This window comes from Loxodonta africana, chromosome 12 (assembly GCF_030014295.1).
Source record: "Loxodonta africana isolate mLoxAfr1 chromosome 12, mLoxAfr1.hap2, whole genome shotgun sequence".
Classification (NCBI taxonomy): Eukaryota; Metazoa; Chordata; class Mammalia; order Proboscidea; family Elephantidae; genus Loxodonta; species Loxodonta africana.
The window spans coordinates 76,267,138-76,382,058 of record NC_087353.1 but is presented as its reverse complement, the minus strand read 5'-3'; the positions used below and the strand labels follow the sequence as shown (position 1 = coordinate 76,382,058).

The following is a 114,921-nucleotide window of genomic DNA, read 5'->3' as shown; positions in this document are numbered from 1 at the left end:
TGTGACATTGGTTGCCAACCCCACAACATGTCAGCACTCTCCCCTTCTAGACCTTGGGTTCCCCATTACCTGCTTTCCTGTCACCTCCTGCCTTCTCGTCCTTGCCCCTGGGCTGGTGTGCCCATTTAGTCTTGTTTTGTTTTATGGGCCTGTCTAATCTTTGGCTGAAGGGTGAATCTCAGGAGTGACTTCAGTATTGAATTAAAAGGGTGTCCAGGGACCGTGCTCTTGGGGTTTCTCCTGTCTCTGTCAGACCAGTAAGTCTGGTCTTTTTTGTGTGAGTTTGAATTTTATTCTACATTTTTCTCCAGCTCTGTCTGGGACCCTCTATTGTGATCCCTGTCAGTGGTGGTAGCCAGGCACCATCTAATTGTGCTGGACTCAGTCTGGTGGAGGCTGTGGTACTTGTGGCTCATTCGTCCTTTGGACTAATCTTTATCTTGTGTCTCTGGTTTTCTTTATTCTCCCTTGTTCCAGACAGGGTGGGACCAGTGAAGTATCTTAGATTGCTGATCACAAGCTTTTAAGGCCCCAGATGCTACTCACCAAAGTTGGATGTAGAACTTTTTTTTTTTATAAACTGTGTCATGCCAATTGAGCTAGATGTCCTCCAAGACCATGGTCCCCAGCCCTCAGACCAGTAATTTGGTCCCTCAGGGAGTCTGGATGTGTCTATGGAGCTTCCATGACCTTGTCTTGGTCAAGTTGTACTGGCTTCCCTAGTATTGTGTACTGTCTTACCCTTCACCAAGGTTACTACTTACCCCTTGTCTATTTAGTGTTTTTCCACCACCCCTCCCCTTCATCATAACCATCAGGGATAGTTTCTTTTTGTGTGTAAACCTTTCATGAGTTTTTATAACAGTGGTCTCATACAATATTTGTCCTTTTGTGATAGACTTATTTCACTCAGCATAATGCCCACCAGATTCATCCATGTTGGGAGATGTTTCAAAGATTCATCATTGTTCTTTATCATTTCGTAGTATTCCATTGTGTGTATGTACCAGTTTGTTTATCCATTTATCTGCTGATGGACACCTAGGTTGTTTTCACCTTTTTGCTATTGTGAACAATGCTGCAATGAACATGGGTGTGCATATGTGTATTTTAATGACAGCTCTTATTTCTCAGGATATATTCCTAGGTGTGGGATGGCTGAATCTTATGATATTTCTATTTCTAGCTTTTTAATGAAGCACCATATCGTTTTCCAAAATGGTTGTAGCATTTTGCATTCCCACCAGTAGTGCTTAAGAGTTCCAATCTCCCAGCAACCTGTTTTTTTGATTCATGCCAGTAATGTTGGGATGAGGTGGTATCTCATTGTAGTTTTGATTTGCATTTTTCTAATGGCTAGTAATCATGAGCATTTCCTCATGTCTGTTAACTGCATAAATGTCTTCTTTGGTGAACTGACTGTTCATATTAAAAAAGAAAATTAAGGAGCTATTTTACCTTTTTTTCATACTAAGTTCTGGAAATTCAATGTGTACTTTACACTTACAAGCACATCTCAATTTGGACTACATTACTCAGGGAACATCTAGCTTAACTGGCATAACAAAGTTCTTAAAGAAAGTGTTCTACATCCTACTTTGGTAAGTAGCATCTGGGGTCTTAAAAGCTTGTGAGTAGCCATCTAAAATACATCTACTTGTCCCATCCTGTCTGGAGCAAAGGAGAATGAAGATAACCAAAGATACAAGGGAAAGGTTAGTCCAAAGGACTAATGGTTCACAAGTACAACAGCCTCCACCAGCCTGAGCCTGGAAGAACTAGATGGTGCCCAGCTACCACCACCAACCGCTCTGACAGGGATCATACTCTGACAGGGATCACAATAGAGGGTCCCAGACAGAGCAGGAGAAAAATGTAGAACTAAATTCTAACTCACAGACACACATGAAAAGACCAGACTTACTATTCTGACAGAGCCTGGACGAACCCTGAACTGAGACTATGGCCCTCAGACACCTTTGAACTCAGAACTGAAGGCCCTCCCAAAATTCAGAGGCCCTCCCGAAGTTCAGCCTTCAGCCAAAGGTTAAACAGGTCCATAAGGCAAATAACACACTTGAGGAATGTACTTCTTAGTTCAGTCATGTATATGAGACCAAAAGGGCAACACCTGCCCAAAAGCAATGACAAGAAGGCAGGAAGGGACAGGAAAATGGAAGGACAGGAAATGGAGAATTGGGGTGTGGCAGGGGAGAGTGTTGATACATCTTGGGGATTGCAACCAATGTCACAAAACAATTTGTGTATAAGTTGTTGGATTAGAAACTAATTTGCTCTGTAAAGTTTATCTCAAGCACAATAAAAATAATAAATTAGATATAGATTACATTATAAAGGGTAATTCCATTATGGAAGGTAATCTGCTCTACTCGGGATCAACTCATCTAATCGCGTGTAACTACCCAATGACAGCAACTGTACTAGTGTTGCTGCACGTTAAAATCAGCTGGTGTCTTAATGAGGCTACTGTATTGGGCAAGGTGGTTTTAGAGTCTTGCTGTGCAAACTGTGGTCCCAGGACCAGCCGCATCAATCGGCATCACCTGAAAGCAAGTTAGAAATGCAGAATCTCAGATCCCACTCCTGACCCACTGAATCAGAATCTGCATTTTACCAAGACCCCCAGGAGAGTTGTTGGCACAGTAAGTTTGAGAAGCCACGGCCTAGGGACAGGTTCCCAGTTTCCGTTTCCTTCCACCCAAGGCCTCTTGGTGGCAATAATAATACAGTAGCTGAATAGTGGTAGCAATAACCAACAATAAGAATACATCACAACAACAAGAAAAATGATAATTATCATCTATTGAAGGCTTGAAGGTCCCTACGTAGTGCGAATGATTAGCACTCGACTGCTAACCTAAAGGTTGGAGGCTCAAGCCCAGTTTGTGGTACTTCAGAAGTCAGGCCTGGTGATCTGCTCTGGTAAAGAATGCAGCCAGGAAAACCTGAAGTAATGTATGGAGTCACTCTGAATCGGAATCAACTCGATGGCAGCTAACAACACCATCGAAGGATTCCTGCGTACCAAACATTTTGAAAGTGCTTTATACACATTTCGTTGAATCCTTCTAACAACTCTATGAGGTAAGTTTTATTTTCTCCATGTTACAGATAAAGAAAGTGAGACTTGAACAGGCAGTGACTTCAAGGTCTCACCCCCTAGGAAGGCCTAGGCCTCAGCTGTGACCTCCACTGTGGCCAATTTGTCGTGCCTCAGAGATGCCCTGTGCTGACCCCTCACACTCCTCACCTCTTTCCCAAGCCCTTCCTTTGCCTCCCCTACCCCTAGCTTCCCAGGCCTCTGGACAATTGGTAATTAGAATCCACTAGCATCACTACCAAGTCCCCTAGGTCATTTCAGGCCATACCCTCTTCCTGTCTTAATCATTAAAAGCCTCAGGGGGAGAGGGCACTAGCTCCTGAGGGATTTCTCCAGACTTTACCTTTTTTTGTGCCCAGGAATTGCAAAAGTCCTGTGTTTGCTTCAGCCGAACGCAGCCTTACTGTCTGTGTACTTCTGGCTTCTTGGGAGGCTGGCAAAGGCAGAGCTGACGCAGCTCCAGAGAATTTGGCTCCAAACGCAGCCAAGAGGGGGCAGGGCCCAAAGCCAGCAGAGCGCTCAGTGGCTTCAACTGGCAGGGCTCTTTGAGCCAGCCAGTGAGAGTGCTTCCATTCAAGCTTTTCTCACAACTCACAATGGCTGAGAGATTAAAACCCAGCTCCAACACCTACCTTAGTGTTTCCTAACACCAGATTGAGCTAACTCAATGGCAACTAACAACTACACCACCACCAGGCCTGGTGGGTGTCCTTTCCCTTGCAGCTGAAAATTCAGGTCATCTAATCTGAAAAGGGGAGACCTGGTGGCACAGTGGTTAAGAGCTTGGCTACTAACCAAAAGGTCAGCAGTTCGAATCCATCAGCTGCTCCTTGGAAAACCTATGGGGCAGTTCTATTCTGTCCTGTAGGTTCGCTATGAGTTGGAATTGACTCGACAGCAACGGGTTTAATATGAAAAGGAGAGAGTGGTGAGTCAGTGGTAGAAATCTTGCCATCCATGCAGGAGACCTGCGTTCAGTTTCGGCCAATACACCACACGCACAGCTACCACCTGTCTGTCAGTGGAGGCGGCGTGTTACTGTAATGCTGAACAGGTTTCAGCATTGCTTCCAGACAAAGACAGACTAGGAAGAAAGGCCTGGAGATCTACTTCTGAAAATCGGCCAGTGAAAACCCTATGGACCACAATCGTCTGATTCTTTTGTGTAAAAATGGCGCTGTGGTACCATTGTCAGACCTCCTCCAACTTCACACAAGGGAGGAGAGAGAATCAAGATTAAAATCAGCCCAAGGCTGACTCCTATGTGGTGGAGGTCAAACATACCTCCACCCTCCAACCTTTTAACCAATTCTGACACCAGCTGTCCCTCCAACGGCACTCTCTACTTCTCTGCTGAGTTCAATAATTCTTTGCATTGGCCACACAGAACTCACAGACCATTCACACAGTTATGGGGTTTATTAGAGAAGTAACAGGACATTGCAGGATCAGGAATGACTCAAGATATAGATTTTTCTGTCAGGACAACATCTTGGTTTCAGTCCCTTGGCCCTTGGCTGTCAGCATGCCCTCTGCCCTGCTAGGGCCAGTGTTACAACTCTTTCTTTAGCTCTACCAACAAGTTCCTGGAGGCACCCCACCCTGCTAGCAAGCTCTTGCCCAGAGGCTCTTAGCTCTCTCATTCCATGGATCGGCATGCCCACTGAAGCTGCCTTACTCTTTGGGCCGGGAAGCCCATCATGCTGTCTCGAGCCAGTTTCCTGGTTCTGCCACTGCCATTTCTCTGCCATACTTCTCACCGTCTCACTGCCTTACTGTCTTCTCTGGTGTTACAGCTCTGTCTCCTGGGTCTAGAAGGTTTTCAGCTCAGGAACCCTGCATCCAAAGCATACACTCTGCTCCTGGATCTTCTTTCTTGATGGTAGTGAGGTTCCTGTCTCCACTTCTGGGATTGGCTTGTTTTAAGCCTAGCAGGATGGCAAAACTGACCAATCCCCTTGTTAGGGTTCCATACACCTTATTTACATGGTTACACCCCCACAAGGGATTCTTGGCTCTTATTTGCATTCTTAGCAGGCTGTCCAATCCTCTTGGTGGGACACAAGCATCTTACATAAGCATAGTCCCACCCAATCATTTTGTGGGAATCACAAGACCATGAATGGCTAGAAGGCCCATATTGAGTAATTCACCGCACTGCAGGTCCCCACGCACATGTTGTTCTGCCAGGCAGGAACAATCTGAAAAGAAAACACGGACTTTATTATGTTTTAACAGAAAAGACACAATAGTGATAGCAATGGAAGCCAGACCATGTCCCTGCTCTGCTCAAAACCCTCCGGGTATAGAAACAGAAAGTAGATTGGAGGCTCCTGGGGCTAGGGATGCAAACAGGGAACGACTGCAAATGGCACGAAGGCTCTCTTTGGCGCAACGGAAATGTTCTAAATTTAAATTGTAGTGATGATTGCACAGCTCTATAAATTTACTAAAAAAAAAACTTATGAATGAGAAAAAACAATTAAATTGTACACTTAAAATGAGTGAATTTAATGGTATGTGAATTAAAAAATCCGTTGCCGTGGAGTCGATTCTGACTCATAGCAACCCTATAGGACAGAGTAGAACTGCCCCACAGGGTTTCCAAGAAGCACCTGGTGGAATCCAACTGCCAACCTTTTGGTGAGCAGCTCTTTACCACTGCACCACCAGGGTTTCTGGTATGTAAATTATACCTAAATAAAACTGTTGAAAAAAAAAAAAAAGCCTCCTATGGCTCCCTATCTCACTCAGGGCAAAAGCTAAAGGCCCAGGTAATTTCCTGTGCTCTTTCCTCTTACCTCCTTTCTCACTCAGTTCCAGCCACACTAGTCTTGCTATTCTCTGAAGTTTTGGCTTGCAGTGTGCTGCTGGAAAACTGGCTCTTGGGGAACAACAACAAAATGGCCTGGCTTGCATTGTTTGCCAATGCCTGTGGTGTAAATATTCCCACGATTGCTATTCTCAAGCCACCAAAGTTTCAGCAACCAGGTATCAAAATCCCTGGATATTCACAATTAGCTGTCACATACCCAGGCTGGTGCCAGCACAGCAAGAAGTCACACCTTTGCATAAGAGAGACCCTCAAAAGGTGAGATGGATTGGTGCAATAACAGCAAAGATGGACTTGAACATGTCTGCAACCATGAGGATGACGTAGGACCGGGCAACGTTTTGTTCTGTTATACACAGGGTCACCATGAGATGGAGTATACTCAAGGGTAGCTATATATCTTTCTATCTGTCTATCTGTCTGTCTGTCTACCTACCTACCTATCTATCTGTCTATGAGTTGTATGCCTTTTTACAGGTGGTAAAACTGAGCCCCAGACTGGGTGACGTGCCCGAGGCCACATAGATGTTTAGGGACAGAGCAGGGATTCAAACTCCAATTTTATAAGCTCTAAGTTTGGGGCCCTTCTATATCACACCTGTCACCCCATAGTATGCTTGCTTCTAGCCCTCCATGAACTCTAGGCCTCGTTGTCCAGGGACAAGCACCCCTCAGCAAGAGCTGCTGGGCAAGGCCCCTGTTACTCAACAATGGCCCATTCTTCTCCAGGGCCAGCTCCTGGTCCTCCAGAACCCCAGAACTCAGAACATTGCAGCTGTGGCAACTGTGGCTTCCAGAGCACCTAGGAAGGGACTTGGTTCTGCCTGTGAATTTCTTTAAAATACCCGGCTGCCTGCAGGTCCTGCCTAGACACCAGGGGGAGCCAGAGCCTGCTCTTCAGACCACGATTTCTCTAAATTGCCGCAGAGTTTGCGGCCCCAGCCCCAGCTTGGCCCTAGTGAGTCTCAGAGAAACCAGGCTTCCTCAAGGTAAGAGCTTGAGTAAAAATGGCCACTCTGACTGACCAGGGCGCCTGCCCTCTGCCAAAAAAAAAAAAATTTTTTTTTGCCAAAGTGGTTACATATTTAAGTGTGGGCTTTGGCATAGACGGCCATACATTAGGATCACCTCAGGGCAGGGACAGTTTACCCCAAAATAAGCAAGGTAAGCACAGGCTTAATTTTGCTTAGTTACTAATCTATAGTGCAAAATTTCACATGGGTTTCACCACATCAATGGTATATAAACCTGTGTGGACCTTGCTTACTGTAAGCCTCTGTGTACCTTGCTTACTGGTTAATCTGCCCCTGCCTCCAGGTCTTAAAAAAAAAGACTTCCAGACTCATCCCACCCCCCAAAAACCAAAGCCAAACACGTTACCACTGAGTCAATTCTGACTCATAGCCACCCTATAGGACAGAGTAGAACTGCTTCATAGGATTTCCAAGGAGCAGCTAGTGGATTCAAACTGCCAAACTTTTGGTAAAGAGCCAAGTTCTTTTTTTAAGTTATTTTTTAATTTTAAATAATGTTTTATTGTGTTTTCAGTGAGGGTTTACACAGCAGTTTAGGTTTCCATTCAACAATTTCTACACAAATTGTTCAGTGACATTAGTTACACCCTTTACAATATGTGAACATTCTCATTATTCCTGTTCTGGTTGTTCTGTTTCCATTAATCTAGTCTCTCTGCCCCCCTTATATTCTCATCTTTGTTTGAAAGTAATTGTTGACCGTTTAGTCTCCTATTGTTGTTGTTGTGTGACATAGGATCAATCCTGACTCATAGCGATTCTATAGGACAACAGCCAAGTTCTTAACCACTGTACCACCAGAGCTCCTGACAAATTGCGTTAGAATTTCTTGGGTTGGGGCTTGGGCATCAAGTATTTTTTTAAAGCTTCCCAAGAGATTCTAATGTGTAGTCACGGCTGAGAACCACTGAGATGGACTTATGGGGTTTGTTGCAAGAATTAAATTAGGTCATTCTTTCATTCATTCATTCAACACACATTTATTGAGCTCCAAACCTGGGCCAGGCAGTGGACAAAGGGCATTTACAGAACAAAGTAGAAACAATAAACCAGGTGCATTTAGTTATAATAATGCAAATTATGATGCAAACAATGGAAGTAGGGGGCTGGGGAGGGGCTGGGAAGACCCTCCCTCCCCCCCCACCCACCCCCCAGGAACAGGTGTTTGGGCTGGGACTTGAATGACCAGAAAAGCCTGAATATTGGGGTAAGTGTGTTTTGGGCAAAGTTTAGGCCCCCAAGGCAGGGTGTGTTTGAAGAAAGGGGAGGACAGGGGCCAGGAAGGGATGAGGCCAGACAGGAGGATGGAGTGGAGGAGGGGCCTGGTAGATCACAGTGAGGGTATGATGGCAAGGGGCCTTTAAACAAGAGGAGTGATGTGATATAATTTGTTTTTGAAAGAAATCTGTAAGTACTGTGTAGGGAACGGATTGAGGGAAGCGAAGAGTAGAAGCAGGGGGGTCAGTTAAGGGCGGTGGCTCAGAGGAGGGAGCAATTGGTGGAATGATGGAGATGCTCACATGGCGGCCAGCTAGTTGCCAACTCCTATGTTAACTATTTAATTACTCCTATTCCCAGTCTTCTATTATTAATAAAGTTTCCTGAATGGGGCTGGGGCTGACACAGGAGCTGGGCTGGGAATCTGTGGGGCTGCAACAGAGGGCGCCCAGGGGACCACAGAGGGGCCAGCAGGGATGCCAGGGGGAAGGGCAGGTAAAAGGAGAACTGAGGTCCATGCGGCCCCGAGAACCAAGGGTCAGGGTTAGGGGCCAAGGGCACAGTGCCAGGGGATGAATCAGAAAGGGGCCCCGGAGTTTGGCATTTGAGGGGAGCCTAAAAAAAAAAAAAAAAGTAAGGTAGGGATGAGCCAGGGCCTAAGGAGTGTGCGAGTGAGCGAGTGAATGACAGACAGAGAAGAGAGAGAAGGAGCAAGAGAGGGAGACAGAGGAGAGGAGAAGGAGAGAGAGAAGGGGGAGAGAGAGGAGAGGAAACACTATTTTTCCCTAAACCAAACCAAACCCGTTGCTGTTGAGTCGATTCCAACTCATAGCAACCCTATAGGATGGGGTAGAACTGCCCCATAGGGTTTCGAAGGAGTGCCTGGTAGATTTGAACTGCCAACCTTTTGGTTAACAGCTGAACTCTTAACCACTATGCCACCAGGGTTTCCATTCTTGCCCAGGAAATTCAAATTGTTTTAGTCAAATGTCAGCTTCAGAATGAAGCTTTCCATGGTCACCCTATTTAAACGCCAACACTCCCCTCTCATCCCGTCACTTCCTAATCTCCCTGATTTATTTTTTTCTCCTTAGCAGTATCTGATGTACTATCTGTCATGTCTAGTTACCTCATTTGCTGTCTGATTCCCACTGCTAGAATATAAGTTCCGTGAATGCAAGGACTATTCTTTGTTCACCACTGAATCCCTCGCACCTAGAATGGTACTTACCCAGTACCCAGTGCCGTCTTAGCAAGTACTAAAGTTACCGCAATTTCGTGAATTAGAGCTGCCAATTCTTGAGAACAGGGGTGAGGTAGGTAGCAAGAGCTTTATTATACGTATCAGTATTTGAGACGGGGGGAATGATCTCCTCCTAAAGTCGTCTGTCTCACTGGACTACAGGTCAGCTTGGGCTTTTAAGGGAAAAGGGGCCATAAGTTTTAGGGACTTGTGAAATGTCCACTCTCTTTCTTCTGTTGGGTTTCGGTGGTCGTATCTCAAACATGTTGATCTTTTCCCGCCATTATCCCATCAGCTCAGGGGGTGGCTGGTGCCATCCTTCATCTTATTTGACAGACTTAGATTAATATCACTTGTTTTCCAAAGTCCTAGATGAAATATTGGTTAACACTTAACCTTTTGGGGGAGCTGACATCAGGATCTTACTTGGAGACAGGGAAGGGCTAGGGGAGGGGAAAGGTGGCTGGGTTCCATGGGGCAAGAAAGAAAGCTGAATCTACAGAAGCCTGACCTAGGAGATCTTACCACCCCAGGCCTGCTGGCTTGATCTTTACCCTATAAGACCTGGGGACATGGGAAGCATTTAGACTCATGCTTCAGCCTACCCAGTTGGGCAAGAAAGCTGATACCTCTCTCTTGGAGCCTCCCACTGCCCTGTCCCCACAAATCGATAGGAATATCCCACCAAAGACCTTGTAATGGGAAGCTGGAACCCTCCACAGCCCCTGCTGACCCTATGGCACATGGATGGTCAGCTGTCTACCCCTCCACCGTGGCTGGGCTGGACCAGCAGCACTTCTCCTTAAGGTCCTAGAGTTTACCAGAGGTCATGGGCCCAGGTTCCCCTTCCCTCCTGACAAGTACCTCCTAAATCTCTCAGAGAGCGTCTAACAACCTTACCTCTCAAGGTTTCTTTCCAGAAGACTCCTTGGTACTCTACAAATTTGGCCGCCTCCCGTTAGTCATGGGGCTCTGGGTACCAAGGAAACTTGGAAGAGATTTCCAGTGGTGAGTGATGAGTCCTGGGAAGGTTCTGATTGGCCCTCCCTGCTTCCACTTACACTACTAAGAAGGGGTTGTTCTAGTGGTCTTCTGTAGAATAAAAATTTACTCTCTAGTACTTTGATATCTCCAGCTAGGCAAAGAACTTTTAAATAAGCTTCTCTTGTAAGTAAATAAATCAATGAATAAGTAAGCAAACAAGAAAATTAATTCTAAAAATGAAAGCTCCATCTAATAGTCATCACTCTGTGGCAGACTTAGCCAGGGCTGACCAGAGGCATGATACCAGGTCTGCCATAGACTTCGTGGATTCATCAGGAAGCCTGGAGGCCTGTTAGGCACTAATGGGCCCTTTGACTGAGACCTAGGCTTGAATTATATGCATCACTCTGCTTTCTAGAAAGCCAGGCTGTCCATCCCTCATCCTCCTATCGACTCAGCTTTGTTGATTCCCTTTGACAATGTAGTTGTAATCCTACACAACTGCACAATGGAATTACCTGAGAGTTTTAAGAGAAACAAGAAAATATTGACCTATGAGGAGAAAATTTGTTCAGAATCAAACAAGGTGCGGGCAAGGTAGTAAGCTCCCCATCATAGGAGCATTCAAGCAGAAGCTGGAGGAATGTGCAGCCAAGGCATTGTTTATGGAGGGATTCCTGGGAGGCTGTGGATGGGGAATTGGACCATCATCTCTGAGATCCAGAGGCTCATCTTAGGGACCCATTTCTGCAAAGTGGCCAGGGAGCCAGCAGTCTTGAGTAGCTTGCTTCCTGCTGCTCTGAGTTGGGGGGTGGGACCTGAGGCTGACCTAACCCTTCACCTTTCCTGTGGTGCTGCTGCCAAGCTGTGGCCACTGCTGGGGAGGTAGTGGGCAGTACTCAGGCCAGGTTTGCACATACGGGCTGGCGGGAGGAAGTGACGATGTGGTGCTCTGGCTGTGCTGATAGATAAGGGTGCCTGCTCCTCCCCTTGCCCCCCCAGGACAGACATGGAGCCACTCTGGATGCCCCTGCTGCTGGTAGCTTCTTGCATCCCTGCTGTGCTGAGCTCTCCAGAGGTGGATGCCACGGAGGTACCCCGGCTCCTGCATATCCGGGAGGAGAGCAACCTGCTGGTGCTGACCTCTGCCGGCCTGACCCAGATGTTGAACCAGACCCGCTTCCTCATGGTCCTTTTTCGTGAGTGTCCCTCACTCCCAGGCAGTGGGTGAGGGTGAGGCCAGCCTCCTTGCTTCTGGGGGCCAGAGGAGCTCTCTACATTGCTAAACACATGTGAACACATGGTACTAATTTTTTTTTAAATAAGATGTATATAATTGCACCCCCAATTTCCAGATGAGAATACTGAGGCCCAGAGAGGTTAAACAATTTGCAAAATACACTGCCTCTTTAGTCTGGGTTTTTTATGTGGCTCCCGTATCCCACGGAAGGCAAAGATCTATAGTTTACCCTCTCGTGTCCTTACCATTCTGACCCTCAGTTTTCTCCTCTGTATAATGGGCATGAAAATAACAACCATGCTAGATTATCACGATGTTGAAAGGAGATAATGTGTTAAGTTCCTGGAACACGACTGGAGAGCAATAAATGATGGCTGTTGTGAGTAAGCTCTGGAGAAAGCCATCACCTTTGCCATCTTAACTTTGCAATTCACTTTTACTCTTCAGACTGTTGCCCTTTGCGTTAGCAGACACTTTGGGGTTGGGGGGGTGGAAAGGACAGCCTGCTGCTTCTTGAGGCTCTGGCATGTGCTGACACAGCTGTGCCTTGGGCCAGGAAAAAAAACCCTTTACCATCAAGACAATTCTGACTCATATCAACACTATAGAACAGAGTAGAACTGCCTCACAGGGTTTCCAAGACTGTAATCTTTGTGGAAGCAGACAGCCGCATCTTTCTCCCTCCAAGCCATTGGTGGGTTCAAACTGCCAACCTTTTGGTTAGCATCCAAGCACTTAACTACTATGCCACCAAGGCTCCCTTCTTGGGCCAGCGGATAAGTGATTTTCCAACAGTTTCACACAGTGAGCACTTGCTAGGTGCCAGGCACTGTCTTAAGGTTCATTTAGTCCTTGTAACACCTCTGTGTGGTGGGCACTATTCTTCTTCCCATTTTCTAGCTGAGGAAACAGAGACTCAGAGAAGCCCAGTGACTTGCCCAAGGGCAGACAGCCACAAGCGGTGTCCGCAGACCCTGTCCTAGACCCCTCCAGCATGGAAGGATTTGAAGGATACAGGAAACAACTGTGAGCAGTGGCTTCCAAAACCCTGACTTCAGAGCCACACATGGGTCAGAGGTCTTTGGGATTTGTGATTGTTGACTTCAGTGTTTATCAAGGACCCTATATACCACACACTGGTAAATCCTGGAGAGTCCCCCTTAACCTGAATCATCCACCCACCTTGGTCCTTAAGTGGCATCAAGGTTTAGTGTAAACTTTATGGGCTTTGGAGCCAGACAAGCCCAGGTATGAACCCAATTCTGCCATGAACTTCTTATGTGGTCTTGAGTAACTTTTTAGTATCTCACTGTACTTGCCAGGGGGAAATAATGAAAGTGGTAGATTCATTATAGGGATTAACAGAAATAGTGTCTATGAAGGACCCACATGAAACATGCTCAGTAGATGGAAGTTCCCATCCTGTCTTGGTCCTGCAGCACCTCAACAGTTGCAGTTCCATCAGATCAGTTTGGACTGAGTTCAGCTGCAAGTAATAATTCTGCTAATGGTGCTCAAACTGGAAGAGTTTGTTATGTACTATATACATACAGTCCAGAGATAGGCAGTCAACGACTGGTGTAGCAGCTCTACAATGTCAAGGATACAGGCTCCTCCTACCTGTCTGCTCTATCATTTTACCATGTTGTAGCTCATGATCACAAGATGGCTGCTGCATCACCTGCATTGCACATTCCAGGTAGGAAAAAAAGGGAGCAGGGCAAATAGCAAAGGGACAAAAGTCATGCCAGCCAAGTGTGCCTCTTTAAACAACAACAACAAAAAAATTAATAAGTCAACTCAACAGCACACAACATTTTGTGAGCAAGGCAGGCATTTCTGCTTTCCTGAACACTCCTGAGTCTGCTCATACACACCAGAACTCTAGCCAAAGGAAGCACTGAGAATCCTGAAGCCCGAATCTGCCTGCTGTGGAACTGTGAGCTAATGGTTTGCACAAGGCAGACACCCAAGCCATCTTCCTTTTTTTTTTGCTGCAGCCCTCGTCTCTGCATTCTGGGCCCCCAAAAGTTGTGTTGAAGGTTTTAGAGCCATACACCTTGCAAAATATAGCAGGCATCTCTATACGCATTTTCCTTTCCAAAAATGGTACGGTAGGTGGGCAAGCTGGGAACCTGTCCTGTCAGCCCGAACTCCAAAATAGAAGGCAGGGTTCTGCCCAATGACTCCTGGGTCTGAATAAAGGGCAAGTTCATGGCTTTTTGGGACTTTACCTGATATCTAATCACTTAGGGGTTAACGTGGAACCTGGGACTACAGAGGGGGCCAATTGATATTACATACTTTAATTGCATTCAATAATGACCAATTTGAATACTTCAAACTTAAATCCTTCCCACCAGTGGACATTTGAAAGCAGAGAACCCAACACCAGCAGAGATCTTGCTATCTAAATTAAACTCACTGCCCACTCAATTAAACTCACTGCATTCAAAGATTCCATTCCTGCCAAAACACAATTTAGTTCAAAATGAGTTCTCAAAAAAAAAAAAGTGACCTTTGGAAAAACTAGTCACTTGGGGAAGGCTTTATTTAAAAGCTTTTTTTCCCAGAGGTAAATGGTCTTTTTTTTTTTTAACCGAAGGGATTTTTCCAATCCTGCCTCCAGGGATTGCCCCCAATTCCTAGCTGCTGGCGTGCTTTGCGTCTCTCTGGGACTCCAGGTCCAAGAGCCAATGGTGGGTGGGACCTTTCCTCTGTCCCTCAGACCTTTCACTGCCACATGTGTCTAAAACAGGCCTCAGCATCTTTAACTTACTCTCAACACTCTGTTTCCCCCCATGTCCTGCCTTTTCTGACAGCACCACCACCACCCAGTGTCAAAGAGAGATACCTCAAGGTCATTCTTGACACTTCTCTGTATTCTCACCCACTCTCCACATCTAATCTGTCACCAAGTCCTGTTGATGCCACCTCCTAAGTCCCTTTCCAGTCTGCAGTTCTCCCTAGTCCAGTGCCATCGCCTCAGTTCCAGTCAGCCTCGTCATTCTTCTCAGCCCCATAGCAGCCTCTGAGATTGCTTCCCTACCCCTCCAATGCTGCCTCCACGATGCACCCAGAGATACTTTTTCTAAAATGCAGATCTGATTGTGTCGCTCCCTGATTAAAAGCCTTCAATGGTTCTCTAACATCCCAAACTCCTTAACATGTTATAAGGTCCCCTGCTTGCTCTATCCTAGGCCTACCTCTTCACCCTACTTGAATGTTATGCTCTAGACCCTGAGTTATTTATAGGTGCCAGAATAGACCATATCACTTAGGCCTCTGAGCCTCTGCCGTTGCTGTTCTCTCTGCTTATAGTGCCCTTCCTCCACTTCTTCACTTGGTTCGTGAGGTTTAAGCTCATGGAGTCTCCTTGTCAGGAGACACTCCCATTCAGACTGGCTAGGAGCCTGCCCACATGCTCACACAGCCCCCTGTAGCCTCTCTGTCATAGTTCTTACCACACTATATTGAAACTGCTTTTAAACTTGTGAGTTTGATGGGGGGAAGGGCCAAATCTCATTTATCTCTTGATTCGTAATATTTGGGATTGTGCTTGGAACATGGTTGGCCTACATAGATGTTGAATAAATGAATAAATAAATGAAATAAATGAGCCTTCCTTTGGTCCCGTATGTTCTCCATGGATGAGGCAGGAGAAAAGGAAAGGCTATCTTTAGTGGGGAGGGAAAAAAAAAAAACTAACCCATTGCCATCAAGTTGATTCCTAGTGGGGCAAGGTCAAGATGAAATTTATCAGGAGCTGTGTCTAGGGTCATTTAATGATTGCCCATAAGACAGAGGTGGCACATCCCTGGCCTGAGAGCAGGTTAGATGATGATGGTGATGGTAATGGTGATGATAATGAAGATGGTGATGTGGGTGGTAATAGCAATGAAGATGGTGATGATGAGGGTTATGCTGATGACCGTGGTCATGATGATGACAATGGTGATGATTATGATGGCAGATAGTGATGATAGCTACCATTTATTACGTACCTGTGTTCTAGGCACTGTACTTGCTGTCATTATCCTCCTCTCACAGATGAAGCAAATAAGTCTAAGAAAGGTTAGATAATTTGCCCAAAGTCACAGTTACTAAGTGATGAAGTCTGGATATAAGCCATGTCTGCCACCAAAACTGGTGCTCGATCCATTTTACAGCACTGTGCTAATAACTAGAACATTCATTTGTTCATTCATTATATATTTATTGAACACATACTATGTACCAGATATACCCTAGGCACAGGCAGGTATAGTGGTGAACAAAGCACTCTTTACTCTCATGAAGCTTACATACTGGAGAGAGGAGGAGACATATGATAAACAGATAACTAAGCAAAATATGTAGTATGTCATATGGTTAAGCGACTATGGAGAAAAACAGAGAAGAGCAATATGGAATGCAAGGGTTGAGTGGAGGTGGGTCTGCAAATTTAAATAAGGTGGCCAGGGAGGGCCTCCCTGAGAAGATGACATTTTAGCAAAGACCTGAGGGCAGTGAGAGAACAACCCATGCAGATATCTGGTGATGGGCGGGCAGGGAGAGCATTTCAGGCAGAGGGAACAGGAAGTGCAAAGGCCCTGAGGTAGGAAGGCATATGAGTGATGAAAGCTGAGTTGCTGAACAGGAGTAGAATATGAGGTACGAAAGATGAGATACAGATCCTTCAGGGCCTTGAAGGCCGTTGTAATGGCCAGAGTGGTGTGTTGGCTGACCCCTGAGGAGCCCCTGAGGAAGCAAAAGGGGTTGATGAGCATCCTGAAGTTCATACCAGCTGGGAGCACCTCTGTACTCTGTAAACAGCCCTTTGGAATGGTGACTCATTCTCAGAACACTTCTCTATGCTTGATCTGAGCTTGATCTAAAGCAGGGCTTCTCAACCTCAGCACTGTTGACATTTGAGGCTGGATAATTTTTTGTTTTGGGTGGCTATCCTGTGCATCACAGGGTGTTCAGCAGCATCCCTGGCCTCTACTCACTAGATCCCAGTAGCACCAATTCCCCCAACTGTGACAACCAATAATGTTTCCAGACGTGGCCAAATGTCCCCCATTGAGAACCACTAGTCTAAAGGGAGGCAGGTTCCAGCTCCCTGTGCTGGCCACCCTCGTCTTCCTTTCCCCAGGAGCCAGAAGATCTGCTGGGATTAAACGTCTCCACAGGACCCTCGCTTCCCAGAGAGAGCCTGATCTGGGCAAGGCCAAGGATTCCCTGCCACTGTCGTAGTAATAATCATTGAAAAAAAAAAAAAAAAACCCATTGCCGTCAAGTCAATTCCGGCTCATAGTGACCCTATCAGACAGAGTAGAACTTCTCCATGAAGTTTCCAAGGCTGTAATCTTTATGGAAGCAGACTGCCACATCTTTCTCCTTGAGAACAGCTGATGCATTCAAACCACTGAGCTTCTAGTTAGCAGCCGAGTGCCTAACCACCATGCTACCAGGGCTCCTTAGAGGCCCCATGAATATGCTATTTTGTCATCAAATCCAGTGAACTCCTCCTTTGAAATCTCTCTAGACTCTGACCCCTTCCCACCCTCTCCATCGCCACTGCCATGGTCCAAGCCGTCACCCTCTCTCACCTGGATTCTTACGGTAGCTTCCAACTTGTCTCCTTGCATCCACCTTCTTCCAACTTTGGTCTAATCTCCCTCTACCATTTTGCTTAAAAGTACATCATATTGCATCATAGCTCTGCTCCAAACCCTCCAGTGACTCTCCATGTCACTCAGAGGAAAGGACCAAGTCTGTTCAATGACCTTCAAGGCCTCCTGATCCCCACTCCAGCTCACTCTTCTCAAACATGTCAGAAGTGCTGCAACCTCAGAGCCTTTGCCCTCCCTGTTCCCTCTGCCTGGCACACTGTTCCTCCAGTTATCCAAGGGGCAGACTCCCTCATCTCCTTTTGTCTTTATCAAAATGTCTCTTCACACTGAGGCCTTCTAAAACCTCCCTACTTAAACCTGCAATCCCCCTGACACTCCCACCCCTCCCCCAGTCCTGCTCTCCTTTTCTCTGTAGCCCATACTATCTAACACTGCATACAGTTTACTTTTATTTTCTGCCTTCTCCAATGAGGGCAGGAATTTTTATCTGTTTGTGTCATTGGAGCTCTGGTAGCACGGTGGTTAAGAACTCAGCTGCTAAACAAAAAGTCAGCAGTTTGAATCCACCAGGTGCCCTTGGAAACCTTGTGGGGCAGTTCTGTTCTATAGGGCCGATACGAGTTGGAATCTACCTGATGGCAATAGATTTTGTTCACTGTTATAGCCCCAGTAAGGAGCCTTGGGAGCCCTGGTGGCACAGTGGTGAAGAGGTTGGCTGTTAACCAAAAGGTCAGCAGTTCAAATCCACCAGGCCTTGCAAACACTATGGGGCAGTTCTACCCTGTCCTATAGGGTTGCTATGAGTTGGAATTGTCTTGATGGCAGTGGGTTTGGTTTTTTTTTTTTTAAGGAGCCCTGATGGGGAAAAGGTTAAGCACTCATCTGCTAACCAAAAGTTTGCAGTTCGAACTCACGCAGTGGCTTTGTGGGAGAAAGGCCTGGTGATCTGCTTGCTTAAAGATTACAGCCAATAAAACCCCATGGGGCAGTTTTACTCCTTCACACGGGGTTGCTGGGAGTTGTAATCTACTCGACGGGGCCCAACAGCAACATATCTTTAGTATCTAGAACAGTGCCTGGCACATGACTGATCCTAAAAAAAATTTTTGAATGAATGTATCCCCATTGCTGTTATTGCTAGGTGCCTTTTGGAGGTCCCATCCACCTGGTTCTCAGATCTCAGCATTCCAGCTGTCACAGCCTAGTTCTCCCACTTCCCTTTCCGACACTCAGGGACACTGGGCCATGCGCAGAATGTCCGAAAACTCTGGTATTTGCACCATCATTCCAGGTGTCCCTCTCGTCCTGAGCCCCTGCCCTTGGAAACCCAGGTTTAGACATGATGTCTACAAATGGTTTGAAAGATTGCCAGTTCAAACCCACCCAGCGGTGCCCCAAAGAAAGACCTGGCAATCTGCTTCCCTAAAGATTACAGTCAAGAAAACCTTATGTGGCAGTTCTACTCTGTAATACACAGGGTCACCTTGAGTCGGAATCGACCCAGCAGCAACTGGTTTGGGTTTTTTTGTGTGTGTGTATGGTGGTCAATCAGCAACTCTGTGCTGGGCCTGGCAGAGGCCACAAGGAAGCCAGGGGAGACCAGCAGGCCAGATGGCAGGCAATAGTCCAGGCATGCTGGCGATGATGGATGGGGGCACCGCAGGCCATGATGGTGACAAAGCGGGCAGTGGAGAGGCATCAATCTATGGCGGAGGCGCAAGGCCTCATTTCCTGTCCACTGGCTGGGAGTTTAATGAAAAGCGATCATTCACTCTCGGTGCTACTGCAGGGACAGGTGGGCTGGCTGGCAGTGGGGACTGCGCCAGCTGTTCCATGGCTGGGTTGTCTGGGCCATACCTGACAAAACATTCCTATTTTGGACTTAGAACTTGCCCTCGGCGGGGAAGGTGATTTGCATTTTCTTCAAGGGCTCCAGATCAAAGAGTTTGAAAAAGATTCAGTGTTCTGGCTTGAAACGGAATCAGTGACCCTTGCCCTGGCTCAGCACACCTGCCCCTCGCCCACCTGCCCCGCGCCCACCTGCCCCGCGCCCACGTGTGCCCCGCACAGCATGGCAGGGCTAGTTGAGGGATCTGCAGTCTCACAGGCTACCAGCAGGAAGGCAGACTCGAGCACCTTTTAGTTCCCTCTCATTTAGGGCGTGAAGGCCTCTCCTACTGACAAGACCACGTGCCAGCTCCCTGAGGCTGTTTCTAGAAAAGGATTCCCCCCACCCCTTTGCAGAGCCCTGGCGGCACAGCTGCTATTGAAAAGGTTGACAGTTCGAATCCACCAGCCGCTCCTTGGAAACCCTATGGGGCAGTTCTACTCTGTCGTATAGGGTCGCTTTGAGTTGGAATTGACTTCATGGCAAGGGGTGACCCCTCTGCCCAGCCATGCGAGGGGCCAAGAAATGTCAGGTCCCTCAATCATGGAGGCTTAAAAGGGTAGGGGAGCCCCATAACTTCCCCCCATTACCCACTCTTTTCATACCCAATCAGTACTTTCCCACCCTAATTCTCTTCCTTACATGAGAGAGTCCTCAGCCATATTACACAGCTACATGACAACTAAAAACAAAACAAAAACAACTGGTTGCCACGGGGTCGATTCTGACTAGTCCCTAGTCGGTGGTACGAACAGATAAGCATTCAGTTATTAACCAAAAAGTTGATGGTTTGAACCCACCCAGAGACGCCTTGGAAGAAAGGCCTGGCGCTCTGTTTCCAAAAGGTCACAGCCATTGAAAACCCATAGAGCACCCAGTTATAGTCTGCAACACGTGGGGTCGCCAAGACATGGCAACTGGAGGGTTTCAATTTGGCCTGTTAGCTCCAGAACTGTCCACTAGATGGCGATCATGATCCCTCTCTAGTCTATAATTTTTTGTTACGTAAATTTGACAGTAACGATGATGATAATAATAATGTTTCATGTGCATAACATATGCCAGACATTGTGCTAAGTGTTTCACACCCGTAGTAGAGGTTGGAGAGCTGGAATTCTGGAATTCTGAATCCTGGCTATGCTTCTTACTGTCACTGGGCTTTGGGCAAGTAGGTGATTTTGTGGCACATTGGTTTCTTCATCTGAAAAATTGAGATGATAATAGTAATACCTACCCCATAGTGGAAGGAACCCTGGTGGTTCAGTGGTTAAGTGCTCTGCTGCTAGCCGAAAGGTCGGTGGTTCGAACCCACCAGCCACTTTGTGGGAGAAAGATGTGGCGGTTTACTTCCTTAAAGATTACAGCCGAAGAAACCCTATGGGGCAGTTTTACTCTGTCCTATAGGGTCGCAGTGAGTTAGAATCTACTGGACGGCAGCAGGTTTGGTTTTGGTTTACCCCATAGAGTTATTGGGAAGGTTAAATGAATTAATAAATGTAAAGCTCTTAGAAAATAAAAACCTGTTGCCATCGAGTCATAGCGACCCTAAAAGGATAGAGTTGAATAGCCCCGTAGTATTTCCAAGGAGCAGCTGGTGGATTTGAACTGCTAACCTTTTGGTTAGCAGCCAAGCTCTTAGCCGCTGCACCACCAGGGCTCCCTTAGGAAATAATAAGCACTATATTAGTGATTGTTAAATGAATCTTACTTGTTTCTAACACCTCCCCGAGGTGTGGTGTGAGTAGCCACTGTTACTTCCCGATCTTCCCCATGGTGAAATTGAAATGTAGAGAGACTGAGTAAGGTGCCCAAAGTTGTGTTGTTTCCAGGGTTGCTGAATCCAAATGTATGAACCCAGATGTGTGTCTCTCCATTCGTTAATTTCATAAGCCATCATGTCTCGTATCCTTTCACGTTTCTGAAAATTTACCCATTACCAGCTGAACAAAGAAAGGCCCAGGAACTAGCCAACCAAAACCAAGAACTTTCCTTGAAAGATGGGGGTGGGGGTTGGGGGGTTGGGTGAAGAGGCTCCAGCAAGTTCTGTCTTCATGCCGGCTTTTTCAGACAACCCATCCTCAAAGCGATCCAGGAATTTGGCCCAGGAGTTGGGCAGAGCCATGGAGATCATGGGCAAAGGCAAGAATGGGCTCGGCTTTGGCAAAGTGGACATCACCGTCGAGAAGGAGCTTCAGGAGGAATTTGATATTAAGAAGGCCCCAGAGGTGAAGCTGTTTTTTGAAGGCAACAGGTCTGAGCCCATCAGCTGTGAAGGTAATGGGGCTTGTGGGTGAGTCCAAGTATGCTAGCTATGGAAACACATAAACACCAGAGCTTCAGTGGCTTAAGTGTATTTCTTGACCACATAAAGCCCAGTTGGCAGCCAGAGGGTGGAGGCAGAGAATTCCACTCCACAGAACATTTTGGGGACCAAGGCTCGTTCCTGCCTATGGCTCTGCCCTTCCTGAGGGCCTAGGAGCCACCTGCTGTTTCTTCTGCATCTGGCCAAAGCAGGTATTTGTGGCCCAGGCCTGGGAGTGGTGAATATTTGCAATCCATTGACCATGTTTGTTATATGCCCACCCAGCTGCAAGAAAGACAAATGTAGTCCAGTGCTCTGTCCATAAGGTTTTCCTTTTGGGTTTTGGTGAATGTGTAGCTACCTCTACCGTAGTTAGTGGGTTATAGCAACACCGTGAGGTAGGAGGATGGGGTTCATGGCTTATAGCTACCAACTGAGCTCCTAACTCCAACCCTCCGTCTTCTCTTTAGAAGGATTTTGACATGGCTCCAGGCCAAGGAAGAGCTGGTTTGTTCAAAAGGGAGACTGGGAGATGATGGAACAAGATAGGCTTAGGATGGGATGTCTACTAAACACTTTAACTGCTCTCATCATCCATTTCATTTATTCACTTATCCGTTCATTTATTCATCACTCAGTTACCGAGAATCTCCGTAACTGAGTGATGAATAAGTGAATGGATAAGATGTGCCTCAGTGTGGCACATGTAGGCCCTAATTTAAAAATAATGTTAAGATATACAAATGCATAAATGAATGCACATGGCTGGATGGATGTCATAAAAATGGTGAACACAGTTCTGGTGAACACAGAAGTGCCTAGCACAGGTCCTACTATGCTAGTAGAATGTTCTCATTATATATGTGTTAGGAGCCTGGGTGGAGCAAGCAGTTTGCTGTCGGCTGCTAAACTAAAGGTTGGCAGTTTGAACCCACCCAGCAGCTCTGCAGAAGAAAGCCCTGGCCATCTGCTTCCCTAAAGATTACAGCCAAGAAAACTCTATGGGATAGTTCTACTCTATAATGCATGGGGTCACCATGAGTCAGAATCGGCTTGATAGCAACAGATGATGATAATGGTATATGTATGTGTTAATGATTGAATCTCAGGAAGCTGAGACTGCCTTTCACAGGACCTGGCATATAGAAGGCTTCCAAGAAGCCCTTCTGAATGTCGTTGCAAGAACCAAGGGGGCTGGAGAACCACTACTACATATAGGGACAGCTTGATGCCTTGCAGTTCTCAGAATGGATACCAGGGAGCACGAGAGTCACGGTCCAGATTTGCAGGGGAAGGCGCAGCAAAAGAGAACTTTTATGGCAGGTTACATAAGAGACCTGACAGGCCTGTGGCTCCCAGCAGGCTTGTGGGAGGGAGGTGTGTGTGTGTGTTCGTGTGTGTGTGTGTGTGTGTGTGTGTGTAGGGGGAGAGAAGGGGAGATGGGGAGAGAGGGCAAGAGCAGTGAGATAAGGGACAGAGACTGCTGCTTCCTATGAACACCGAATGCTGACCCTCAGCAAGAGGAGCCCGTCGATATCCTAGCAAGGAGCCCTCTGTGATGTGTTGGCTTTGGGGAGGGCTCTGAAGAGATGTGAAGCCTCTGGGTTACTTTTCCAAGATCCATATATGCCCACCGAGTAGCTCAGGTATTGTCATGGGCAAAAGGGACCAGTTTTCCCTCCTAAAGGACAGTTGAGATCTGACTCTACTCTTAGAGGAAATAAGATGATAATGTGACAACTTGTAGGCTGTGAATGGGGCTGATATAAGAGCTCCCCAAGGCCTTTGGCCACTAAGCCTCCTTTCTGGTAGGACCTAATACCGAGGACTTCCTCTGCGGTGCAGGAAGCTTCATCCTCACCTCTTCCAGGAAGTCTCCCATGATCCCCCCTCCTCTGTGATCCTGTAGCACCTGTGCTTCCCCCACCAAGGTCTTCACCTCACAGAATTGCATCTGTTGCTCATTTTTCTACGCCATGGGATGAGACTTCCACAAGGGCAGGGAACTTACGCCCATTTCTGGGTCCTCTGAAAAAGCTAAGGAGCCCTGGTGGCACAGTGTTTAAGCACTTGGCTGCTAGCCAAAAGGTCAGCAGTTCGAACCCACCAGCCACTCTGTGGGATAAAGAAGTGGCAGTCTGCTTTCTTGAAGATTACAGCCTTGGAAACCCTATGGGGCAGTTCTACTCTGTCCAATAGGGTCGCTATGAGTCAGAATAGACTTGACAGCAACGGGTTTGTTATTTGGTTTTGAAAAGGCTAACAGAACTTGTGGGATACCACCCCAAATTCAAATCCTCACAATATGCCTGAGGAAAAATTATTTCTTGTTGAACCTTGGTTTCCTCATCTGTAAAATGGGTATTGTGAAAGTCTCTACCTCCTAGGATTGCCAGGAAGATGAAAACATGTTTGCAGGGCATGGTGCCTGACACACACCTGCACATACTTATGTTCCGGGCACTGTTCTAGGCCCTTCTCACGTGTCGAGACAACCCCATGTGGGAGGTGCTATTTTCATCCCTCTTTTGCATATGGGGAAACTGAGGCACAGACAGGCAGAAAAATTTGCTCAAGACCCCCAGCTAGTAAACAGTGAGGTTGGCAATTGTTTTCAGTAAAAGGGGCAGATGATAAATATTTTATGTTTTATAGATGAGATGGTCTGTCACAACTACTCAGTTCTGCTGTTGTGTGAAAGCCCTGTCCCATTGCTGTTGAGTTGACTGCAACTCATAGTGACCCTATAGGAGAGTAGAACTGCCCCATAGGGTTTCCAAGGCTGTAATCTTTACGGAAGCAGACTGCCACAGCTTTGTCCCGAGGAGCAGCTGTAGCTATACGTAAATGAGTAAGTGTGGTTTTGATCCAATAAAGCTTGTAAAAATCAAGTGGTGGGCAGGCCAGATATGGCCCACTGGCTGTAGTTTGCTAACCTCGCTCTGCATTGTGCTACACTGTAAGTAAATGGCAGGTGTGGTCATTATTATCAAACGATTATTGTTGCCTGGAGTCCCTGGGTGGTACAAACGGTTAATGTGCTCAGCTGCTAACTGCAAGACTGGAGGTTCGGGTCCACCAGAGAGGCCTTGGAAGAAAGGCCTGATGATTTACTTCTGAGAAATCAGCCATTGAGAACCCTGCGGAGCACAGTTCTATTCTGGCAGACATGGGATTGGTGTGAGTTGGAGTCAATTCCACAGCGACTCGTTTTTTAATCGTTTCCTAATCCTAGTCCAGTGCCTGGGACATTGTCGATACTTTAATAGTTACTGAGTTTGAATGGAATGGAATTGCAAGGGCAGACTGCAGCAAGCCATGACAATAACAGGCCAGCCCGTGTCCCAGCTGAACTGCCTTCCTTCTTCTTCCTCAGTATTACCCAGCCAGGGCAAGAGGCAATGGACGCCAGGCTGCAGTCTGCGCTGGGACCTAGGATGCCCGGGTTTTAGGACAACCATTTGCCAGCACTAGCTGTGGGAATTGGAGCAAGCCTTTTAGAATCAGCGTTGCAATTTCTCATTCTTTCTTGTTGTTAGGTGCTGTTGAGCCAGTTCCGACTCATAGGACCCCATGAATAGCAGAACGAAACACTGCTCAGCTCTGCACCATCTTCATAATCGCTGTTATGCTTGAGCCCATTGTTGCAGCCACTGTGTCAATCCATATCGTTGAGGGTCTTCCTCTTTTTCACCAACCTTCTACTTTACCAAGCATGATGTCCTTCTCCAAGGACTGGTTCCTCCTGATAACATGTCCAAAATATGTGAGATGAAGTCTCCCCATCCTTGCTTCCAAGGAGCATTCTGGCTGTCCTTCCAAAACAGGATGAATAATGCCAGCAGCTCTGCCTCCTGGGCGGGGCTTCTCTGAGCTAAAGAGGGGAGGTGGTGCTTGACATGGCTTCTGCAACGTGACTCGTTTTGAAAGCTTTCTCAGGAGGCAGGGGGGATTTAGTCCTTGACAGGTCAAAGCCCAGCCCCCTCTCTCCTCTATTCTCCAAGGATTGATGTAGAAGACTTGGCCTTGGCTGCCTTCCTGGAGGGAGGGAGACTGGGTTGCCTGTGGGGCCTCTATTAAGGATGCATTCAAAGCCTGTGCCTGCAAATACGCAGCCAAGCTCCGGTCCCAGTCAATCATTGACACAGCATTCGCGTCTCAGTCGTCACTCTGTCCTCTGGCTCAGAGTCAAGCGCCAGGGGAGGCACCATGACCAACAAGGGCAGGCACTCAGGAACAAAGTATTTGCCAAATTCAGAGCTCCATCAGTCCTGTGGGGTTCAGAGGGGCCAAACAGAGTTCATCCACCACAGAAAAGATGGCCCAAGATCAAGTTCCCTCAAAGCCACCTTAGCTAATGATTCATTCACCTCATTCATTCATCCTGCGATTGCTTCTGGGCCACCTAGTATGAGCCAGGCACTATAGGAGCTACCATGACCCCACGTTAAACAAGTTCGCAAAAAAAAAAAAAAAGAAGAATTTCAGAAAGTTAGAGTCTCAATGAAGAAAATAAAACAGGTCATAAAATAGAACAATTGGAGATGGTGAGTGACTGAGGTGGGGTGATAGGAGAGTACTCAGCCGCAGGGCCTTTGCACAGGCTATTTTCTGCCTGGAAGCCCTTCCCTCTCCTTTTTGCCTCCAGATGAACTCTTATGCATCCTTCAGTTTTCAGCTCATACATGACTTCCTCCAGGAAGCCCTCCCTGACTTCACAGTCTACGTTGGGTATCTTTGCTACAGGCTCATAGAACTTTACTTACCTTGGGTGTGATTATACATGGGTTTGTGTAATTATTTGATGATTATCTCCCTCAACAGAACGAGATTTGTAGGAGAGTGATAAGGTGTGTTTCTGCCCATCAGCCCCAGCACTATGCACAGCTTCTGATGATGTAACAGGAACTCAACACTTAGTTGTCAAATGCAGGAGTGAGTGAAGGAATAAACAAGAGAGTGAATGAATAAAGGTTTGTGGATGTAGTCCAAATCTACTCCCAACGAACATGGCTTATTAAAAATATGTTGCTTTATCCTATAAACTCATTGAAATGTCCCATTTTATTCTTTAGCAGGCTTTAATATAAAGGCATATTTTACATTTCCTGCCATCGTGTGAAATTGATGATTTGGGGAAACACACGTTCATTTGTAGCCTTATGTAAATTCTAGCACACCATTGTGTCTCCCCAGATGATATATGTGTCCCAATTTTAGAAGCTAAGACTATTGTGTGCCTACCTCCTCCCATATGATTCCTGAGACATGGAGGTCAGGATTCTATAATCTTAGACAACATTTGGGCCTCAGCTGACAAATCAGAGGCACAGGGGGATAAAGGGATTTTCCCCAGGTCACAGAGCTTAGCTGGTCTCTATTTATATTTTACCTATCTAGTCTTTAAAAAAAATATTTAATTGTGACCTTGGAGGGTAGGTAAGAAAACAAAGCTGGAAATGTTTCCTCCTCCTGGTTTGAGTCTCAGGTTCACTGGTTGGGTGGCTTTTGGCAAATTGAACTTCTGTTTCCTCGCCTGTCAAATGGGGAGAATAAGAGTGTGTATCTCATAGGGTTGTTATGAGGACTGAATGTATGCAAAACTTATGGCACAGTGCCTGGCTCTTGGCAAGGGCTCAATAAAGTTTAGCTGCTGTTGTTAATATCCATGTCTTGGGGCTTCGGAGAGGTGGAAGAACTGACTCTGGCCTTCAAGGGGATGGGAGCCCAAGACAAGATACTTACACTCACTAAACATGGAGGAAGGCAGTCCTTGCCTCGGTTCAAGAAGAAACTTTCCTAGGATTCGCTGTATCTCTTTCCAGGTGTGGTTGAATCTACTGCCTTGGTGGTTTGGTTGAGAAGACAAATTAGCAAGAAAGCATTTTTGTTCAACAACAGCGAGCAGGTGGTAGAGTTCGTGAGATCCAGGCCTTTGGTCATCATTGGCTTCTTCCAGGTACTGGGCTCAAGAGGTGGGGGGAGGCTTCTCGACTGGTGAGGAGTCCTATGTCTAGGAGGGCGGGGATGAAGTGGGGAGTTCTTCTACTTGGGTTAATTCCACGCCTATTCTTCCCCATCCAATGAGCTGGTTTTCAGAGGGCGCTGAAGGGTTAAAAATGAAGAACGAAAAATGGACGCTGAAGTGGCAAGAAAGCTAGTTAGAAAGGCGCACGGGAATGGAGAGAGAGGAGAGGACATTGGCATATTTATTTAATTGGTTTTGACAGTAGCACTGATCTTTCTGGGATCCATTTAGAACATCACTGAATAGAGGGATGTCTTGTTTTCTCTTTTGAGAGCCGTTCCTTTCTATGATTCTAACAGCCATAAATCTTGCTTGGGCCAGGCTAATCTCTCTCCCTAACCACTCTCCAATTATCCCCATACATTGAAACCCATAACACATTATAACCATGCTGCCACTTGAAAATACACTAACACTCATCATAGGTGCATCTGGGGGAAATGCTTGGGGGAGGATATAAATAACTTAGATATGCTAATGAAAGGTCTCATGACAGCTTTCTGTTGATTTTATTTTATGGATTGATGCGCACACACAAAAGTTATTTTTTGCTTTTTTAGAGAATGAGTTTCTCTTAACTCATTTGATGTAACTTCAATGATACTTCTCTCAGTGGAAGTGAGAAAGGTCGTTACATTTATACATGGGGAGTATGTGTCTCCCCCTCCCATTGTCTATTTTTTGGTCCCAAATTTCTTTCAGACTAAAGAATGAAGGCCAACACTACAGCCCATAACTTGATGCTAGGTTATATTTGGTACTATATGTGGTCAAACTAATTGCCTCTTCTGAAAGCAGTATGGAGAAAATGTCAAAATGCCTCAGCCTCAGAATTAGAATAGCCTTCACTCTAGTAATTGGAAAAGGTCAAGTTTATCAGCTCTTTCCATTGATCTCTGTGGATTTCCCTATTTTGGTCTTAGGCGTAGCCGGAGAAGCATTCTGGGTATGAAACACCCATGAAAGGGGGTTTAGGTGACCAAGCAAAACTCTAGAACTTGGAAACGTAAGGAGACAAATTGGCCACTGATTCCACCTTTGCCTTAAATAGCCCCAATTTTGTTTTTCTACCAAAGCCTTACCAAACACTCTTCTCCAAACAGGATTTAGAGGAAGAAGTAGCAGAATTGTTCTATGATGTGATCAAAGACTTCCCAGAGCTAACTTTTGGAGTGATATCGATTGCCAATACCATTGGGCGTTTCCACGTCACCCTCGACAGTGTCCTGGTGTTCAAAAAGGTAGGACTTGGGCCCCTCTGCTAGTGAAGAGATCTCTAGTTCAATACAGTGACAAATGTACGGGCTTTGAGCTCAAATTCTAGTTCTGCCACTTGTGCACTAGATGGCTTTGGACTAATTGGCTTCTGTGACATCACCGTCTCCTGGTGTTTATCACCTTTCCAGCCATTCTCCACCGTAAGCCCCTCCTCCTTTCTTTAACTGGTAAAATTTTCATCCAGGCCCAGCCCTAAGCCCTTTTTTATTGTGTTCCATGCTCCCTCATCTATCTACCATCTGCAGTTACCATGTATATACTCATGGATACTCAAATATCCATCTTCTGTCTGCCTTCTCTGATCTCCAGATATTTATATCCATCACCAGGTATTTCAACGTGGCTGAGCCCAAAGTCTTAATCTTCCGTCCAAATCCTCCTCCAGGGTTTTCTCCCTCCCAATGAATGGCACCACTATCTCTCATCCAGTTTAGCAAGCCAGAGCACCCAGGCATCATTCTAACACCATCCTCTCTTCATCTCTCATAACCAATTCAACTCCCCAATCACATTGGTTTTTGTATCGAAAATATTCCTTAAGTCCATCCACTTCTCTCTATCTCCACTGCTACTATCCTAGATCGAGTGACCATCATCTCCCACCACCTCTACTCCAACAGCCACCCAACTGGTCTGTCTCATTCTCTCTTGTCCTGTAAAGTGCAATCTTCCCAAATGCAGACCTGATGATGTCACTTCCTTTTCCCCACTGAAAGCCCCTTAATGGCTTCCTTGTTATTCTTAGGATAAAGACTCTAACCCTCAAGGAGGTCTGCAAGGCCTTTGGAAGCCTGGCCCCTATCTATCTCTCCAGCCTCATTGCATGCTTTCCTCCTGCTCCCTCTCTGAGCTCTGGACCTGCACTGTCCAATATGGTAGCCCTTAGCAAAAATCAGCCAATGAAAACTGTGTGGATCACAATGGAACATTATCCAACCCATAACCAATCATGGAGATGGTACAGGACAGGGCAGTATTTTGTTTTGTTGTTTATGGGGTTGTCATGAGTTGGGGCCAACTAGATGGTAGCTAACAACAACAACCAATGTGGCTATTTCGGTTAAAATTAATTAAATTTAATACCTCAACTACACAGGCCACATTTCAAGTGTCCCCATATGAGATAGAACAGATTTATAGAGCATTCTGACCATCACAGAAAGTTCTATTGGACAGTGCTGCTCCAGTTACTGCAGTCTTCTGGTTCCTGCAATATGCCTTATTCCCTCCCCACACAAAGCCATACCCTTACAATAGCCATGTTATTTATAGATCTGTCTCAGAGAGGTTAGGATATTTGCCCAAGGCCACACACGATATAGGTAGAGTCATACCCAGATCTGCTTGACTTTGAAGGGAAGGCTTTGAACTCTTATTTTTTTTCCAATGGTCCATGAAAGCCATTGAAAAGTTGTTAGCTGGGGGATAGAATAATCTGATTTGTATTTTTAAACAGAATGGTATATAGTCCAGAATAGGTTCAAATACATATGGAAATTTAGTATATAATAAAGATAGTGTTTTAGATCAGTGGGAAAAATATTGATTATTCAGTGAATAGTGATGAGACCATTGGGTAACCATCTGGGGAAAAAAAAAAGAAAAAAACTGAAGCTGGATCCAATCCATATATCACATATTACACCAGACTAAATTCCAGATGGATTCCTGGTTTAAAAATATAAAAAATGAAACCATGGACAGACTAGAAGATAACATGGAGAGTTGGTTTTCTAACCTTGGAGTGGAGAAACCCTTTTGTAAGTGTGGCATAATTCCCAGAACCCATAAAAAGAAAATATGGATAAATTTGAACCATATAAATGTTGAAAAATTCTGCAGAATAAACCCTACCCCCATATCAAAAGGAAACCCTGGTGGGGTAGTGGTTAAGTGCTACGGCTGCTAACCAAAAGGTCAACAGTTTGAATTCGCCAGGTGCTGCTTGGAAACTCTATGGGGCAGTTCTTCTCTGTCCTATAGGGTCGCTATGAGTCGGAATCGACTCGACGGCAGTGGGTTTAGTGGGTTTTTCCGTATCAAAAGACAAATAGCAAACTTTGAAAATATATTTGTGAGGAATTTGAAATATTATAATGTTAAGGGTATAGACCCTAGAGTCAGACTGCTTTGTGTTTGAATCTTGGCTCCAAAACTTACTGGCTTTGTAACCTTGGGCAAGTTAATTTACTTCTCTGTACCTCAATTTCCTCACCTGTAAAATGGGAGGGGGATGAATTAATGCATACAATGTCCTTAGAACTGTGGCTTGCGTAATGTGAGCTCTCAATAAGTCTATTCAGTATTATTACTATTCCTACGAGAAGCAAAGAGTTTGAACTTTATCCAGAGGACAATAAGGGGCCTACAAAGTGTTTTAAGCAAGAGAATGACATTATCAGATTTGCATTTAAGCAACTTCACTTTGGCTGAAGTGTGGTGAATGGGTTGGAAGGAAGTGAGGGGAAAAATTGGAAGACTAGCAGGAGGCTACTGCAGGAGTTCAGGTGAAAGGTCTGAACTAGGGTGGGATTGATAGAGATGAAGAGAAGGAGATGGAATAAAGAAAAATCAAGAGATAGCTGCTTTTTTTCTCCTTTCCCTCAGACTGGGCTACAAACCAAAAAAATCCCATGGCTGTCGAGTCGAGAATTACTCGTAGTAATCTACAAAGAACCATGTAATTCCCTGTGTTAGTCCAGATACTTCTGAGAAGCAGTCACCAAGCAGAATTAGATATGCAAAAGATTTACCAGGGAAAACACCTGTGAAGGAAAATGGGGAGGGAGTTGGGGTAGACTCCAAGGGCCATCAGATCCTGATGTAGGTCTAACTCTTTAGAGGGAAGGAAGGTAGTGTGGATGAAGAGGCTTAGACTGCAGTGAAGTTCTAAGAATGGTCAGCAAAGTTGCCCATCACAGAAATCCCACTTTTCCCAGAACTGGGCTTGCTTTAGTATCTCTGGTGCGTTCAGTCATTGGGTGGGAGCAGCATGTGAGAAGTATGGCCTTAGCACAAATACAGTGATGGATTTCAGAGTGCAGCAGCTGGGGCTGTCATTCAATTACACTCCCTGTGACTGGAGAGCTAAAAGATTTTTCATAGCTGCCATATACCTGTGAACCACCCATAGGCTAGTCTGCTCAGCTGTCCATGTTTATCAAGTACCTAGATTGTGGATTGCACACACCACCGTTTCTCAATGCATTTATCCAAAGGGAAAATTGTGCCACTTATATTTATTAAATGCCTACATTATGGAAAGTACTTCATGTTTTTCTTTTTTTTTTTTTTTTTTTGTCCTAGGGAAAAGTTGTGAACCGCCAGGAGCTTATTGAAGACAGTACCAATGAGCGTGTCCTCAATCGAGTCATTAAACAGCACCTAACAGATTTTGTTATTGAATATAGCGCTGCGGTCAGTGAGCTAAGGGCCCTGGGGAAAAGGGTAGCTGGGGCGGCTGTGTGTGTGTGCAGAATGACTGTTTTTCCTTGTAATTTCAGAATAGGGATCTGATTTATGAGTTGAACATCCTGAATCACATGATGCTCTTCGTCTCCAAAAGCTCAGAGTCATTTGACACCATAATTCAGCAGTATAGGTTGACATCAAAGGAATTCCAAAACAAGGTGCGTAGAAGGTGTCACTGCTCTTCGGGGTTCTTGGATGGGGATCAAAGACTTGTAGATTCTGCTACTATTCACCTGTCCTGCTTGTAAATTAAGCCAGAAATCATTTAGTACCTACTCATGTTTTTAATAAGTCTGCTATGAAAATCTGATGGGTTAGGTCCTTTTCGATGGGTTACCCTCCAGTAAAGAGAGGGCGATTCTTGGGACAATGAATAGGACTTAGGCTGAAGGCGAGAGGGAGCAAAGACCACTCCTGGCTGAGGTTACGGAATGTGAGAAAAGCATGAAGGTGTAAAACAGTACAGACTATCTGGCGTTAGGATTGCTGAGACTCTGTGCTTTAACAGCACACGGGTCTGGGTTCAAATTCCCTACCTCTTATAAGCTGTATTAGACCAGTTTCTTAACCTCTTTGCCTCCACTGTCTCCTGTGTAAAATGAAGAGTTGTGGTAAGAATTAGACATGCTTCGTGCAGTGGTTAAGAGCTCGGCTGCTAGCCAAAAAAAAGTCAGCTGTTCTCATCTACCAGGTGCTCTTTGGAAACCCTATGGAGCAGTTCTACTTTGTTCTCTAGGGTCGCTATGAGTTAGAATTGACTCCATGGCAACAGGTTTGGCTTGATTTATATGTAAAAAAAAAAAAAAAAATTAGCAAATACACCATAAATGCTGTTCATGATTATTGGAAACAAATCAATTTCCCCTAAGCGTTCATTACTGTATTTATTGTAGTTACCACCAGGCAGACTATGGGGCTATTTATTTTTATAAGAAGGATGATAATGGCAGGTTTTTGTTTTTTTTTTTAAGAAAATTATTCTGATATTTAAATCAAACAAATATTTTGAAACCCAAAGTAAACATAGATTAAAGCTACAAGGGTGTCAACATATTTAATGTCCGTGCTTTATCCTGTCACATTGGTCTCCAGAAAAATTGCTTCAGTCACAGAAATAACCAGTTAACTAGTTGCCCTTTAGCTGACTCCAACTCATGGTGACCCGATGTGTGTCAGGATAGAACTGTGCTCCATAAAGTTTTCAGTGGCTGATATTTTGGAAACAGATCACCAGGCCTTTCTTCAGACGGTCCTCTGAGTAGACGCAACCCTCCAACCTTTCAGTTAGCAGCTGAGCACATTAACTGTTTGCACTGACAAGGGACTCCATCACAGAAACACTTCTTGCAAATAATTGATTTCCTGGTTTATTAAATTTTAAGCTTTAAGATTTTTAACATAATTAAATTGATGACAATCTGAGTGTTTTCCCTCTTTTTCTCCTGTGTTATAATAATCAGAGCCATATTTTCTTCTAGCTTATGGCTTTATTTAACTCCTTAATCTAGCTGGAATTTATTTTGGCATATGTCTTAGTTATCTAGTACTGCTTTCATGGATTGAATTGTGTCCCCCAAAAATATGTGTATCCATTTGTCTAGGTGATGAAACCCAGTATCATGCGATTGCCCACCATTTTGTCATCTGATGTGGTTTTCCTATGTGTTATAAATCCTATTTCTATGATGTTGATGAGATGGGATTAGCAGCAATTTTATTAATGAGGCAGAACTCAATCTACAAGATTGGATCGTGTCTTGAGCCAAACTCTTTTGAGATATAAAAAAGAGAAGTGAGCATAGAGACATAGGGACCTCATACCACCAAGAAAGCACACCAGGAGCAGAGCATGTCCTTTGGACCTGGGGTCCCTGTGCTTGAGAAGCTCCTAGATCAGGGGAAGATTGATGACAAGGACCTTCATCGAGAGGGAAAGCCTTCCCCTGGAGCTGACACCCTGGATTTGGACTTCCAGCCTACTAGACTGTGAGAGAATAAACTTCTGTTTGTTGAAACCATCGACTTGTGGTATTTCTGTTATAGCAGCACTAGATAACTGAGACATGCTATAACAGAAATGCCACAAGTGGGTGGTTTTAACAAACAGAATATTTATTTTCTCACAGTTTAGGAGGCTAGAAGTCTGCATTCAGGGCACCAGCTCTAGGGGAAGGCTGTCTTTCTCTGTTCATTCTGGGGAAAAGTCCTTGTCTCTTTTCAACTTCTATTCCTAGGTTCTTGGTGATCATGTGGACCTCTGTTCGTACTTGCTTAATCTACTCTTTTATATCTCCAAAGAGATTGATTTAAAATACACCTTACACTAGTACTGCCTCATTAACATTACAAAGAAAACCCATTCCCAAATGAGATTATAACCACAGGTATAGGGGCTAGGATTTACCAGACATATTTTGGGGGGACACAATTCAATCCATAACAGCATGTATTGTGAGATGAGGTTCTATACCCCTGTTAGCAAGCTTCTCCAATTGGCTGTGATCCCTTTTACTACCAAAGAGAAATAGCTGGATTAATATTATTATTCCAGTAGATTGCACTGCTATGCCTGTTTTAGTCACCTCTCCACCCTAGTGCTCAGCATATAGCAGGTAGGCAGTATTGGTTAAAAATACACAAGGGTGGTTTTAATATGTTCTTGATGTTTTTCACTGTCTCCCCAACACCTAGAAGAATGCATGGCACATAGTGGGGCGCTTCATATTTTGATGGATAAATGCCCTGAAAGCATCTGACTCCTAGTGGCTGCAGTAACCTCTAACTGGCCTGCCTGCTTCCTCTCTTGCTTCTCTTCTACCCATTCCCTGTGCAGAAACCTGAGTGATCTTTTAAAAAATTGTTATTATGTCACTCTCTGCCTTAATATTCTTTAGTGGCCTCTTATCGTGTTCAAACTAAAATGCAAGCTCCTTACAGAGGCCACTAAAGTGTAACATGTCCTTGACCTCACCTCCCATGACCCTCTTCCTCCTTTTCTCTCCCTTACCCTTGTGGTGCTGAAGCCACTTGGGTCTTTCTGTTTCTAGAACATTCTAAACTCATTTTGTTTTCCTGCCTCCAGGTCCTTACGTTGGCAGTTTACACTGCCTGGATCACTGTCCCTTTGACCAGTTACTCTTCACCAAGTCCCAGCTAAAACGTCACCTCCTCAGAGACTCTTTCTCCCAACCACCCTGCCTGGCACTGAGCCCCCACTTCCTCCAACCTCTGTAATCACTGTCTATGGCTTTGCTGTCTAATTGGCACTCACCAATTACCAAGTCTCTGAATTAATTTTATTAGTTTGTCTACTTGTTTATGGTCTGCCTACCCTACCAGAACATAAGCCCTGCAAGAACAGGGATTTTGCCTGCCTTGGGCAGTGGTGCCTACCCAGTGCTTAGTCAAATGTTGAGCACGTAGTAGGCACTCCTCGAGTATCTGTTGAATGAATGAGGGGATGAAGTCATGGATTCTCTTCAAAGAATAATTTAGAAGGAGAATAATAACAAGAGTTGACATGTATGGAACATTTTCCACCTGCTGGTCACTGAATTAAAAGTCCTTCATATAGATTGTTCTATTTAATTCTCTCAGTAACCCTATGAGTCTGGGTAGCATTATAATCATCATTTTACAGGTAAGGAGACTGAGGCACCAAAAGAGGAAATTATTGATTTGCCAAGGAGCTGAGATGCAAGCTCAGGACTCTCTGACTTCCTACGATTGTGTGGATTGCGCCCTGAGCAAGGGTGCTCTGACAAGCAGCTGATCGCTGCTGCCTGGCACAGCTCAGGTGCAGGGCTGCACCTCCCAGAAGGAAGGGGGCCTTTACTAAGTCCCACAGAGGCCCTCCATGCACTCCGCTATTTGCGTTCCATAAGTGCACTTCCAAAGGTTTTTGGGTGGTTCACACATTTTGTGCTAGATTATTAACCTAAAAGCATTGGTAGTTTGAATCCACCCAGCAGCACCGTGGAAGAAAGGCCTAGCAATTTGCTTCCCTAAAGTTTTTTTTTTTTTTTTTTTAAAGAAACCAAATCTATTGCTGTCGATTCAACTTCAACTCATGGCAGCCCCACATGTTACAGATTAGAACTGCTCCGTAGGGTTTTCTTGGCTATAATCTTTACATAAGGTCCCTAGGTGGTGCAGACAGTTTGCACTTAACTACTAACCTAAAGGTTGGTGGTTCAAACCTGCCCAGCAGCTCCATTGAAGAAAGGCCTGGAGATCTGCTTCCATAGGGATTACAGTCAAGAAAACCCTATGATGCTGTTCTACTCTGTAGCACGTGGGGTCGCTGCGAGTTGGAGTTGATTCAATGGCAATGGATTTGGCTTTGGTTTTTGGTTAGTGCACTCCCAGAGTTTCCCAACAGTTTCTCTCCATTGGCAAGAGATCCAGAGAGAAACAGCTTTCATTTGATTTGGCAGATCCTTTTCATCCTTGTGAACACCGATGAACCCCGAAATGGACGAGCCCTCCAGTACTTCCGGATCACCGAGGTCGATATCCCATCTGTCCAAATCCTAAACTTAACCTCTGATGTGAGGTACAAAATGCCTGCAGAAGAGATAACCTACAAAAACCTCAAGAAATTCGGCACCAGCTTCTTGAATAGAAGTGCCAAGGTAAGTTCCTTCTTGGACAAGATTTATCCAGGATCTCAGAATAGCCCCTTTCCTATAATTCTGCAGGCTTTGCTTACCCAAATGGGGAGGAAGGATAAAGGTCAACCTCATGGTTCAGTGGGAGAATTCCCTCACCTCCCCAGCCCAAATCTGTCCAATACCTGGCCTGTCCTGAGCCTATAAGTCCATCATTAGTCCTTTATTCTTCAAGTAAAGTCATTTCCTCCCTAAGAATCTTCCCTTAAAATGCTGGCCCTCAGGAGGGCTAATTGATCAGGCTCTAACCCTTGTTTAAGACTCTAGTGTGAAAGATTTACTTGTCCACAGGGCAGATCCATGCTTATGGGGAGCAGAAGGGGGTGGAGCACAGAGCTATCAGGATTTAACCTCAAAGGTTTTAGGAGACTTTTGATTGAGTAGGGTGGAAGGGAGTCTACTTTGCCAAAAGGGAAAAGAAGCTGCAGAAATATTGCCACATAACACAACATCAGCCACCCTTAAAAACACCTGGTATATTCCTCAGCTGAGGGCAGTGGTGGTTCCATGGTAGAATTCTCACCTTCCATGAGGAAGGTCCAGGCTTGATTCCCAGCCGGTGCACCTCATATGCAGCCATCATCTGTCTGTCTCATTTATTGTCTGTCTTCTCCACTAGAACATAAGCTCCGCAGGGGCAGGGAGTTTTCTTGCCTCGGGCAGTGGCGTATCCCCAGTGAAGGCTTACTTGTTGCTGTGATGCTGAACAGGTTTCAGTGAAGCTTCTAGACTAAGACAGACTAGGAAGAAAGGCCTGGTGATTTACTTCTTAAAATTAGCCTATGAAAACCCTATGGATCACAACGGTTGTATCCCATTGTGCATGGGGTAGCCATGAACTGGGGCCTACTTAACAGTAACTAACAACATCCTCAACTACCCTGCTGAATGAGGTGACCATACTATTTATGTTCCAAACCAGGGAGGGCACTTTTGAGAGTAAAGGGGACACTCTTTAAAGTGTTCTGGAACAACAGGAATAAATTGGAACTCTCACAAGCAAACCAAAATGTATGGTCTCCTTACACCTGAGGACTTCCCTTTCCTTCTCTCCATCCCCCCAAATGCATTGCTTCTCTTGCACCTTCTCAGGGGGAAGCTGATTTTCTCTTACAGCAGTGTCATCAGGAGGTTGCCATCCTTCCCAAACCATTCCTCCTCCTTCCACCATCAAAACCCCAGAATCTTTGGATCCCATGCCTTTGGACTTTAGACTACCTGCTCCCTCCCCTCATTGTCTTCTGTCTCCCCTTCACTCTCTGAGGACTTAAGCTCCCAATCACAGACTTCCCTTCCACCCCTACTCCGCCATCACCCCCAGAGATGTCAATAACTAAAACCCTGGTCTCTCTTTGAAGTCCCTGGGTGGTGCAGATGGTTAATGTGCTCACCTGCTAACCTGAAGGTTGAAGATTCACCACCCAGAGGTGCCTCAGCAGAGAGACCTGGTGATTTACTTCCCAAAAAATCAGTCATAGAAAATTCTGTGGAGCACAATTCTACTCTGTAACACCATTTATTCCTACTCCAGAGTCGACTCAGCGGCAACTGGTTTGGTCATTGGTTGTTCCCACTTTTCCAATAATCGGTGTGTCCACTCCACTTCAGCCACCTGTTCTTATGACCACACTCTGGAGATGGAAGCCCCTCTGAAATCTTGCTTTCAAGCTTCCCGTCCCCTCAGTTCCCTTCTCTGGTACCCACACAGACACCATTCCTCAACTTCCCTATGGCCTCCAATCTTCTGATACCACCCATTTTACCGCATCAGCTCTTTCCTCTCTTTGCTGTCACTTTTGTGGACTTGGATTCCGTGGCGCATCCCTCTGATGACACCTCCCTTAACTCCTTTACCCGCTCCACTTTCCACCTCCTCTACACCCTAGAGCACTCACCAGGCAAAGTCCCAACCCCACTTACCTTCTGTATTCCACACCATGAGCCTGGCTGGCATCATGGAGTCACAAATGAAAACTTCCCATGGCCTACCAGCCACGTCTCAGCATCTCTATCCAACTTTCTCTTAATGTGTCCATTTCCTCAATCTCTGAGTCTGTTTCTCCTCATACACCATTTCTACTTTCATTCTTAGCTGAGCACTCTACTCCATTGATCATGAAAAAAATGGAAGGCTTCAGAATGGTACCCCTTATTTTCATCACATCTACAAACCTACCTGGAAAACTCCTCCCAACTTCTCTCTTCCCTCTGCTTAAACCTAAGAAGGTGTTCACCTCCCTCTCAAGGGCCCACGTGCCATTTCTGCTTTTGGAAAGAAGATGAACATCCTCCTCGTGCCAAATGAGACCTGCCTGGGCTGATCCATTCGTAATTCTCCCTCATTTTCACCATTTCCCATCACTAGCCCCCAGCCCTTCACCCCTTTTATGCTCAGAGTATAGGGGTGTTTTGAGTCCTTTCCAGAATCTGGGGCAGGGTGAAGGAGGGAACTGTGGGTGAAAAGGCTGGTGAGCTGGGCAGAGGCCAGAAAACATGAGCATTGTAAGCATATTAAGGATTTGGTATCCTAAGAGCAATGGCAAGCCAGGTTTGCATGGTGCACATAGGACCCTGCCTGCAGGAGAATAAGGGTGTGGAGAGGCTCAAGAGGAAATGCAGAGAGAACATTCAGGAGGCTATTTCAGTGGTCCAGATGAGAGATAAAGGCTACCTGGACTAAGGTGGTGGCAGTGTGGATGGAGAGATGAGTGTGGATTCAAGAGACATTAAGGAGACAATAGTTCTAGAGAAAAATAGGATATGGCCCGAGATTTCTACCACCTCCTTTAAGGAAAAGCAAGAGATTTGTGTATTCTTTCATTCATTTATTCACAAAACATTTATTGAAGGAGCCTCTGGATGGTGCAAGCAGTTAACTGCTTGGCTGCTAAACAAATTGTTGAAGGTTCAAGTCTGTCCACAGGCACCTCAGAAGAAAGGCCTGGTGATCTACTTCCAAAAAATCAGCCATTGGAAACCCTAGGGAGTGCAGTTCTACTTTGACACACATGGGGTCACTATGAGTTGGAACCAACTTGATGGCAAGTGTGTACAATTATGTACCAGGAAGTACATACTCAATGATGAGCGGAAAAAAGTCCTTCATGACATTCTGTCTACCTAGGAAGATACATGTTAATCAAATAACCAACCAGACAAATAAATATAAATGATAATTTTTAATAAATGATACCAGAAAAAGTACCCAGTGTTATGGAGAACTTGTGGTAGTGGGATCTGACCTACTCTGGGGGCAGGTCAGGGAAGGCTTCCCTTGAGGTCATTCTGAAGGATGAATCTGAGTGAATTTATAAGCAGGCAGGGCAGGGGTGAGGAGTGGAGAAGACATTCCAGGCAGAGGGAAGAGCGTAAGCAAAGACTGAGGTTGGAGGGAGGCTGCCCTTTGCATGAACTAAAGATGTTAATGCGTGAACGCCACTCTCATCTAAAAATCCCAAAAGTCATGCATTTGAAATGCTAGAACCCATCCTAGTTTGGAGCTCTGTCTCCTCCTCGGCCCTCTGATCCCAATTTTCCTGGACAACCCAGGGCTGTCATCAAGCTCATCGTGTGGCTCAGCATTTCAAACTCTCTCCCAAGGCTCTTGTGTGAGAACAAGAGAAAAACTTCCATTGTTTCCAATCACAGTAGGGATCCCCAACTGCCAGCCTCTTTCTGGAGACTGTTAGATCTCTTGAATTTGCTTTCTAGAAACATCAATCCAGTGAAGAGATTCCAAACTACTGGGACCAGGGACCAGTTAAGCAGCTGGTGGGAAAGAACTTCAACATAGTTGTCTTTGACAAGGAAAGAGACGTGTTTGTGATGTTCTGTAAGTAAGTCTGCAGAGGCAGATGGGAAGCAACGCTCCCCCAGTGTTACTTCTCAAGTGTTGCCTTCAATTCTTGGCCATTCAAGTCTCCAAAGCCCAACTAAGCAGCTTGTGAAGGATGGTTTTCAGTCACCCAAAGAGTTTGGTTCCAGATGCTATCAGCTGTAATGTGATGCTGTTCCAAAAGCTAATTATTGAAACATGTGGAATATCTTCCACATAATCCAGGCCTTTGGCTGTTTATAACCATAGCAATGCTGATGGCTGATATTGGATTGAATGCTACAGTATAGCTGAGCTATACTGTCTGTGTGTGTATATATACATATATGTGTGTGTATATATATGTATATACATACATACATATATAAAGAGAGAGAGAAAGAGAAAGCCGTGGTGGTAGTGGTTAAGGGCTTGGTTACTAACTAAAAGGTCAGCAGTTCGAATCCACCAGGCTCTCCTTGGAAACCCTATGGGGCAGTTCTACTGTGTCCTATAGCGTTGCTATGAATCAGAATCAATTCAAAGGAAACAAGTTTTATATATATATATATATTTTTTGTTGTTGTTGTTCCTCTCATTTAATCCTTACAACATCTTTGGAAAGTAGCTACTGTCATCGTTCCCACATTGCAGATGATTAAACGCAGTCTGAGGAAGGTAAAGTCACTTTTCCAAAGCCACCTGGATATTAAACGCTGGAGCTGGGATTTGAACCAGTGTAGTCTGACTCCTGGCAGTGCAGTGGCTGAAGTGCTTGGCTGCTAACTGAAAGGTCAATGGTTCTCATCCACCAGCCACTCCGCTGGAGAAAGATGGGGTAGCCTGCTTCTATAAAGATTTACAGACTTGGGAACCCTATGGGGCAGTTCTCCTCTGTCCTATAGGGTCACTATGAGTCAGAATTGACTCATTGGCAACAGGTTTGGTTTTGTTTTATATTTATATTTGTTTTTTGGTTTAGTCCAACTCCAGAATCCATGCTCATAACTGCTTTACAGAATGCCCCTATTTCTGGCTTTATGTGACTTATCAAATGTCCCATATTTAACCTACCTGAGTTGGTGTGGCTGAGGTGGGGACCCAAGTCATGGGTGTAAAGGACTTAGCACACAGTGTCTGGTGTATTATAAGCACTTGATGACTGACAGCCATTACTGCGGTTGCTATTCCTATCGTTATAATTATTTCTGGTGCTCACGTTAAGCACTGTTGTCTTTTCTCCCGTTTCTGATCTGCATGTGAGAGCCAAAGCCAGGGGCATTCGTGTAAATGCTGAGACACAGAGGAGGGTGATGCTGAAGTTATTTTGGACATACCTTTTGCTTTTACAGAGAAGTTACCCATTATCGAGCACTGCAATGAGCCAGGCGTGAGTTTGCTTTTGACAGGTGCTTTCTGTCCCTCCTCACCACAAGCCTAGGGGAAAGGTGTCTTCATTCCCCTGGTGCTGCTATAATAGAAATACCACAATCGGGTGGCTTGAGTGAACAGAAATTTATTTTCTCACAGTTTAGGAGCCTAGAAGTCCCGGGCTCTAGGGGAAGGCTTTCTGTGCTCCTTCCTGAAAAAAATCCTTGTCTCAGCTTCTCTAGCATTCTTCGTCATGCTCCTTGGAGGTTTCTACGTGGCATGTAGCTTTCCCTATCTGTGCTTCCTTGTTCTGTGCCTAATGGCTTCTTTTATATCTCAGAAGTGATTGGTTTAAGACACACCCTACACAGATACAGCCTCATTAAGATAACAAAAAAAACCCATTCCCAAATGGGATTACATACATATGTATGGGGGTTCAGATTTATAACACGAATTTTTCCCCCTTTTTTAAATTGTACTTTAGATGAAGGTTTACAGAGCAAACAAGTTTCTCATTAAACAATTAATACACATATTGTTTTGTGACATTGGTTACCAAACCTACAACATGTCAACATTCTCCCCTTCTTGACCTCGGTTTCCCCATTACCAGCTTTCCTGTCCTCCTGTCTTCTCCTCCCTGCCCCTGGGCTGGTGTGCCCATTTAGTCTCATTTTGTTTTATAGGTCTGTCGAATCTTTGGCTGAAGGGTGGACCTCAGGAGTGACTTCATTTCTGAGCTATAAAGGCGTCCAGTAGCCATATTCTTGAGGTTTCTCCAGTCTCTGTCAGACCAGTAAGTCTGGTCTTTTTTTTCTTTTGTGAGCTAGAATTTTGTTCTACATTTTTCTCCAGCTCTGTGTGGGACCCTCTATTGTGATCCCTGTCAGGGTAGTCAGTGGTGGTAGCTGGGCACCATCTAGTTGTGCTGGGCTCAGTCTTGTGGAGGCTGTGGTAGTTGTGGTCCATTAATCCTTTGGACTAATCTTTCCCTCGTGTCTTTGGTTTTCTTCATTCTCCCTTGCTCCAGATGGGGCGAGACCAGTGGAGTGTCTAAGATGGCTGCTCACAAGCTTTTAAGACCTCAGATGCCACTCACCAAAGTAGAATGTAGAACATTTTCTTTATAAACTATGTTATGCCAATTGAGCTAGATGTCCCCTGAGACTATGGTCCCCAGCCTTCAGCCCAGTAACTTGGTCCCTCAGGGAGTTTGGATGTGTCTGTGAAGCTTCCATGACCTTTCTTGAGCAAGTCGTGCTGGCTTCCCCAGTATTGCGTACTGTCTTACCCTTTGCCAAAGTTAGCGCTTATCTGTCGTCTATTTAGTGTTTTTCCCTCCCACCCCCACCTTGTAACCATAAAAGATTGTTTCTTTTTTTGTGTAAACCTTTTCATGAGTTTTTACATTAGTAATCTCACACAATATTTGTCCTTTTGTGACTGACTTATTTCAGTCAGCATAATACCCTCCAGATTCATCCATGTTTGAGATGCTTTGCAGATTCATCACTGTTCTTCATCGTCATAGTATTCCATTCTGTGTATGTACCATAGTTTGTTTATCCATTCATCTGTTGGCACCTAGGTTCTTTCCACCTTTTTGCTATTGTGGACAATGCTGCAATGAACATGGGTGTACCTATGTCTATTTGTGTGATGGCTTTTGTTTCTCTAGGATATACTCCTAGGAGTGGGATTCCTGGATCATACGGTATTTCTATTTCTAACTTTTTAAGGAAGTGCCGTATTGTTCTCCAAAGTGGTTGCACCACTTTGCATTCCCACCAGTAGTGCATAAGAGTTCCAATCACCTCACAGCCTCTCCAACATTTGTTTTTTTTTTTTTTTATTCATGCCAGTAATGTCGGGGTGAGGTGGACTCTCGTTGTGGTTTTGATTTGCATTTCTTTAATGGCATTTCCTCATGTATCTATTAGCCATTTGAATGTCTTCTTTGGTGAAGAGTCTGTTCATATCTTTTGCCCATTTTTTAATTGTACTATTTGTCTTTTTGTTGTAGAGGTGTTGGATTTTCTTGTAGATTTTAGAGATTAGGCATTTGTCAAATTTGTCATAGCTAGAAATTTATCCAAGACCATAGGTTCTCTTTTTACTGTTTCGATGAAGTCTTTTGATGAACATAAAACCGGTTGCCCTCAAGTCAATTCTGACTCTTAGCGACCCTGTAAGACAGAGTAGAACTACCCCATAGAGTTTCCGAGGAGCGACTGGTGGATTCAAACTGCCAACCTTTAGCAGCCATAGCACTTAACCACTATGTCACCAGGATTTCCAGGATCCCAGTAATCTAGCTTATCTTCCAGTATTTGTGTATCATTAGTTACAGTTTGTATCCTGTTAATGCCAACAACACATATTTTTTTGAGGATGAAATTCAGTCCATAACAGAAGGTCTAATGGCTTTCACCATGATATAGAATAGGGACTTCAGGGAGGTCAATTATTTTACTTTCAAGCCACATTGTAAGTATGTGGCAACAAGTTCAAAGGGAGCTCTGATGCCGCCACTTCTGTGAGGGTGAGACAAGGGCTCAACTGCATCAAGAGGCCTTTAAATCTCACTGAAAGGGACGCTCAGGCACAGGGCAAGGTGGTTAAGGTCTGTGTGTTGAATAACCACGACGTGCTTGCTGCCTTTCAGTGAGTGGCTGGAGCAGCCTATCTGTACTTACCTGACACTCAGAGTTAGGAGAATGCCCATTTGGTCATTGTAAAAGCAGTCTCATTTTCTAGGAAGCAAGACTGTCAGATTGGTCCCCTGGGGCTACAGCCATTATGCCCCTTCCTATTCCAACCCAGAGGCTGACTGGCTCCAGGGGGCTGGTGGGTAGTTGGTGCAGATGGAATGGAAATGGAGGCACTCGATTGGTAAATGGGAGATGATCATCCAAATATAGTGTCCGAGGGCCTTTGAGGTCATCTTGCCCATACAGCTAGAAACTTTGAGCGCTAGGCTTGAGAGGACTGAGAAGCAGGGAAAGTTTGGTTTCCCTTTCTTGCTGGAGCTGGTCACTGATTGCTCTCCAGAGGGCTGGGTGCCTGGGCCAGACTCAAAGCTCAAAGAAACAGCTACAAAAAGTCCAGTGTCCGCCCCCTTCCCAGGGGTAGTTGTACTTGCGACAACCTCCAGTTTACTTCTTGGGCATGTTCTCCTCCACTGCTCTGAAAGGCAGTGTGGCATAATAGTCACAAGTCCAAGAAGCCTGTCTTCAGATCCCACCTCCTCTGCTTAATAATTAGGTGGCCTTGGGCAAGTAACTTAAACTCTGTTGAAGAACCCTAGCATGCACACACACACGCACACACACACGCTTTTTGGCAGAGCAAAAGGAATCATCTAAGGTGATATTTTTTCTTGCTTTTCTTTTTCAACAAGGGTGGAAAGCTGTGTTAAAATAAAGGATTAAACAACAAAGATTAGAAGAAAAACCCCTAGCATGCTAAAGTGTTAGTGTCTGGAGTAGAAAGGGACTAGGTTACTTTTTTTTTCTAATTTATTTAGTAATCATCAGGTACTACATTTAAATAAATAAAAAAAATTACCATTAAAGAGAGAGCGCAATTTGCAAAGCAGCAGATATACGAGTAAGGTGCAGTAATGGAGCTTACTAGATGGTACTGGCTTCTAGATCCTCCATCAGCATGAGCCTGAATAATGGCTCTTCTCTTCCAGATGCGCCCTGGTCTGAAAAGTGCAGGACACTCTTTCCACTGTGGGAAGAGCTGGGCAGAAAGTATCAAAACCACTCCACAGTAACCATCGCCAAGATTGACATCACGGCAAACGACATTCAGCTGATGTACCTGGACCGGTACCCATTCTTCAGGCTCTTCCCCGTTGACTCTGAACAAGTAAGGAGCTCCTGGGACACACATAACTGAAAATGTTGTTATGTTGTCATCAGGGACTCATTTTCTCCCTTTTTCCAGCTTTGCCTTCTACCGAACAAGCTTCATTCTCAGTTCCAGCCCCTATCACCCACCCATGTTCAAGTCCAAAGAGTATTTTCCAGTAGCTTCTACAAAAGTCCTAAGACTCACTATAGCTGAGTCTTGCTTAGGTCAGTTGCCCACCCCTGACCCAATCACTGTGTCCAGTGATTCCTGATAAACCAGTGAGTGTTTTGATTTATCAGGCCTGGGTTCCATGGTTCCCTCTGGTATAGAGGCCAAGCCTGACCATGACTATATGGGATAAGATGGGGGGAAATCTCCATATGAATATTCAGGGTGGGGTGCTACCAGTAGAAGGAAGAAAGCACATTAGAGACAAACAGTGGCTTTTACATTTTGGGATTGTAGTCATTGACCATCACCAGTGTTGATGAAACACATTCTTCATGCCACTTAGACAGGTTGAGGGGAGACATGTCAATCAAAGAAGTGCAAGCAGAGGTCCCTGCTCCAGAGAAGAGTATGGCTGAGTGTGAACAAGAGGTCACATGATATGGGCCCCTCTCTAAATGCAGCTGGAATTGAGGGGAGGGACAGATTCTGGAGGGCAGATATGTCTGGAAGTCTTCACGAAGACACTGGAGATTTGAAAAACCATAGGGATTGAAATTGGATTAAAGGAAGGGATGTAACTATAGGTATAGAAGGACAGCATGAGCAAAGAGGACAGGAGGATAACTGAAGCACTTTGAAGGAGGTGCCGTTCTACTTGTACAGGAGATCCAAGTGGAGGGTAAGGCTGGAATGAGAGGAAGGGTCTTAAGTCATTAGAAAAGGAGTTTAGATAACCAGTTGACAGTAAACCACTTCTCATTCTTCTTGTAGACTGAATGAAGAAATGGAACTCGTGATGGCTGAGCACCCAGCATGTACCAGATACTTTCTGAAATTATTACTACAGTAATAGCAAATACATACACTGCTCACTATGAGCCAGCCCCCATTTTAAGTACTTTACCTATATTAACTTATTTAATCCTTAAAACAACACTCTGAGGTAGATACTATTATTATCCGCATACTACAGATGAAGAAGCTGAGTCATAGAGAGGTTAAGCAACAAGAGCACACTGCCAAGTGATGAGCTAGGGCTTGTGCCCTGGCAGTCTGGCTCCAGAGCCCATGCTTTGAATCACTACATTACAACCCTACGGTGGAGGATTTGTTAGGATTGTTATTTTAGAACCTTGGTAACAGAGGCTCAGAAAAGTTAAGTAGCCTGTTCATGGTCACCCAGGTTGTTAGGAATTTGACCCTGGATGTACCTATGGAACAATTCCTGAACACCTTATAGGAAAGGCCACCGTCCTCACTATTCTGGTTTTTTTTCCCCCCCAGGGTGTGGTATACAAGGGAGAATATACTGTGAAGAGCTTTTCTGATTTCCTGGAAAGTCAAATCAATACCAGGATTGAGGAGGAGGACCAGGTAAGGGAAAACAGCAGGACCCTGAATTATTTTGTCCCACAAAGAATTACCAGGAACTCAATAGCCTGGAGAAGAATGCGCCAAGAGTTCTCATGATCTTGTCCACTCTGAAGATAGCTGAGGATAGATGGGCAACCATTAAGTTTGGGTGGCTTTACCGTGGTTATTGTTAGGTGCCATCAAGTCGGTTCCAACTCATAGCAACCCTATGTACAACAGAATGAAACACTGCCCAGTACTGCACCATCCTTACAATTGTTGCTATGTTTGAGCTCACTGTTGCAGCCACTGTGTCAATCCATCTCACTAAGGACCTTTGTCTTTTCACTGGCCCTCCACTTTACCAAGCACTTTACTAGTCTTTCTCCAGGGACTGGTCCCTTCTGATAACATGTCCAAAGTATGTAAGACAAAATCTCGCCATCCTCCCTTCTAAGGAACATGACATTACTAGTCATCTTACTTCAAGAGGACTATGAGGAAGCAGAAATGGCAGGCTATAAAAAAAACACGGGGAAGGGCAAGCTGCCCTTGGCTCCTACAAGCTGCTTCCCTTGGTCTACAGATGGTGAGATGGCAAGCAGATACTTTGATGGGGTCTTGCCTTCTGGCATGATGGATAGGACCATAATTCCCCTCTCCCAATCTTGCCTCAGAAAACCCTGGTGGAGTAGTGGTTAAGAGCTACAGCTGCTAACCAAAGGGTTGGCAGTTCAAACCCACCAGGCGCTCTTTGGTAACTCCGTGTTGCAGCTCTACCCTGTCCTATAGAATCGACTTGAAGGCAATGGGTTTGGGTTTTTTTTTCTTTTTGATCTTGCCTCTGTGAGACCATCTTCTGGAAGGTTCCATCAGCAATAATCAGGACCCATTCAGTTGCAAATGTTAGGAATACTACTCATTGGTGTGAGGAACAATGGGGATTTATCTCATATAACTGGTAGACTGTCAGGCAGGGATAGATTCAGAAGATCAAACAGTAATGCTAAGACATTCTCTCTCCTCATCTCTGTTTTTTTCTACACTGGCTTCATTCTCAAGCAATGGCTTCATTCTGAAGCAATCTCTTCCCCCATGAAGGACCAGAGATTGCTCCATAGTTCCAATCTAACATCCTACCACTTAGAAAGAAACCACCTCATTCTCAGCCTCAGCAAATATCCTGGGTAGCAGTCTCATTGGCTAGGCCTGGGTCATGTGCCCAGCCCTGGCGCTAGAGATGGGGAAGCCACATCTGTGAACTTAGAGTGGGGGAGGGGTGGTTCCCCACAGGTGCTTTTACCAAAAGGGCAAAACCATAGTCAGACACTCCCCTATCCAAACCAAATGGACCTTTTTCAATTCTGAAGACCTCTAGGCCAAGAACTGATTCTTTCTGTTACTTCCTCCCAGAAAAAGAGGTCTTGGCAATTGCAATCACAGTAGTATATATTTTTTCTCTTCATTTCTTTGTGCCCTTCTTTCATCTGTTCCTTCTTTTTTTAATAGCTATTATTTGTTGAGCAAAGCAAGCTGGTAGAAGAGAAGGTATTGCCTGAAGAAGAGGAAGAAACTTTTGAGGAGGAAGAGTTACCTGAGCAGAAGTTGCCTGTGCTGAAGAACACGACCAGGCTGGAAGAGACAGCTGGGCAGAAGGGACTAGTGGAGGAGAAGAAGGAGGTGGCTAAGCCAATGGGACCTCCAAGACAAGAGAAGAAGCCAAGGTTCAAAGAAGAACTTTAGCTTTTCCAAAGCCAGGAGGAAAAGTGCCCATCTTCCAGGTCCTGGCATCATTTTCTGAGTGAAACTCCTCCAGATAAAATTAGGTATCATTGTGGTGGGTGGGTAGGGGCTGGAAAATAAAATCCCTGAACGCATTTCCCTCTGTTTTACTCATTACTTCTTTTTCCTGGTTGATGCTGCCTTAGAAGGGCTGTATGGCCTGGAATTCGATAGGGCTGCAAGGGAAGCCATAATAGCAACATTTAATAAGGGAAATTTTTTTTTTACAATATGCTAGACATTCATTTAGTTCTCATAACACCACAGGGAGGTAGGTTTCATTATCCCCATTATACAGATGAGGAAACTGAGGCACAGATGGGCTAAGTAACCACAGGATCACACAGCTAGGAAGCCACTGAGATTTGATCCCAGGAAATCTCATGCCAGAGACTGTGCACTTAACCACTATGTAGCACAGCCTCATACCAGGTTGGGGGCCCCAGAGTTTGGAGAAAGCTTTGGAAGCCCTGGTGGTGTAGTGGTTAAGTGCTATGGCTGCTAACCAAAAGGTCGGCAGTTTGAATCCACCAGGCGCTCCTTGGAAACTCTATGGGGCAGTTCTACTCTGTCTTAAAGGGTTGCTATGAGTTGGATTGACTTGACAGCAATGGGTTGGTTTTCGTTTTTGATTCAAGTGGTTTATTTACTTGAGCGGCATTTTGGGCCAGTAAGAAAGAGAGTCAACCCCCACACCTGTCCCTCAGCCTTCTGTGTCTCAGTAAGTGGCCCACTCACTCAAGCAACAGTCCCAAGATCATCCACGATTCCTGACTTTGCCTTTGCTACCACATCCAAGCCTTGCAGCTCCACCCACTCCCCTACTCCTGACTGCTCCCCCTTCCACCCGTCTCCACTAACATCACCTACTATTCTCAGCTACTGAAGTCTCCTATCTGTCTCTTTGCCACCATTCTGTACCTCCTTCCCTTCCCCCTGCCAAAAATCAATCCATATTCCACACAGCTATTGGAACAGTATTTTTAGAAGCCATAGCCATAAGCACAACACTACCTTGTTTTAACCCTCGAATGGTAACTCATTGCTTTTACCATGCCTCCAAGGTCCTGTAAATCTCTCCTGTTCCTCCTCTCTTCCTCTCACTTTCTAGACTCCAGAAACACTGCCTATCTATTCTTTGAACAAGCCAAGCCCTCTCTCTCTCCATCACTGTTCCCTCTTGCCTAAATACACTCCCCCAGATTTCCATGCTACTGTTTCCTTCTCATAGTTTGAGTCTCAGCTCAAATGTCACCACCTCAAAAAGGCCTTCCTGGATCTCAATGTTTGAAAGGATCTTCTTATTTTGTTGTACACTGCTTCATTGCTCTCTTCCTCCACAAGCCTATAAGCCCCAGGAAAGCAGACATACCTGTTTTCTTCTCCACTGGATTCCCAATGCCTAGAACTCTGCTTGGCATATAGTAGAGGCTCAGTGATTGTTAGTAGATCTAATGAAAGAAATTCCATAGCAGACAGCACTCTTATCTTCAAGAAATAGATGATTTCAAAGTCACCCCACAAGAGGAAGGTGCTGCCTGTGTTGCCCCCAGATCCAAAATGGACTCTATATTATTTTCCTTTTGCTGCTGTAACGAATTACTGCAAAATGAATGACTTAGAATAACACAAATGTATTCTCGTACAGTTCTGGAGGCCAGAAGTCTGAAATCGATTTCACAGGGTTAAAATCAAGGTGTCAGCAGGGCTGGTTCCTTCTGGAGGCTCTGAGGAAGAATCTGTTCCCTTGTCTTTTCTAGCTTCTGGAGGCTGCCTGCGTTCCTTGGCTCGTGACCTCTTCCTGGAATCATTCCAGCCTGACCCCTTGCTTCCATCACCACATCTCCTGCCTCCTCTGACTCTCACTTTTCCTACATTCTTCTACTAAGGCCTGTTGTGATTGCGTTGCACCCACCTAGATAAACCAGGATCACCTCCCCATCTCAAGATCCTTAATCACATCTCCAAAGTCTTTTTTTTACATAAGGTAACATTCACGGGTTCTGGGGATTTGGATGTGGACATCTTTGGGGGGACCATTGTTCTGTCTACCACAGACTCACACTGCTGATTTCACATCATTTCCCCCAGGCAATCAATAGTACCCCTTCTCTTGGGAAAAGAAGGAGCCCTGGTGGCACATTGTTAAATGCTCAGCTGCTAACCAAAAGGTCTACGGTTGGAACCCACCAGTCATTCCACAGGAGAAAGATGTGGCAGTAGGTTTCCATAAAGATTGCAGCCTTGGAAGCCCTGTCTGGGCAGTTCTACTCTGTCCTATGGGGTCACTATGAGTGTAAGTCGACTCAATGGCAACAGCTTGGTTTTGGCTTCTTGGGAAAAGGGAGGGGTCAAGGTCTCCACAAACATTCTGGGCCTCTCCAAGTTCCACCCGTCAGAGAGGGCAGAGGCTGTTCGTGCTCTTTCAGGCCTCCAGAGCCAGCTCCCCCCAACCTGGCCTGTCCACATTCAGAGGGAGCAGGGAACAGCCTGGGGCCCTGGAACTCACCTGAGCCACATGTCCCAACAGGGGCAGGTGTTAGTATTCAGGACACAGCCTGGGCCTTAAGGCTATGTGGCTGCCAATGAAGGAGGGGTCCATGGGTTCTGCCAGGAAAATATCACATGCAACAGAGCCCCTGTGTGCTATTAATTAGTGGATTAGGGACACAAATAAGTGAATGAGGGCCCACTGGAGGGAGAGCCTACAGCCACCCATGAGGGTCAGCTGGAGAGACTACCTGCATGTGGACTGAAATTGCCCTAAATAATCTGGGCTGTTTGATTGAAGGTACAGTTTCAATACTCACTCACAAAGGCAGTGAAACAAAGACGTTAATTACTCTCAGGTCCTAAACTAGAAGAGCACACTAGCTGGGGAAGGGCAACTGTCTGTCCCAGGTCACGAGAGAGAGAAAGACAGAGACAGAGACAGACAGAGCAAATCAAAGCAGCATGCACCTATAACAGGGTATTTAGGGCAGTGGTCACCAGCTTACATGGGTTAGTTCTAAGTGGCTCTTTCGCAAAGTAACCCAGGAAAGCAAGGCAGGAAGCTAATGGCAGGAACTCTGAGGTTGGGGTCTTATTTAATGTCCATCCCTGGGGTGTAGCATGCCCTAAGATGCCAAGGCAGCAACTTAGAATAGCTGCTTCTCATCACACCCTGATGGTCATGAGCCAGGGAGCAGGTGTGCCACCTGTGGGCTTCCGAGGTGTGACCAGGGCCTCTGGACGTGGGAGCCCAGATTGGGGTAAGCACTATAGGTAGATGGGTAGACGATGCCCCTTTCTTGGGGGAGAGGATTGTCTCCATTTGGCTCATTTCCTACACTCTCCCCACCCACACCAACTGCTCATTCTAATCCTGTGTGTTCTGTCTGATCAGTTTTTCAAAACTCTACGCCTTAGCCTCATCATCTCAAAAAAGACATGAAATCACTTGTCCCTCTAAGGGGCAAAGCAGAGTTTCTGAAGCAAGGACTAGTAGATGAGAATAATCCAGCAGATAAGAGAAGACTGATGATACAGGAGGAAGGAGTAAGTGAAGTTGAGAAGTCAAGGTCATCCAAGCACACAGGAGGAGTGGGCTTTTACAGGAGGAAGGACACTTTCCTCTATCGTAACAGTTTTTTTTTTAACAGGAAAGGTGATGCAGAAGATGAGTCTGGGTGCAGGTAGGCTGAGGAGATGGGGTCAGTTCTCGGTGGCATTGAGGTCAATAGGTGCATGGGGCTGGGGAGAGGGTGGATGCTTGAGAATAGAGTGGGGAATTGACCCCTGGGAAGTATGGCAGGATGCCCAGCTGTGTTGAGTGAAGGCGATGCTTACCAATAGGCTCCAGCCCAGACTTCCTGTTCTCCTGCCCAGGTCTTTGCCCAGGTCCAGAAACCAATTTTACTTTAATCCTCCAAGAACACTGTTATGGATTGAAGTGTGTCCCCCTAAAATATGTGCTGGAATCCTAACCCCTATACCTGTGGATACAATCTCATTTGGGAACTGGGTTTTCTTTGTCATGTTAATGATGTCCTATCAGTGTAGGGTGTGTCTTAAACTTACTTTTAAGGTATAAAAAGAACAGATTTGGCACAGAAAAGCAAGCAGACATGGGGGAAGAAGGACCACTATCAGAAGATGGCTGAGACAGATGTACCTACAAAACCAGAACCCTAAGGACTGTGGCTACTAGAAGCTGAAATAGACAAGGACCTCCCCATAGAGCCACACTCTGAATTCAGACTTCTAGCCTCCGGAATTGTGAGAAAATACATTTCTGTCCTTTAAAACCACTCACTTGTGGTATTTCTGTTACAGAAGCAGTTGGAGACTAAGACAGACATCTAGACTCGGGTTTAGACAGGGCCTCGTGTGTCCCAACCAGAAACGATGTACATCATTCAGGCCAGAGAAAAATAGTACTAAATACTTTTAATTCTTCTAAAGGAATAAGAAAACAACAACCACTACAACAAAAAGGGAAGCAAACCTACTGGGAAGAACAAACAAAATTGGCCTGGTACACAAACAATCAGTTCAGAAAAGAATAAATAAATAATAAGCAAATGAAGAGATAATTTCCCTTTGCATTAAAGTTTTGCAGAAGAAAACAACAATGAGATATTTCTCACTTATGTCTTTGGCAAAGGTGAAAAAAAAAAGTTAATGAGGCTCAGGGTTGGTAAGTTCTGCTGATGAGACTGTAAAGTAATTTTTAAAAATCTCTCTAGGGTGCTGTATGGGGAGAGCCAGGTGATGGTTGCACACCATGAATCATGTAATTGATATCACTAAATTGTTTATATGAAAAACGTTGAACGGGCAAATGTCATATATACTTTTACAACAATGAAAAATATGCAATAAAAATAAAATTAAAAAAAGCTCTTAAAAGCTCTGTCACCTCTTTGACCCAGAAATTTCACTCCCAGGAATTTACCCCAAGGAGTCGATTGCACCAGTATGCTAGTGCTCAACCCATGACTGAATGAGACAGGATGAGAACGCCTGAAAAAGCCAACGCTGTGGGTCATTGCTATGTTCTCGGCTCAGCCCAAGGTCACATGTGTGTGGTTATTCTCAAGGTGATCGATGTCCACTCTTACACTGCTTTTTGGGTTGCCACCTACGCAGAAATGGGTCCGGAGACCTGGGTTTTCACCCAGGCTCTGGCATTTTCTGCCTCTGACTGTACAACAGCAAAGCAGCAGTTGCGGTGAGCACCACCGATGGAATCATGATTACCCATCTTTGTTTGCATCTTCTCCTTTAACCGCCATGTCAGCCCTAAACAAACAAACAAAAAACTCAAACTTGTTGCCATCAAGTTGGTTTCAACTCATGGCAACCCCATGTGTTATAGAATAGAACAGTTCCATAAGGTTTCCTTGGTTGTAATGTTTATGGAAGCAGACTGCCAGGCCTTTCTTCTGCAGCACTGCTGGGTGGGTTTCAACCGCTAACCTTTAGTAGCCGAGCACTTTACCGTTTGCACCATCTAGGGGCCATGTGACAGCCCTAGGAGATGGGTATTCTCACTATATTTTTATAGATGAGAGCAATGAACACGGGAAGGTTAGATGACAAGCCCACTGTCCCATATCAAGTGGCAGATCCAGGATTCAGACCGTCTGACTCCAAACTGGGTGTATTTAATCCTGAAGCTATTCCACCTCCCAAGGGATCTCCCTCATTGGACCTCATTGCATAGGGTAGGTTAGATCCAGTGATGTCTGCGGTTTTCTTCTACCTTTGACTTTTTGCCATTCTGAACTCCTACTCGTGTCTGGACCCAGGGGAGGTGACTGAACCCTTGAGGATGGGGTACATCAGAAGGCTGCCCTCTCCAGGGTAGGGAAACCCTGTCATCACAGGGGCACACCTCAGTGAGGATGGGAACATTCCTTCTGTCCTTGAGCAGGCTGGCTGCAGACACTGGCCTCTGCCCGGCTCCTTGGGTCCACCTCGCCCTTGCCAGGTCACTAGAAAAAACTAGCACCCTGGCACTGCTTTCCCAGTTAATCTCTAACTAAGGAATCTCTTGTTTCCAAAGGGTACAAAACAGAGACCTGGTATTTCTGGGCACGGGTGTGACCCCCAATGTCAATCATTTGGGGTCCCTAGCTATTAGGAAAAAGAATAACTTTACAGGCTAGAAAGGGAACATACTATGCCAAAAGAAAAACAAAATTCCACTCCCAAGAAAACAATTTCAAGAATCAGAACCAGAGGATAATTGGAGGAGAAATTTCCAGCCAGGGGTCAATATGTATATATAGAAGGCACATGCTTATCAACCAATTAGTTCTACCTTTGTGGCTCCAGGTAAGGCTGTCTGCAGCTCTCCGCTCCTAATCCAGCTTGTCTCCCATCTAGTCTTCTACCAGCACCCATTCTATTTGGGAGAGGGGGAGAGAAAATTAATTTGGGCATTGGAGTCAGACCTGGATTTGAGTCATTACTCTATTCATTGGCTCTCTGATCTTTGCTAAGTCTCCCTCTCTGAGTCTAAGCTTTCCTAATATCAATGACTACCATGTCTTTCATTCATTCAACAAATATTTGTTCAGCCCCTACCGTGTACCAGGTGCTGTGATACAGCAGGGAACACGAGCATCTGCTTGCTGTGTAGCTGCTCCTTGGAAACCCTATGAAGCAGTTCTACTCTGTCCTATAGGGTTGCTATGAGTCAGAACGGACTCAACGGCAATGGCTTTGACTTTTTTTGGTTTGGGGCCCTGCTTGAAGGGGCTGTGGTGGCACAGTGGCTAAAGCAATTGACTGCTAACCTGTAAGGCTGGCGGTTTAAAACCATCAGTGGCTCTTCGGGAGAGAGGTGTGGCGGACTGCTTCTGTAGATATCTACAGGCTTGGAAACCCTATGGGGTTGCTATGAGTCGGAATCAATTCAACAGCAGTGGGTTTGGTTTGGGGGCCCTCCTTTACATGTATCTTCTGATTTAATCCCCATGGCAGCAATAGGCATTAAAAAAAAAAAAAATGGATCATTAAATCATTACGGGTTATATCCAGAATTGCTCTTCAATTCAATAGGATAGAAAATGTCTGCAAACAACGTATGTAGTAAGGGTAAGTTTTTTTTTTCAGTTGTGTGTGTGTGAGAACCTGCATGTGATCTCACGTGGTCATGACATAAATTTGTTTTTCTTATTGTAGGTTATAGTGAAAAATATTGAAAAACACTGATCTAGGATGCAAGTTCTTTGAGCACAGGAACGTCTTAGAACTGAGCCTGGCACATAGTAGACACTCAGTTTATGGAAGCAATGATTCCCATTTCACAGATGAAGAAACTGAGTCTTAAGGAATTGAAATACCTTCTCTAATATCACAGTGCTAGTCATTGGTGAAACAGAGATTTACATCTCTGTTTCACCAATGAAACAGAGGCTCCGGGTCCCATACATTTAACCACATGCTACCCTATTTCGCTGCTGTAAGAATAGGGGTAAGAGCATCCATCTAGGCTGATGTTGCCAGTTGGATGAAATAATATGTGATCACTCTGAGAATGTTGAACTACATTGTGAAGGTTAGTTACCTCTCTAGTTGCTTACCTCAAGACAATTTAGGATCTATGGGTTGCATGAGGGCAGGGATTGTGTCTGTCCTGTTCATTGTTCTCCTTGGTGCCTAGCTCTGTGTTTAACACATAGTAAGCGAAACCAAACCCGTTGCCCTCGAGTCAAGTTCTACTCACCGCAACCCTATAGGACACAGTAGAACTGCCCCATAGGGTTTCCAAGGAGAAGCTGGTGGATTCAAACTGCTGACCTTTTTGGTTATCAGCCAAGCTCTTAACCACTGCACCATCAGGGCTCCTTGGCACATAGTAGCTACTCAATAAATATTTGTTGAATGAATAACCGATCTGGGCAAGTTGAAAATTTTCCCAGCAGGGGACAGGAGCTGACTGTTAAAATCTAAGCTGCCCCCAGTAAGGTGAGGAGTCCAGAATGCTACCCTGTCTTGCTGTTTCCTGCTTCAAATCAAGAGACTCAGTCCTTCCACATATGCCAGGCCTTGGGGAGCCAAGGCTGGGATCTGGTTGGGAGTGAAGGTGGGGCCACAGTGCGGGGAAAACCCGCCAAAGCCAGGACAGCCCCATTGCACAATTTTTGTAATCTGTATAAATGGTGCGTCCTGGAGTTGTGCAATCCACAACCAAAGCACTCCTTCCAACTTGGGAGGGGAGTTAAGTCATGGATTTACCCCATCCATCTCTGTTCACAGGACCTCAGGGATCAGAGACCAGGAAGAAACCCCAAGGGGCCAATCTCCTGTACTTGGGCAGGACTTCCTAGCACCGGAAGTAGTCGTGAAAAGCAAAAAGGATGGGGCGGCTGTTCTTGTTGACCTCAATGCTGACAGTGGAGGTGACCACCTGGCTCATCATGATTATAGCCACTGACAGCTCAGAAGCAAGTAAGTGGCAGGGGGCAGGGACAGGGTACTACAGGGAACAACATCGCCCTTAGGAGAGGTGTCCTGGATCTCTCTCCTATAACATTTGGGATTTGCACAGTCTTTATCCTACATCGGTTTCTTAGACATTAATGTGTACTGAACACACCTGGGGATTTTGCTAAAATGTAGATTCTGGTTTATTAGCCTGGAGTGGGGCCTGAGATTCTGCACTTCTAATAAGCTCCCAGGTGAGGCTGATGCTATCGGCCCATGGAATACACTTTGAGAGGCAAGGGGCTAGAATAGCTCTGAGGCACCAGCCCTTTACTGGAAGGTCAGGAGCATACTCAACTACAAAGGGAGATTTGAACTCAACCAAGTGGCTCCCAAATATCTCTCCTTTCACCCTTAAGAGGTCATTCACTGGGTTGAGTATTGCCCTCACCCTGCTTTTGGGTTCTCCCAGAGTACTTTGCTTGCATAGTAAATAAAAACCAGTTGCCGTGAAGTCGACTTTGACTCATGGCAACTCTGTGCGTGTCAGACTAGAACTGGGCTCCATGGAGTTTTCAATGGCTGATTTTTTGGACATAGATTGCCAGGCCTTTCTTCCGAGGTGCCTCTTGGTGGACTGAACCATTTGCCTCACCCAGGTATTCCACATAGTAACTATCATTATGGTGTCTTGGTTAAGAGCACACACTCTGTGATCCTGCCACCTGGGTTTGTGTCCTGGCTCTACTGCTTGCTGATTGAGCAAGTGGCTTAAACCTTCTGAACCTTGGCTTCCTCATCTTTAAAACATGTCGTTAGGTGCTATTGAGCCGTTTCGACTCATAGCGACCCCGTGTGACACAGCAGAACTGCCCCATAAGTTTTCTACGCTTCCTTTATGGGGGGAGCCGTGGTGGCACAGTAGTTCAGCGTTCTGCAGCTAACCAAAAGGCAAGCAGTTAGAATATACCAGCTGCTCTGTAGGAGAAAGATGTGACAGTCCGCTTCCGTAAAGATTTACAGCCTTGGAAACCCTACGGGGCAGGGCAGTTCGATGCTGTCCTATAGGGTCAAAAGGAGGCGATTTGAATGGACGAATGGACTCGTCAGCAACTTTTTTTTTTTTTAATCTTTATGGGAGCAGGTTTCATAAGACAGAGATAATAAAATTGATCCACAGGGCCAATCGGGACGATTCGATGAGGTAATGAATGAAACGTGTATATGCTGATTAGTGCCTGGCACATATCCCTTGCCAGTGAATCAGTTCCAACTCATAGCGACCCTATAGGATAGAGTAGAATTGCCCAATAGGGTTTCCAAGGAGCTGCTGGTGGATCCGAACTGCCAACCTTTTGGAAAGCAGCCTAGCTCTTAGCCACTGCACCACCAAGTGCTTAATCAACGGCAGGTCTTTATGTTTTACTGTTGTTTTCATTGTTAAGGTGGCATAAGGAGTGACTGACACCACCAGGGGGAGTTGGGGAAGTCTTCAGAGAGCAGGATCTTGAAGGTTCGCTAGGCCGGGAAGAAGGCATGAAATATGCACCTGAAAGGAAGGGGCTCGTGTGTCCTGCCAAGGTGTCAGGAACTCTGAGCTTTATTCCTCTGCACATGGGGATGTGGATATTTTAAAAGAAGAGAGGGCTTTTAGGCAATGCTTACCTTCAGAAGAATGAATGGGGGTAGTTTAGATGTAGGAGCCCTGTTGGCACAGTAGTTAAAATCTCAGCTGCTAAACGAAAGGTGGTTCCAAGCCACTAGCTGTGTGAGAGAAAAACCTGGACCTACTCCCTTAATTACCTCTAGGAAGAACTCAGTCCTATGGAGCAGTTCTACTCTGTCTTTATAGGTCATTACGAGTAGAATCGACTGGAGGGCAATGGGTTGGTTCAGTTTAGTTCACACATCATCAAGGGAGTTTTGTTTGTTTTAGAAGGGGGTCAGCTAGCAACTAGGTCTTAACACAGGTCACGGGAAGAAACTTTGGGTAGCCACTGCCCTACTCTGAGGCTGGACTCTTCTGTCCTCAGTAAGCTGCTCTGACTGTCACAGCAACGCCACCTGCGTGTTGGACGGGGTGGCCACGACGTGCTCCTGCCAGGCGGGCTTCACCGGCAATGGCTTCCTGTGCGTGGACCTGGACGAGTGCGTCACACCGGAGGCCAACAACTGCTCGGCCCTCAGCAGCTGCGTGAATACGCCGGGCTCCTACGCCTGCGTCTGTCCCGCCGGCTACCGCCTGACCCCCGGGCGCGGCTGCGTCGACGTGGACGAGTGCGCCGAGCCCGGGCTCAGCCGTTGCCACGCCCTGGCCACCTGTGTCAATGTCGAGGGTAACTACTCGTGCGTGTGCCCCGCGGGCTACGGCGGGGATGGGTGGCAATGCGAGTGCGGCCCAGGCACCTGCGGGCCGGAGCTGGACTGCTTGCCAGCAGAGGGCGGCGCGCGCGTGTGCGCCGATCCGTGCCAGGAGCACCTCACCCTGGACGAGTACTGGCGCAGCGCCGAGTACTGGGCGGGCTACACCTGCGACTTGGGCCTGAGCGGCTGGTACCGCTTCGTGGGCCAGGGCGGCGTGCGCCTGCCCGAGACCTGCGTGCCCGTGCTGCGCTGCAACACAGCCGCGCCCATGTGGCTCAATGGCACGCACCCGTCCAGCGACGAGGGCATCGTGAACCGCACGGCCTGCGCACACTGGAGCGGCCACTGCTGCCTGTGGGACGCCCCAGTCCAGGTGAAGGCCTGCACCGGCGGCTACTACGTCTACAACCTATCGCCTCCCCCCGAGTGCCATCTGGCCTACTGCACAGGTGAGCTGGCGGCTCCCCAGCCCCACCCACTATACCCAGAACAGGGGCGCATCCTTGCTGACTGTCCCTGTGCCCCTGCAGACCCCAGGTCCGTGGAGGGGACGTGTGAGGAGTGCAGCATAGAAGAGGACTGCATATCGGATAATGGCAGATGGTACTGCCAGTGTAAACAGGACTTCAACATCTCAGGTGAGGCCAGAGGGGAGGGCGCAGGTGGTGACAAACAGATCAAGGACTGAGGGAAGGGCATGTTCCTGGGTGTGAGGTGGGGGCTTGTGAGTCTGACCCAGGGAATGAAGATTTTCGGGCCCTGCCTGTTGCAATCAGCAAGAAGCTCTTAAGTCCCCAGAGCTCTCTTACTCCCAGCTTTCTTTCTGAGGCCCGCACAGCACAGGGGTACACAGGCCACTGCCATCTGGTAACCAAAGGCCACCTGAGCTGTATTCCCGTGACACCAGAATACAGAACAACTGTTAGTCTGCCGGCTGACCAGTTGAGTGACCCTGGAAACAGCCCTAACCCTTTCTGAGCCTCAGTTTCTCCATCTTTACAGTGACTAAAGCAGGCTACAATTTTCTATACATCAGTCATGATTTACTCACATCCGGGTGCCAATCATACAATTTTTTCCATATCCAAGTACTGCCTATACTGTGGTTTTCATTATTTACTTGTTTTTCTTCAAATTGATTGGACCTCTCCTTCTTTGAAGTAAATTCTGTATGCTCCTTAGAAGCAAAGATGGCAAGACTACATCTTACATACTTTGGGCATGTTATCAGAAGCGATCAATCCCTGGAGAAGGACACTGTGCTTGGTAAAGCAGAGGGTCAGCAAAAAAGAGGAAGACCCTCAATGAGATGGGTTGATACAGTTGCTGCAAAAATGGGCTTCAGCGTAGCAACCATTGTGAGGATGGTGCAGGACCCGGCAGTGTCTTGTTCTGTCATACTTAGGGTCACTATGAGTCAGAACCAATTTGATGGCACTGAACAACTGTATCTATCCATGGCAGGTAACACTTACCTTAGATGGAAGGTAAACTGTTGTCTCCTTTCTTGTATTTTGTTAGCTAAAAAAAAAAAAAAAAACATTGCCATGAAGTCAATTCCAACTCACAGCAACCGTATGGGACAGAGTAGAACTGCCCCACAGGGTTTCCAGGGAGTGGCTGGTGGATCCAAACTGCTGACCTTTTGGTTAGTAGCCAAGGTCTTAACCACTGTACCACCAGGGCTCCATTTTGATGGTAAAGATTAAAAATATATATAAATTTAAAAATGAATACAATAAAAAGAAAATGTTATTAAATTCCAGCAACATTAATGAAAGCATTTAAAAAAAAATTCTAGCTGGATGTTTTTCCCTGCCTTAAACTCTGATCCAAAGCCTGTTCTCTGTTTGCTAAAAGGGAAATTAGCAAGTGTACTACATTAAAGACGTTAGAAGTAATTGGAGACTCTCTTCTTGATGTAGAAAGGCTAGAAAGAAATTGCAATAATCTTTTTTTTTTTTAATTGGAATTTGGTGTTATTTAATCCTGGTCCAGTGAACAACCAAAACCATCCTGCATTTTGTATACAGTCCACACTTAGGGTGGCATGGAGCGAATGATTTCCCGTAGAGTCCATCTGGGGACGCTCTGAGGCCAATCTTTTCATTGTTGTTGCAGAGAATATACACAGCAAAACATACACCAATTCAACAGTTTCTACGTGTACAATTCAGTGACATTGTTTACATTCTTTGAGTTGTGCAACCATCCTCACCCTCCTTTTCTGAGTTGTTCCTCCCCATTAGTGTAAACTCACTGCCCCCAAGCTTCTTATCTAGTCTTTCAAGTTGCTCTTGTCAATTTGATCCTGTATAGAATAGTTCTTAAAAGAGCATAATGCTCAAGGCAGACCTTATTTACTGGTTAAGCTAAACTGTTGTTTGGTTTTAAGAAGGCTGCAGGGGATATTTTTGATTTAAGGTTTTTATTTGAACCAATCTGTGTCTCCATCACACTGGGAGGGGAGACCACAGTGTCTGAGTATTCCAAGGCAGTAGCCAATGTGACCAGTTGTCCTGGCCCCGAACAATGTGCTGCTGGGGTCCTGAGCTACAGACACAGCACCACCCCCCTCCCCCACCACCAATCCTGTCCTCCCTGACTGTTTCAGATATCTCCCATCTGGAACCCAGGCTGCAGTGTGGGGCCAATGACATCAAGGTGTCCCTGGGAAAGTGCCAGCTGGAGAGCCTGGGCTTTGAGAAGATCTACATGTACCTACAGGACAATCAGTGCTTGGGCTTCAACGAGAGGAGTGACAGAGACTGGGTGTCTGTAGTGACCCCAACCCAGGATGGTCCCTGTGGGACTGTGATGACGGTATGTCCTGGCCAGGGTGGGGCCAGCTTAGAGTACTGCCTGGTTTGAGCCCCAGTTCCACCACTTACTAGTATATGACCTTGGCTGAGTTCTTTATCCTGGCTATGCCTGAACTGTAAAATGAATTAATGATAGTACCTCCTCCATATGGTGGTTGTAAGGGTTGAATGAGTGAAGTGACTAGGACATCAACTGGCAGATAGTAAGTGCTCAATGAATGTTAGCTTAAAATAAAGAAGGTGATCCATGGATGACCCAACCCAGACGGATTGCTGTCAAGTCGGTTCCGACTTATAGCAACCCTATAGGACAGGGTAGAACTGCCCCATAGGGTTTCCGAGGAGTGGCTGGTGGACTCTAACTGCTGACCTTTTGGTTAGCAGCCTGAACTCTTAACCACTGTGTCACCAGGGATCCCCATGGATAATAGCTTTCCATTTTACAGATGGGAACAGTAGGACTCAGAGAGGGTAGTGAATCTTCCCTGCCAGTGTGTATCAGAGTTGGGCCTAGAATTGGCTTCAGTGGTCCTGGGTGGCAGAATCTGCTTATCTGCTCTGCAGAGAACCGGGACCTCACCTGCAGAAAACCAAAACCCAAACCCATTGCCTTCGAGTCAATTCCTACTCATGACAATCGCATGTGTTACAGGGTAGAACTGCTCCATAGAATTTTCTTGGCTGTAATCTTTACAGAAGCAGATCACCAGGCATGGCTGGGTGGGTTTGAACCACTAATCTTTAGGTGAGTAGTCAAGGGCAAACTGCTCACACCCCCAGGGATCTCTCAAATGGCAGCCAGAGGTGAATGTTTGTATAAGCAGAGCACTGCTTCCTCCCACCTCCCTCACCTCCCAAAAGAAAGGAAGAAAGAAATTAATGAATTTCATTTGCCAACCCTGGTGCCTGAGATACCACCGTGAATGCATGAGTCAGCACGTGGTTTTTAGTCATCTTCCAGAGAAGAAGCAAGGGGTAATTGAAGGAGCATTTCGCTCATGGCCCGGCACAGGACACCTGCTCACAAGTGGTGGCTGCTATTGTAACTTCTTGTCATGGAGACTGGGAGGGCAGCTCACAGGTGGCCAGAGACAGACCCCTTTGGCTCTGACATCCTGCTTAGCATCTCATGCCCCTTTCTCCCACCCCCCATCACAGAGGAATGAAACCCACGCCACATACAGCAACACCCTCTACCTGGCAGACGAGATCATCATCCGCGACCTCAACATCAAGATCAACTTTGCGTGCTCCTACCCCCTGGACATGAAAGTCAGCCTGCAGACCTCCCTGCAGCCAATGGTCAGGTGCGGCCAGAGGGCATCCCCAGCACCCCTGGGTGGCTCCTCCCCACAGCTCCTTAACCATGAGGCCCTCAGCTTCCCTGTCGATTGCCACCCATAGGGAGCTGGGTGTGGAGGGCTAGGAGAAGCCCTAGCTAGGAAGTCTGGAGACCGGATTCAAATCCAGGCTCTGTTGTGTACTAACCAGATGGCTTTGAGAAGTTCGTAACACCTCTTAGGGTGTCAGTCTTCTCATCTGTGAAAGGGATTTAGCAGTAGTTGTACTGCCTTTCTTAAGCACAGTGCTCCTCAGACCTGAATCAAATATCAGAGTCTCGGCTTATCAGAGGAGCAGGGTGGTGGGACCAGAGGGAAAGGGCATTGGGTCTCAGTCCAGCTCTGCTGTGGGACTTCAGAAAACTCATGGCCTATATTTGGACCTCAATCTCCTTCTCGGTAAATTGAAGGAGTTAAATTAGAAGATGGGTTTATAACTTAAGCTTCTTGGGGTCTGAGGTCCTTTAAGGAGGTGCCTTGGGGGGGCATGCAGGGGTGAATAGAGCATTTCTACCCATATTGGATGCCACATGAGGTTTTATTGTAAAAAAGGATTCTGTTGCTAAATAAAATGGAAAATCTTTGAACAGGATGGATCACAGGCCAATGATGTTGATACTGGAAAAAATAATAGTCAAAATAATAACTGGAATTTATTGAGAGCTTACTGTGTGCCAGGCACTCTGCCAAATACTTTACCTGAAACATCTCACTGAAACCTCACAGCAGCCCTAGGAGGTGTAGGTATCATTATTTTTCCCCTTATACAGATGTGGAAATTAAGGCTCAGAGAAGGTTGAGTATCTTGTCCAAGGTTGCAGTCTAGTAAGCAATAGAGCTGGGGTTCAAACCCAGACTGTCGTGCCCAAAGCCCCCACTCTTCTATGACCTTCAGATTGAAGCTCAGCTATGGTTACTGTTCTCTGGGCCAGCCAGGCATGGGGAAGGCACTGGGCACTAGAAGGGCACATGGCTGACTTGGGGGAAGAAGGCTGCTCATTAGTCGCTCTTCTCTGGAACATCACCCAGCCATATGGCACCCTGGACCAAAGTGGCATGTCCTAGACCTGGGATCCAGGGTGAAACACATCTGTGTGCAGATCTCCCTCTGGTTTGGGCTGGAAATCTCATTACAGGCCAACCCTTAGTCCATAACCCAATTCTCACCTGTGAAACGAATTTCCACATGACTATTTCTAATTTTTTTTATTTCTAAAGTACCTTATTTCCTGGGCCATCAGTCTTACAATGTCGTTTGTGTGATTGTCCAGTGAGGCGTACATCAGGGAGCTGTTTTCAACATGGCTAATAATAACCCATTCAAAACACTCCCAGCTTCTGATGTAGGTGCTAGTACATCATAGGGGAGCTGGGACTCAGACTTGGATCTATAAGATTTACCAGCCCATGGCTTTTAACCTATTCTAGGCTGAGACCAGGGAGCCCTGGTGGCACAGTGGTTAAGAGCTTGGCTGTTAACCAAAAGGTTGGCAGTTTGAATCCACCAGCTGCTGCTTGGAAGTCCTATGGGGCAGTTCTACTCTGTCTGATAGGGTTGCTATGAGTCAGAAATGACTCCACCGCAAAGGGTTTAGGCTGAGACCAAAATTGGGAGTTTGATACCAGCCCATAATTAACCTGTTGTAGGCTGAGCCCAAAGTTGGAAGTTCGATTCCTTCCACATCTTGAAGGCTACAATGGTAGCAAGGACCACCAAGTGAGGGCCTGGACATAGTTTAAATCCTTGTTACTCAAAATGTGGTTTATGCATCAGCATGACCTGGGCGCTTGTGAGAAACATAAGACTCTTGGCCTCCACTCCAGACCTACCAAAGCAGAACCTGTGCTTGGCAAGATCCCCCAGGCGACTTGTGTGTGCTCATGGCCAGTTTGTGAAGCAGCGGTTGGTACATTCCAGTCCTACTGCTGGATTAAAACAAAAAACAAAAAAACAAATACCTGCAAGGGACTGCCCAGGAATGCAAAGCTCAAAGGGTGGTCTATCCGCTGAGTCCTCAGCCCTGGTCCTCTCACCAGCCCCTCTCCCCCTGCAGTTCCCTGAACATCAGCGTGGGCGGGACAGGCATGTTCATCGTGCGGATGGCCCTCTTCCAGACCCCTGCCTACACACTGCCCTACCAAGGCTCTACTGTGGCGCTGTCCACAGAGGCCTTTCTCTATGTGGGCACCATACTGGATGGGGGCGACTTGTCCCGCTTTGCACTGCTGATGACCAACTGCTATGCCACGCCCAGCAGCAACTCCACAGACCCCGTGAAGTACTTCATTATCCGGGACAGGTAAGGTAAAGATTTTCACCTGGGGGCTAGTGAATAGAATTCAGAGGGTCTTTAACTTGGAGAAGTCCCTGGGTGGTGCAAAAAGTTAATGTGCTCAGCTGCTAATCAAAAACTTGGTGGTTTGAGTTCACCCAGACGTGCCTCAGAAGAAAGGCCTGGCAGCCTACTTCCAAAAAAAAAAAAAAATCATCCATTAAAACCCCGAGGAGCACGGTTCCACACAGACACACATGCCGTCACCATGAGTCGGAATTGATTCAACTGCAGCTGGTTTTTGGACTTGGATGGGGGAAAAGTACATCTTTGTATATTCCTCAACCTCTAACTGAAATTTTGCATTCCCATCTCTTATGAGGAAACCCTGGTAGCATAGTGGTTAAGTGCTACAGCTGCTAACCAAAAGGTCGGCAGTTTAAATCCACCAGGTGCTCCTTAGAACCTCTATGGGGCAGTTCTACTCTGAACATCTCTTATGAATGTAGGACACAGGAGAGCAGGCCACGTGATAGTGTTTATACTCATCAGTACTTCTGAATTCCTATAGTTATTAGGATTTCCATTAGACCTCATTATTTAATGCATTAATAAAGAAGATTGTATATATCAAAGGTTTGTAATATTTTGAGGACTGCGTTTTGATTTAATGGGCTTCCTTTATAATCTTGTATATTTTACGCGTTTTATTTTGAGGAGGAATGCACAGGCTTCACCAGACGGCTTAGGAGCCCTGTGACTCAGAAAAGGTTAAGAAATGCGATTGAAGGGCATTCCCAGGGCAGGAGGCAGCCTGGCTGGGAGGAGTGAGGTGGAGGCCCAGGCAGCCAAGAGCCAGTGCAAACAGGAAAGCAACAGGCTCTCTGCTTCTTACTCCAGGGGAGTTAGACAACTGAACCAGGTCTTGAGAAAGTACTGCACTTTTTCCTTTGTAAGTTGAATGGATATTTTTGGAATCTTGCTGTGTGCTAGGCACTGTGGATACTGCAGCCAATAGAAGAAGCAAACATCTCCGTCCTCATACAGCTTATATTCAAACAGGGGGTGTCGTAGTTACCTAGTAAGCTGTAACCAAAGATACCACAAGTGGCTGGCTATAAAGCACAGAAATGTGTTTTTTCACAGTTTTGGAGTCTAGAAGTCCAAATTAGGGTCTTGGCAATGTCAGTTCCTTCTGTGAGCCATTCTCCTAGTTCTGGTAACTTCCTTTGCTTGCAGATGATCCTTGCACAGTGTTTGTCTTCCCTGTGTGTGTCTCTGTGTCTACTGTCTTTTTATGAGACGCTTCTTGGAAGTGATTAGGCTTAGGACCCACCCAACTCTGGCATGGCCTCATTAGCATAATAAAACCAAACCAAAACCCAAACCCGTCACTGTTGTCATGGAGTCAGTTCCTACTCACAGCGACCCTATAGGACAGAGTAGAGCTGCCCCACCAAGTTTCTAAGGAGCGGCTGGTGGATTCGAACTGCCAACCTTTTGGTTAGCAGCCAAGTTCTTAATCACTCCGCCACCAGGACTCAGCCATCACAAAAGAAACTCCCTATTTCCAAATAGGGTCATATTTGTAGGCGTAGGGGTTAGGACTTCAACATGACTTTTGGGGGATACAATTCAATCCGTAACAGAGGGGACCAGCAATTAAACAAAAGTAAGGTACATAGTATGTGGGTGGTGAAAAGGCGCTGTGGAAAAATGAAGGAGGGGAAAGAGAAGGGCATTTGCAGTTTTAATAGTCGAGTCAGAGAAAGCACCGCTGGGAGACAGTGACTTCTCCCCTTTTCAGTTCTCTTTGAATCTGCCTGGTCAGATCAAGGGGCAAGTTTCGTTTTGATGTTAACATTCACATCCCTCTGTTATTTGCTAATCTCCCTTCATGATAAAAAGAAAACAGAAGTCTGTTTTAGTTCCTTTCGTGGTCAGTACCAGCACCAGTGGAGCCTCGCTGGCACAGTAAGTAAGAGCTTGGCTGCTAACCAAAAGGTCAGCAGTTTAACTCCACCAGCCGCTCCTTGGAAACCCCATAGGGCACTTCTTCTCTGTCCTGTAGGGTTGCTATGAGTTGGAATTGACTCAGCGGCAGCAGGGTTTTGGACCAGTACCAGTTACTGTTGACTTACTTCCGACGCATGGTGACCCCATGTGTCAGAGTGGAACTGTAGGGCTGTGCTCCATAGGGTTTGCTGATTTTTCGGAAGTAAACCAGCAGGCTTTTCTTCTGAGGTGCCTCTGGGTGGACTTGAGCTTCCAACCCATAGCAGACAAGGCTGTTAGCAGCCAAGTGTGTGAACTGTTTGCACCACCCAAGGACTGGTAGCTAATGATTCCTGAATGCCATTTCCTTAGAAATCAGAAAGTGCTGACATTTGATCGTTTCACCTCTGTGCTGATGGCATCATCTGTATGTATGGACAGTGTACCACACACCATTCGAAGCACTTTGCAAAATTCCTCATTTAATGCCCACATCTGTCTTACGAGATGGGTCACAATTATGATCCCCTTTATAGGTGGGGAAACACAGGCACAGGGAGATGAAGTAAGTTGCTCATGGTCGCACAGTTAGTGGTGGCACAAGATTTGAAGCCAGGAAGTCTGACCCTGAGTCTTCGCTTAACCAACCACATTATATGATGTGACCCTCCCAGTTGTCCACGCACCCAGGACTCAACCATCCAAGTGGTGGAGAACGGCGAGTCCCCTCAGGGCCGGTTTTCCGTCCAGATGTTCCGATTTGCTGGAAACTATGACCTGGTCTACCTGCACTGTGAAGTGTACCTCTGTGACACCGTGAATGAGAAGTGCAAGCCGGTGAGCTGCCTCCCTCCCTCAGCCCACTTGCCATCCCTCTGTCACCGTTTCCCCTATCACTGACCTGAAAGACATCTGGACCACACGGTCTAAAAGAAAACAAGTACACATTTCTGTTGTGTTTCTTTAGTACAGGGAGAGGGTAAGCAGTGAGATGGGATGAGTGTGGCCAGGCAGCTGGGATCAATGCAGTGCTTGCTACAGCCTGGTAAAAGCTCTGGCTTATCTGCAAGCTTGTGTTCTAGTATCAGTGGCTGATATTTTTAAGTGCTTTGGACTCCTGGGCCCTGGTGGCTCAGTGGTTAAGTATTTGGCTGCTAACCAAAAGGTCGGCAGTTTGAATCCACCAGCCGCTCCTTGGAAACCCTATGGACCAGTTCTACTCTGTCCTACAGGGTTGCTATGAGTCGGAATCGACTAGACAGCAACAATTTTTTTTTTTTTTAATGTGCTCCTTAAGTATGTTGTCTTTTATAATCTTCACAGCAACTCTGTAGGGAGGTGTTGTTGTTAGTTGCCATCAAGTCAATTCCAACTCACGGCGACCCCATGTGTTACAGAGTTGAACTGCTCCACAGGGTTTTCTTGGCTGTAATCTTTATGGAAGCAGATCACCAGGGCTTTTCTTCTACAGTACCACTGGGTGGGTTCGAATCTCCAATCTTTAGGCAGTCAAGCACAAGCTACTTAAGGTCCCTAAGTGGCACTAATGGTTAAGAGCTCTGCTACTATCAGAAAGGTTGGTGGTTTGAATCTACCCAGAGGCACCTTGGAAAAAAGGTCTGGCAATCTACTTGCAAAAAATCAGCCATTGGAAGCCCTGTGGAGCACAGTACTACTCTGAAACACCTGGGGGTCTCCGTGAGCAAGAATCAACTTGATGGCAAGTGGTAAGGAAGGTATTACTAGCCCCGTTTTCTGTTTGGGAACACACTCAAGAAGGTTAAGCGACTTTCCTAAGATCCTGCATGTGACAAATGGCAGAGCTGGGAAATGAATCCAGGTGTCCAGAGTCCCTAAACACTTTGCCACACCACCTGCACCACCCTCAAGTACCAGCCCGAGGCAGCCCTTGGGGTGCATGGCCCACACCACAGCAGATCACATCTAGTCTCTCTCACAAAGGTTTTCTCTTTTGCCCTCTCCTGCAGACCTGCTCCGGGACCAGATTTCACAGTGGGGGCCCCATAGACCAAACCCGTGTCCTGAACTTGGGCCCCATCACTCGGAAAAGTAAGAGAGCCATTCCCTCCCCCTATGACCCTGATGGGGAGTGTTCTCTGGAGATGAGGGGAGATAACAGAGCCAGGCCCCTAGAATCTGCCTGGGGTCTGAATAACTGGGAGCAAGTAGATTCTAGGGGGCAATATAGGACAGAAACTGCCTCTTTTTACCAGCTCCCAGTCATTCGTTCGTTCATTCATTCACTGCAAATATGTGTTTGTGCTTACTGTGTACCAGGCCCTGTGTTAATGGTTGGGCATCTTGTGATGAGTAAAAAGAATCACAGGCCCTGCACACCTGAAGCATATGGACTAGTTGGAGAGACAGTATTCAAATGACCCCTCTCATACATGCATAACTGCAGCTGGGACAACTGCCATGAAGAAATGTCAGGAGCTCTGAGATTTTACAACAGGGAACCAGACCCGGTCTTGGGCATCAGGGAAGAATCATGAGGCAGTTAAGCTGAAGTTGAGATTTGGAAATTCAGGGGGAATCAACTAGGGGGGCCAGGGAAGGGAGGCATAGGGGAGGGAGTCGCAGGCAGAGAGTGAGGCCTGGGCAAAGGCCCTGCGGTGGAAGGGATCACAGGCTGTTAGAAGGGCTGCAAAAAGGCCAAGAAGCTAGAAGAAGGAGAGTTGTACGGGATGAGCTGGTGTAGGTGGGGCCAGACCACACAGGGCCTCGAAACTCTTGGTTAAGGTTTTGTACTTTGTTTCCGAAGGGCCTGGAACAGGGAGTGACATGATCACGTTTAGATTTTGAAAAGATCTCTCCAGCTGTACAGTAAAGAACAGATCGATGGACCTCTCCAGGTCCATCTGGCCAACCTCACACCATCTCAGGGCACCTTGCACTGATCCTTCTGTTTCCCCCATAGATGTCCAGGCCATAGTGTCCAGGGCTGCTCCCGGCTGCTCAGGTAAGCTTAGGTCCTCTCTGCAGAGGATTCTGGGGCTTCTATCCATGGGCCCCAGGAGGTACTGGAGGGCAGGCCTGCTTGGTCTGACCTCTGAAAACGTATCTGTAGGAACACTGGACCTGAGACACATTTATGCACGTATACCCCACATGGTCTTCAATTGTGTGTGCATGTAGACAAGCACACAAGAACATAGATCATCCAGCCACATTTCGCACACACACAGGAGGTCGTGTGCATACAATAGTTGCACCACAGATGCACAGACAGCTGCAGTTGCTCACGTGCATGTACAGAGGGACACACCTTCACTACAAACCTGTATGCAAATGGACAAGTACACACACTTACAGCTGAATCATGAGCACCAGACGAAGCTTTGCGGCTCATCGTTAACACCTTCTTCATTCAGCAGGTAGCAGATATCTGTTGGGTACCTTATGTGTTCCAGGCACCATGGTTTGTGCCAGTGTGAACACACCAGACAAGCAGAAAACCCTCCTTCCCTGTTCCGTAGTTCCCCCAACCACAAAAGCCAGGGGCTGGCAGAATTGTCATGGCCCTTAATTTTTATGGCCACTGAATTATCTGAAAATTTGGATGGAAAGCAAACCCATGCAACTGTTAGCCTTTTTGGCTCCTGGATCCAAGGGGGTTGCTACACCAACCTGGTGTTTGGCTGAGCTAGTTCAGCCCAGCATGGATGAGCTCAGAGCAGAAGAGCCAAAATGTCCTAAGAGACTTGCCCTCTGTGAATATAATGCCCGGTCACCAAATGGGGTTGAGTAGGTGGGATCTGGAGCCCTCTTGGTGCAGCGGTTAAGAGCACAGGCTGCTCACCAAGAAGTCAGCAATTGGAATCCACCAGCCCCCTCCTTGGAAACCCTATGGGGCAGTTCTACTCTGCACTATAGGGTCGCTATGAGTCATAATCTATGGCAATGAGTAAGGGTGCAGGTAGATTGGGTCCTGCACAAGAGTGCTCTGCTGAGGGTGGATCAAGCCTAGCGCCCAGAGGAATGACTGCCTTTTTCTAATTGGTCCACTTAGGAGGGCTTCTTTTTCAGAGTGGTCCTTAGGGCAGGGGAGGAAGGCGCTTCCTTTTTCTAATTGGTTAGCCCAGAGAGACTGTCTTTTCCTAATTAGTCAGTCTAGAGGAGGTTTGTTTTTGTTTTTTAATTTGCACAGCAGCACATTTGTGCCAGAAGCAGCCTTTTCATCATTTCCTTTCAGGGCTCCTGAAGACCTGGTTGCTTCTGTTTCTGTCGGCCACTTTGACCCTGATGTCTCAATGATCTGGTGCCTGAAACCCGGAGGTCTGTGGCTTCCAGCTCTCTTCCTGCTGGCCACGGGAGTAGCAGAGTGATGTAGGCTAGTGTCCCAGTCACAGAAAAAGGAGCTTATGCTTCCGTCTGCTTGCTCTTATTTTCTCTCTCGCTGTCGAAAAACAGCCTGTGTCTTTAAATGCTGCCTTCTCTCAAAATGGGATTTGTGACTTGCAAATGCACGAGGCCCCTGCCTCCTTAAAGAGTATGACAAAATAATAATAATCTGTAAAAGCCCAGTCTTTGAAGTCGTTCATTCATTCATTCAACAGGTATTTATTGAGCACCTACTATGTGCAGGCGGAGCCTTGGTGGTGCAGTGGTTAAGTGTTTGGCTGCTAACCAAAATGTCAACAACCAAAATGCTGACTGTTCGAATCCACCAGCCCCACCTTGGAAACCCTATGGGGCAGTTCTACTCTGTTCTATAGGGTCGCTGTGAGTCGGAATCAACACAACAGCAGTGAGTTTAGGTGTAGGTACTGTCCATGGCGGGGCGGCGGGGGAGGGGGGTGGATGAGGAGGAGGTGGTGAGAAAAGCCAGACCCTGCCTCTGCCCTTGTGGAGTTCACAGCCTGATCAGCAAGACTAGGTTGAATCCCAGTTCTGCTGTGTGACCTTAACCAAGATACATGATGTCTCTGAGCTCCATTCATTTATTCACTTACTTATTCATTCAAGAAATATTTTCTGAGCACCAACTATATGCCAGGCACTGTGCTAGATACTGTGATACAGCAGTGAACAAGTCAGATACAACTCTTTCCCTTCTGGAGCTTACAGTGTGGCAGGGGAGGGAGAATGTGAACAGGTAGTTAAAGGTATGCTAGGTGTTTCAGAAGCAAAGACTCTAACAGGTTGCTCCTTCCATATAATGATGCCCTCACGGGGTTCATTCAGGTTTCCAGGAACATTTCTTTAAGCATGTAGTATGTGCCAGGCACGTGCTAGGTGCTGGGGAAACATCAGTGAATAAGACAGACGCAGCCCCTGTCTCCTGGATCATGATCCTTAGAGGCGATGTTAGGGGTCTGGTCCCTCCTAGGGACTCCCTGTATTCATTGCATTTCTCTATCCTGATTCCTAGGATGTAGACCTGTTTCCAGAATCCAATTGTCAGTGAAGAACAAACCCAGGGTCTCCACTGGGAGGGGATGTTTGCAAGGAGGGGCCTCCAGGAGCCTCTGTGGAAGCCCAACCAGAAACCAAGGGGCTGCTGGGCCCAGGAAGATCCAGACAGCCGAAGGGTCTCTGGATTTTCTGCCCAGTGGGCAAAAGGAAACCCGTGCTCGTGGGAAATATCTGCCCTGGTGCCAGGTGCTTCCCTGAACTCTAGCTGTGGTGTTCCAGGAGAGGCCAAGGTCCTGTTTCGTTATTAGAGCCCTCTGACGTGAGGGAAAAACACACGTGTGTATCAGCAAGTGGGGGCTGTGAGGACAGTGTATCATAGGTTAAAGGACCTCTTATCAGAGGCAGACACGCGCTGAGGATACACATGCCTGCTGCCTTTACACAAAGGTTTAAGTAGGAGGACCAAAGTGCTGATCCCAGCCCCATCCTTGGTCAGTTTTTGGTCAGTTGGGCCTGGCAGGCTGTGTACAGATTCATCTGCACTTTGACTCGTACAACAGAACATACAGGAAAGATCTAGACCATGGGAAATAAAAACAAGGGCAGAAAGCAAGAGTCGGGAGCAGAGAAGGCACATCTGAATTAATCATTCTGCCACTCTATTCCTTTACTGTCTCTATTTTCTTTTCCTTTTCTTTCCATTCTTCTTTTCTATCAGTTGGTTATTCAGTTCAACATATTCAACAAGTATTTTGAACATAGATTCAGTGCCAGGCTTTTTTCTAGGCACCAAGGAAATGACAAGTAATTAAAACTAACAGAGCCCTTTCCATTAAAGAGCTTAATAAGGGGGAGACATATAATCAATAGCTATGTGATATGTTAGGTGGTAACTAGTGCTGAGGAAAGAAAATCAAGGAAAGAGGGGTAGAGGAATGAGGGTGCTATTAATATAGGATGGTCAGGCAAGGTCTCTCTGATAAGGAAAATATAGGCTGAGAGAATTACAGGGGTGAACGTGGGAGTGATCTGAATATCAGCATTCCAGGTAGTGAGAACAAGTGCAAAGGCCCTGAGGTAGGATCTTGCTTCTTTCCACCATGGTTTGACCAAGACACTGGCAACCATAAGCTTGAGGCGTTACTCATTGGTGAAGATCTGGAGAGTCTATTTGTGATTTTGTCCCTTTGCTTACTCGACAAGTACAGACTAGGCATCAGTTCTAAGGCCAGGTTCTGAGGTTACAACTACAAAGACAGCCTTCAGGGGGAGACAGGTAAGTTAGCAGGTAGTTGAGTGTTATTGGAATCAGCCGAGACAGGCACAGGAGCACAGAGAAGAGGCACCTGTGGTGTTTGGAAAGTCTTCCTGGAGCAGATGAATCTACTTGATAAGTAGGAGGAGACAGAGGGTAGAGTGCTCCAGGCAAAGGAATAGCATATGCAATGGTTCGGAGGGGAAATGTTCAGATAACCGAGAAACTGTAGGTGAGATAGGAGCTGTGAACAGGAGTCAGGCCCCAAGGATCATAGAGCTCAGCAGGGACAGGGATAATACTGAGATGTGCCTGGCTGCAGGGGAGATAAGACTCAAAGGGGACATGAAAGAAAGTCAAGACCAATTAGGCAGCTGTTACAATCACCCTGGTAAGAGATAATGGTAGCTTGAATTAGGGCAGAAAAGTGGGGATGGAGAAGGAATAAGAGATTCAAGAAATATTTGAAAGGTCAAATGGCAAGATTTGGTGATTATTGGAAATAAAGACTGAGGGAGAAAAGAAAGAAGGGAGTCAAATTTCCAACTTGGGTCACCAGGTGGGTGGTGCCATTGACTGAGACAGATGATACAATGAGGAGGAGTGGATTTAGGGAAATTGATGAGTTTAGATTTGGACCTGTTTGGTATGAGAGGCCTCAAGCATCTCAACCTAAGCAGAGAGGTCCAGCAGGCAATTTGATAGATGGATCTGAAGTTGAGGGAAGTAGCCAGGGCTGGAGATAGAGACTTGGAATTCACTAGCATGTGGATTGTACTTGGCACCATGAGATAATTTGATATCTCCCAGGGAGAGTCTATGGAGTGACAAAGAACAATGGAGCCTATCAGCATGTTTATGATAGATGGAGAGTCCCATAATGACAAAGCAGGAATGTTCAAATAAGTAGAGGGGGATCAAGAAGATAGTGTTACTTGGGAGTCAAGGAAATGCAGAGGGCCAGAGGAAGCAGTACACACATCAGTGACAGGGGGACTGAAAAAAATGTCCAAGAGACTTGCCTTAACATAGGCCTGGTTGGAACGAAGGGGTCAGAAGTGGGATGGAGGACTGAATTTGAAAAGAAGGAAGATTGTTTCATCAGAGGTTGTGGGGGAAGTGGAAGATGAAGGTAGATGTTTAAATGTTTCTAGGAGAAGGAGACACAAAGTTCAGTGAGGTCAAGGTGTGAGGGCCTGAATTTTCTTGAAGTAGGGTGCAAGTGTCAAAGAAGAAAATCTCGTTAGGAATGAAAGAAAAGGAGTTGTACTGAGGCATAATACAGCTTGAGCTGGGCAGCTCCAAATAAAAATACAAAGCAGTCCACCGTTCAAGTGGAAAGAGGGGTCTATATGCATGAAGAACAAAGGAAAGGTAGGGGTTAGCGATTGATAAGATCAGCTTCAGCTTGAAGTCCTTTGAAATGTAAAGGTTGGCCACTTGGCTAGGAGGGAGTGAGTGACCACCTAGGTGAGTGGCTCCAGCCAATACACAATTACTGTCATGAACATATTTTTCCTGGGAATAAATTGTTTACATCTTGACACATTCTTCCAACTTTATTGAGAGTAGATAAGTAAATAAAAATTGGCATAAGGCTGACTCTCAAAATGCGAAGATTACTCATATCCTGTTTTCCCATTTATTCATTATCTCTGACAATAACCAACCAGTGGCACTTTCTCTCTCTGACCCATGTAGAGTTATGTCGGACCTTACTATTAGAAGGACTCTGTCCTTCAGATTGACTGCCTGCTCAGCGTTCTTCTGTCCCCCAGCCACCCAGAGCTGGGTCTCCACAAGTTAGAAGGACTCTTTCTTCTGAATGCCAAATAGGCAGACACCAGGCCCTGCTGGCTCTCACTGTCCCCGGTGGGATCAATAATACACTAGAACCACTCACAGAACTCAGGGAAAGGACTATACACACTATAACAACGTTAATTAAAAAAAAAAAAAAGATACACAGAAAGAGATGCACCAGTGAGGTAGGGGATAGGGGCTCGGAATGGAGCTTCTTGGCCTAGAGATGCATGGCCCTCCCACATGCATCATCAAAAGAAACTTCTGTGCTCAAAGTCTTTTACTGGCTTCATTGCATAGTCAAGGTTGATGGAATCATTGAACATGCATGATTGATTGCATCATGCCCCCCTTCCCTCCTGAGGTTAATTGCCAGGTTTGGTCTTTGGGCTTCCACTTATTTTCACATGTTTAAGTGTTGCCTGGCTCTTTAGAAAACAAAGGCCCCTCTGTTGCTGGGGAATTCCAAGGGCTATCTTTCAGGAACCCAAGACAAGGGCCAAATTGAGTTCTTTGTATCACAGTAGAGAAAGTGGCTCCTAGCACTTTTTCCCCCTAGGTTGAAGTTTTGCTAGAAGGTGTTACCAATGCCAGACTCCTTCTCCTCCACCTGCCCCACCACCACCCTTGGCTTCTTAAAGAGTCCCAGAGAAACACAGAAGAGGCATGTTATGGATTGAATTTTGTCCTGCCGAAATGTGTAACAACTTGGCTAGGCCATGATTTCCAGTATTGTGTGGTTGCCCACCATTTTGTGATCTAATGTGATTATCCTCTGTGCTGTAAATCCTAACCTCTGTGATGTTAATGAGGCAGGATTAGAGGCAACTATGTTAATGAGGCAGGGCTCAATCTAAAGAATTAGGTTGTATCTTGAGTCAATCTCTTTTGAGATATAAAAGAAAGAATTGAGCAGAGAGTAGAGGGACCTCATGCCACCAAGAAAGAAGAGCCAGAGTGGAGCGTGTCATTTGGACCCAGTGTCCCTGTGCTGAGAAACTCCTAGACCAGGAGAATATTGATGACAAGGACCTTCCCCCAGAGCTGACAGAGAGAGAAAGCCTTCCTCTGGAGGTGGTGCACTGAATTGGGACTTCTAGCCTCCGAAAGTGTGAGCGAATAAATTTGTTTGTTAAAGCCATCCACTTGTGGTATTTCTGTTATAGCAGCACTAGATAACTAAGACAAGGCAGTAGCCATTTGTTTTGTCAAAACCTTGACTCTTTTACTCACCCCACAATATCTACCATGCCATAAATTTCAGGTCCAAGCCTGGATTTCAACGTCCAATCTTTTACAGCCTCAATTCCATACCTTCTAAGCTCTAGGATAGCCCACCTATCAAAAGTAATTGGAGGAGAGGTTGCTCTGATTCTTATTTTGTCCAGAAGGCTTGTCTATCTTTTGCCAACCCATAATTCACCATCGCCAACTTGAGCATTGTCAAGACTCCTCAGCATTAAGTGTCTAAAATTGGGTAGATTCTATGGGTCAAATATGGGACGTACCCATTCCACTTTCTTTATTTATTACCTGGCTCTAACTAGTCCAAAGCTAAGTGGCCTCCAGACGGAGGCAGAAGATTCTAAGGTGATTAGCCAAGAACACAAGGTACAATTGAAAATCCCTTGTGCAAACAAGTCCCTGTTTGATTTTTCTCCACTTTCCTTTAATCATTAAACTTCCTTTTGATTAGTGTTTTGTTTTAGGTAGTAAATATGGCACCAGCTTCCTTGTTTTTTGTTTTTTTTTTTTTAATTTTTATTGTGCTTTAAGTGAAAGTTTACAAATCAAGTCAGCCTCTCATACAAAAATTTATACAGACCTTGCTGTCTACTCCTAATTGCTCTCCTCCTAATGAGACAGTACACTCATTCCCTCCACTCCCACTTTTCTAGTCCATTTGGCCAGCTTCTGACCCCCTCTGCCCTCTCATCTCCTCTCAAGACAGGAGATGCCAACATAGTCTCTTGTGTCTGCTTAATCCAAGAAGCTAACTCTTCACCAGTATCATTTTCTATCCCATTGTCCAGTCCAATTCCTGTCTGAAGAGTTGGCTTTGGGAATGGTTCCTGTCTTGGGCTAACAGAAGGTCTGGGGACCATGACCTCCAGGGTTCTTCTAGTCTCAGTCAGATCATTAAGTCTGGTCTTTTTACAAGAATCTGGGGTCTGCATCCCACTGCTCTCCTGCTCCCTCAGGGGTTCTCTGTTGCGTTCCCTGTCAGGGCAGTCATCGGTTATAGCCAGGCACCATCTAGTTCTTCTGGTCTCAGGCTGATGCAGTCTCTGGTTTATGTGGCTCTTTCTGTCTCTTGGGCTCATAATTACCCTGTGTCTTTGGTGTTCTTCATTCTCTTTTGTTTCACGTGGGTTGAGACCAACTGATGCAACTTAGATGGCTGCTTGCTAGCGTTTAAGACCCCAGACACCGTCTCCAAAGTGGGATGCAGAATGTTATCTTCATAGATTTTATTATGCCAATTGACTTAGATGTCCCCTGAAACCATGGTCCCCAAACCCCTGCCCCTGCTACACTGGCCTTTGAAGCTTTCAGTTTATTCAGGAAACTTCTTTGCTTTTGGTTTAGTCCAATTGTGCAGACCTCTCCTGTAATGTGTGTTGTCATTCCCTTCACCAAAAATAGTTCTTATCTACTATCTAATTAGTGAAAACCCCTCTCCCTCCCTCCCTCCCCGATCTCGTAACCATCAAAGAATATTTTCTTCTGTGTTTAAACTATTTCTCGAGTTCTTATAATAGTGGTTTTATACAATATTTGTCCTTTTGCAACTGACTAATTTCACTCAGCATAATGCCTTCCAGATTCCTCCATGTTAGGAAATGTTTCATGGATTCATCATTGCTCTTCATTGATGCATAGTATTCCATTGTGTGAATATACCATAGTTTATTTATCCATTCGTCTGTGGATGGGCACCTTGGTTGCTTCCATCTTTTTGCTATTGTAAACAGTGCTGCAATGAACATGGGTGTGCATATATCTGTTTGTGTAAAGGCTGTTATTTCTCTAGGATATATTCCAAGGAGTAGGATTGCTGGATTGTATGGTAGTTCTTTTTCTAGCCTTTTAAGGAAGCGCCAAATCAATTTCCAAAGTGGTTGTACCATTTGACATTCCCACCAGCAGTGTAGAAGTGTTCCAATCTTTCCACAACCTCTCCAACATTTCTTATTTTGTGTTTTTTGGATTAATGCCAGCCTCATTGGAGTGAGATGGAATCTCATTGTAGTTTTGATTTGGATTTTTCTAATGGCTAATGATCGTGAGCATTTTCTCATGTGTCTGTTCACTGCCTGAATGTCTTCTTTGGTGAAGTGCCTGTTCATATCCTTTGCCCATTTTTTAATTGGGTTATTTGATTTGTTGTAGTTGAGTTTTTGTAGTATCATGTAGATTTTAGAAATCAGGTACTAATCAGAAATGTCATAGCTAAAAACTTTTTTCTAGTCTGTAGGTAATCTTTTTATTCTTTTGGTGAAGTCTTTGGATGAGCGTAGGTGTTTGATTTTTAGGAGCTCCCAGTTATCAAGTTTTTCTTCTGTATTGTTAGTAATGTTTGCTTCCTTGGTTTATTGTCAGGATTAAAGGTGAATTAATGGGTCCAAAGCAGTCATCAGTGGCCAGTGTGGTCAACACTCAGTACATGCTGCTGTTGTTCTTAGGGAAATTTTGGACGAAAGACTGCTGAAAGGGTTTACACTGGGGCAGTGGTGGCAAGGGGCCCTTCTTTTACTGTTCTTTGCAGGAAATTGCTTATCTCACCATATCCAGCAAGCCTGGCTTATGCCTTCTAGATTAATTCGAGTCATACCTTAGCACCAATCGTGGAGAGCCACATTGGTGGGAAATTGTAATAAAAGGACAGCCCACAGCAGGCTTGCTTTCCCACAGCTGGCCAGAGGAGGAACGCTTCCCTCCCTCCCATGCTCTGTGATCTCACCCCAAGGTAAGTCCTGCTCCAAGTTCCAGCAGCCTTTCTCCTAAGGGGCTACCTCCCTTGACCCAGAGGTCTTGCTGGGCTTGTTTGTTTCTGGAAATGTTCAGGACCCAGCAAGGAGTTTGGACCCTGGCCATTGCCAAGTGCTGCAGATATCAATCTATGTGCTGTTCAGTCCATAATTCCAGATGCCTGCTGGCTGTGCCAGGCCTACGGGCGCCATGTCTTACCTGGGAGATAGGCATCTACTTGGGATCTCCTCCCCAAGAGGTACCAGTCCTGGGTGCTCTTTTCTCCCTGCTGTCTGATCACATATTCATGATATCCCTTTGGAAGCAGCACTCTATCTTCAACAGAAACCTTCCAGAGGCTGTAAGAAGTCATCCAAATATTTACCCATCCTGGGAAACAGATTTCCAGAAGAAGAACTGTGATTTGAGTGTGGGTAATTTTCATTGGTCTTTGTATTTCCACCCCTCGACTTTATTGAACACCACTTGTGTGCCTGGTACTGTGCTAAGAGCAAGGGACATGGGATTTGGTCTGACATGATCCTGCCCTCATGGAAATCTACACACATAGAGGACTCCTTTGGAAGCTGTGGGATTATGTCAACCGTCATGGGATTATGACAACTTCATTTCCAATTTATTCTGTGCCTGAGGCATAGATCTAAGAAAGGACAGCCATTACTTTTGTCTGTAGGTATTCACAGGCACCATAACCCTCCCCCTCCATCTAATCTCCAGAGAGCCTTTACTTCACACCCAAGCAAGAACCATCCTGAGGACCTTCTAGGGCATCCCACAGTACTGGCCTGCTCCAAGCTTGCCTTAGGTTTTCTTGCTGTCCACTTCACCCCTTTGGCCAGTCTCCTACCTTCTACTTCCTTTCTCTAAGTCATGCCTGCTTTAAAACAATACAGCCATTCATGGAAAACATCACAGCTTTTGTTTCTGAAAACATGGCCTTTGGCCTTAGGCAAGCTATTTAACTTCTAGCACAGTACCTGCATGTAGGAGAGGTACAGTAAATATTTATTAGATGAATGTTCTCTCAGTCTTAGCTTCTTCATCTATAAAATGGTGGCGATAATAGTACTTTCCTTGTAGGTAGGAATATCATGAATATTTTATCAGAGAGCTTAAATGAGACGAGGTGCATAAGGGGCTTAGTACAAGGCGTGGCACAGAGTAGGTGCTACACTGATGTGAGCTCCCTTCCCACCCTCACATCCAGAGGTCGCCGCCCTGATCCTAATTGGTCTTTCCCTTCCCATAGCTGCCTGGAGAGTCTGCACACTGTTGAGTGATCTGCACGCCTCAGCGTATGCCAAGGATGGCAGGCTCTGGACTCCTGTGGTTGGCCTTGGCCTCCTGCCTTCTGACCTTGGCATCTGCAGAGCAGCCAGGTGAGTGTTGTGCTCATCAGGGCATCTCAGGTGCCCAGCAAGACCTGTGGAGTGAGGGGGAAGGTGCAGAGAAGGAGATTCAGGGTCAGTGAGAGAAAGGGGTTTGTCAACAGCTGAGACTGAGAAGCTAGAGGTCATGAGGAATGCAGTGGTAGGAACCAGGACAAGTCGTAATTCCTCAAAGAGTCAAGGGCCAAATCAGAAATCACCCTCCAGGGGCGGTGGGAGCTGATAACATTAATTTCCTCTGCTCAGGTGTAGGGAAGGTTGGAAAGCCTGGGTTAGAGAAGATTAATAAATGAATCATGGTAAGTGGCAAAAGACTGAGAATCAAAAGATTTGGTTGCATTCCTCTCTCAGTCACCCTGTCCTCTTGTCTTGGCAAGTGCCTTCCCCTTCCTGGGTATCCGTTTGCTCATCTGTAAAATGAAAGGACTAGATTGGATGATCTCTCTACAGCCTTTCCACAGATCTTCTAGGATTCGGGCATCTTAGATGCTTCCGCAAAGTCTTCTTGGGCTTGACACCAGGGAAAAAGTTTCTGCACATGTCACCTGTGAGGGGTGGGGTATTTGAGCTCACGACCTCTGGTGGGAAAGTACAGAGCGTGCAGGACATCTCCCAAAAACAACATGTGTCGAGACTCCGTTCCTTAGTGTAAGCACATACATGAGCAAGGCTTGAAAACCTCTCTCTCTTTTTTGTTGTGGTAAAATACACATAACATGAAACTTACCCTTTTAACCATTTTAAAGTGTACAATTCCATGGCATTATGTACATTCATGGTACTGTACAACCATCACCGCTATCTAGTTCTAGAACTTTCCCATCCATCCAAATAGAAACCCTGGACCCATTAAACAGTCACCTCCCTCCGACCATGGCCCCCTTCCTCCCAACCTCTGGCAACCACAAATCCGCTTCCCATCTCTGTGGATTTGCCTATTCTTTGATACCATGTCTGTGGTCTCAGACCATCGTTCAGGTACCACATGCTTCAACAAATCCAAACCAAAAAAACAGAACTAGCTGGAATTCTTACTATGACCCAGGTGTTTTGCTTGGCATTTTACACGTATTATCTCCTTTAATTCTCTAACAACCCTTTAAGACTGTATTTCCCCAAATGGGGCATACATAGCCCAAGATGACTCTAGGGGTGCATGGGTAAGCTTTAAAAAAAATTCATGGTGATACAGTTATTTTCATGTGTAATAGAAAAAAATATATAACTCGTACATCATGTCTGTGGTTTCACAGATGTTATTTCTTAGGATGAAACATTTTAAAAGAGAATCATTGAAAGAAACATGGTAAGTAAGTAACAGGACAAGGAGACACAGATGTGGCAGACATTATGACCCAGGGCATGGGAATGGGTGAAGTTTGGAGCCTGGTGCTCACAGGTGTTGTTTTGCAGATGAGTCTCAGGGGAGGCAAATCCTTGGCCAAGGTCACTCAGCTAGCAGGTGTGGAGCTGGACTCAAACCCGGCTTGCCCAGCCTCAACACCTGTGATCTTTCCCTTCACTTCTGTTTCTTCATGCCTTGAAAATGGTGTATCACAGTCCCCGAAGCTCTTAACCCCACCCCCCAGAAGATAAGCACTTAGAAAATGACTCTGTTAGATCAATGGTTCACGACTAGGGGCGATTTTGCTCCCCAGGGGACGTTTGGCAATGTTGGTCATCAAGACTGGAGGTGGAATGTGGTATTACTGGAATCTAGTGAGTGGAGGCCAGAGATGCTGCTGAACATCCTACAGTGTACGAGACAGCCTCCAACAATAAAGATTTATGTAGTCTAAAACGCCAATAGCGCCCAGGTTGAGAAATCCCGTACTAGATCTTTACCTACAGATATTAAAAAATGTCTACAACATATTAAGCAAAAACTCGAGTGGTAAAAAGAAGCTGTGTTAGCACTCAGCCCGTTTTTTTTTTTTTTTTTTAATAGCCTAGATTTTAAATATGTGTATTTTTTTAAAAAAAAAAAAAAAAAAATTTTTTTATAGCAAGAGTCAAAAGGCTATACAAGAAATTTATGGTTACTTGGGTTCGGATGGGATTATGGTAACTTTCATTTCTACTTTATTTATTTTAATGACACTTGGGGTTTTTTCCAATGAGCCTGTATTACCCTTATAATGGGAAATACAAGTATGGGATAGGCAGGTCAAGCTGGCTGCCATGTATGTTCAAACAGGGAGCAGGGCACACTCCTGGGGGCGCCATTTGCAAGCTCAATGTGAATGATGTCCCCTGGGGTTGTGCAGAGTTGTGCCCTTTATGGCTTTAATGCTTATAAAATACTACCCAAAGCCCATATTGATGATTGTGACCCCAAGGTGATATAGTTTGATAATTAACTAATGGATTGTGTGGCTATTGTCCTCATTGGTTTTTTGGTGGCTGTTGTCCTCATTAGGGTCCTTACCACCAGTACCAGTTGCTATCCAGTCAATTCTGACTCATGGCGACCCTATCTGTGCAGAGTGGAACTGTGCTCCATAGGGTTTTCATGACTGTGACCTTTGGGAAGCAGATTGCCAGGCCTTTCATCTGAGGTGCCTCTAGGTGGGTTAGAACCACCAGCTTTCCATTAATAGCCAGTAGCCAAGTGCTTAACCATTTGCACAACACAGGGATTCAGTTTAGGGCCCTTGTTGTTGTTGTTGTTGTTGTTGTTGTTGTTGTTAGGTGCCTTTGAGTCAGTTCCGACTCATAGCGACCTACATATGCCTATAGAACAAAACACTTCTCCATTCTCATGACCATTGTTGTGCTTAAGCCCGTTGTTGCAGCCACGTGTCAATCCATCTCGTTGAGGGTCTTCCTCTTTTTAGGTGACTCTCCACTTAAAAACCAAACCCGTTGCCCTCAGGTTGATTCTGACTCATAGCAACCCTATAGGACAGAGTAGAACTGCCCACAGAGTTTTCAAGGAGGGCCTGGTGGATTCGAACTGCCGACCTTTTGGTTAGCCACTATAGCACTTTACCGCTACGCCACCAGGGTTTCCTACCCTCTACTTAAGATCCTTAAAAAACAAAACAAAACCCACTGCCATCAAGTCGATTTCAAATCATAGCGACCCTATGAGACAGAGTAGAACTGCCCCATAGGGTTTCCATGGAGCACCTGGGAGATTCGAACTACAGACCTTTCGGTTAGCAACTGTAGCTCTTAACCACTAGTAGCTCTTAATCACTATGCCACCAGGGTTTCCCTTAGCATATTCAAAATAATGTGTGTGAGAGGGGGATAAAAGCCCTGTAGGCTTTGGGGTTGTTCAGTTAATGCAAGCACACTCTGTCACTTTTCCAGGTTTCAGAAACCCTGCTGAACCCAGTTCTTACGGGTTGGACTTGGATTGTGGAGCCCCTGGCACCCCAGAGGCCCACCTCTGTTTTGATCCCTGCCAGAATTACACCTTGTTGGATGAACCCTCCAGAAGCACCGAAAACACAGAAGGTACCCTGCTGTGTGATCAGGACCTGCAAGGCTGGTACCGTTTTGTGGGCGAAGGGGGAGTCCAGATACCGGAGACCTGTGTCCCGGTGTTCCGGTGCCAGACGGCTGCTCCCCTGTGGCTGAATGGGACCCACCCCACCCTCGAGGAGGGCATTGTCAACCACACTGCTTGTGCCCACTGGAGTGACAATTGCTGCCTCTGGAAGACGGAGGTGTCAGTGAAAGCCTGCCCTGGTGGGTACTACGTGTATCAGTTGGAGGGCACACCCGGCTGTGATCTGAGATATTGCACAGGTAAGCAGCAGAGGCCTGGGGGCAGCTATAGGCAGGACCACCCAGTGAAATGCCCAGGGGTCAGTAGGGCTTGAGTGGAGCAGAGCAAGAGTCAAAAATTAAAAAACGAACTCATGCCATCTATCTGATTCCAACTCATAGCCACCCTATAGGACAGGGTAGAACTGCCCCATAGGATTTCCAAGGAGTAGCTGGTGGATTTGAACTGCTGACCTTTTGGTTAGCAGCCTGAGTTCTTAACCACCACGCCACCAGGGATCCAGGCTAAGAGTAGACTACACAAAACATGTCAGGTCAGCTCACCAGTTTCTGTCCAAGGTGAGTATAACCCAAGGGTTGCGAGGTCTTCCAACACTTCAAGTGAGGCCAGAAGCTCAGATTCAAGGGTGAAACTGATTTATAAATATTGTATGGTATGATATTGAACTCAAGCTCTTTTGGATTCCTGTTTCATTTTGGGAAGTTTAATTTACCTCTCTGAGCCTCAGTTTTCTGATCTGAAAAATGGGTAATGGCAAAAATAACAGGTATTACATGGTGCTTATGATGTCCCTGCTATCATCTGAAGCACTTGAGACATGTTACCTAATTTAATCATCCCACCAACTTCATGAGATAGGTGCTGTAATTATCCCAGATGAGTAATCTGGGGCACAGAGAAGTTAAGTAGCTCTCCCAGCATCACAGAGCTGGAATCCAGCAGAGCTGGGATTTGAATCTACGCAATCTAGTCACAGCATCCATGTGCTTAATCACTCTGTTACACTCTCTCATATTGTTACAGTGAGAATTGAATGAGCTAACCCATGGACAGTCCTTAGAATAGTGCTTGGCACGTGGTCATCATTAAGATGGCAGCTTTGGGATTTCACTTACTCTACTGGATGGGGGGTCAGGAAGTCTGAGTTTGAGACTTGGCCCTTCTACTAATTGTCATGCAATCTTGGGAAAGATTTCTGGGCTTTGGGAGAATGAGAAGGTTGGACTTAGTGACCTCAAGTCCTGCCTTCTCTGCACCCTGGTCTTCTCTCTCCATGCCTCCTCCCTGATACAACCAGACCCCTCCACTGTGGTGGACAAGTGTGAGGAGTCCTGCCGCTCCGAGGAGGAGTGCCGCTTGGTCAATGGTGTCTGGGCCTGTTTCTGCAGGGAGGACCTCAACAACTCTGGTGAGTAGTTTGGCAAGGCCCAGGCAGGGGAGCAGTGCTGTGGCTGCCTTCCTGGGTAGGCAGGGAGGCAGTGCTGTGGCTCTGTCCTGGGTGGGCAGGGCCTGGGGGGTGGGCAGGAGGGAGGGAGCTTCAGAGGGTCAAGACAAGGTATGGACCAAAGTCGGAGACATGGAACTAAGGTCAAGGGAACTTGGTTCTCAATTCCAGATGATACGAAGCCAGTGGAGTTGCAAGGATGAGAGGGCAGGGACGGAAAAAAGAGCCAGACCAGCAGCTGAAACCAAGGCCATGGGCAAGGGCTTGGGCATGAATGGGCTTGACCCATAAGAGAAAGTCAAAGGCACTGGGGACAAGGACTCTGCCAGTGTGGGAGATGAGTTCAAATGTTTGCAGAAGCTTTACGTTAGGGTCACAGACAGCCTCCCCTCCGGTCCTGGATTTGCCACATAGTAGCTTATTGGGTGGATGAGACCTCAGAGGGTCAGATTCAGACGTTGGATTTTAAGGAAGCTCACCTGTATCTGGTACCCTTGGCAGATCTTCTCGGCTGACAGTAGCTGTTCAGTGGGTCCCCATCGTTTTCCAGACACAATCCCTTTATGATCTGGCTTTTGCTTACTTCTGCATCTCCCACAGCTCTGTCCCACCCATTCTAAGTTCATGTGCCTCTGAACTCTGTGCTCTCTGACCTACAAACACACCATCCTCTCACCAACACCTCCATACCCTTGCCTCTGCAGTTCCCTGAGCCTGGAATGTCTTCACTTGCCTTATTCATCTTCAAAACTCCTACCCACTTACCAAGCTCCAGCTTTTATGAATCTTGCTCTGACTCAGCCAACAGACTTATATGTGTCTTCTGGTGCATGCTCTTCCCCACCCCGAACATACTTCTATTAGTACTTTCATCACAGTGAATTGCAATAAGCTGCTGGTATGTGAGTTTTTACACAAGACCAAGGAATTCTCATGGGCACAGTCCATACTTTACTTATTTTTGTGCTGAATGAGCCTAGCACATGGAGAAGGTGGTAGGTGTATGTTGAATCAAAGCATCCATGAATGCATTAAATTATATTTCTATTTGTTTACTGTCTCCCCTATCAGAATATAAGTTTCATATGGGTTGAGATTTTGTCGATTTTGGTAAGTGCTGTATCCTCAGTGCCTAGGACAGTGCCTGGAAGATAGTACATCTTCAAGACATATTTGTGGAATAAATGTTTGAAAGAATGAATGAACAGAATAGATCTGAACCTGGTCAGGTAAGCTGGCTTCACAAATACAGGAAGTAGGAGTAATATGTAGCTAACTTTGAGTCTAGTCTGAAATGCAGACTAGAAAGATCCCAAGAGGGACCAGGCACAAAAACCCTAGCCAAGTCTATACATACGGTATGCTTGGAAATCTTGGACCAGAGGCTTCTTTGCCAACCTCACCTAGGCACCAGGCAAGGTGCAAATACTATCTGGGTCCCAGACCCCTTCCAGTTTACCCATCTCCGTGTGGGCACAGTGGTTTTGCCAAAGAGAAGAGAATGTGGGCTCATCCCACTGCTTCCAGACCCCTGTCCACACCCCTTACCCCCTCTTGGCTTTCCAGATATCCAGAGTTTACAGCCTCAGCTGGACTGTGGGGCCAAAGAGATCAAGGTATCACTGGACAGGTGTCGGCTGGAAGGCCTGGGTTTTGGGGAGGAGGTCAGTGCCTACCTGCGGGACCGGAATTGCAGCAGTATCATGCAAACGGAGGAAAGGAACTGGATATCTGTGACCAGCCCTGCACAGGCTGGTGCCTGCGGAAACATCCTGGAGGTGAGTGGTATTCAAAGCATTGCTGGCAGAAGGGTGGGTGGGGGCTGCTGGGGCTCTCCCGCTGAGGAGCTGTAAGACTTGGGTAAATCACTTAGCATTTTGGTCCTCTAGAATTATGTGAGATTAAACATGGTGGTCGGCATAAAGAGCTTAGGACAGGTCTGACACTTGAGCTCAGTGACTATAAGCTATAATTATGATTATTTTAATTAGAGATGATTTGGAAGGGGTCAATAGAGGAGCAAGTGCAGTGGTTCCTCACTCTTCCCCAGTGTCAGAAATTTATTGTCCTACCTTTTGATCCAGGTCCTCACTCCCTTCCCTATAAAGAGTCAGTGCCATTGGGTAGGGAGTCCCATTGACCTCCTTGAGATCAACAGGCAGGGTGGCAGAAAGGTTGAGAGCGCTGGTTCTCGAGCCAGAAACATCCGAGACTGAGATACATCTGCGCGCACACTCATGTGAACATATACGTGCTTTTATTTTTCTGCCAAAGAGAAACCAAACCCATGCAATCTACCAAAACACATTCTCCTTGGTCAACAATTTCATCATCAGAGACACCATCCTCTACGTCAACTTCCAGTGCGCCTACCCACTGGACATGAAAGTCAGCCTCCAGACTGCCCTGCAGCCCATCGTCAGGTACAGCATTGACCCTTGGCCTTTGACCTGTAACTGTGACATTGATCACACCCACTTCAAGCACAGTTTGGGATACTCTTGAGATGTTCCCAACCTCCTGTCACTTATTCAATCAATCATTCCACAAACATTTGTTGATTGTATATTGAGGATGTTCAGCACGAACAAAGCAGACGTAGAATAATATGTGAACATTAACGATTATCATTACGACGCCATGCAGCAATACGCGACAGTGTTTATTAAATGTGCTATGGGACCAATATACAGGACAAGTACATTCATCTCGGGGATGAAGGCATTAAACAGCTAATTACACCAATAATCATTTACAAGTGAGATAAATGCTATGCAAGAAAAACATGGGGTGCTTTGGGAACAAGACTTCCTGACCTAAATTTGGGATTGGGGATGGTGGGGGTGAGAGGGCTTCCCTGCAGATGTAGAATTTAAGCCCAGAACAGAATATCCTGCATCCTGCTTTTAAGAAAATGATTAGATTGGATAAACAGCACCCCCACCCACACCAGAAATAGAACCAAATGACAACTTGGAGGGAAGTCCATGTGGGCAAGGATTTTTGTCTGTTTTGTTCACTGCTGTACCTCCGGTGCTTGGAGCTGAATGAATTACTTCTCATTCCTAGACTTTCCAAGGGACTTTCTGGGATGTCAGAAATGGAGAAATCCAGGGTGACCCTCCCATCCCCTCATTGTCTTCTGGACTCAGGGAGTGGCAGGATCAGAAGGATCCTTAGACATTTTCCAGTTCTCTGGTTTTCAGACTGTATTGTGTTGGGGCCCAAAGTTCATTAAAAAAATAATAATTAAAGCCATCGATCTTGTTAAAAGAGTCCCCGGGTGGCGTAAACCGTTAAGCGCTTGGCTACTAACCAAGAGGTTAGCGATTCGAATCCACCCAGAGAATCCTCGGGAGAAAGGTCTGGCAATCTACTCCTGAAGGCTCACAGTTATTGAAAACCCTATGGAGTGGAGTTCTCCCCTGAAACATATGGGGTTGCCATGAGTCAGAGTAGGACTCAAGGGCAAGCGGTCTGGGTTTTGTTTTTTTGTCTTGTTAAAATTGGTGTCTCACTGAAGATTATGGAGGTGGAGAGAAGAGATCTGCTGCTAAAAATAAATTGTGCACCCACAAAACTAATTCTAAGCCCCATTCTACAGAGAAGACGACAAGGTCTGCACTTCAAGTTCCTCTTTAAGTGATAGAGACAGGTTTGACCTGCAATGCCAGGAGGATTGACAGAAATCATGGAGACAGACTCTGTCTGTGTTCCTCAAGTTTAGTGCCTCCCAAAAAACCTGCTGCTGCCAAGTTGATTCTGGTGACCCTACAGGGCTGAGTAGAACTGCCCCATAGTGTTTTCAGGCTGTAACCTTTACTGGAGCAGATTGTTGCATCTTTCTCCCTCGGAGAGGCTAATGGGTGCGAACCACTGACCCTTTCGGTTAATAGCTGAGCCCTTAACCACTGTGCCACCAGGCCTCCTTAGTTTAGTAGAAGCTAGCAGATGCTCAGTTTAAATGAATGACTAAATAGTTCATTCACACAGCAAAGATGTTCCTTTCTTCTATGACCTTCTGCAAGTGTGGAGCTTGATTTATTTTGCTCCCTCTGGTTATGACCTGGTATTTCCACTCTCATGACTTTCCTTTTCTCAGTTCTCTGAACATCAGTCTGGACGGGAAAGGAGAGTTCGTTGTCAGGATGGCACTTTTCCAAGACCAGAACTACACGTCTCCTTACGAAGGAGATGTGGCTGTGCTGTCTGTTGAATCCATACTCTATGTGGGCGCCATCTTGGATAGAGGGGACACCTCCCGGTTTAACCTGTTGTTGAGGAACTGTTATGCCACACCCACGAAAGACAAGGCTGACCCTGTGAAATATTTCATCATCAGAAACAGGTACTGGGTAACTTCGGGGTCATATTTTTGCCTTAACTAGGTTTTGGGGGAGGTGGGGAACATTCACTTTATGCATATCTGGCAGTTGTGTAAATTGGTTTATCTCTTTTTGGAAAATTAATTTGGTGTTGCATATCATGACCATATCCCTTGACCCAGGAGTATCACTCCTGAGATTTTATTCTAAGGCATTAATATAAAAGAGATGGGCAGGGGAAAGAAATGCGAATTGTTTTTCATTTGGGTATCCTTTATGCCTTTGGCAACGGATTCATTGTTTGAAAATAGGAGATTAAGTTATGAAAGAATATTATGCAGATTTTAGCACCTATCAACATGGAAATAATATGGTAAATGTTGTGGGACACAATATTATTAAATATAATTAACTGACAAAAGAAAAAAATGCGTATTTCTAGGTTATTATTTAAATCATACTAAAAATACTAATATCTATCACTGAGCTTAGTGTACCAAGTTAATAGACATGGATTATTTCATTAAACGCTCACATCAATGCTATGAGGTGGATGTTACTGTCTCCACTTTACAGTTAAGAAAATTCAGGCTCAGCAAGGTTGGGTAATTTGTTCGTTATGACTTAGCTAGAAGGTGGGCAGGGCTGGAATTTGAAGCCAGTCTGTCTCCCTCCAGAGACTGACCCCATAATAGTTTAAACTATGTAAGTTTATGAATAATATATTGGAGGAAACACAGAGACATAGAAAAAGTCCATGTTGTCATGATGCAGGGGACCTGGGTGGCTCTTTCATTCTCTCTCATGCTGTTTTTATACTGGATGCAGGTTAAAGGTACAGCCGAGGGCCTCAGGCCCCCCAAGCTGTTCTAGAAGTTAGATCCTTGCCCTTGTCATCCTCCCAGCTGCCCGAATCTACAGGATTCCACAATCTACGTGGAGGAGAATGGGGTGTCCTCAGAGAGCCGGTTCTCTGTTCAGATGTTCATGTTTGCTGGCAATTATGACCTAGTTTTCCTACACTGTGAGGTTCATCTCTGTGATTTCCTTAACGAGGAGTGCCAGCCGGTGAGTGTGTCTTTGGACTGGACTGGTCAAAGCCTGGCATCGGGCCTGGTACCTGGTGGGCTCTCCATAAGTGCTTATTGGAATTATGGATGGATGGGTGGGTGGATTGGATGGATAGGTAGAAGGAGGGAAAGAAGAAAGGAAGGAGGGAAAGAAGAAAGGAAGGAGGGAAAGGAGGAAGGAAGGAAGGAGGGAGGGAGGGAGGGAGGGAGGGAGGGAGGGAGAAAGGAAGGGAGGAAGGAAGGAAGGAAGGAAGGAAGGAAGGAAGGAAGGAAGGAAGGAAGGAAGGAAGGAAGGAAGGAAGGAAGGAAGGAAGGAAGGAAGGAAGGAAGGAAGGAAGGAAGGAAGGGAGAGATGAAAGATGGATGGGAAGATGGATTGATGGAGGGAGGGAGGGAGAGAGAGAGGAAGCAAGGATAGATGGATGGCCTTTAGGCCTCCTAAAAGCCCATGTGTAAGCCATTCTTGTGTCCCCAGGAGGCAGATCAGATGTAGGAGCCTGTTCATTAGGTTTCCTTGTCACAGACATATTTTAAATGATTAAAATAGACCTTTTTGTGTGTCAAGAGCTGTGCTAAAACTTTTACATGTCATATCTAATTTAATTCTCACAATAACCCTTTAAATAGTTTATTTCATCAACTCCATTGTACAGATGGGAGCCCTGGTGGTTAAGAGTTGAATGCTAACCAAAAGATCAGCAGTTTGACCCCACCAGCCACTCCTAGGAAACCCTATGGGGCAGTTCTACTCTGTCCTATAGGTCACTATGAGTCGGAATCGACTTGTCAGCAATGGTTTTTTTTTTTTATTGTACAGATGAGGAAACTGAGGCTCAGAGAAGTCACTTGCCCAAGGGTCACACAGCTAGAAAGCGGCAGAGCTGAGATGTGTCCCCAGGCAGCCTGACCCCAGTGCCCCTGCTCTTAACCCCTATTTGGTACTGACTCCTCATAGTTGGCATTTGTTGAATGCTTGCTAGGTGTCTGTGCACTGTGCTAAGTAAGTGTGTTGCTAACATACTTCATTTTAATCATCACAGCAAGGCAGTACTAGGAAAAAAACAAAACAAAACAAAACCCTGTTGCTGATGAGTTGATTCCAACTCATACTGACCCTTTAGGTCAGAGCAGAACTGCCCCATAGTTTCTAAGGAGTGTCTGGTGGATTTGAACTGCCAACCTTTTGGTTAGCAGCTGTAGCACTTAATCACTACGCCACCAGGGTTTCCGGCAGTACTATAATTACCGCCATTTAATAGATGAGGAAACTGAGGCTTGGAGAGATGAACTCATTTGTCTAAAACTATACAGGCAAAAGATAGTGGAAATGAGATTCAAAGCTGGGTTTGTTTGGCATGAAATTGGGAATTCTCTAGATTAAGAGAACCATGGCATCAGAGTTAGGGCCGTTTGGTGTGTGGGGCCCAGTTATTAGGCCAGAGTTGCTCATGGCAGGGGCAGTCTGGACAGCAACAGTGTGGTTAAGTTTTGATATAACGGGAGCTCTCCACCTCCACAGTCTTGCTCAACAAGTAGACGCCTCAGCGATGTAGTAGTCATTGACCCAGCCCGTGTTCTAGATTTGGGACCCATCACTCGGAAAGGTAAGTGGACTGAGTCCTGGTGACAAGGGCCAGCTGGCCAAGTGCTGACAGTTAACCCACAGCTGCCCAGGGTCATCAGCCCAACTGCCCAGGGCCTTTCTGCCTCCTCAGTACAGCCTCTGGGGGATCTATCTTCCCCTGAGGTACATTTGTGGTGGCCCTCCTGTGTGCCAGAGACCACGCTGAGCACTCTGTATCCATGGTTTCTTACCTCTCCCAAAGCAGGCATAGCTGTGTCCATTTTACAGGTAAGAAACTGAGGCTCAGGGAGATTACATGACTCACCCAAGATCACCCAGCTCCCCAGTGGCTGGAGTTAGACTTGAACCCAGCTCTGTCTGATTCCAAAGCACTTTTTTTTTCCTTATCCCACCTGCTCCCCAGTGCCCATAACTCAACCCCTTTTCATTGACATCCGATTCGTAAGCCCCACTTAAATGCAGAGTACCTTTTTGATGAAAGACTGTGTTTTTCAAAATCCGCTTAAAAAATCTTTCCAACTTGTTCCCAAATTTTCATCCATCCCACTCATGGGTTAGCAGTACTGTCATGGTTTTTATGGAGGGGTGAAGAAATACAAAAGAATGAAAGCATTTTTTTTTTCCCGTCCAAAACAAACTAGAATACAGTAATGTTAAAAATAATAGAAGTAATAATAATAGTACTTTCTTTGTGTCTGGTACCATGCCAAAAACCATTATATATACAGGTAATCCCCTGTTCCTTCCTACGTCTGTCTTTAAGTCAAATTTGTAAGTAATTTGGAACAATTAGGTATGGTTCGTATCCAACGTCAATGAAATGTTTATCTCGGTGTATAGTATACAGTGTACCTTTCTATGCATGAAAACATCCAGATACACTAAAACATGTTTAACATAATAATATAGTAATGTTTCGATGCACGTTGCAAAGCAGCACCATTTGTTATTATGAACCATTGTATGTACCTCAAATTTTTTAACAGGCTTTACGGGGGTTGGTTCATAACTACTGGTTGTAGGTAAGTTGGATGTTTGTAACCCAGGGACTGCCTGTATATCACAGGGTATCACATTTATATGCTCACACAGCTATAGGAGCTAAGTACTATTACCACTCCCATTTTCCAGTGAGTAGACAGGCTCAAGTCACCTGCCTCTTGAAGAAGGCTCTGCCCTTGCCCCTTCACTGAGACCTCAACCTAAAGCCTTGTGTAGTGTCATAGGGTAACTGGTGGGTATGGAACTTCCCCTTCGGAATCAGACAGACTGGGGTTCAAGTCCCAGCTCTCCTCCTTCCTGGCTGTGTCAACTTGGCAAATCACTTACCATTGTTGAGCCTCAGTCTTCTCACCTATCTAATGGGGATGAAAATACTTTCATTACAAATTCATTGGAAGGGTTAAGTTTCAAACACATGAAGTACATTTAGAAAGGCGCCTGGCAAATAACAGACACCTCTGAAATGTGAATTGTTAGTGGTTGTGATGACCAGATTTAGGAGAACTCGGACAAGTTTAAGCTACTGCCACAGTGATTGGAACGTGGCCAAGGAACCCTCACCTTCTGCTCGTGTTCACAGGTGCCCCATCTCCTGGTGTCATGAGCGGAGCCCCCAGCACCTCAGGTATACCATTGTCTCCTGTCTTTCCCATACCCCTCCCAGCTCTCTCTCCTTCCTATTTTCAATTCAGCACACATCTATTCAGCCCCTTCTATGTGCCGGGCCCTGTGCCAGGAACTGTGGACGCTGAAATTAATCAGACCTAAGACTTTGAGTTGTGAGATGCTTGCAGCCTAAAAGAGGAGAAAGTCATTTAACAGCAAATATTTATTGAGTGCCTACTGTGTGCCAGGCATTGTTCTAGGCACTGAAGATATAGTGGTGAACAAGACAGACCAGGCACCTGTTCTCATGGAGCTTAATGTTCCAGTGTGGGAAATAGATAATAAAAGGTAAATAAGGTAACTTAGATAATGATAAGTGTGCTGAAGAAATAAGATGATATAATGGAAAGTTACTGGGATAGCTAATAGTTCCTTAAATAAGATGGAAGTTTATTTCTCCCTCACATAAATGAAGTCCAAAAGCAAACAGTTCAAGGATATTATGGTGGCGCTTGAAGTTATCAAGGATCCAGGCTTCTTCCAGCTCACCTCTCCACCATATTAAGGTGTGGCCTTCATCCTCATGGTTCAAGATGGTAGCCAGACCTCCAGCCTTCACATCTAGGCAGCAGGGTGAAGGAAACATGAAAGAAGTAGATGTATTCCTGGAAGTAGGCACCTCATACCTTCACACACATCTCACTGGCCAGTGTTTAGTCCATGGCCATACCTGGCTGCAACGGAAGCTGAGAAATGTAATCTTTATTCTGGGTGGCCATGTGCCCAACCGATGTGTGATGTTTCTATTATCAAGGTAGATGGGAAGAATGATGCATGGATAATCCAGCGTCAGAATGGATAAGAGGTCAGAGAAACTTCCAGAAGAGGTGATATCTGAAGAAAATGATAAAAAAAGAATTCACATGTATACATATTTGTGGAACAAGCCTTATAGATGGAGGGAACAAGAATTGCAAAATTAAGACAGTCATATAAGCAAATAAATGATAAACAAATAGATGGTGCAGAAGGAACACAGAGAAGAGTAATCAACTAAGGTTAGAAAGGACTTTTAGTAGGTGGTAACTCTGAATGGGGTTTTGATGGACGAACTGGAGTTCAACAGGCTGACAAATCTAGGAAATGTATTTTGGATAAAATGGAAAGCACCTCCCAAAATGACCTCTATTGGTGAACCTAACATGAAGGAGTTCTTCCTATCCTCCAACTTCCAGCTAGACAGGAGAATAAAAATTTCCAAATTAAGTCCAAGATGGTTTTGCCATGCTTAGTGCCAATATTGCCATATGCTAATTAAATTTGGAGAGAATGATTAGAGCCCAGACAGTAAGCAACTTGAGGGCAGGGATGTCAAGTCTCATTCATTTTTGCCAGTCCTTGAGGTTAACATAGTGCCTGGTACAGCCTGGCTTCCCAATAGTGTTTGCGAAATTGACTCATTTCTGGGGTGGGTGGTAGATTTTGGAGCCTTCTCGAAGAAGAGGAAGGAACCCTGGTGGCTGAGTTGTTAAAGCCAGCTGCTAACTGAAAGGTGGGTGGCTCCAACCCACAAGCAGATGTGGCAGTCTGCTCCCGTAAAGATTACAGCCTTGGAAACCTTGTGGGGTCACTATGAGTCTGAAACAACTTAAGGGCAATGGGCTCAGGAAGAGGAGCGAATCAATCTGATGCAGTGGCAGCAGAACGCCACAAGAGGGCACACGTGGGTTTCATTGTTTCAGTTGCTATCTTCCACAACTATTTTTAATGTTTTAGAATTAATTAAACATCAATCTGTATTTCATAATTATAAACTGGTTTTGCAGGACATCAGAATTTTACTTTGAAATGTGGGGGATGGGGAGATGCTATAATCTGGTAGTGTGTATGTTGGGGGGTGGGGGTGGGGGGAGATGTGCACACTTTCCTAGCCCCTGGATACAGGCAACTCTCATCCGGGACAGGATCCACGTCATTTATTAACACTGGGGATTCCAAAAACAAAACAAACAAACAAGCAAACAAAAAAACCTATTGCCATTGAGTTGATTCTGACTCAGCCACCCTGTAGGACAGAGCAAAACTGCTCCATAGGGTTTCCAAGGCTATAATCTTTACGGAAGCAGACTGCCACATCCTTCTCCTGCTGAGCAGCTGGTGGGTTCAAACTGCCAGCTGAAAGGGTGCTTAACCATTGTGCCACCAGGGCTGTTTACTGGGGATACAATGAACTGCCAAAGAGATATGATCCCAGCCCTTCCAGACCTTCAAGTCAAATTTTCAAAACCAATATACCAACATTTACGTGATGTTTCATATAATGACTCTGTGTATTCCTTCCATCTTCTTTTGATGCTTCCTGCGTCATTTAACATTTTCCCATAGAATCCTTCACTATTGCAACTGGAGGCCTGAATTTTTTCTTCAGTTCTCTCAGCTTGAGAAACACCAAGCGTGATCTTCCCTTTTGGTTTTCCATCTGCAACTCTTTGCACATGTCATTATAGTACTTTAATTTGTCTTCTCGAGATGCCCTTTGAAATCTTCTGTTCAGTTCTTTTTCTTCATCAATTCTTCCTTTTGCTTTAGCTGCTCGACGCTCAAGAGCGAGCTTCAGAGTTTCCTCTGACATCCATCTTGGTCTTTTCTTTCTTTCCCGTCTTTTCAGTGACCTCTTGCTTTCTTCACGGATGATGTCCTTGATGTCATTCCACAACTCGTCTGGTCTTTGGTCACTAATGCTCAATGCGTCAAATCTATTCTTCAGATGGTCTCTGAATTCAGGTGGGATATACTTAAGGTCATATTTTGGCTCTCGTGGACTTGATATGATTTTCTTCAGTTTCAGCTTCAACTTGCATATGAGCAATTAATGGTCCGTTCTACAGTCGGCCCCTGGCCTTGTTCTGACTGATGATATTGAACTTTTCCATCGTCTCTTTCCACAGATGTAGTCAATTTGATTCTGTGTGTTCCATCTGATGAGGTCCATGTTTATAAAAAAAAAAAAAAAATTTTTTTTTTTATAGCCACCATTTATTTTGGTGAAAGAAGGTATTTGCAATGAAAAAGTCATTGGTCTTGCAAAATTCTATCATTCCATCTCCAGCATTGTTTCTTTCACCAAGACCATATTTTCCAACTACTGATCCTTCTTCTTTGTTTCCAACTTTCCCATTCCAGTCGCCAGTAATTATCAATGCATCTTGATTGCATGTTCAATCAATTTCAGACTGCAGCAGCTGATAAAAATCTTCTATTTCTTCATCTTTGGCCCTAGTGGTTGATGCGTAAATTTGAATAATAGTCATATTAACTGATCTTCCTTGTAGGCGTATGGATATATCCTATCACTGACAGCGTTGTACTTCAGGACAGATCTTGAAATGTTCTTTTTGACAATGAATGCAACACCATTGCTCTTTGAGTTGTCATTCCCAGCATAGTAGACTATATGATTGTCTGATTCAAAATGGCCAACACCAGTCCACTTCAGCTCACTAATGCCTAGGATATTGATGTTTATGTGTTCCATTTCACTTTTGATGATTTCCAATTTTCCTAGATTCATACTTTGTACATTCTAAGTTCCAGTTATTAATGGATGTTTGCAGGTGTTTCTTCTCATTTTGAGTCATGCCACATCAACAAACGAAGGTCCCAAAAGCTTTACTCCATCCACGTCATTAAGGTAGACTCTACTTTGAGGAAGCAGCTCTTCCCCAGTCATCTTCTGAGTGCCTTCCAACCTGGGGGGCTCATCTTCCAGCACTATATCAGACAATGTTCCGCTGCTATTCATAAGGTTTTCACTAGCTAATGCCGGGTCCTTCTTCCTAGTGTGTCTTAGTCTGGAAGGTCAGCTGAAACCTGTCCTCCATGGGTGACCCTGCTGGCATCTGAATACTGGTGGCATAGCTTCCAGCGTCACAGCAACACACAAGCCCCCACAGTACGACAAGCTGACAGACAGAATTAGTCGATGTTCAACCATTTCAAGAGGTGGCATATGATCAGGAACCAATGGTACTGAAGGAAGAAGTCCAAGCTGCCCTGAAGGCACTGGCGAAAAACAAGGCTCCAGGAATTGATGGAATATCAATTGAGATGTTTCAACAAACAGATGTAGCGCTGGAGGTGCTCACTCGTCTATGCCAAGAAATATAGAAGACAGCTTCCTGGCCAACTGACTGGAAGAGATCCATATTTATGCCTATTCCCGAGAAAGATGATCCAACCGAATGTGCAAATTATAGAACAATATCATTAATATCACACACAAGCAAAATTTTGCTGAAGATCATTCAAATGGCTGTAGCAGTGTATCGACAGGAAACTGCCAGAAATTCAGGCCGGTTTCAGAAGAGGACATGGAACCAGGGATATCATTGCTGATGTCAGATGGATCCTGGCTGAAAGCAGAGAATACCAGAAGGATGTTTACCTGTGTTTTATTGACTATGCAAAGGCATTTGACTGTGTGGATCATAACAAACTATGGATAACATTGTGAAGAGTGGGAATTCCAGAACACTTACTTGTGCTCATGAGGAACCTTTACATAGATCAAGAGGTGGTTGTTTGGACAGAACAAGGGGATACTGATTGGTTTAATGTCAGGAAAGGTGTGTGTCAGGGTTGTATTCTTTCACCATACCTATTTAATCTGTATGCTCAGCAAATAATACGAGAAGCTGGACTACATGAAGAAGAACGGGGCATCATGTTTGGAGGAAGACTCATTAACAACCTGTGTTATGCAGATGACACAACCTTGCTTGCTGAAAGTGATGAGAACTTGAAGCACTTACTAATGAAGATCAAAGACCACAGCCTTCAGTATGGATTGCACCTCAACATAAAGAAAACAAAAATCCTCACAACTGGACCAATGAGCAACATCATGATAAACAGAGAAAAGATTGACGTTGTCAAGGATTTCATTTTACTTGGATCCACAATCAACAGCCATGGAAGCAGCAGTGAAGAAATCAAAAGACACATTGCATTGGGCAAATCTGCTGCAAAGGACCTCTTCAAAGTGTTGAAGAGCGAAGATGTCACCCTGAAGACTAAGGTGCGCCTGACCCAAGCCATGGTATTTTCAATCACATCATATGCATGTGAAAGCTGGACAATGAGTAAGGAAGACGGAAGAAGAGTTGACCCCTTTGAATTGTGGTGTTGGCGAAGAATATTGACTATACCACGGACTGCCAAAAGAAGGAACAAACCTGTCTTAGAAGAAGTGTGGCCAGAATTCTCCTTAGAGGCAAGGTTGGTGAGACTGAGTCTTACATGCTTTGGACATGTCGTCAGGAGGGATCAGTCCCTGGAGAAGGGCATCACACTTGGCAGGGTACAGGGTCAGCAGAAAAGAGGAAGACCCTCAATGAGGTGGACTGACACAGTGGCTGCAACAATGAGCTCAAGCATAACAACGATTGTAAGGATGGCACAGGACCCAGCAGTGTTTCGTTCTGTTGTGCCTGGGGTCACTATGAGTTGGAACCGACTCGACGGCACCTAACAACAACAAATGTAATGTTTGAGGCAGTGGTGGTTCAGTGGTAGAATTCTCACCTTTTAGGCAGGAGACTTGAGTTTGAATCCCTACCAGCGCACCTCATGCATAGCCACCACCCATCTGTCACTGAAGGTTTGCATATTGCTGTGATGCTGAACAGGTTTCAGCAGAGCTTCCAGACTAAGGTGGACTAGGAAGAAAGGCCTCGTGATCTACTTCTGAAGATCAGCCAACGAAAACACTTTGGATCACAACAAAGGCCTGTTGTGTATGGGGTCACCATGAGTCGGAGACTGACTTGATGGCTGCTAACAACAAGACAACATATGGTGTTTACCATATGCCAGGCACTGCTCTAAATGATTGTTCAAATTCATTAATTTAAGCCTTACAAAAACCCAGTGAGGTGATAGGTACTACTAATATTTCTGTTTTTCATATGGGGAAACTCAGTCACTGGAAGGATTCAGTAACTTGCCTGAGGTTGCACAGCTAGTTGAAGAGCTAGGATTCTAAGCTCAGTAGTCTGGCTTCAGAGTCAGTGCTTCTTAACCTCTGCTACTCTGTCTGTTTAACATTAGTCAGGATAAGGAATGCTAGCTGCTGTAACAAACAATCCCCAATTTTCCATGGCTTTACACAATAAAGGTTTATTTCTCACTAAATCACTGGGAAGTGGGTAGAGTTCTGCTCCAAGCTGTCATTAGGAACTCAGGTTCTCACTACCTTCTGGTAACTCAGAGTCCTAGATTGCATCTTCTGCATCTGGTCCCTAGATGGTAGATGAGAAAATGTAGAGGGTCATGGAGAATGTTTTCAGAACCAGGCCTAGAAATGACTTCCGCTCATGACTCATAAGCCAGAAATCAGTTACATGGCCCCACCTACACACAAGAGACTGGGAAAAATTGCCTTCCAGAGTTCCCAGAGGAAAACAAAAAAGCGTTTGGTGATTAGGTAGCTTTGCCCCAGACCAGGCACCCTGAATATTCTGCCCTTCCCATCCTGAGAGTCCAAAGAAAGAGGGGCAGCTTGCTTTTACAGCTGACTTTCAAAGCCCCACAATTGACATCATCTCTCTTGCATTGCAGGGATCCTGCTGGCCTGGCCCACGCTTCTCCTGCCTGTCCTACTGGCTTGGTTGTTCTGAGAGCTGAACATCTGGCCTTGAAGCTCCTGACCTTCCTTCTGACAATGGCTCCAAATCTCAGAGATAGCCTTAGCATTAACAGACTCAAGGCCAGGCTAGGTTTGGGGAAAGGGCTGAGTTTTCCCCTTCTTTAACCCTTATAGAGCTTTTACATTCCTCTTTTGCTCATGGTGGGAGCCCTGTTGGCTTGACCTGGGCTGATGTTCTCATTCATTGGTGGGACCTTGAAAGCAGCACACTTGCCAGGTACTTCAGTGTAACCCTAGCCTTTACTATGAGTGTCACACGTGTCTGTAACCCCCAGGGGAGAGGTGTGGGGGTTGCTGGTTAGTGGCGGAATGAGGCACATTCCAGGACAACTTGCTGAGCATCTCCTCTGCTAACTGCTGATGAATTGAACAGATTGACCCTTGCTTTCCCACTGCCTCCTCTGATGTATTTCCATCATGGTCTCAATAATCACCATGTCACCATGTCATAAAGGTGTGGAGACTCTGCTTCAGGACACCCTGGCCCCCGTTGCTCTCCTGCCCCGCACCCTACACCAGCCATGCTTTGACTTGACTACGACACAAAAACCAACCCCCTGCCCCACCCAGTAGTCTCTGACTCATGTATGCCCTGTAGGGTTTTCTTGGCTGTAATCTTACAGAAGCAGATTGCCACACCTTTCTTCCACGGTGCTGCTGGGTGAGTTTGAACCACCAACCTTTAGGTTAATAGTTGAGCGTGAACTATTTGTGCCATCCAGGGACTTTTCTGACTTGCTAGAACTCTGAAAACTATCCTTGGTGTCTGGACCCTACTCGCTTTTGGGACGAAGACACTGTTACCTCAGAACACGCGTCTAGTTGTAAATAGTGGCTGTGCTTGTTCTGAAGGGTTAAGCAAGGATTCCTAGCAGAAAATGATGCATTGATCCTGCAATGAGCCTGTGAGATGGGTGAAGTCCCTCTCTGGAAACCTTTACTGGGCCTTCACAAAGCACCACACAGATGCCCTAAAGAATGCTTCCCCTTCCCACAGCTACACATTAGGCCTCTCCATGCTGGCCTCAGAGAAAATGGCAGGTGCCAGGGCCAGACCACTGGGTTCTGGGAGGAGATTTTCCAATGTGGCTCCCTGTTCAGAGACGGTATGGTTACAAGAAACAGTAACCCACTCCAAGTAACATACCAAAACCAAACGCATTGCTGTTGAGTCAATTCCGACCCATAGCGACCCTATAGGACAGAGCAGAACTGCCCCATAGGGTTTCCAAGGAGTGGCTGGTAGATTTGAACTGCTGACCTTTTAGTTAGCAGCCATATCACTTAACCAATCCATTGTCATTGAGTCATTCCTAACTCATGGAGACCCCATGTGTGTAGAGTAGCACTGCACTCCATAGGTTTCTCCAACCCACCAGCCACTCCTCAGGAGAAAGATGTGGCAGTCTGCTTCCAGAAAGATTACACAGCCTTGGAAACCCTGTGGGGCAGTTCTACTCTGTCCTACAGGGTCACTATGAGTTGGAATTGACTCTATGGCCATGGGTTAGTTTTTTTTTAATGTATGTATGTATGTATCTATCTACCTACCCACCTATCATCTATCTATATCTAGTTATGATTTTTTATTTTCTACAAATGGGCATGCTATCTGAGTAACAATTCTGAATGTCACGTCTACATCATTCATTTGGTCAACGCAGATTTACTGAGTGACTGCTACGTTCCAGACCCAGGAGCCCAGATACAGTAATAAACAAGAACAGTCCCTGCCCTGAAATGGTTTACAGTCTTGGAGGAACCCAAACACAGAGACACTCACATGCAGATCACCTCAAACATGCATCCACTGACCCTCAAACCCTGGAGACACAGATAGTCTAACAAACACACACATCGACCTCATGCACCCAAAGGCACATTTAAACACACACAGCGATTCTCCCCTATGCCCTCAAGGGAAGCCACTTACATATTAATTGCCATGAATGACTTAGTAACAGTCAACATTTTTGACCAGACCTATGTAGCAAGTGTTATTCTGAGTGCATTATGGGCACTGTACCATTTCACACTCACATTAGGCCTTGAAGGTATAAACTATTATCATCCTTAGTTTAGAGATGAGTAAACCAAGGCTTAAAGAAAGTAACTACTCACCCAAGGGCCTATATCTCTTACATCCTAGATTCAGGGCTTGAACCCAAGTAGCACATGCTCCAAACTGGGCACTGTATTCTGCCTCCCTTTATACACAACACTAACACTCAAACGCACACACATACATACACACAGCAGCACTCATATATACACACATGTATCACCATACAATGGAAGCCTGAGTGACGCAAACGGTTATGTGCTTAGCTACTAACCAAAAGGATGGCAGTTTGAGTCTACCCAGAGGTGCCTCCAAGGAAAGGCCTGGTGACGTGCTTTCAGAAGATCACAGCCATTGAAAAACCTATGGAGTGTAGTTCCACTCTGACACACATGGGGTCCCCATGAGTTAGAATCAACTCGGCAATGATTTGGCTTGGTTTTATACCACCATACATATATGCACCAACTCACATACGGGCACACGGGTACGTATACACACTCACTGACACACATTTGTGGCCATGAACATCTGCCAACACAGCGGCTCTCTCTCTCACACCCACACACACATTGACATAGACGTACAGTGGTAGTCACGTATGCATACGGTTTATGCATGGGCGTTTAGACCCAACCCTATACTCAGACCCTCATATGTACTTTAACATAGAAAAAATATAGGAATGCTGACATTCTATGCACACACAGATGTACATAAACATACACATGCACACACGTACATAAACACACACATGCATAAACATACACATGCGCACATGTACATAAACACATACACATGCACACACATACACGTGCACACACATGCACACAGACACATGCACACACGCACACAAACATACATGTGCACACACATGCATAAACATACACATGTACATACACACGTACATAAACACACACGTGCACACGGGCATAAACACACACGTGCACACAAGTACATAAACATACACATGCACACACGTGCATGAACATACACTTGCACACATGTACATATGCACGCACGCACATACATAAACATAGACGTGCACACGCGTACAGAAACATACTCATGCACACAGGACCTGGATTCAGCACCCCACGATCAGGTCCCGTCTACTCCCTTCCACGTTGGAAGTCCTCTTCCCCATCTTCCAGTCATGCCCAGCTGGGCACTGGGGCAGGAAGTCCAGCCCAAGGGGCACACAGTGCAAAAATGGACTCTAGGCTGAGCATCAGGAAATCCTCACAGAGAAGGATGAGGGACATAGTGACTCACACTCGGGAAGACTGGCCTCTAGTAGTGAGGGATGCAGGGAGGTGTAGGGCAGTCCTACTCTCCAGGAGTTCAAGGTCTACTTGGGGAAAAACAGGCCCTACACATTTCGGACAGCAAAGCTAAGCAGTGTACCGCTGCAGGATTTGGGGAGGGAGGGCTGCACTCCGCCTGGGAGAAGAGGAAAAGGTTTGATCCCCGTGAGTTTAGTCCCTTCAGTTCACAGGTCCAGCAAAGAGAAGTGACATGTCCACGCTTAATCTCTGGTGCTGAAATGCCTCCCTGGTGCTGTGGCTCAGAACTCAGAGCTGACTCTCCCCATTGACTCCTTCAAGCTCTTTCTGAAGAGCCCTGGAAGCCAGCTCCTTGGCCAGTATCGTTAACTCTTCAGCGACTTGATAGAACCGATTTACCCTGTCAAGTGTGTTCCTTTAAGAAAAGCAGCACTTAAAGTCTTGTCCTCAAAACATGTGTGGCCGTGTTGTTCCTGCTGGTGGTGACAGTGAGTGTGATGGTGATAAGGAAGGTGTCAATGCCACACTGTAGCCACATGATGCTTTTACTATATTTTTACTGGAATAGAATATATATCATGTACATATCATACAAATATACCATGGACTGTCAGAAGAACAAACGAATCTGTCTTGGAAGAAGTACAACCAGAACGCTCCTTAGAAGCAAGGACACGTTATCGGGAGGGACCAGCCCTTGGAGAAGGACATCATGCTTGGTAAAGTAGAGGGTCAGCAAAAAACAGGGAGACCCTTGATGAGATGGATTGACAGAGTGGCTGCAACAATTGTGAGGATGGCACAGGTGTGAGCAGTGTTCTGTTCTTTTGTACGTAAGGTCACCATGAGTCGGAACAGACTCGATGGCCGCTAAAACGACAGCATCATACATAAACAACTTCATGAATTTTAACAAAGTGCACACATACCTGAGTACACAGCAGGTCCCTGGGTGGCAAAAACAGTTAAGCACTGAACTTCTAATCTAAAGGTTGATGGTTCAAACCTACCCAGTGGTGCCATAGAAAATAAGCCTGGTGATCTGCTTCTGTAAAGATGACAGTCGTGAAAACCCTGTGGTGCACAGTTCTACTCTGTAACACATGAGGTCACCATGAGTTGGAATCAAATCAACGGCAACAGATTTGGGTTTGGATTTTTTTTTTTTTTTGGGGGTAAACAGTACCCAGATCAAGAATTAAGACATTCCCAGCTCCCCAGAAGGTCGATCCCCTCTTTCCCCTTCCAGGCACTGCAACTCCCAAGGTTAACCACACCACCCTGACATCTAGTATGACAGATTAGTTATGTTTGTTTATGAACCTTATATAAGAGGAACCATACAACATGTATCTTTTCGAGCTGGCTTCTTATGTTCAACATTATCCTGTGGACTTTATCCACGTCGTTGTGTTTAATTATAGTTTATTCATTCTCATTGCTGGATATTGTTCTATTGGAAGAATAGAGCCTAATTTATTGATTCACTCCGCTGGTGATGGACATGTGGATTGTTTCCAGCTCTCAGCTACTGTGGAGTGTACACGTCTTTTGTGAGCATATGTACCTGTTTGTGTTGGGGGGGTATGTACATTTAGCCTTAGTAGGCACTGCCAAGCAGTTTTCCAAGATGGTTGTTCTGCCACCTGCCATAATGGTTTTAACATTTCAAGATTCTATAGCCTCCAGCATCTAGTTTGTATCTCCTAGTCATTGTTGACTCCACTTCCTTTGGTCCCTTGAACACATCGAAGTCTTTTCCTCCTACAGGGCCTTTGTGTGGATACTGTTCCCTTTACCCGTCATAATCTACCAACCGATCCTCACACAGGCAAGTCCTCATCCATAGACCTCAGCATAGACGTTGCTTCTTTCAAAGAGGCCCAGCGCCCGTGACTCTCATCACTTTACCCATAGTATCTAGCCCATGGCTGGTAAATGGCTCATACTAAACACACAACAGCTGATATTGCTGTTGTTGCAATCCACAGTCTTTACGTTTTTCTTTCCAAAATTCTGAGATTCTGGGAACTCAGATTTCCTGACTCTGGGTACCAGTCCACATGTGCCCCCAAGGTTTCATGAGAAGGACAGCTGACAGGCCCTGCTCCCTGAGCCCTGCCTCTGCTGTAAGTGCCCAGCTTTCTTGGGTTGGGTGGAGTCCCTGTTCTCTGATGAATGGCCAGTAGAGGGCACTGTGGGAACATGTCCACAGAGGAGGTAGATGTTGATTAGAGTTAGGACGACACAGAGAGTTAGAGCTTGAAAGAACCTTAAACACCCATCTAGTTCAAAGTCTTCATTTTACAGATGAGCAAACAGATGCCCAGACAGTACACATGACTTGCCCAAGGTCACGCAGCTACTGCGTGATGGGCGGAGATGATTCTTAGTCCCTCGGCCTTCTCCACTCTGCCGGAGAGTTGGCAAGCCCTGAAGGAGACAGCTGGTCTTGGGTACTGTAGTCCTGAGCCTGCCAAGCCCCTCACTGCCCCACGTGTGCTCCTTTTCCGTCTATTCCATGAGAGAAATGATACAGATTTGGAGACAGGACAAAGCACACACTCCCAGCTTTGATTCCACAATGATCTTTGAGGAAGCATTTTGTTTTTCTTAATAATTTAGTACCGAAACCAGTTGCCATTGGGTTGGTTCTGACTCATGGTGACCCCATGTGTGTCAGAGTAGAAATGTGCTCCACAGGGTTTTCAATGGCTGCCTTTCTTCTGAAGCTCCTCTGGGTGGACCCGCACCCCCTACCTGTGGCAGCTGAGGGCATTAACCATTTGTCCCACTCAGGGACTCCTTCCAAGGCTTCAAACCAGTTTCTTCTGGTTTGAACTCTTGCTGAGAATTTGCTTTTCCACCCCAGATATACTGAATCAGAATCTACATTTTAACAAGTTCTCCAGGTAATTCTTATGTATAATAAATTTTTGAGAATCACCGCTCTACTAGTGGTTCTCAGAACTGGTTCCTAACCACCAGCAGCATTAGCATTGCCTGGGAACTTGTTAGAAACGCAAATTCTCAGCAGGGGTTCAAACCGAAAGGAACTGGTTTGAACCTTGGTTCTACTGTAGCAGACTTTCTCCTTACTGAAGTATGGGGCAGACAGAAGGACAGTCTTCTCCACACGCATATACCCACAAGTGTCTAGGAACAGGAAGGAAGGTCACTGGAGATACCATTTCATTCTGCTTAATGAAAGCATTCAGATTACCCGCAGACACACTACACTTGATATCAGCACATTCCATGGCTACCCCTGGGACACTAAAACTTCTCAGCAATCCCCAGGGCTCAGTCTTCTGGGATCCAGAGAACACATGGTCTAACCCTGAAGTTTGTCTACAGAGCTGGACAAAAGAACTAAGATGGGGCACATCTTATTAATAAACATACACACAGTGTTTATCATATGGTAGACAGTGTTCTAAACACCATACCAATGTTAAGCCTTTTCATTCTCACCGGGAAGGTGCAAAGGTATCTCCATCTGTAAGAAGGGAAACTTAGTCACAGGGAAGTTAAATAACTTGCCAAAATCATACAGCTAGAAAGCAGTAGAGACAGGATTTGAATCCAGGAAGCTGAATTCCAGAGTCCACAGTCTTGGCCATTATGTTATTCTGCCTTTCTGAGCCCATCTGCTTTAGGCTTCATGACTTCTCTGCTCCCGGAGACTTGGCATTCTGGTTTGAATGGTTTGCTTTGTGCCTGGACCAGAGACAGTCAATGCTGCTCTCAATGACAGGCGCCAGAGTCCAGCCAATAAGTTACCAGTGGGCTGCCAAAAAAAGGGCTTCAAAGTCATCCTGAAGGACCTCATAGGATAGATTGATTCATGGGACAGTGCCATCTGTTCTGAGTGTGTCTACTTCCTAGCACTCCTTGGGATTTTTTTTTTCCCATTCCCAAGCTAAATTCCAAGGCTGTCATTTCCCTTGTCTTTCTGTTGCTCTCACATATGTTTATTTCACTGTCCTCACCCAAGCCAGGAGAGTGGTGAATCACACTGTGGCTTTTCACCTCCCATTGGTTCTGGGCAAACAGATCATCACTGGTAATAGATTCTTCCCACACCTCTTAGAACACACAGCTATTATGGTCTGCCCTGAACTGTGATGATTTGTTTATGTGTCTCTCTCTACCTCTGACTTGTGAATTCCTAGAGGAGATGAAGCATCTTATTCACAAACATATATGGTATAGAAATTGGCCTTTATATTTTATAAATGTGCTGAATGAATGGGTGGGCAAGAATGAATGGATGGATGGATGGATGGATGGATGGATGGATGGATGGATGGATGGATGGATGGATGGATGGGTGGGTGGATGGATGGATGGTTGGATGGATGTGTATCCCAGCTGGCACTGAATGTGACCAATTCTCATCACCGTACTAGTCCAAGCTCTGCTCAAACAGGGCTCTTCATTTTCACTTGGGCCCCTCTACAACCTATTATTCATAGAGCATGCAGAGGAATCTTTGTAAAAATGCAGATCTGATCATGTCAGGCTTGCCCCACCACTGCCAAAAACATGTCAATAACTTCTAACTGCCTTTAGAATAAAGTTCAAGTTCCTTACCAGAGCCTGTGGCATCTGCTGACTGATCCAGCCTTATCCCACACTAGCTTCCTCCCTGTTGATGATGTCTGAACACCCTAGCCATCTTTCACTTCCTAGAATGAGCCCCGCTCTCTCCTGCCTCAGGGCCTCAGGGCCCAAGTCTGAACTTGCTGTTCTCTCTGCCTGGACTGTGTTTCCTCTGGCTTTTTACAGAGTTGGCTCCTTCTCCTTCAGGTTTCAGCTTCCATAAATTATGGGGAGATCTTCTCTGCCCCCTCCCATCTAAGTTACACTCTCTATATTTTCTTTATAGCACTTCATAGCACTTGTGCAATACATCCACTTTCTGTATAGCACTTTGTTAAACATGTGAATGATGATTCGTTAATGTCTATCTTCCCAGCTGAACTGTAAGCTCTGAGAAGGCAGGCAGGGCAGGAACCATGTCTGTCTTATCCATTGCTGTGTCCTTAGTACTTAGCAGCCAGTAGCCAAGTGCAACATACAATTATCCATCACAGTAGGTCTTCAAAGATATTTGTAATAGATGGATGGGTGAGTGGATGGACAGGCACAGGATATGCTCTGACATTTCATTGGCTGAGGGAAACTGGCGTACTGCATAAAGGATGATAGCCAGGTATTTTCCCTTTCCCTGATCATCACTGATGAGTAGATTTAGGAGCCAAAAAAAGAAAAACAAAACAAAAAAAAAACCATTGTGTTGTGTCGATTCTGACTCATAGCAACCCTATAGGACAGAGTAGAACTGCCCCATAGGGTTTCCAAGGAGTGGCTGGTGGATTTAACCGCCAACCTTTTAGTTAGCAGCTGAGCTTTTAACCACTGCACTACCAGGCCTCCACAAGTTTAGGTACAAAACCACAAATCTGATAACATTGGAGCTGATGGAGTCTCATTCATTATTAAGTCCAACTTTATTTTTCAATTGGAGAGGCAGAGCCCGAGAGTGGGAATGACTTACCCAAGGTCCTTGTGGTAGAGACTGCTTGTTACCACTCTTTCCTTCTTCATTCTTCTGAGCAGAACTCAGATTTCGTTGGTGGTGGTGATAAATGCCACATGGTAAAATTGGTAGAACAGAAAGTTAGGAGTCTGAAATATTGAAGCCATCAGGGAGCTACCACACTTGCCCTGGACCTACCTCTGGGTTTTATGTCACATAAGACAAAAGTAGGTTTAGTTACCAAAGTAAACTCCTATTTTGTACAACCCATTGTTATTTTGAGCTTCCACTATATGCAACCAACTCAATCCAAAACCAAAATGGTTATTAATGGGGCTAGTGCCACAGACAAGACTTGAAGTCAGGGATCTTGGCTCCATACCACATGCCCCTTTTATTGGAGTTGCTGAGGAAGCCAGTGCTCTAACCACAATGGGCATGGTGACAGAAATGCTGTCCTGAGACACTACTGTAATACCCTAATTCTCAAACTGTGTTCCCTAGACCACAGTATCAGCATCCCCTGAGAAGTTTTTAGACATGCAAATTCTCAGGCTCCACCTGGACCACCTGGATCAGAAACTCTGGGATAGGGCTCAACAATCTGAAGTTTTAACAAGCCTTCCAGGCAATTTTGGTGCGTGCTCAAGTTTGGGAACTGCTGCTGAGTTTAGGAAGCCCTGGTGGCACAGTGGTTAAGAGCTTGGCTGCTAACCAAAAGGTCAGGAGTTCAAGTCCACCAGCTGCTCTTTGGGAATTCTATGGAGCAGTTCTACTCTGTTCTATAGGGTCACTGTGAGTCAAAATCAACTCAACGGCTAGAGTTTTTGTTTGTTTGCTGAGGTTATAGTGCTGCACTGCTTGAGGGAAGCAAGAATGAAGCAGGTCATTTCTGTAGCTGGGCAGCGGAGGGTGGGGTGGGATGGTGACTCTGGGATGCGGAGGGTTTAGAAGTCATTCCTAGGGCAGAAAGAAGGGAGCTCTCTCCAAGTCCAAGAAAACATGGCCCCCTACGGACACACAGTAGTATAATAGGCACATTATGCTTGTATTTTTATTCACTTGCCACTCAAAATATGGTCTGCAGACCACTAGCATCAGCGCCACCCAGGAGCGTATTGTTGTTGGCTGCCGTCAAGTCAATCCCGACTCATGGCGACACCATGCATAAGGAACGAAGTGCTGCCTGGTCCTGTGCCAGCCCCGTGATCGGTTACACATCGGACCATTGTGATCCATAGGATTTTCACTGGCAGATTTTTGGAAGTAAATTGCCAGGCCTTTCTTCCTAGTAGAGGGAGTTAGAAATGCAGAATCTCAGGCCCCATCCCAGGCCTACTGAATCAGAATCTGCATTATATATATATATATATATATATATGTAATTAGTATTGACAGCAGCCAATTTATATATAAATTATAATAGTTTGAGTGCTCAATTCAGTGAAGACTGGAACTAGGGATGAGGTGGCCTAGGTCCTGGTCCCTAGAAGCTCACTCATAATATGCTTGTGAGAAAGCGGCACCCACACCTAGTGTCAAAGGAGATAGGGACACAAAGTTGAAAATCACAGTAGCCACCCAGGTGGCATCTATTACCCACCCATCCACCCACCAGCCTCTCCCTCACCATCTGGCTGTCTCCCCTTTCCCCCTTAACACCCTCCTCTTCAACTGCAGCTTCAAGGGTCACATTGGTCCTGGAGCTAGACCTGTCTTGATTCAACTATACAGCTTCTAGCTGTGTGGTCTTTGGCACCTTATTTCATCTCTCAGTGCCTTGGTCCCCACTTTATGGAGTCATCATGGAGATTAAATGAGTTAATAATTCTAAAAACTTCTCAATCCTGGATACGTATTTGCCTCACCTGAGGAACTTTGGAGAATTACTGAAGACTGGGCCACCCCAACCAATTAAATAAGAATCCCTGGGGATGTAGCCTAGCGTTCACATTATAACACATCAAGCAAACACCTCCTCAGGTTGTTCTAGTGTGCAACCAAGATGGTGAACCACTGACCAAAAGCAATGCCAGCCACATAAATGCTTCATAAGTGGTAACGATTGCTATTCACACTGTGTGCCCTGCCCCACTCGCCCCAGGCTGTCTTGGGGCCTTTGCTTCAGCTGTATCCTTTGCCTTAAATGACCTTCCCTCCCAGGCAGCCTGGCCAACAGTCATTCTTCCAAGATTCCAAGATTCTGCAAGAGGCTCTCCGCCTTCATGGAGACTTTCTTGATTCCTCCAACTGATCACTTCCGCCTCTGCATTCCAGTGTAACTGCACAGATGTTAAGTGTACTGACATTTACCCTTCTATGAAGTGTTTCATCGATACAGGGCATTGGGCCATGTGTGCATTTTCTGTTTACTTCCCCCAACAGCTCAGTAAGGTAGGCGCCACTGAAAGCACCATTTCACAGACAAGGAGATGGGGTTCAGAAAGGTGCAGTGACTTGCCCAAGGTCACCCAGCTGGTAAGTTGGGAGGTGACAGTAGCCCTGAGACCTAGCTGCTCCCAAGTCTGGGCTCTTAAACCCCACACTACACTGCCCTTAGCTGACTGCATGTCTGCCTCCTTCTACAGCACCTGAAGCCTTTCAAGGGCAAGAACTGTAATTTATCATTGCACTTCTAACACCTGAGACATATTTAAAAAGAAAAACAAAACAAACCCCTTGCTGTTGAGTTGATTCCAACTCAGGGTGACCCCATAATAATGATTTAACTCATTAACCATTAGGGTCGTCGTCGTTAGCCGCCATGGAGTCAAACTCCAACTCATGGCAACCTCATGGACAACAGAACGAAATGTCACCTGGTCCTGCATCATCTTCACAATTGCCAGCATGTTTGAGTCCATCTTTGTGGCTATCGTACCAACCCACCACACCAAGGGTCTCCCTTGCCCTCACTGGCCCTCTACTTCACCAAACCGTGATTGATCCCTCCCAATAACATGTCCAAAGCAGGACATTGGCTGATTTTTAGAAGTAGATCTCCAGGCCTTTTTTCCTAGTTTGTAAACTCTGCTGAAACTTGTCCCCCATGAGTGAACCTGCTGGTATTTGAAATATTGGTGGCATAGCTTCAGCATCACAGGAATATGCAAGCCACCACAGCACAACAAATAGGCAGAAAGGTGGTGGACTGATATGGTAGGTGGTGATACATATTCACTACTTACCATATACCAGGCAATATGCTTGCCACCTATCAAACACTGGGGTCAAAAAGTATAGAGTTTGAGCTCAGGGACTCCAGTAGCAGCCACACTGGGATCAAAGACTGCCTCCAGGACTCCCAAGATGGCAGCCTTGAGTAAGTCATTTAGTCTATCTACATCTCAGTCTCCTCATCTGGACATGGGTCAATAACTATGGCTACCTCACAGGACTGAGTTACATACAAGGCACCTAGCACAGCGCCTGGTATAGTAAGGACTCAGTCAAT

General features: G+C 45.7%; 3 protein-coding genes across 5 annotated transcripts; all 3 read left to right on the top strand.

The window, feature by feature from the left end:
- The first annotated feature begins 11,079 nt into the window (after window positions 1-11,079).
- Window positions 11,080-49,562, top strand: PDILT (protein disulfide isomerase like, testis expressed). The gene is made up of 11 exons (XM_003418804.3): window positions 11,080-11,632; window positions 21,247-21,453; window positions 27,307-27,440; window positions 28,613-28,750; window positions 32,094-32,204; window positions 32,291-32,416; window positions 36,695-36,892; window positions 40,640-40,760; window positions 45,814-45,992; window positions 47,433-47,522; window positions 49,011-49,562. Exons 1-11 carry the CDS (start codon window positions 11,443-11,445, stop codon window positions 49,242-49,244), a joined length of 1,728 nt encoding a protein of 575 aa, XP_003418852.1. The 5' UTR covers window positions 11,080-11,442; the 3' UTR covers window positions 49,245-49,562.
- Window positions 49,563-57,637: 8,075 nt separating this feature from the next.
- UMOD (uromodulin) lies at window positions 57,638-72,776 on the top strand. Its single transcript, XM_064294919.1, has 10 exons — window positions 57,638-57,732; window positions 59,742-60,517; window positions 60,599-60,706; window positions 62,683-62,891; window positions 64,049-64,197; window positions 66,285-66,530; window positions 69,173-69,335; window positions 70,487-70,568; window positions 71,440-71,481; window positions 72,715-72,776. Exons 1-10 carry the CDS (start codon window positions 57,638-57,640, stop codon window positions 72,774-72,776), a joined length of 1,932 nt encoding a protein of 643 aa, XP_064150989.1.
- Window positions 72,777-81,894: 9,118 nt separating this feature from the next.
- GP2 (glycoprotein 2) lies at window positions 81,895-102,545 on the top strand. 3 transcript variants are annotated; one of them, XM_023558808.2, is made up of 10 exons: window positions 81,895-82,302; window positions 86,121-86,134; window positions 87,134-87,244; window positions 88,847-89,058; window positions 89,555-89,703; window positions 91,383-91,628; window positions 92,511-92,673; window positions 94,195-94,279; window positions 95,843-95,887; window positions 102,487-102,545. In XM_023558808.2, the coding sequence occupies exons 1-10, from the start codon at window positions 82,226-82,228 to the stop codon at window positions 102,543-102,545; spliced, it is 1,161 nt and encodes a 386-aa protein (XP_023414576.2). In that variant the 5' UTR covers window positions 81,895-82,225. The 3 variants fall into 3 exon arrangements, with proteins under 3 accessions (XP_023414576.2, XP_003418851.3, XP_010596728.2); XM_003418803.4 differs by lacking the exon at window positions 86,121-86,134 and adding an exon at window positions 85,635-86,075 and having other exon boundaries at window positions 81,895-82,307; XM_010598426.3 differs by lacking the exon at window positions 86,121-86,134 and having other exon boundaries at window positions 81,895-82,307.
- The last annotated feature ends 12,376 nt before the right edge of the window (window positions 102,546-114,921 follow it).

Bases quoted from the DNA above. Each gene is read 5' to 3' on its own strand.
- PDILT (XM_003418804.3), top strand. From the start codon at position 11,443: ATGGAGCCACTCTGGATGCCCCTGCTGCTGGTAGCTTCTTGCATCCCT. The intron at 32,417-36,694 runs GTGCGTAGAAGG...TTGATTTGGCAG, and splicing joins CAAAGGAATTCCAAAACAAG to ATCCTTTTCATCCTTGTGAA. The intron at 45,993-47,432 runs GTAAGGAGCTCC...TTTCCCCCCCAG, and splicing joins TCCCCGTTGACTCTGAACAA to GGTGTGGTATACAAGGGAGA.
- UMOD (XM_064294919.1), top strand. From the start codon at position 57,638: ATGGGGCGGCTGTTCTTGTTGACCTCAATGCTGACAGTGGAGGTGACC. The intron at 60,707-62,682 runs GTGAGGCCAGAG...TGACTGTTTCAG, and splicing joins ACAGGACTTCAACATCTCAG to ATATCTCCCATCTGGAACCC. The intron at 71,482-72,714 runs GTAAGCTTAGGT...ATTTCCTTTCAG, and splicing joins GGCTGCTCCCGGCTGCTCAG to GGCTCCTGAAGACCTGGTTG.
- GP2 (XM_003418803.4), top strand. From the start codon at position 82,226: ATGCCAAGGATGGCAGGCTCTGGACTCCTGTGGTTGGCCTTGGCCTCC. The intron at 82,308-85,634 runs GTGAGTGTTGTG...TCACTTTTCCAG, and splicing joins GGCATCTGCAGAGCAGCCAG to GTTTCAGAAACCCTGCTGAA. The intron at 91,629-92,510 runs GTACTGGGTAAC...TCATCCTCCCAG, and splicing joins TATTTCATCATCAGAAACAG to CTGCCCGAATCTACAGGATT.